This window comes from Mytilus californianus, unplaced genomic scaffold (assembly GCF_021869535.1).
Source record: "Mytilus californianus isolate M0D057914Y unplaced genomic scaffold, xbMytCali1.0.p SCAF_12, whole genome shotgun sequence".
NCBI lineage: Eukaryota > Metazoa > Mollusca > Bivalvia > Mytilida > Mytilidae > Mytilus > Mytilus californianus.
In genome coordinates this window covers 31,316,484-31,460,662 of record NW_026262604.1, presented here as the reverse complement: position 1 = coordinate 31,460,662, position 144,179 = coordinate 31,316,484, and the positions used below count along the sequence as shown (strand labels likewise).

Here is a 144,179-nt window from a genome sequence, read left to right as displayed (position 1 = left end):
CTTTCTATGCTCCACTCAGGCCTTTCTATCCCTCCGCTGTCCTTTCTATGTTCCCCTCTGTCTTTTCTATGTTCCTTTGTCTTGTCTCTGTGGTCCCCTCTTCCAATTGATGCTCCCCTCTGCTCTTTCTATGCTCCACTCTGCTCTTTATATGCCCTTCTATCCTTTCTTTGCTCTACTCCTCATTTTCTGTGCTCCCCTCTGTCCTTTCTCTGCCCCTTTTTTGTAGTTCTGTTTATGCCTATTTTTTTTTCTTTTTCAGGCAAAATAAATAGTTTTCGATGCAAAACGTGTTTTCACCCCATCATACATATACACTATAGATTAAATAAAAATACAATATTTTTTCTCAATTTTTTTTATCTCATCAAGATCAGTTAATCCTTTTAGACAAGAAAACGCGTTTACGTACCCTTCACTTCACAACTGTGAACCTTCTACATTAAAACCTTGCCAGATTGATTTTATGCAATCTCGTAAAAACAGACTTATATCTATATCTTTAACGGGGAGCTTAATACCAAAATTTACGATAAAAACGGGGTGAATTTTCATTTCCTATTGTTAATTATCCATTTTAGATGGTGACGTTCCCTTGTCATCATCTTATGGTGTTTAAATATCTCAACTTGTTCGATTCGCTCGTGTATGTAACAACGTTTTTTATATTAACGAAATAATTCTCTGTATTACTGAAAAATTATTACACTAGGGTTTTCGATATCACAAACTAGTCAAAACATTTACTAAATTTTATCATCGGTACAAGGACATCACTCGTAAATATAAATCAACATGCAGACATCTTATACGTTCAGGTATTTGACATCCAATCTTTTGTGGTAATATTCTATACAAAGGACAAACATGTCGTCATTCTCCTAAAAAAGCTAAGCAAATCTTTAAACAGACTTATTAAGAAGGGATATAGTTACGATACTGTTGTCAAGTCATGAAAGATAGCATATTTTGGAATTAATATTGATTCACTCGTAGGGTCTTTGCATCGGAAATAAACACATTTATTCTAAAACCAGTTGTAGACATGACACGGGTTATGTTCTTCTCATGTATTTTATGATGGTATGATACTAAACCCCTAACGGGAGGTGTAGTGCTTGATTTTTTATATGATGAAGACATAATCTTTCAATCAGTTTAATTGATGTCTGGAACTGGCATGTCAGTAACTGCTAGTAGTCCTTTGTTAATTTATGTATCATTGTTATTTTGCTTAGTTTAGTTTAGTTGTATAGTTTCTTCTATGACCTATTCTGACTCGGACTCGGACTTCTCTTAAACTGAGTTTTACTGTGCATTTTGCTGTGTGTTTGTTTATTCTACATTGGCTAGAGGTATAGGGGGAGGGTTGAGATCTCACTTAACATGTTTAACCCCGCTGCATTTTTTCTCCTGTCCCAAGAAAGGAGCCTCTGACCTTTGTTAGTCTTGTATTTTTTTTTTTTAATTTTAGTTCATCTATATGTTTTGGAGTTTAGTGTGACGTCCATTTTCACTGAACTAGTACACATTTGTGTTTAGGGGCCAGCTGAAGCCCACCTCCGGTTGCGGGATTTTCTCGCTGTGTTGATGACCCATTGGTGGACTTGGGCTGTTTTCTTCTCTTTGGTCGGGTTGTTGTCTCTTTGACACATTCCCCATTTCCATTCTCAATTTTATTATATATACTGAGTCACCTTGAAATATGGTACGGTACGTCAATACATGCATATTTATACGTTTAAGATAAGTGCATGTGTAATTGATTATAAATGTTCCTTATATAAGAATGATTGGTTTTTAATGGGCTTAAATGTCAGAATTGCTGATTTCAACCTTATTCACATACTGTTTGGCTTAATGTATGTTAGTCCTATATATAAGCCTTCGTAGGGCCAAATCGTTTGCCTTCGATGTTTTTATCAGATATTTTTGTTTCCTATCAATCCTGAACCACGACCACATGGTCAAATCCTACCTGCGACCTTTTTTTTTTACGGAAGGGGTGTGTTGGCGGGCGGCCTTGCTTAAAAGGACCTGCAAAAGGTCCGGACCTGTGACCTTTTAAAAACGTTCAAAACCGAGAACCGAGAATCTAATCAGTTTAGAACTGTAAAGTTTGCTTAAAAGCGACCTGGTGAACTGAAATTTATTAAAGGTATCCTTTTGGAGCCCCTTGTATCTCCTCACAGTGTCCTGTGGTGCAGCAATTTACGCAGGAATAACCCTGTCTTCTTGCATTGTCATCGTCATCCGTGTCACAGTAGACCTTGTATATCCTGACAGTGTCCTGTGATGTTGCAATATACAAATGTACGTAGGAATAACCCTGTCGTCTCGCATTGACATCGTCATCCGCGTCACAGTAAACACTGTGTCAATCCGTTTCTCCTTAAATCGGTTCGATAGAGTTCAACCAAAATTTGCTAAGATTATTCGACAACATGTACAACGAAGGAAAATCAAGATGTTGGTACCATTCTAAAGGAAATGAAGTATCTGCTTCATTAGAAGTTGAAATTTGGTCTGAATGGTTTTGAGGTTTTTTATATGGATTAGGTGTTTTGTTGGTTGTTTTTCAACCTAAATAAAAAAAAGACAATTGTTTTGATTGCATACAGGAAAACTTCAATGTTTTCATTTGTCACAAATTTTTTTTTATTTCAATTTTGAAACAACACATAATTTTATTTCAAAAAATTCAGAATCAAAATCAGGTTTATTAAAAATACAATCGCCTCCCTCTCCTACAACACACGTAATACACAGATGGTCAGTGCCTTAATATAGAGTTATGGGTTAAGCAGCAAAACATATAAACACATTGTAAGTTAATTACGTGACTAACATGTACGTTTTTGTCATTCTTAGTACCGGAAACTAAATTTCCTTTTTGCTATTTATAGGCACGTAGACGCCCGGTTCTGGGACATTTAAAAGGGTCTGGATGGGGTTTACAGAATTGAGATTAACAGAAAATAATAAAGAAAATGGGAAAATACAAATAAAGAATATAGAATGATAAATAATAGATAAAGAATTAAGAAAATAGTTTAAAAAGAATACGAAAATAAAGACCACCTCATCCAGAACCTCATTTAAAAATCGATTAAAAAGCACAGTATATAAACACTTTATTACTCATATTTAGATTTTTCGCAGACAAATGAATTGTATACAGTGGCGTAAGAGCAGATTGGAAAAGTGTGGGGGACTACTGAAAGTAACAAGGAAAAAAACCAAGACAAAAACGTTTTCTATAGTGAAATAATTTAGAAGTTAGTCAGTATACTCTTTCATTTGCTATCTTCAGATTTGTTTTATTTACCAGAAGGTGGTCAAATTGCTTTTATTAATTTTCGGATCCTACGCCCCTGGTATATAATGATGCTTGCTGTACTATTATATATATATATACGAGTTACAGTAAATACCTATAGTGAAGAAGCGAAAAAACTCTGCGGTAAATAATAAGTTCTTAAGATTGTAGCTTGAAGGTGGAAGGTGGAAGGTTTTAACTGTGTGGTTAGCTTCATTCTGGGTCCCGTGAATTTGCGATTCTATACTAAGGCAAACAATATACTATTTCTTAGAGCTAACTGTACAAGCATAACTGAAAAAAGTAAATTGATATTAGTATATTACTTGCATGATCACGAAAAAGATTTGTTGATTAATATAAAATTGAAGTTGAGTCGATATTAAAAGCTTTTTGACTATATTATTTTCCTAAATTAGTGGAGTCGGGTCTGCTTACCCTTGAGATCACCCCGCTCTTTGGTAGCGTTCGTATTGCTCAGTCATTGTTATCTGTGTAATGTATTTTTGAGACTGTTGTTTGTCTTTTTTCTTTTTTTTTTACCTCCGTCGCCAACGGCGAATGCAGGTCTAGTAACCGCTCATCTCCATCCGTCCTTCCGTCGGCAAAAAACTTTTGTTAAGCATTTCTTCGCTTCTATGGAACTGCTACTGTTTAGTTGTACCGAGTAAGCAGTTTTTACATCAGCCATGCAGCCACTTCCTGTTTATCGATAGCTTGAAATTTAACTACGCTCGTTGTACAAGGACTATTTTCGTCAATCTTTACATGGCTTCTATGGAAGAGAATGATTAAATATTTCGTCCGGAGCTTGATAATGTTAAGTTGTATCGTGTAAGCATTTTGTACATCTGCCATGCAACGTTTCTGTTTGCCGATTACTTGAAATTGTGCAACACTCATAGTGCAAGCAAACTTTTCATCAAATTTTCTTGGCTTCAAAAGATTTGCAGTTGTGCTTTAGTATACATGTAACCTCCATCAATTGCATGCAGACCGACGCAGGTCTAGACCTGGTAATAGTCTGAATCTTTTGGCTTTTGAAATTTCTTTTTTTTTATTCTTATGATTTTTGTTTTTCCTTTGCTGCCTTCGGTATAGTTTATCGTGCGGCCATCACCAAAAAAAAAACAAACCGCATTCTGTATATTCAGCTATAATGAAAGCCGTACATGACATAACACAGTTTCCTGTTGAATCGCTGTAAATGTGCTCTAACATAAACAATAAAGAAACTTAGTACAAATGTTCATTGCGATGTACCCTATTTAAATTATTATATGACACAATACCTTTTTGATTCCAATTTCATGGCGTGATCGTGCTAGCGGACATTGGGTTCAATAAATAGACAGAAATTATTGGTTTTATACATGAAATATTTGCAACTGTACGTTAGCTTAACGGTAAGGTAAAGAAAAATATAATTATTAATCCAGGATAGTTACCTTTTAGAATACATAATGTACTCATACATATACTTCAAAAACTTTTAATATATTGCACAGAATCATGGCCAGTAATTGGAGTCTTTGTGGTGTTTGTGATAATCGTCAATTAACCAAATCATCATTAGTCTGGTGTTCTGAATGTGATGAAGGGCTATGTGAAGATTGTAAGGAACATCACAGTATTTCCAAGGGAACAAAAGACCACGAAACCGTTTCCATTGCCGAATACAAGAAGTTACCGACCGAAGTTTTGCAAACTGCCACGGTGTGCAAAATACATAATGAGAAGTACGAGCTTTTCTGTAGCAGACACGATTATCCATGCTGTAAGAAATGTTTGAAATCTCACAACGATTGCAAAGGTTTAACCGCCATTAAAGAACTTATAAAAAACGTCAAAACTTCAAATGCCATTTATGAAGTCGAACAAACCCTGCTTGAAATTGTCGAGAATATTAAACGAATCAGTACTAACCGAAAAGAAAATCTAACATCGCTAGAGAATAAGAAAAGTGAAATTGAAGCAGAAATCAAACAAACCAGGATCACGGTAAATAGACATCTTGATAAACTTCAGGATGATTTGATGAATGAATTAATGGCAGTTGAACAAAAAGAAAGAAGTAAAATACAAAAGTTGTTGACTTCTCTCAGGACGAAGGAAAAGGAGATCACAGAATACATAGCAATTGTTGCTAATATAAAGCAATATGCGTCCAAACTTCAAACATATTTGGTGATGAAACGTATCGAACAAGATATTCCAGCCGAAGAAAAAATTATTCAATCGCTAGCCAAAAGTGACTCCACGAATCAAATCAATATTTCGTTCCAAATAAACAAGTCTTTACAGCAAATTACAACCACCGTGCAGAAGTTTGGAGATATCAATGTCAGTTCTGACCAAAGCGATTTGTCCATACAGAAATGGAAGGACAAACAAGCCCAGATTATAGCTCTTCCGAACAGAAAAATCGATAACCTCACTCTGACATTACAAAAACGCATCAATACGGAGCTGTCAAACGTCCGTGGTTGTTCTCTGCTACCTGATGGTAGGATGGTATTCTCCTGTGATGACCAACACAAAGTAATAGTACTCAAATCGGACGGATCAAAAGATTTCGAAAAAAACAAAATAGGTAACACGTTTGATGTTGCATTTATTGGTGATGATGCTATTGCTGTTACATCTGGTGGCTCAGATAAGATAAATATAATTGACCTAAAGAAGAAAAAATTGAGAAAAACAATAAAAGTTCATTCTAAGAATGATGGATTAGTATACAAAGATGGACATTTGATATATTGTGCCAGGAAGAAAGGACTACAGATGATTAGTTTAAGTGATGAATCCATTACCAATGTTACTAATAACAAAATATCAAACTTTGCGTACGTTACAACATTCGGCGACAAACTGCTCTACACAAACATTGACAATGACAGTGTGACCTGTTGTGATTACCATGGTAACATACTGTGGACTTTCTGTAATACAAGTGTTCTGACTGCTCCATTTGGTATCTCTGTAGACAATGATGGTAACGTGTTTGTAATGGGATACCATTCTCACAATCTGGTCGTCATATCCCCGGATGGACAACGCTATAGACAAATTTTATCACGTGAAGATGGACTTCGATTCCCACAGGTTCTACAATATGACAAATCTACCAATACATTGTTAGTTGCTAATGAAAATAATGGCGCGTGGTTGTATGAAGTTAAATGATAAGTATTTCCGGTAATCGGTTTTCAAATAAAGTATTTGGTGTAATCTGATTTTGTTCAAAGTGATTTTTATATGTTAATTGGGACCATTATATGATTATATTTCTTTCTAGTGCAAATATTCAATCCTAGGTTTCTTTGATGGACAATATCTAATGGCGTTTGAGTGAAATGAAATAAAAAAAGGAAGATTACTTTGAATCACACGCTTTGTTTGAATATCAAAACCGAATGAGACATATGACCGGGTTTGTACTTACATTAGCAACACGACGGATGGTAGATGTCTAGCAGGATCTGATTACCCTTCCGGAGCACCTGAGATCACCCCCAGTTTTTGGTGAGGTTTGTGTTGCTCAGTCTTTAGTTTTCTATGCTGTGGTCTGTGTACTGTTGTTTGTCTGTTGGTCTTTTTCTTGTGTTGACAGTTTATTTTCGACTTATGAGTTTGGATGTCTCTTTGGTGCCTTTCGCCTCTCTTTGAGGAATAAATTCGGTCAACTTATAATAAAGTAAAATAAAGGTTAAAAGTCATAAAAAATATTTTTGGTATACAGTGTATAATAACAAACTATTGTGAATGCAAAGTAACGCATATTGTTTTATATATAGAAACAATATACAAAGCTTAACATGTTAAATAAAATGCATCTCATCTTTTATTTCCTCATTACAGAGTTTGCATATTCTATTTTCTAGTTTTATGCTAAAGTAACGTCCATTTTCTATTTCAAGTTTATGGGCTCAAACTCAAAATCTTATAGCTCCAATTCTTAACTTGATATAATACAGTTTATGAGACAGCAATCCATCGACAAAATATTTCAAAAGACAGCTCAATATGAACAATATATGTGGGATATACGTATGTGAGACAGCAACCAATCGACAAAATTAACCATAAAACGATTCTATTATAATTAAACATGTTAAAGTTGATGTGGGTTATACGTTTACTAGAAAACGACCCGTTGACAAAATAAATGAATAACAGCTCTACATGTATATTCATTAAGTAAGAGGACGATTATACGAATATGAGACAGTGATCTTTCGACAAAATAAACCAATAATACAGTTCACTTTGAATAAAAGAAGATATCAGGAATACGTATATCAGACCGCAACCCATCGAAAAAATTAAAGACAAAACATTTCAATATAAATAAAAGAGGGTGTCAGGTGTGCGTATGTAAGAAGGCAACCTTTAAACAAAATCTATCAAAAGACAAATGGTAAAATATGAATAATAGAAGATGTTGGTATTACCTCTGTGGGACATCAACAGAATTAATATATGTATAGTAAAAAGTCATTGAAGGTGTTCTTAATAATTGGTTAACGAAGAGCGTAGCTAGTCTACACGAAGCATCGAATTTAGCATCCCCATTTCGAACTAACGTACAGGCTGCCAAATAATACGGCATTCCGTACAACAGAATCACCACCACGTCGATGGAGGGAAGTCCAGCCTTTGGTAAATGGGTTCTTGTAATTGATGACAGAAAATTTATGTTGTTACCAATTACATCTGTAAATACTGGACTTAGGATATAACTGTACATATGAAATGTCTCTAAAATAACTTGTGAAGTGTTGGTTTGACTTTTTTGTCAGGTTGCCTTGATATTGACTTCATCGACGTATATCTGCGTATTTGTACTAATGTGTTGAATATAAATTGAGGTTGAAAAATGCATGTTTATACCTCCAAGTAATGTTTAATGTTAAGCATAATGCAAGGGTCGAGTCCCATTAAAGGTAACATAAATAGAGATAATTCTAATCGGCTTGTCGGTATTATTTGGCATGCGAAGTTCGTTTATTAAAAAGAGAGAGAATTTACCACTGAGGGAACATTGACAAAACATAATTTTGTTAAAACAGACATTACCATGGCCTAAAACAAAAACGACGTAACATATCAAGTTAATAACAAAAACAAAACTCCAAACTGAAACCCAAACTGGAACGGTAAGCAGTTCCTGCTTAACATGTGGCCCCATTCGTTTTGTTCATGAAAGTCAGATTTTGATTATTAGTCGAATTGGGAAATGCAACAATTAAACAAAAAGAAGACGCGACATGCGACATCGTATTCAAATAGATAAGTCTACGAATGGTATGAAATTTCCGCCAATCAGTACGCTGTAGCCTTCTTAAATGTTTTATTTAAAAATCATGTTATGTCCAATATGAGCATTCGTATCTAGTGTCTTATTGTCGAACAATTCCACAAGAGAAGCTAACACTAAGCAGCAAATGATACAAAAGAAGTATGAAGCAAAGAAATGAAAAAGATCACGCGGTGCTTGAAACGAAATGATTTAAGGGGAATAAAAAACCAAAAAATTACCAGCAAATAATGAGATGGACAATTGGAAGGCATCAGGAGTGTTTGCGTGGTAGGGTGAAGGTGATTGGGATAAAGGTGATGGGAGGTTACCTGGGGTTTCAAAATAAATACTTCAGTTGATATTACATTGCCGTAAAATGGTTCAAATATTGTTATTCACGATTGGTTGAACCTTTAGCAATTCCTTCTTATTTATTCAATAAATACTTAATAATAACACAAAGAAGTATGAACAAAGTAAAACATACTTTGATAAAAAAAAAAACAAGGAGATCTGGTTAAGTGCATATGGTTAGACATGGAATGAATTTTGTGATTATTCAAAACCTTCCTTCCTCGATCAATATATATATTTACTCGAGTATAAAAAAAAAATCAAAACCATTAGCATGATTATCCAGTTGTGACACCTTATACCGGACAATAGATAAAATGAAAGAGAGCAGGAAGCTTCACAAACTAATAATGGAATACAAAGTCGTTGTTGAACATTAAATATGTATTGAGCGAACATGGATATTATAAAGTTTTCGGAACACTTTGGGGGCATGCATGTCAGGATTTAAAATCAGTTGAAGTTTGAATTTTTGCTTAAAAGCGGACAATTTCATTAATAATGTTATAATGAAAAATGTAAAAAAATATTTTTTATAACGTTTTATTATTTTGATATCACTCTCGCATTTTACCAGTCATTTTATTATACCTACTCGGAGTCAATTTGGAGTCATACACATATTGTAAAACGCAATGAGGAATTACTTTAAATTTGTACTATATACATGGTAAGATCAGTATGTTCAATGTATTTTAGTTTACTATATTGACTCTGTTTGTATATTAAATTTGTGTTCAGTATGTGTTTTGTTTGTGTCTTGTTAAAGTAGTATGTCGATAATTAAATGTCAACATTAAATAGTAATAGGAATATTTCATTCATAATTCTATGAGGGACTAGCGTAACATTACTAAACAAAATGTAGCATTTTAACCTGACTTGGTATATGATTGAGTATAATTGGATTTAAGCATTTCAAATATAACTTTAATGATTTACACCGTATGGTCTATAGATATAAGAAGATGTGGTATGAGTGCCAATGAGACAACTTTCCATCCAAGTCTCAGTTTGTAAAAGTAAACCATTATAGGTAAAAGTACGGTCTTCAACACGGAGCCTTGGCTCACACCGAACAGCAAGCTATAAAAGGCCCCAAAATGACTAGTGTAAAACCATTCAAACGGGAAAACCAACGGTCTAATCTATATAAAAAACGAGAAACGAGAAACACTTATGAACCACATCATCAAATGACAATGTATTTATGTGTTGTTATTTGTGTACCTTATGGCTATGTATTTATGTTAATAAACATCTGTAAACTATAAAAGAAATTATTTTTATACCGTCAACGAACCCAGTTACATATTCCTTTTCAAATCTTAATCAACATGAATTATGTATAACATGACAAAATTGATTGTTGGTTGATTAACGTTATTACATGATAGAGGTACACACACTTAAATAAAAGCAGCAAATAATTACTCACTTATTCTATATATAACAATATAAAAATTTAGAAAAACCATGAAAATAAACCAAATCAATCAACTGTTGTGTGTGGTTCATGACCGAGAGTTGAAATCATTCCTCAGTAAAGAACCTAAATATCGCCCCCGTCAATTATTAATTGGAATGAGTGTCGTAACATCATCCACGATTCACTCCGCACGTACTGCACGGAATGGATAAAACGAGAAAAAGCTCACAAAAAATCTTTAGATTCTTTTTATTTAATTCAGTAATGAACATAGTTGATATTCGTATTTAATATTTTAAAGAACATTTTACTCCTAACAACAACCAAGCTTTGATACGATAACTGCACTTGCATTTTTACTAGATGACATTTTGTTCGCTATGGAGATTCCGTATATCGTCAAGTTATCGGAATTCCAATGGGAACTAACTGTGCACCACTTATTGCGGACCTGTTTCTGTATTGTTATGAGCTACAATTTATGACTAAAATCAGCAACAACCCATCGAAACAACATCTGATACAAAAATTTAATAACACTTTTAGATATTTGAATGATATTTTGGCTCTCAATAATGACGACTTCAGTATGTACACTAAAGAGATTTATCCTGCTGAACTGACTTTATCTAAAGCTAATATTAACAATGAACACTGCCCTTTCCTGGATCGTGATATCTATATCTTAAACGGGAAGCTTAATACCAAAATTTACGATAAAAAAAGATGATTTTTCATTTACTATTGTTAATTATCCATTTTAAATGGTGACGTTCCCTTGTCACCATCGTATGGTGTTTATACATCTCAACTTGTTCGATTCGCTCGTGTATGTAACAACGTATTTGATTTTAACGAAAGAAATCTCTGCATTACTGAAAAATTGTTACACAAGGGTTTTCGATATCAAAAACTTGTCAAAACATTTACTAAATGTTATCATCAGTACAAGGACATCATTCGTAAATATAAATCAACATGCAAACATCTTATACGTTCAGGTATTTCTCATCCAATCTATTATGGTAATATTCTGTACAAAGCACAAAAATGTCGTCATTCACCTCAAAAGCTGACCAAACCTTTAAAAAGACTTATTCAGAAGGGATATAGTTACGATACCGTTGTCAGGTCATTAAAGATGGCATATTTTGGAATTAATATTGATTCACTTATAGGGTCTTTGCATCGGAAATAAACACATTTATTCTAAAACCATTTGTTGGTATGATACGGGTTATGTTCTTTTTATATATTTTATGATGGTATAATACTAAATTCCTAACGGGAGGGATTGTGCTTGATTTTCATATGATGAAAACATAATCTTTCAATCAGTTTAATTGAGATCGATCTGGAGCTGGCATATCAGTGACTGCTAGTAGTACTTTGTTAATTTAAGTATCATTGTCATTTTGCTTAGTTTCTTCTGTTACCTAATCTGAAATCGGACTCGGACTTCTTTTAAGCTGAGTTTTACTGTGCGTATTGTCGTGTGTTTGTTTATTCTACATTGGCTAGAGGTATAGGGGATGGGTTGAGATCTCACAAAACATGTTTAATCCCGCCGCATTTTTGCGCCTGTCCCAAGAAAGGAGCCTCTGGACTTTGTTAGTCATATATGTTTTTTTTTAATCTTAGTTCATTTATATGTTTCGGAGTTTAGTGTGACGTCCATTTTCACTGAACTAGTACACATTTTTACTTAGGGGCCAGCTGAAGCCCACCCCCGGGTGCGGGATTTTCTCGCTGTATTTAAGACCCATTGGTGGCCTTGGGCTGCTCTTTGGTCCGGTTGTTCTCTTTGACACATTCCCCATTTCCATTCTCAATTATATTGTGTACACTATATACTAGTATATAAGATTTAAAGTCAAAATAGTATCTCTTTCAATTATCATGCAAAGAATTAAGTCCACTGACTTGAAATATTTAAATCATGTGACCATTCACCTTTTTTCCAAAGAAATTTCCTATTGATAAGGCCTAATACGTTACGTTATTTGTTTTCTGGGTTTCCGTATCATACAGACACAATTCACACTCATTCCACTCATAAACATATTTAAAATACTTAATTTTACTTAATTATGTAGTTTATTTTTGTTATGTTTTTTTTCTTTTTATCAACTTTCGTGTTACACAATATCGTCCACGTGATATGGTTGAGCATGTTGAACATTTAACTATTTTTACATGTTTTACCAAGGGTTTTTTAACCCGACTGCCTTCCTTGTTTTACATTTGTTCCCCTTCAACTTCATGAATGATTTCTATTCATTAATGAAATTAGAAGTTTTGTTAAAAAACACTCCCAATAAGATATTGAGTTTGGCAACAATCTCGACTCATTCATATACTTCAAAGGAAAATCATAACCCGTTCATATATTTTATGGTAAAATCATAACCAATTCATATATTTCATGTGAAAATCATAACCCATTCATATATTTCATGGGAAAATCATAACCAATCAATATATTACCCAGCTATCAGCTAGCCATACAATCTGTACATGACATTTTAACCACATGTGATCATTCATATTAATTACTTTAAAAGATCAGTATACAATTTTGCAGGCACCTTAGCTGAAGATGAACATTTTTGACCTATTGAAATATAAATCTCAACCCCTTGTTATATAACTACGGTGAAATTGCACCAATTGATAAAACAAGGAAGAGACCCCTCGCCCCCAACTCACCATGGATCTGCTTACCCTTCAGGAGTTCCTAAGATCAGCCTAAAATTTTGTTGGGGTTGGTGTTGCTCATTCTTTAATTTTCTATGTTGTGTTTTGCAGATTGCTGTTTGTCTTATTGTCGTTTTTGGCTTTTGCCATGTCATTGCCAGTTCGTTTTCTACTTATGAGTTTGACAATTCCTTTGATATCTTCTGCACACCTTCTTGATCTAAGTCTACCGGATGCTTATTAATGGAACAACAACTCATAGACAAAAGTAAAAACCATGGCCGTTTAGCCATGTGAGTGTGACAGTAGGCCGGTACTCAGACTGGGGTCTTGGTATCACTTAGACCCCCGAAGCTGGGAATGTTATAGAGAAAAAGTCTTTGTTTTCTTGTTTTGCTTTTCCAACAAATAGACCATTCAGTGAATGAGGATTGAAATTAAATGACTATAATTAGACAAAAAGAACCTTTTCAAGCCTAGCACACAACCTACAGTCTTTACTATAGTCGGCTTTTCCCATCCGACAACAACACATTGCAATAACGGGTCGTTAGGTTAGCTATGCGCGATGTTTAAATACGCACCCACGTCAAGTCGGAAGTGAAATGTTAAATGTGTTGCATCGTGTAGGGAGAGTGCATGTCCATACTGTACATGCACATGTCTATGAACCCTGTTACATGGCTAAATTCTGGCCATATCAAGCTTATATACACTTGTTACCAGTATCAAACCAAATGCCCAACCCTATGTCTCGATGTGCCTACCTTGCAGAGATACCTTAAACATTATTATTATTATTTGTTTTCTTCTATAAAATAATTAAATTATTTGCTACTTGAGTTAAACAAGCAACAAGCAATCTATTATCGAACAGTCTGGCCTATTCTAGTTGTGCTTTTACTTGTTTGACATTGTCAAAAGCAAGAGCAATCTTCTGGTATGCAAATGCGTCTAATCTTCATTATCACAAAAAAAACGGAATCGTTCAAGCTTGTTGACGGGCTGTACGTTTACATTACGAGCTCAAAACGACTATTTATTGTAGACAAAACCCCAAGTACTCGCATCAATCGTATTGTTCAAAGCAAAATGCAAATTAAGAAATCATGTAAGGTTTATTTCATGTTAGAGCTATGTGATGAAATAGATGAAGAACAAACAAGAGCTAACAGTAGTGTCTGTATTAAACATTATTCCATGTTTTTGTCTTTAAAAGTGGCTGTTGTTAACTGAGGCGTACAAAATAAAATATAAATTTGCGATTAAAAAATATCTTATACTTCCACTTCTAATGCAGATTTTTAGGCAGGTTTTTCTTGCTTTGTATTTCTATTTAAACAGCTGGAAATTACAAAGGCAAAGAAATAAAAACAAGTTCTCCCAAGAGATGTTTCTCAGTAAAATACACAAATGGGACATTGGAATTCAATTCTTACGGAGTGTCGTCTCCGAAACTGTCGAAAGGTCGAACTCATATGATAAACAGCATAATACATACTTTGATTAAAAACAAAAAGGTCGAGATAAATGCATATGGTTTAAATAAACTCATCATAGTTTCCAGGAGTAGAAGGTGAAGAAATAGAGTGATTACTCAAACCCTTCCTCCCTCGATCAAAATATATATTTACTCAATTATAGAATAACCCAAACCGTAATCGAGTTATGACGTCTTATACATGTAACAGACAATAAATAGCCCAAAAGAGAGATAGAAGGAAACTCGTTAGACTAATAATGGAATACAAAGCCGTTATTGAATACGCACTTAAATATAATAAAGTTTTAGGAACACTTTGGTGATATCATGTCAGAACTTAAAGCAAGTTGAAGTCGGTTGTACTATTGCTCAAAAGCTGACAATTCAAAAAATCATATTATAAGGAATAAAAAAAAGCAAATGTCTAATTATTTTGTGATCACTCCCGCTTTGTCTAGTCTTATTCTTATTCTTACTCGGAGTCGAGTCAGAATCATACACTTATTGTAAATATCTATTATGAAATAGACCTTTGTAATATATACATGATCGATAAGATCGATTTTTTCAGTGTATTTTTAGTTTACTGTATCGACTGTTGTTTGTCTATCTAATTTCAATTCAGTATTTTTATTGTATGTGCCTTGTTCGAAGAAGTTACCAGTAGGTCGATACTTACATGTCAATATCATATAGTAATAGATATATTTCATTCATAAATCGATGAGTGATTAGCGTAATATTATTAAATATAATGTAACATTTAATTCTGACTTGATCATATGAAGAGTTAAGTTGGGTTTAAACATTCTAAATATAACTTTAATGCGATTTGATCATATTCAAGACATGTGCTTTCCGTTACACCGTATGATCTATGTATTTATATGTTGTTATTTGTGTACTTTCGGGATTATTTACTTATGCCGTTTCGAATAAACTTCTGTCAACTATAATCGAATTTCTTTTATACCGTCAACGAACCAGGTTACATATTCCTTTTCAAATCATGAACCAAAATGAAATTTATGAAGGAAAATAACCTAATCAGGTATGTGTGTGTGCACTGTATAAATGAAATTTAAAGTCTGCTTAATGATGAGAAGAATTATCTCCCCTGACTTAAAGTATTTAAATTATGTGACCATGTACATTCGTTCCCAAAAGAAATGTTTTATTTATAAGGCCTAATAAGGTACGTATTTTGTTTCATTTATTCTCGGTATAATACAGTCACAATTCACACCCGTCCCACTCATTAACACATAAAACATACTTAATCTTAAGTATCATTATAGTTTCATTTGTTTACGCTTTTTTGAACAATATAATCTGCTAGATGTGTTTGAGCATGTTGAGTATTTGACTAAATTTAACAATGGTTTTCAATATGATTGCCTTCCTTGTCTTATGTTTATGAAATCAGTTTCATAGATTTATACTTAACTGAATTATTACAGTGTATCATTTTACACTTCTTTTTCTTTTGATCCACTTTCTTTTTGAAGTCTATTATCATGATTATCTCATATCTCATATCTACAGAAGATATTAGTTTTCCAATTAAAGGGCCCATGATGCGCAAAGTAATTTATTACTATGACAAAACAATACATTTGCGTATTATGCGTCTCCACTTAATAGGAGAATAAGGAAAGGACGAATGAAATCAAAGACATTAATTAGACAAAAACAAAACTTTTAAGTCTATAGCACCACGGATTTCTTCCGTCCAGCCGTAAAATGTTGCAATCAATGGTTTAATACGAAGACACATTCTGTCTTTTTCACTTGCCACTTATTTACTTTACGACCTCAAAATAATGAACAGAAACCCACCTTATCGCATGATTAATTTTGTTCAATGTAAAATTCAAATATTGGCTAAATAAACAACCGTTGTATCTTTTTTTATTGCTGGTTTATTTCATGTGAAAGCTATGTGATGAAATAAAATAAGAATGAACGCGCGCTGACTATTTCGTCTTTATTAATCTGCTGTTCACGTCATAGTCTTAAGGTAAAGTGGTTGTTTTCAAATGGGTAAGAATTAATATAATTTTTTTTATTAATACATTATCGCTTAATTTAAAGTTGACTCTTTTGAGTTGTTGCAGTGTTTAAAAAAAACAGCAACAAGCTAATTCTATAAAACATTGTCTGCGAGATTTTGAACAAAGTTTAAGAAAAATGTTACTTTTATATCCGTAAAATAATGATTTTAAAATCAGTAAGAAAATTAAAAACCAATTGAAGGTCTTTCCGCCTCAACTTTCAATAATAAAAATGCAAAACGATGTCACTTCGTGTTCATATGACTGATGACTTTAAAACTGATTCTAAAAATATAAGGTTTCTAGGTACTTTTTCATTAAATTAGTGTGAAAAAGACTACTTCCGGTTAAAATAATGTCATTTCCGGTTGACCTTTCTGAAGGTCATATGTCTACCAACCTCATGCAAAATACCTGCTTGTTTTATAATGAACCAGTCTAAATTTTTAGCAAAGGTAAAAAATCTAGAATGTCAAATTGACCTTTAACCTTGGGCTCAATTTCAAGGTCATGGGTCAATTATCTCATATCGAAAGACCCCAGGTCTTTCACTTGTATGGTTGAGGAGTTCTACTGATTTCAAATATAGAAGGGGAGAAAACTCCTATAAGCGGTCACCGTATCACTTTGACTTAAATGTGTTGAAGTTGCTCCATGTCGTAAACAATTATTTGGCTAACTCATCTTATCTTTAACACTTACGGTTTCTATGGAATAAAGATAACATGCAAAATTCAAAATAAAGAACATGACCTTGACCTTTGACCTTGACCTCAAATTCCTCCAAATGGACCAAGGACTTCAAATCAAAAGACTTTAGGCCTCTATGACTTATGGTGTATGAATTAATTCATCATATCACATATGTTAAATTTTTAAAGGGAAATAACTCCCAAAAGATTGGATCACTTCGGTTGAACTGAACCAAAACATTCTTAAGAGTAGACGAACATTTTGGTTTTAACCGTGTGGTTAGCTTCAGTCTGGATCCTGTGAATTTGCGACTCTACACTAAGGCAAATGATATACTAATTCTAAGAGCGAACTAAACAAGCATAGCTGAAATCTAAAAGTAAATTGGTATTAGTAAACTACTTGCACAATCACGAAAAAGTTTTGTTGATTAAGATAAATTTGGAGTTGAGTCGATATGAAAAGCTTTTAGATTTTATTATTTTACTAAATTAGTGGAGTCGGGTCTGCTCCCCTCTGAGATCACCCCGCTCTTTGATGGGGTTCGTATTAATCAGTCCTTATTTTCTGTGTTTTGTATTTTTTGTAGACTGTTGTTTGTCTTTTTGGTTTTTTTACCTCCGTCGCCAACGGCGAATGCAGGTCTAGTAACCGCTCCTCTCCACCCATCCGTCCGTCGATAGAAAACTTTCGTCAAGCTTTTCTTAGCTTCTATGGGAGGGGATGATTGTATTTTGGTGCTTGATACTGTTTAGTTGTACCGAGTAAGCAATTTTTACATCAGCCATGCAGCCACTTCCTGTTTACCAAAAGCTTGAAATTTAAAAACGCTCGTTAAACAAGGACTATTTTCGTCAAGCTTTTCTTGGCTTCTATTCTAGAGAATGATTTAATATCTCCGGAGCTTGATAATGTTGAGTTGTATCGTGCAAGCAATTTTTACATCTGCCATGCAATTTTTCTGTTTGCCGATTGTTTGAAATTTTACATTACTAATTGTGCAAGCAAACTTTTCGTTAAGGTTTTCTTGGCTTCCATTGATTTGTAGATATGCTTCAGTACACATGTATCCTCCATCAATTCCATGCAGAGCGCCTCAGATCTAGACCCGGTATTTGTCTTAATCTTTTGGATATTGAAATGTTTTTTTTTTAAAGTTATGATTTTTGTTTTTCCTTTGGTATAGTTTACCGTACAGCCATCACCTAAAAGCAAACCGCATTCTGTATAGTTAGTTACAATGAAAGGCCCCCTTCGTGGCACACCACAGTTTCCTATAAAAGTGCTCTAACATAAACAATAAAGAAAGTTAGTACACATCTTCATTTTGATGTATATAGATATAAGAAGATGTGGTATGAGTGCCAATGAGACAACTCTCCATCCAAGTCACAATTTGTAAACGTAAACCATTATAGGTCAAAGTACGGCCTTCAACACGGATCCTTGGCTCACACGGAACAGCAAGCTATAAAGGGCCACAAAAATGACTAGTGTAAAACCATTCAAACAGGAAAACTAACGGTCTAATCTATATGAAAAACGAGAAACGAGTAACGCTTATGAACCACATCAGCAAACGACAACCACTGAACACCAGGTTCCTGACTTAGGACAGGTGCAAACAACCCTATTTAAATTATAATATAACACAATTCCTTTTTGATTCCAATTTCATGGTCCACATGGATATGTGGTTGTGCGTGCAGGGCATTGTGTTCAACAAATAGACAACAATTATTGATTTTATAAAATGAAATATTTGCAACTGGACGTTAGCCCAACGGCAAGGTAAAGATAAATATTATTACTGATCTAGGATAGTTAACTTTTAGAATAAATAATGTACTCATACATGTACTTCAAAAACCTTTTTCATATATGTTGCAGAATCATGGCCAGTAATTGGAGTATTTGTGGTGTTTGTGATAATCGTCAACTAACCAAATCATCATTAGTCTGGTGTTCTGAATGTGATGAAGGACTATGCGGAGATTGTAAGGAACATCACAGTATTTCCAAGGGAACAAAAGACCACGAAACCGTTTCCATTGCCGAATACAAGAAGTTACCGACCGAAGTCCTGCATAATGCAACGGTTTGCAAAATACATAATGAGAAATACGAGCTTTTCTGTAGCAGACACGATTGTCTATGCTGTAAGAAATGTTTGAAATCTCACAACGATTGTAAAGGTCTAACCGACATTAATGAACTCATAAAAAACGTCAAAACTTCAAATGCCTTTTATGAAATCGAACAAACCCTGCTGGAAATTGTCGACAATATTAAACGACTGAGTACTAACCGAAAAGAAAATTTAACATCGTTAGAAGACAAGAAAAATGAAATTGAAGCAGAAATAAAACAAACTAGGATCAAGGTAAATCGTCATCGTGATAAACTTCAGGATGATCTGATGAAAGAATTAATTGCAGTGGAAGAAACAGAAAAAAGTAAAATACAAAAGTTGTTGGTTTCCCTCAGCACGAAGGAAAAAGAGATCACAGAATACCAAGCAAATATTGCAAATATTAAACAACATGCGTCCAAACTTCAAACATATTTGGTGATGAAACATATCGAAAAAGACATTCCAGCCGAAGAAAAATTTATTCAATCGCTCGCCAAAAATGACACCGCGAATCAAATAAATATTTCATTTCAAATAAACCAGTCTTTACAGCAAGTCACAACCAGCTTGCAGAACTTTGGATATATCAATGTCACTTCTGACCAATGCGATTTTTCCATTCAGAAACGGAAGCACAAACAAGCCCAGATTATTGTACATGTAGCTCTTCCAACCAGACAAATCGAAAACCTGACTCTGACGTTACAGAAACGCATCATTACCAAGTTGACAGCCGTCCGTGGTTGTTCTATGCTACCTGATGGTAGGATGGTGTTCACCTGTTATTTTAAACACAATGTTATAGTACTCCAATCGGACGGTTCAATAGATTTTGCAATAAACAAATTTGGTAACACGTTTGATGTGGTATTTATTGGTGATAATTATATTGCTGTTACATCTGGCGATTCAGATAAGATTAATATAATCGACCTAAAGAAAAGAAAAGTGAAGAAAACAATTAAAGTTAATTCAAACAATGCTGGAGTAGTATACAAAGATGGATATTTGATTTACTGTGCCGGGGAAAAAGGACTACAGATGGTTAGTTTAAGTGATGAATCCATTACCAATGTTACCAATAGCAAAATATCAAACTTAGCGTACGTTACAACATCCGGTAAAAAACTGTTCTACACAGAATGTGCCAATAACAGTGTAACCTGTTGTGATCACCATGGTAACATACTGTGGACGTTCTGTAATACAAGTGTTCTGATTAGTCCATATGGTATCTCTGTAGACAATGATGGTAACGTGTTTGTAGTGGGATTCGCTACTCAGAATGTGGTCGTCATATCTCCTAATGGACAACGCTATAGACAAATATTATCACGTGAAGATGGACTTGAATTACCACAGGTTTTGCACTATGATCAACCCACCAATACATTGTTAGTTGCAAATCAAGCCAAAGAAGCGTGGTTGTATGAAGTTAAATAATAAAGAGGGGCCTGATAGGGGGGTCTCATCACGATTCACGAGTTGATTTTTTTGTCAATCACGATTCACAGAAAATAAATTTCCATCATCACAGATCACGAAAATATAAAAAAAACTAAATCTGTAGAAAAACGGATCACGATAGCGAAAATGCGCCGATCACGAAGAACGAAAATAACTCATCAGGCCCCTCAATAAACAGTGATGTTTGATATTTCTTGTATTCAGCTTTCAAATAAATTATTCGTTGTGATCTGATTTTGTTCAAAGCTATGTTATATGTTTATCGGAACAATTATATGCTTATATTTCTTTTTGATGTATATGTTCACTCCCATATATGGAAATTTTTTTAATGCGTTTAAGTATATAAAAAAAAGATGTCTTTGATCCCACACTTGGTTCGATTAATAAATTTGCCATGGCGTTGTCAGTTTATTTTCGACTTATGAGTTTGAATGTCCCTTTGGTATCTTTTGCCTCTCTTTTATAATAAAGTAGATTGTAGGTTAAAAGACGTAAAAATATCATAAAAAGAAAGCATATAATAACCATTGTGAATGCAAAGAAACACCAAAGTTTTCAATATAGAAATATGACATTTATAAATCTAAACGAATATTTTTACTTTTGTTTGATACATTGACAGATGGCATACTCGAATCAGATAACTAGGTGTGGGAAGTGGAAGAAAAGAAAGCATAGATTTTTCTGTTCATATTTAAATAAAACTATAAAAATAGCATCCAATTATTCTTCTTGTATCTCGTATAAAGAATTTGTGTTATTTCTAAGAACATTGTAATCTCATTATGTGTACTATGAATAACCAAAGATGTGGGATTTACGTCAATGAGACACCAGCCTATCGACATAAGTTCCCAAACAAAGCTGTTAAAAATGAATAGCCAAATTTATTGGATATAAGTCAAAGAGACATCAACATATCGACATAAGTAACCAAAATAACTGTTCAATATAAATAAAAGAAGATATCGGGTATTCGTCAATGAGGCAACAACCCATCGAAAAAAATTACCAAAAGACAGTTCAAGATAAATAAAAGAAGATCACAGGGATATGTGCATGTATATGAGGTAAAAACCAATCAACAAAACTAACCAAAAGACATTCCAATATGAATTTTTAAAAAATGGCGGGTATACACACGTATATGAGTCAACCACATATCGACATTAATAACCAAAAGACAGCTTAATATGAACATAAAAAAAGATCGGGAATATATAAATAAAAGAAAATGTCAGATATAGGTATATGAGACAACAACTCATCGACAAAAAAAATCCAAACACATATCAATATAAATAAAAGAAGATGCGGTGTATGAGTATATAAAACTGCAATCCATCAACATATCTACCCTAAAGACATTTCAATATGAAAATGTTTATATATACGTATATGATATAACACCCATTGACAAAATGGATCAAGACATTTCAATATGAAAGAAAAGAAATTGTGGGGTATATGTATATGCACGAGACAGTAACCAATCGACAAAAAAAAAATACAGCTCAATGTGAATAAAAGAAGATGTCGGGTATAAAAGAAGATGTCAAGTATACGTAAATGAGACAGCAATCCATCGACAAAATTTACCATAACATATTTTCATACGATTAAAAGAGGATGTCAGGTATCCGTATATAAGACAGCAACCCATCTACAAAATTAATCAAAAGACAAAATTTAAGTTTAATATGACGATAATAATAGTTTGGATATACATATAAGAGATAGTGAGTTCAACGATCAACAAAAGTTATTAATAAACAATAAAGAGTTGTTGTAAAGTGTTCTTTTAAATGGTTTACAGATAAAATAGCTTTTAGCATCTCTTTTTTGGCCTGACGTGCATGACTGCTAAAAAATACGACATTCCATACAGCAGAACCAAAATCGCTCTTTACATAACTAGTTTTCCGTCATTCGAGAGAGGCTCAGCCTTGTGACTGTGTTCCGGATTATGATGACAGAAAGTTAATTTTGTTACCATTACATCTTGATATACTGGATAAAGCTTTACATGTGATATGGAAATTTCACTGAATTAACATGACTTTTATGAACTCTTGAGGTCTTTTTTGATTTTTTTTTAATTTGTTGTCAGGTTGCCTTGTTTTTGACTTCATCGAAGTATGTGTGCGTCACCCCTTGTTCTCATATAGTGCATATAAACTAAGGATGAAAAATGATGTTTATAAAGTCAAGTGAAAATTAAAATAAAGCTAACCTAATAAGGCAGATGCCGTTTTACATTAGAGAGATTATAATCATATTTTTATTTGAAAATCACATCCATATGGATCAAGCAAAACAAAAACCACAAATTATGACACAAAATTAACACAACAGTCAAGATGACAAGTTTAAACATAAAACAAAAACATAGAAATGTTAATATAACTTTTATGAACATGGACTACATTTTTGCAACTCTGAAGATTGCTTTATAAAGTCACCAACTGCTGCCAAAAGTTCAGATTAAGAATTTAAATAAGATTGAGAATGGAAATGGGGAATGTGTCAAAGAGACAACAACCCGACCAAAGAACAGAAAACAGCGAGAAAATCCCGCACCGGAGGCGGCCTTCATCAGCTCCGGAATGATAAGCAGTTCCTACTCCACATGTGGCACCCGTCATGCTGTTCCTGCAAGTCAAATTCCGATAATTAATCGAATTGAGCAATGCCAAAAATAAAGGAAAAAAAGACGGGATTGTGGTTGCGTGAAACAAGTCAGACCGAGACATATTTGTTTGACAAAGGCGATTCATCGTGGTTTATATCATAACAGCGTCCGCAAAACTTGCGCAGAAATTACTTCAACCTTACTACTTGGAACCCTTGGTTCAATAGCTTCCTTTAAAGAGGGGACCAAATACGGGAAATCATGATAATAAACGCAAGCCATGTAATATCGATGGTACAACATTGTATTCGTGAGATAAATACTCTATAAGCCATGATGTTGCCGGGAAATTGAAATCTTCTATTTTGCCGAAAAGTTTATTTCTCGATAGCCCCTCATTGTCAGTTTTAAGATTAAAGTAAAGCCATATGAGGCACCAGCTAGCTAGACTCTACTGTATCTGCTGTCGTCTATTACAAGTTCATGGGCCAGGTGCACTAAACATTGTCACCAAACTTTGAGTTGTTCAGTGGAAATAATACCAAGATGGGGAAAAGTGAAGTTAAAGGATAAGGCCAGCTTCCTTTCTTTTCTGCTTCCTAAGACTAAGCATGTTTTGAAGTCTGTCTTATATAAATATAAATGAAAAGTCGGCAAGCTGAGGTCATTGGTTTTCTCTTGAAAACTCAGCACATTCAAGCATTGTTTACAATCTTATTAAAATATAAATTTAGTCTGCCGTGAACTATGCTACCGGCACGAATATTTCTTCTCATATTGTCATTTTCTGAATTGTCTGTATGCTTTTAATGGTAATTATGATTTTAACTAGATGCTTTACTAATAGCTGCTATACTGTACTATTCATGCTTGCATTATTATATTATTATAACACTATTGTATATGTACCGTATTGTATTGTGAGTATGTGTATCTCTACAGGATTTTTTTTTATTTACGTGTACAGACTTTAAATAAGACTTCTAAAAAAACTTCCTTTATATGTTTTGGTGTTTATTTTTTTTTTTTTTTGGGGGGGGGGGGGGTAAATATTCTTCAATATTATAAATTGTTTTCACATATTTAATGTTTGCTTGCTCTATAATGTACATACGATATTACAATAACATTGGTTTATATGATACTGTACTCTATTCACTACTAATATACGTAAAATGAATCGTAACCTTAAAGCTTAAACAATTTGTTTTATCCTTACTGTATCATTCCCTTGTGTCAACTGCATTTGAAATACCATACTGCTATCTTACTTACTGCTGACACATGAAGGGCTGTAAACATACTGACCACGTACACGTACTTAAAAATATTTAGGCTACAGTTAAACATAGATGTTGAAATTTATCAGTGTTAGTCCCGATAAAAACGAATTAACAAAATTACAGCCGTATACACGGATTTATAAAACATACACTTACTGTTGAGGGTGACCAATTGCTTTTGAGCAAATGTACAACAAAAAAGAAATTTGGCAATAAAATTATCCGCATTGTGTGTCCATGCAATGTGTCATATAATAATCATTCCATAATAGTCGGTCGATAGAGCAACCAATTTCAAATGTCAAATTACTTAGGGAGCAACCATTTACCTTCATAGGGGGAGGGGGGAGGGTTTTTTTGTCCGAGTCAGAATTTTTTTTTCTTTTGTTTTTCGACGCTATCGATCAAATTATTTTTTTCAAAATTTAATGCTATAAGGTATGGGGAAAATTCGGAGTCAAAATACTTATTTTGTCATCACCTTGACCATAATATTTTTTTTCCATCAAATTGGGGATCAGATTATTTTTTTAGGAAAAAAACATACCCCACCCCCTCCCTTGAAATTAAATGGTCGTTCCCTTACTCTCAAATATCAAAACTGATTCCAACCTTAACTTTAATTAGGCACGACAATAACAAAAAAAAAAGAAATAAGGGTCTGGTCATTTGAAACCTGAAGGTGAGGGAGAAATTAAGGGGGTGTCTGGAAAATTTTGTGATTGAAAAGGGGGTATCCAATTATTTAATACTTCAAATTAATAGTTGTTTCCTGACATGATCAATTGTAAAACTCATGATCGAGCATATGTTTCAATGGTTCAAGATGATACTGATCTAGGAGTCAAATGTGGCATTTTTTATGTCTTAATGTGAATAGTTTTCATGTATGACCTGGAGATATGGAGACAGGCGACCCACAACCAAAGCTTCCGCTTACAATAAAAAAAAGTGGCAGGAAAGACATAATTCTTTTTCGCCTCGCTCCGCTCGACTCAATTTTTCAGATAAAAATTTTAAATTTCAACAAGTTGTTCCAGGAAAGTATTTTTTTCTGAAGCTGATTTTAAATTACTAACTTCTTTAATAAAGGATATATGAATAGCGTGCTGAAATTGAATGAAGTCAATAATATCAAAACAGGTATCTATATATAAATAAAGTTCCCAGTAGCAGAGACATATAATTGTATTAATTTTATATGTCTGTGCCAGTAGTCACAAACATCTTCCACACTTGAAGCAATATTTCACTACTGATGCACTATTTTATTGAATGATAATCACATAAATAGACATTGTAATCGTGTATTTTTGTTGAAAAGAATAAAGTTATTAAACGTACGTGTTGGGGGAGGGGTTGAAATGTTCATGTCTCAGGAACTTGTGACATATTTTCCTTCTTCAAGGTGGGGACTTAGAAAAAAAATAAGAAAACTTCAAATGTTTCCTCCCAGTCGATCCCCTCCCAATGAAAGAAAATGACCAGTCCCTAAGCATATCAGTTCTGGGAGCAGTTCAGTTCAGTTTCTTGTATATTCCTCCATTAATTGTGGAGCACTACCCATAGGGTATGATTTTTAGCAACTATATACACCTTAGAACATAAGGAAACATTTAATTATGTACAGATGACTGAATTTAGGCAATAATAATTACTAATCAAAGAGCTGAAAGCTCTGAGGAAAAATGACGCCACTGTCTCTAATATTGTGATATTTTTTATGCAAGTCTTAATTTTCACATACCGTAATAAGTTTAACATTGCAACATGTCTCGTAAGCATATAATTGATATTCGTATATGTGTCTGTTTTTTCAGTACAAATGAATAGGTCAAGACTACCTGAATGATCTACAGTATCCAATTACTACTGGCTGTTTTTTTGTATAAATAAATAGGTCAAGACTACCGGAATGATCTACAATATCCAATGACTACTGGCTGTTCTTTTGTACTAATAAAAAGGTCAAGACTATTTGAATGATCTACAATATCCAATGACTACTGGCTGTTCTTTTGTACATATAAACAAAGACTACCTGAATGATCTAAAGTATTCTAAGTAATGTGATTTTTTTCTTGCAATTACATTTTTCTAAATCAAGAATATAGACTACTAGTATCCTTTTCAAACCAAATGATTATGAAGAGCCTGTTGTTAGCAAGCTCTTATACCCCACATACTCATTAAATAAGTTACTAGTGACCTAGTTATTTCTGTTACTTGAAGCAAATTATATATCTGTATATTTAGACAATAGTATAATATTGTTTTACTAGTTTTATTTCACCTTGAAGATTAGACAAATAGGGATACGCCTTCGATTTCATGTCAGTCAGGTCGCTTTATATGAAACTTGAAACCACTTCTCTGCCATATTGTTATTTTATAACAACTCTGCCCTTGACCATGTTGACCCATGTAATTGATATTCATTCTTTAACCATATATCATAGTCAGTTAGTTTTTGATTTTGCACTCCCACACCACCTTTCATGTCTTTCAGGTCAAATGTCTGTCTCCATTTAAGTTAATGACATTGAACAATCATGGTATTAAACACAATTTCAATAGTGATAATGCTGTTCTCGTGGGTCACCATATATTCAACTTGGGTAGCCTTCCAGTTATTGAAATTTGTGTCAGATTAGAACAATGATCTAGATCTTTAGGAATGGATCTTATAATTTAATATGGAGCCATAGTATGGGACCCCTACACGGTAACACAAAAAAAACAAGCTTGAAAGGATACAATGTCAAGCGGCAAAATCTATCACCAGAGATTACAAGTCAAAAGAGGATGGACAGGATACGTCTCTAAAATGCTTGCTGAACTGGAACTACAGCAAGATCTCCAGACAAGACGAACAAAGCGTTGAAGCCAGAAGTTAATATTTATTTAAAAAGTAGTTTAGGGGCTGATTCCCGCTATTGAACCATACTGTCATTCTATAATATCATTGCGTAAGTATTTCTGTATTGGCCTTGTTATTGGTCCATGTCTTGGGTGTATTGGTCTGAGGCGAAGCTGAAGGTCAATACTGCTTGCCGAGTACCAATAATAAGGCAATACAGAAATCTTTATTAATTAACTACAGTGTTACAATATTTTTTTTATTTCATTTCACAAGAGATAAACATTTTTACCTTGAAGTGGAACTATCCAAATCCCAGTTTCCTTTTATAAGATGCAATATCTAATGATTCGGTGCCGTTTGACTGCTGGCCGAGAACCAATAATAAGGCCAATACAAAAATACACGTAATAGTATCTTTATTAATTAACTACAGTGTTAAAAAATTTTTTTTAATTTCATTTCACAAGAGATAAACATTTTTACCTTGAAGTGGAACTATCCAAATCTCAGTTTCTTTTATAAGATGCAATATCTAATGATTCGGTGCCGTTTGAAGTATCTTCAGCCTTTTCTCATCTGATGAATTTTTCTACCCCTTCCAGTCACTATAAAGTGTTACAACTTTAATTTAGACACAACACATAAATAGTTATAGGAAAGGTACTGCCATTGCATGTGTAATGCAAATATATTTTTTAAAAAAATAATGTAAGAGTTGAAATGGATACAACTATCCATAGGCCAATTGACCAAAGAACGAAGATTTGCACAATTACAGAATGCATATGCCTGGTTCGGGTTTAAAAATAAACGACCGTTTAAATACAAAACATGAGAAGCGACAGTAAACAGTAAAAACTGATTTGTACCATCGACATGATGAAATTATGAGGTCGTCAAGGAATAAACTTTTTGTAAATTGTGATAATTTACTCGTTCCCCAAACCTGAAATAATCCCATCGTCTACTTTCAAAATGCTTTTTAAATGAATGGGACCGTCTTTAACCTAAAATATATGCCATACTGAACGTTTCAGCTTGTTTATGGTGAGTAAACCTGCGTCTTACAAACAACTGTTTACTTTCAGTTTGAGTTTATCGTGACTTATGATCTAAAAACTAGAGACGATCCGAAATCCTGTTTTGTAAACAAAGATTCATACGCACCGCGTGGGTATAACCGTATTACTAATTTCCGATTTTTAAAATCTTCGTAAATCTGGATAAAGACCAGTTTCTATCCAATGGATATCAAAATGATTCCGATTTTCACTTTTTCTAATGATTGTAAAGTTGAAATGGCATGAAAGGCTGACATTATTTAGGTGAACTATTTTGTCTAGCGATTGCTGATCATTGGAGGGTAAAAAGTCCAACACCATAACAAAACGGATCTATTTATCATGTATACAGATCGATTGTTTACGATTGTAAGACATGTGCATAAAAGTGAAAGCTCGAATAAATATGAAAAATATAACAAAGGGATAGCTCCAAATACCATTTAATAACAAAAAACATATGGACAGGTCAAGATATCTTTTTGGTAAATAAAATAAAGTATGTAAACTGGTTCCCGTCCGACTACAACACTTTCTTCGAGTGTAGCGTAATACAAGCAGATTCCAGTTAGTATGTAAAATAGTAAATATGAAACCGAGTGCGGTAGGCGGAGGCAATAATCGACTTCCGTAAGTTCTGGTCAATGGTATCGGAAACATGCCGCTGATAGCGTCATTTTCCAAAAATTAATATTATAACTAATTCATAGGATTGTCATCATAAAATTTTATAAAAATAATATTCATAATGTGCTGAAGTGTAAGAATAAGTTAAGTAAGAACTGGATATATTTACAAATAAGAATTTAGAATTTAAGTGGTCTTAAATTAAACTTTATTATAATTGTTAGTTAAAGGTGCTATACGTACATCAGAATTTATAATGAGAAGGTTATTTTATAGGACTTATGTAAAAGGGTTGGGGTTTAGAACAATTCATCATATATACATAAGTTTTCCTTCACAGTTTAAAGTTACCTTATTTCGGATCTTATCATTATTCTTTAAAGGTAACTGGATATCTTAAAACTTTGCAAAAATTTTTATTTAATTTAGGCCCTAATACGTCATAAAATAGTAAGATGGTAAAGTAGGGAACTATTTTATTCTAAAAAAAGTTTACTTATACTGCTCCCGTCGTGAACCTCGCTGTCTGGAAAGTTAAACCTTGAGATCGCCCCCAATTTAAATCAGGAAGTCGACGAAATTCACAGTAAAAGAGGATTTCTTTCAGAAAATAATTACTATTCGTTGTCTTGAGGACAATACACAAGGCTGCAAGTGGCAGGTAAAAAATAAATTAATTAGAAATTAATAATGAAAGAAGAAATGCCCGGATATCATACAGGTAAATGATACACACAGGTGAAAATTTACAAAGGGAGATAATCGAATGTCTATTTTTGTACCAAATTGTTTATAAATATTGAAAATATGTATGAGTAGTCGTGGTTTGACATCTTAACAAGTTCTTCCAGTCGTTTCAAATAGGACGAACGGTATGTACATAACTGTTTAAAAACTGTTTTAGATTCATCGCTTGTTGAAAAATTGGTACCTATCACCACCCCCTTTTTCCCCATTCCTTTAATACTAGAAAAGATACGATAACTTAAAACTGCTTTCGATCCCTTAATTCACAGGAATGAAGATCATATTATAAAGAAGGTTCTTATTAAGGGTATTGGATCGTCTTATAATAGTTATCATATAACAAGGGAGGCCAACATTAAGGGACAAGGTATTAACATTGAAGTAGGCTGTTCATATTACATGTATTACCAGGTACAAGGGCACTAGGCCGGGTAATCACAATTATTTGATCAGGAATGTCCTCCAATTTTACACTTTTATAGTACAAATAAGAACCAGATCTAATCTAAACATTATACTTCTAAACTGACTTATTGTTACCTGGAATGGTAGTTCATGCCAATGCAATGCCTGCAAATAATTAATGCTTAATTTTTAGTGCTTTTTTTTCTTGCTTAATGTGCTATAATTGCTTATTGTACTTTTAATATTTCTGCATGGTATTACATACCTAACTTCTTCATGTCATGTATACTGTATATGATGTATGCTTCAATGTAATGATTTGCTTTGTGTAGCTTTTGTGTGTGTAGCATGCTTGCTTTGTTTTAAACGTGCACGTTTTAGATGTTTTGTTTGTAATAAGACGATATAAAAGCTCAATAGAGCTTATGTTTTCTGTATAATGATCTCGTCTATAAAAAAAAGCTTTTGAACTTTGAACTTGAAATTGACTTTAATGCTTGTACAATATTTGTAATATATACATTTATGATAACATAACCCTGCGTCAAATACCGTCCTTTGGGAGTGGAACCGTACAGATGTGAATATGTTATTGAATTAAGGTTTGCACTTGTCCCCCAAAAAAAATGAAACACATACATTCATGTTTAATATATATACCATTGAAAGTTTACATCAAGTTTTAAAAACATTGAAAGTGCATCTTCAGATTAAAGATCAGGGGTTCTTTTCTAAAAAATTGATTGTAAGTTATACTGAATTGTTCAAGGCTTAGAGCTTTGGCCGAGTGGTCTAAGTAGTTACTACTGTAAACACTAGCCAGTCAACACTGAGGTTGTGAGTTCGAACCCGGCTCGTGCAGGTGCACTCAACTCCAATCTTAATTGACTAGGATTGTCAGTTTTCCTATCGAAGGTCATGGTTTTTTCCGGGCACTCCGGCTTCCTCCACCAATAAATACTGGCTGCCACGAAATAGCCCAAAAGCGGTGCTTAAAAGTGGCGTTAAAACACCAAAAATCAAAATTAAATCAAGGCTTACGAGTATTATTTCTCGTGAGATTTTCTGTGAAATGAATTAATTTCAACAATTTGTTCATTCACACCTAAAGTTGTCTTGATTGGTATTCCATTCAATCGTTTGTGATCTACATGTGCCTTTGTTTATAGAACATCTATTATAGAAAACTATTTTTAGATACATATGAAAATAGGGGGATGTGGTTTGATTGTCAATGCGACAACTAACCACCTCAGTCTATTATAAGGGAGCTACAATTTGATTTTTATGGGGAGGGGCTAGGATGAAAAATTTTGTCCTGGATTTTTTGTTAGTTGTAATCTCTGTCCTGTCTTTTTATTTTTTACTGTTCAGTCCTGCCTTTTTTTTTTTATTAGTTTATCCTGACTTTTTTTACATAAATTGTCATCCTGCCTTTTTTTTTTTGCTAAGTTGCTCATCCTGCCTTTTTTTTTTACTCAAAACTCCTGTCCTGCCTTTTTTTTCAAATTTCATCCTAGCCCCCCCCCCCCCCCCCCCCCATAAAAATTAAATGTTAGCTCCCTAAATCTGATTATAGGCAACCGTACAGGCTTCGACAAGGAGAAAACCCATGCCATATAGTCGGCTATGAAAGGCCCCGACATGAAAATATGAAACAATTCAATTGAGAAAACTAAAGGCCTAATTTATAACAAAACAATTTACAAAAAACAAATATGACAGACATGAACCAACAACAACCACTTAACTACACAAAAATGTACAAGCTCCTGACTTGGAACAGGCACAAGCCACATATAGAATGTGGCGGGGTTAAACATGTTTGTGGGTGCCAAACCTTCCCCCTAACCATGCTAACCTGGGACAGTGATGTAACAGCATAACATATGAACAAACATTACACATCAGTTGAACTGAAAAATCAATCTAGATACGTTTATGTATTCCTGTAATTACTGGTCAGTGCATGGTCAGTATGTGCTGTTAATTTTTCTTCGCCACTTGTTCACATAGTAATTTTGATGGATAGATGTTTATGGTCAAGTGGCAAGTATTACATATATATCAGAACAAGATATGAAAATGAAACTTACTTTGTGATAGACCGAAAAGCTCGGAAAGATTTTTTATGTTCTAGTTAACAAGTAGCTGTACACAGGATGACATATTACCATACATGCCATAGTGACCATACCCAAACACATTATTTGACTTGGAGCTGACCAGGCCTTGTTCCAACTTTTAAATGCTTTATGCGATGCAAAGAAGCAGCAATACCAATTTTCAAGTTGTTCTTTCGCAAGTTAGGGGTCAAACCATAAATGCAATGTGAAAAAAATAAGAATTTAATATGTATTTTATTTTTACACATTTTGAAAAAGGGTAAAGAAATGTAGAATTGACAAATAAATTTTATTAAGGAAGTTTGCTCCTCATGTTTTTGAATTTTTGCCAGATATTCGGAATCCTCTGGTTTTATCCATGTAGTGCCATTAAAAAAAATTGCCAATTAACCCCTACTTTTCTTTCCATTATTTGATTAAACATAGTTTAAAATATCTTCTTTGAAAATCTTATAAAATCCTTGTTATTTTTTCATCGGTTTTGAAAGAAAAAAGGTGTCAATGTTAAATATATGAAAAGTCTAGAGAGAACTATTTCCCGCCAAATTTTCAATGGCTTATATCTCAAAAACGAGCACACTGACCCATATTTTTTTGTTGCTTTTTTTGTTTCTTTATTTTCATACTATCAATATATAATAGTCTTTTTAAAAGCTTGTTATTTTGAAACAGAGTAGCGAACATCCTTAAAGCAGTTTAAAACAAATCATTTGAAGATATGTATATGTTGATGGGCGTAGAGACATGACAGAGACCTGTAGTCATTGTTACTGTATATATTTGTACATCCTCTTGCTTTGATCTCTGATAGATATTTGTCTCATTGGCAATCAATTTTTTGCCACATCATCTCCCTTTCATATGTGTTAACAAAATATATACAATGCAAGTTATAACTGTGTAATAGAATATTTTCATATTACCGACTTTTGACTCCGAAGTTTAGATTTTTTCGACAGGTTACCTACTCTGTGGTAGGACATCCTGGTACCAAGTCAATTATAAGCAAGGTATAGAAGTTGAATCAAGCTTTTAATCCTTTCAATTTTTTTTGGAAATTAACTGCTTTATATTTTCTTTACACAACAAAATCATCAGAAAACAGTAAACTTTCCCCTCAAATTACACCAATTATATGTTTGATTTTACTTATTTTGGTTGCTCTTACTTGACTGAGTACCAGGATGTCCAACCCACAGAAAAGGTAACCTGTGGAAAAATTATAAAATCCGGAGTCAAAAGTCGGTAATATTAAAATAGTCTATTGGTCATTTGCATCGTCCAGGTTTGATTTAGCAAAACTTCTGAATGACATCATACAGTCAGCAACTAACTAATCGAGTGGACATAGACTGTTTCTTTTCATTTGTCTTAGAAATGGAACATACAATACCTTAGAATATTTATGAATTAAGCTTTAGGGGACGACCATTTGATATTCTGGGGGGGGGCCAGGAGGATTTGTTGTGGATTGGTTATTTATTTTTGTAAACTAAGAGGACAGATTATCTATTTTCTGCACTATTGAAGCAAGATTTTTCATTTTCATTAAAGCAAGGGACTGATTATTTATTTTCACAACTATATTTATAATATTCGAAAACATACAATTTTTAAAATTATTTGTTTATTATAAATAATTCATGTATAGTCAAGTCATTATGTACCATTTAATCAGAATTAATTATTATCCTCTGCAGAAATGAATCTTTTTATATCCCCCAATGCATATACATGTATTGCATACATACACAGTATTAAAGTTTGGTTGAAACTAAGGCTCTTCTAAAAGTATTGGCAAATGTGTTTCGCCGAGCGGAGCGAGGCAAAATTTTTTTTGAAGGGTTTTTGAACCGCTGAAGGCCCAAGAAGCTATAGAACAAATGATGCAAAATCATGCCTTCTGGGTGTTCCCCAGACCCTTTCTTAAACTGAAAATGCAAGTTCTGTTTTAATAATTTTATGACAATATTTTGGTCTCAAAGCAAAATCACGTTATAGATTCAGTGTAAGACTTAAGTTTCTAGGAACAACATCAAAAGACAAATATGCATGATATTAAAAGCAAAAATGTAATTCACATAGTTAAGTCTGTGGCTGCTGTGTTTTTTTAAACTCATGATCAAGTTAATAATAAAATTACTAAATTACAAAATGAATGCAACACTAACAGAATACAGAAGGGCAATCAATGAACAAAAGACAAATAAATAAGAAATATTGATCCCGAAAAATCAGGGGCTACGTCTGAGGGAGAACAGAACTTGCTTCTTGCAAGGCACTCACGGTGAACACAATTTGATATGGAGACAAGCATTTGGTTTTGAAATTTCCTACATGAGGCATTTGTCTCAATGTAGTTACGGCCCTGATTTAATAAAAGTGAGGTAAGTGTTCCTGAGACAATTAACCTCAAGTTAAATGAAACCAATTTTCTGACATTTCAAGTATATTTAAATAATATTTATACTTTTATTATTAAAAGATATGGGAAGTGTTTCCCGATTTTTTTTTTTGGAAAAAAGATTAATTTATGAAGAATCTGGTGCCATCTCATACTTTCGATTAGACCTGCTGAGTTATTTATTTTCAATACATTGCAAGTCAGGTCATTTATTTTCAAACTACCACAGAACAAACCATTTATTTTTGTGATTATCAAGGCTGAGTTATTTATTTTCAAAATCCTCCTGGCCCCCCCCAGAATATCAAATGGTCGTCCCCTTAGTTATACATTGTAGTTTTATTATTTTTAAAAAACCTGAATTTAAATGGGCAGGAGTGAGCTTGCTCATGCTGTCACAGGGGGCAGTTTGGAAATAAAAAATCCACCCAATTTGTATTGTACCAATGTTCATTATTTCCATAATTTTTTAATATAAAAGGTCTCAATTTATGTATGAGTTGTCTTTCTTTGTCTTGTTCTGAATATGCATGCAATTATTGCCACAGGGAGCAACAATCAATCAGGCTAGGCTAAGTTAGTAAAGTATCCACTTTTATAGATGTATGAGGAGTTGTCTCCCATAGGCATAGGCCTAAGTCTATAGATTGAATTTATAGAAAAATAATTTTCTCCAGGTCACAGTGGCTTCTAAAATGTGTTTACCTGTTTTTGTCAAAATGTACTTCAATCAATCTATTAATTCTATAAATCATTTACTTTGCTTTTTGTGTAATGTACTGCTCAAATTTTGGCACCATGATTGGTTAATAAAACATCTTATCTTATATAATACAAGATCTGTAGGAAATTCCATGAATCATTGCAGTGTAAGTGACAATTTTAAATTAGTTTCTCCTTCAAGTTATCTACTGAATGTACTGTTAAATTCATCAATTGATATGTACCGATTATCAGGTTGTCTGCATATTGATATTGTAAAATATCAACTGCAAGTCACAATGTGTAGGTATTTGTTCGTTGAGCGCAGTGAACGAGTTCAAAAAAGGCTTCATATTGTGTCGAACAGCATTCTGATATTTTACAATATCAAAATGTAGATAACAAGATAATCAATTTATCGGTTTGAATTTGCATATATATATTTTGCATGATCATGATGATAGAAACAAGTGTTTTCTTTGTTTCACCAGCAAACCGGAAGATGACTTAAGGATGTTCGCTACTCCGTTTTAAAATAACAAGCTTTTCATAACACAAGTATATATTGATAGGGGATTAATAAAGGAACCAAAAGAGCGAAAAAAAAATACAGGTCCATGTGCTTGTTTTCGAGATTTTAGCCATTGAAATTTTGGCGGGAAAATGTTCTCTCTTGACTTTTCATAGCTTTATCATTGACAAGTTTAAGTTCTCAAAAACTATTAAAAAAGTAACAAAGATTTTATAAGACTTTTACAGATGGCTTATAATTGTAAATGTTAAAGATTTATAAAAAGAAAAATGGGGGTTAGTGGGCAAAATTTTTTAAGGCATTCAAATGGATAAAACCAGAGGATTCCGAAAATCTGACAAAAATTCCAAAACATGACAAGCGAACATCCTTAATTGATAAGTTTGGGTCAAACTTATCAACGTCGGTTCCTTCATTATGACGTCAGTGATATGTCCAGGTCAAAGTAATAAGGCCGGGTAATGTATTTGATGTCACAAATTAAGCCCTGATATGCAATTTTATTAAGAGCTGAGCAGAGTGATACAGACTGTGGGAGTACCTTTAAATTGTTGTATTTTGTAATCAAGTTGTCAATGAGCCCTTAATTGGTTCAATATGTGTTATTCACAACTTATTGAAAAAACAATAATTTTATTTTTCATTAAATCAACAAAAAAATGTTTGTCCCAAGAGGGCCAAGACCCCATCTCCTCCAATCCCCACAAAGATGAATGGTCTTTGACTCATTAAAATATAGTTTTTTAGTCGAGCCTGCGACTTCTGTTGCAGATGGCTCGACATAGGGATAGTGATTCGTCGGCGGCGGAAACCTTTATATTTTAGAAGGTGAAAGACCTGGATGCTTCATACTTTGTATATAGATGCCTTATGTTATGAAGTTTCCATCTGTCATATGTCCATTGTCCTTGACCTCATTTTCAGTGTTCAGTGACTACTTGAAAAAAAAAATAAAGATTTTTTGTAGTGTTAATTTCATTCTTATTATGAGTAACAGGATAACTTTATTTAGTATGTGCGTACTTTGCAATGTCCTCATGCCCGTCAGACAGTTTTCATCTGACCTCGACCTCATTTCATGGATCAGTGAACAAGGTTAAGTTTTCGTGGTCAAGTCCATATATCAGATACTATAAGCAATAGGTCTACTATATTTGGTGTATGGAATGATTGTAAGGTGTACATGTCCAACTGGCAGGTGTCATCTGACCTTGACCTCATTTTCATGGTTCAGTGGTCAAAGTTAAGTTTTTGTGTTTTGGTCTTTTTTTCTAATACTATATGCAATAGGTCAACTATATTTGGTGTATGGAAATATTTTATGATGTACATGTCAGTCTCTGAGGTTTTATTTGACCTTGACCTCATTTTCACGGTTCATTGCTCAGTGATAAGTTTTTGTGTTTTGGTCTGTTTTTCTTAAACTATAAGCAATAGGTCAACTATATTTGTTGTATGGAAGGATTGTAAGGTGTAAGTGTCTGTCTGGCAGGTATCATCTGACCTTGACCTCATTTTCATGGTTCATTGGTGAATGTTAAGTTTTCATGGTTAATTTTGTTTCTTAGATACTATAAGCTATAGGTCAACTATATTTAATGCATAGATTGATTGTAAGGTGTACATGTCTGTCTGGCATGGTTCATCTGACCTTGACCTCATTTTCATGGTTCATTGGTCAATGTTTAGTTTTCCTGGTTAAGTCTGTTTCTTAGAAACTATAAGCAATAGGGCAACTATATTAGGTGTATTGAATGATTGTATGGTGTACATGTATTTCCCCGTTTGGTTTATCTGACCTTGACCTCATTTTCTTGAATCATGTCAAGTTTGTGTGATACTTGTAGTAAAGCTTTATATTTAGGACTATCAACATAAAATCAATGGTCAGTAAAGAAGGCGAGACATTTCAGCATGTGCACTCTTGTCTACAATTGGCACACTATGATGAATACATATGATATTGCCCTTATTATGCCTGTAGTTTGTTCTTTTAGATAATAGCAACTCTTATTAAAACCATGGGTGAAAACCATATCCTGATGTATTGAAATTGGAACAATTTTCTCCAACTGAGAGCTGGGACATCAGCTGATTATCGATTTCCTGACAAAATAGATGTGAGTTAAAGATGAAATCCTAGACTGAGGAGTCCTGTCCGGGTGTCCCCTAGCTTGATACCTATGTCTATATTGATCAGATTTGAGACATATTTATCAGTCTAGAGAAAATTCGAATATCATTTGAATATTTTCTGATCAGGAAAAAAGTCCTCCAAACCTGAAACAAAAGTAAAAAGATGGAAGAAGTCAATGGTCATGATGGTTATATTTTTTTCGCCAAATTCTTTCTCTAATCATTTTTAACCGCCACAATTATATTTTTTTGCAAAATGCTAAAATGGCGATCACCAGCAGAAACACTGCCCTGCCCTTTCTATGCTCCCCTCTGCTCTTTCTATATTCCCCTCTGTCCTTTCTATGCTCTGTCTGTCCTTTCTGTGCTCCCATATGCAATTTTTAGCTCACCTGGCCCAATAGGGCCAAGTTAGCTGTTCTCATCACAGTGTAGTCCGTCGTTATCTGTTAACTTTTACAAAAATTTCTCCTCTGAAACTATTGGGCCAAATTTAACCAAACTTGACCACACTCATCATAGGGGTATTTAGTTTAAAACATATGTCCGATGACCCTGCCATGTCAACCAAGATGGCCGACATGGCTAAAAATAGAACATAGGGGTAAAATGCAAGTTTTGTCTATTATTTTGAAAACCGTTACAAATAGAGAAAATCTGACAAGGGCAGAAATGTTCAAAATGTTGAGCTCTACCAATTGTCCTTATATGTCAAAACTGTCAGTTGACTTCTTATAGGAGTTATTGCCCTTAACTTACAAATTTTATCATTTTTTTTTCATTTTGGCCTATTATCTTGAAAACTATAATAGATAGACAATAGAGAGAAACTGAAAATTGCAAAAATGATCAGCAAGACAAGTTCTACAAATAAATCTAATGGTTGAAATTGTCAGTCGACTCTTTATTAGAGTTATTGACTTTTGATGACGATTTTTACCATTTTTTTGCGTTTTTGCATTATATCTTAAAAATTATAATAGATAGAAACTTAAATAAGCAAAAATGATCAGATCTGCCTTGTAGTTCTGTCATGTTTGAAGATAAGGAGATGTGGTATGATTGCCAATGAGACATCTATCCACCATAGTTCAAATGAAGTGGATGAAAGCAATGCATATGTTTTGTGTTCTGAGGCAAAATAAATAGTTTTCAATGCGAACAAAAGGTCTTTCAGTTAAATACTGGAAAAGTTTTTTAAACCCCATAATACAAAATGTACTATAAATTAAGCCAAAATACAATATTTTTTTCAATTTTTTTATCTCATCAAGATCAAGTTGTCCCATTTCAGACAAGAAACCGCGCTTACGTACCCTTCACCTTCTAACTTTACCTTTGACCTTAAAACCTTGCTAGAAGACAGTTTCACATTAATTTTATGTCATTAACTTTATGTCCTTTGCCTTGATATAGCCCTAGCAAATGCCAATTGATCAGTATATATTGGATTTAAATATTTTTTCACATGTACATTTTTGGACATAAATAAAATGTGTATCTATAAGATATGCAAATGTATTATTTATTATGGATAGTATATCTTTATGATATTAAGTAGAAATCTAGTATATACAGATTGATATGGACTGAGTCACCTCGAATTACGATACGGTACGTCAATACATGTATATTTATACGTTTTAGATAAGTGCGTGTGTAATTGATATTGAATGTTCCTTATTAAAAGAAGATATGGTTATTAATAGGCTAGCCCATATCAGAATTTGGCGGGCGACGCCTAATTTAAAAGTACCTGTCAGTGACCTTTAAAAAGGTTCAAAACCGAGAATCAAATCATATTAGAACTGTATAGTTTGCTTAAAAGTGACATGGTGACCTGAGGCAATTTGTTACCTTAAAGTGGTACCCTTTTGGACCCTCTTGTATCTCCTGACAGCCAGCCTGGCATCCTGACCCAGCCAAATACTTCGTCGATAGGCTACTCTCGAGCAGTGAGCCAGGATACCAGGCAACGTCTAGTGGTGTAGCAATATACGCAGGGGTTACCCTGTCGTCTTGCATTGTCATCGTCATCCGCGTCACAGTAGACACTGTGTTAATCTGCATCTCATCTTCGATAAAGTTCAACAAAACTTGGTAGATTCTTCTTCAAGGAAGATGAAGATATTGGTACCACTCTAAAGGAAATGAAGTATATGCTTCGTTTGTATTTTGAAATTTTATTTGAATGTATTTTTCCCATATGGATTGGCTTTACCATTTCTAACGCTTTTTGGAGACCAATGACATCACTAAAAAACGCCTTCGCCCCCTCTCCCCAACACACACAAACAGATGGTCGGTGTGAAATACGTGAAGTTTGAATACCCTTACGGAGGACCTGAGATCACCCTTTTTAGTGATTCGTGTTGCTCAGTCCTTAGTTTTGAATGTGTTTATTGTTTTTTCTTTTTATGGAATTTTCTTTCCTGTGGTATACTATTCGGACTATTTATTATTTTAATAGATATATAAATATATACCGACAACAGCTCAGCTCTGACATTCTCTTAGTATCATATTTGTTTGAATTTACAAAAATACTGGAAGTCCCTTGTCCTGCTGTGAAATGAATACAGGGGAAAGTTTTCCGTATCTCTCTTAACTAAAATAAATGGAAGTCCTACAATTATAATTAATCATCGGAAATAATGGAGCAAGTAGGTTCACTTGTCATAAAATTCAATGACATTCACATGACATTTAAATTATTTAAGTATATCTTACACACTTTTAAAACTGTGAATGCATGAACATGGAAACTTTTTGTATTGCTAATAGCAGAAGTCCATTACTCTGCTAATAGTTGTACGTTTATGTATGACAAAAATAGAAACAAAATTAAAAAAAAAATGTTTATGTAAAAATATACAGTATAGTGATTAACATATAATTATTTTTGGGATAAACTGTCCAGCATTTAAAAGGACTCTCAACAAACTTAGTGGATGTACAAATCCTTATCTATACAGTTGTATCTCCGATTTTAAATTCACTGCAACCATCTATAAACACTTGTTAATATAATAGCTAGGTCATTGAATCATTTTACATGTAACAAAGCATACATCACCGGATATACTTGTGTTTTGACTTCCTCCCTCCCCGTTTTATCAAAGTTTATAATAATTTCCTGATTTACCATGGATATTTTAGGCAGTTGGCTGTAAATATTTGTTCTGATGAAAAGTTTTCGTTCCAGGTTGTCCACTCGGAGTAGAGGTTCCTCCATACGAGGCGTGGGCGAGGATGCAGAAATTTCATTAAGGGTAAGTTAGTTAAATGTTACATGACAAGTGCGGCAAAGGTTATAAAACAGAAAAAAGAAAACGAACAAAAAAGATTCTTTTGACTCCTTGCTGATGACGCTTCATCCATCCTCAGCTAAAGAGGTCTCTTCAACAGGAACGATTTTAACTTCAGTAACCCAGCCGTTCGCAGGGGTATACTGTATAGTAGATTGTGCATTTTACTGTTTCCCATGTAGACATTTATATGATATTTAGTAAAAGTTTACATGTGCAAATGTTTTGATATATATTTTTGTCGAGCCTGCGACATTTATGTCGCGAAAGCGAGACATAGCGATCCTAGATTCCGTCGTCGGCGTCGGCAGCGTCAACATTTAGGTTCAGTCTATAATTAAAGTTTTTTGAGACATAAATAACTTTGTCAACCCTTCATGGAATTTTGTGAAATTTGGACCGAAGCTTGCTTATGACCAAAATACGGTATCCAGAGCAAAATTTTAAAAATATTTATTTTCATTTTTCAGTTTTTTTATTGATAAATGGACTTAGTTTTTTTTACAGTTAACATTCAGATTCAGTCTGAGGTTAAATTTTTTCAGTCAACAATAACTTCATCAAACCTTATGGACTTTTATGAAATTTGGACAGAGGCTCGTTAATTACCAAAATACAGTATCCAGAGCAAAATGTTGAAAATATTTATTTTCTTTTTTTCGTATTTAACTGATAAATTGACTTAGTGTTTTTTCAGTTAACAGGTAGATATAGTCTGGGGTTAAAGTTTGTTACACATCAATTACTTTGTCAAACCTTCATAGAATTTAATGAAACTTTGGCAGAAGCTTTTTTATGATTAAAAGATAATGTCTGAAGCAAACGTTTGAAAATATTTTTCTGATAGATGGACTTTTTTTTAAATTCTGTATTTTACTGACAAATAGACTCACTTTTTAAGTCAACATTACACTTTTACACTGACAGCAGCAATCGTAGGCGAGACACAGGGTTCCGCGGAACCCCTTACGATTTTTTTAATAAAATGGTCCGATTATTTTTAACATGTTTTCGTCCTTACATGCATGTAATATTTGCAACTGGACGTTCAATACCAAACCATCATCATCGTCTCATCATTTCGAAGATTTATTGACCTCAAATGGACTTAAATAATGAGTAACACAGCTTGATATTCCCGCCAGTATTATAATCATAAATGTTAGGTGGAAGAAAAATGGAAACGCCTCGATGGTCACGTGCTGGCGTGCTCGTATCGTTTACGGGAGTTCGTGGAATTCGACCCTTAGCTAGGTCATACCAAGACCTTTAAATAAGTATTTATAACATTCATTTGCGAAGCATGTCATATTTTATAAATTGGAGCATAGACTGGTCGACTCGGAGTCGAAATAACGTATGCGATTTGGGTGACATTTCTTCTTGCGACTTGTTACATAGTGAGTTAGGACGCTAAAAATGCCACTCTGCGTATGGATGTGGTACATTTGTACAACGCAGGGTATATTATTTATTATGTTATCGTTCTGAATAAGCCTGAATATGCTTGCCACTGGACGTTAAACAGTCATGAATCAATCAAAGAAAATGGGACAAATTAAACATTCATTTATGGACTTCTTTTCAAATGTAAATATCCATATCTATATATCTACATAAATATATCGTATAAACATACACAAAACCGATAGAAACTGTGTCTGTTTCCTTATATCGATTATATATATAAATAGTTTTATTTTCAACTCGTCGCAGCTACACCCTTTTAGGTCAAGGACGTTATATTAAAGGAAGTCATATAACAATATATATTAACACAACAGTTTATGATTGATCAACGTTCGACCATGAATATCCTTCCGATTATAATCACTTCGATTTTATCATGTCTATAATTCCTGGAATGGTTTTTTTTTTAACGAAAATTGAAAATTTATGGAAAATTCTAGGTTAAGTAAGTTCTTTCACTTTGTACATTTTTTTCAAAATTGCAACGAAAATATAAACAGCTGGTGCTCTGTAAGTTTCCATCAGTGACTGCTATATTGTAAATAGTTTAGTGTTTGTCTCACCTGCGTCGAAAATCACGGAAGGCAAGACATAGGTGTTGTTTTTTCCGGCGGCGGCGGCGTCAACAATTGTTAAGTTTTCTTCTTACAAGGCAGTTTGATAGGAACTATTTTTGATGGATCAATGATATTCTCTATAAAGTTGCATTACTATCAGACTCAGTACTAATCAGTTTCACGACTATTTCTATACCCTGTCCCCGTAAGACATGGTCCATTGACTATAATTTGATTACCAATTTTCAATGTTAACTTTTCTGCTTAAATTATTTTGGACGGAACTACTTATGGTAGACAATGATAGTTTCTATAAAGTTGCATTACTATCAGTACATATCAGTTTAACGACTATGTTGACGCGCTGCTCATTATATCATGGTCCAGCAACTTTGAACTAATAAGTAATAAATAAAATTGAGAATGGAAATGGGGAATGTGTCAAAGAGACAACAACCCGACCATAGAACAGACAACAGCAGAAGGTCACCAACAGGTCTTCAATGCAGCGGGAAATTCCCGCACCCGGAGGCGTCCTTCAGCTGGCCCCTAAACGTTGCTTTCCATTGTTTGAGCTTTTGATTTTGCCATTTAATAAGGGACTTTCCGTTTGAATTTCGGTATTTTTGTTATTTTACTTTTTTCAGATTGTTTTTTTGTGAACTTTCTGCCGACAGGCGAGACATATCTCTGTGTAATCACTTTATTAGTTTTCTATGGTATGGTTTGTTGACTCGTTAGTCTTTTTGTCGTTTTTTGCTCTTTGCTCATGGCGTTGTCAGTTTTTTTTTTTCACTTATGAGTTTTGAATTTCTCCTTTGTATCTTCATATTTATTTAAAGCTCAAGTGTTTTGAGTTCAAATCCCTCTCGTAGCAAGTGTGTTCGACTTCGATTTTTATTGACCAGGTTTTCCAGCTTCAGTCGGTGGTCCTCTCTGTTTACTCCGGCTTACTCATCCAAACTATCAAAAATTACCGCCATGATAAGGCCAAGGAAGCTAAAAGTTGCATTAAATACCAACAAATATTCAAACAAACAAACTTTCGATCTCGATTGGGACATTACACTAGCAACAAAAAATTAAGAAATATACAATATATGTACATTGTCGGAAAATATAAAATTTATTTGTACGATCTTTAGAAAAAACAGGACGAAAAGCGAGACTCGCCGAGCTTTTCATCTGTTTTCGTAGCGAGTACAAATACATTTTATATTTCCGACAATTTACATAAACAAGTGCATGTATTGTTTGTATCCTGCAATTTACACCCGGCACTTGAAGCTTTAGTTGTTTAAATCCAAATCATTGTCTTTGATTTTTAAAAGAGATCGATATAGTTTAAACGCGGACCGCAAAGGCCCCCAAAATGATCTGTTACGTAAAAAAGAAATACTAGTATCCACTTTACCGCTTACTCAACATGGAAGCAGGGATACAGGAGACTTTACAAATAAAGCAAAAATGTATTTGTGTACCTGTTATTGTACAATAGTTGGCTGATTGCAAGATAAATAAAATAATTTGGGCTCAATGGCTTTATGATGGATGGATGGCTGTTAACGTCTAGGGGTAAATTAAACATGTTAAATGCATATTTAAGACGAGAACATGTGAATGCGACATGAATATGACTCCTGCTCTAAACCGACACGCTAAACTGATTTTTTTAGTTTCTAGTTCACAAGGTAAGTCCACAGGAAGATATGTTAACTTACCTGGACATATTATTCTGACTCTGAGCCGATCAATCTTTGGTCTTACTCCATATGCCGCGTGCTTAGTGAAGAAGCAGCAAATACCAAATTTAAAGTTTTTGGTTTGACCTGGCAGGTGTTCAAACCAACGACCTCCCGAACTCAAGGCGAGCACGCTACCCTGAGACCACCGAGGCGGTAACATATGTTTGTGAAATATTTGCCCGGTCATTTACGAACAATAGAATCTCAACAAAATGTCGGGCATAAATGTACACCAGTCCGTCCGTCCCATATAGTGTACGAAGGACTAATATAAAGATAAGGAGATGTGTAGTTATTAATATATATTCGTTTATCACCACACGGCCTTCAACAATGAGCAAAACCCATACCGTATACAACTCGAATAATTAAGTCCCTCCCCGTGATCGACTCTTCCACTCGGGAGGTGTAGCAATCGTAGAGCATCGGAATATATAACGACTGCATAATTCGGGTTATACCGTATATAACATATATACATCTTATTGCCACGATACAGTCTTCAACAATGAGTAAAACTCGTATATATACAGTACATATAAACAACTACATGCCAGCACATGATCTTTCACAATGAAAAAATTTAATACTGTAGAATACATTAACCCAAAACTAAATATAATTTCTTACTTACTTTCTTACCAACTGCATTAAATATACTAGAAAAATAAATGCAAAACGATAACGACAGACAGCAATCAACGACAACCACCGGATAACAGGCTCCAGACTTGTGATAGGCACATGAGGGTAAAAGAATATGAGTTAGAGGGATAATGCATAACCCCGCCACACTCCCAAGTCAGAAGCCTGTAATTCAGTGGTTGACGTTTGTTGCTACATACCGTAGTTGTGTATTGTTTATTGCGTTGTACATAAATCAGACCGTTAGTTTTCTCGTTTGAATTGTTTTACATTTTAGAGCCTTTTATAGCTTACTATGCGGTATTTGTTATGCTCATTATTGAAGGCCGTATTGTGACCTATTTTAGTTGTCTTCTACATCTGTTGGTCTGTGGTGGAGAGTTGTTTCATTGGCAATCATACCACATCTTCTTGTTTTTAAAATTAAACTAGAACACCCCTGCAGAATGGTGTATGTTTTAATCAACACCATTGTCCTATATTAGTTATTATATAAAATTGAATTCTTCGATTTATCTTTTTTAAGTCACACCGGCTTACAAGTTGGACCTCGTAATTTTAGTAATACAAATGGTATTTTTAAACACAGTGATTGATTAATTGATTGATTGATTGGTGTTTAACGCCACTTTCAACACTATTGTGCTATTTCGTGGCGGTCAGTTTTTATACGACCGCAAATTTTTTTTAAAAATTGGTCGTATATTGGTATCACGTTGTCGTCAGCGTCGTCCGAAGACAGATGGTTTCCGGATAATAACTTTAGTATAAGTGAATAGAAAACAATAAATTTTAACACAAGGTTTATAACCACTTAAGGAAGGTTGGGATTGATTTTTTGGGTTATAGTTCCAACTGTTTAGGAATCAGGGGCCAAAAAAGGGGCCCAAATAAGCATTTTTGTAGTTTCTAGACAATAACTTGTCTTAAAGTGTATGAATCTCTCTGAAATTATACCACAAGATTCCATACTACAAAGGGATGGTTAGGATTGACTTTGGGGGGGTTATGGCTCAAACCATTTAGGAATTAGGGGCAAAAAAAGGGGAAAAACAAGGGTTTTTCTGGTTAAAGGACAATTGAGACAATTTAAAAGCAGTGTAAGGGAGGTAATCCAAATCAAAATCCAAATCAATTTAAATAACAATGTTTGATTACCTCCCTTACACTGCTTGTAAATTATGTAATAAGAAATGATGATTGTCTGAGATACTGACCATAACTTGAGGGAAAGAATAATTTTTTTGAATAAGGGAAAGGGCGGAGGTGAAAAAAATTGGAGGGGGACCATTTTTGTCATTTCAGATTTTAGAAATTAAAAGAAAATTTCTTCAAATATTTTTTTTTTGGGGGGTTAATATTCCACAGCATAGTGTATTGCACAAACGCTAAAAAATAGGGTAATTTTTTTTGGGGGGGGGGGGGGGGGGAGGGGGGTCAATTCGCATAGTGTATTGCACAAAAGCAAAAAATTGAATATATATTCAAATCATATAACCAATTTGAAGTTCTTTGAATACAGTTATTCTGTGTCAGAAACCTATTATGTGTCAAAAATTTAATTACAGTCCAAATTCAGATCTGTATCAAGCGTGAATATTGTGTCCATTTTGGCCCCAACTTTTCAGGGTTGGACATATGCGGTCGTATCCAGCTGCGCTTAGCGAAGCAGATTATTATTAGTGGAGGAAGCCGGGGATAACCACCGACCTTCGGTAGGAAAACTAACAATTCTAGTCAATTAAGATTGGAGTCGAGTACACCTGTCCGGTGCGGGATTCGATCTCACAACCTCAGTGTTGACTGGCTGGTGATACAGTAGTTCGACTACTTAGACAACCCGGCCACCGAGGCCCCTTAAACACAGTGTAAACAGCCTATACCTTTATAACCTTTGTTGAATTATATTTTTTTCCTTATAGGATATTTGTGATACAAGCATGTCATCACAAGTTATTGTCTCCCCTGAGAAGGTATACTCCACTGGACTACTCGAAGGTATCCAACGTTTATGGAGTACCGGAGATCATTCGGATGTCATAATTCTTGTGGGAGAGAAGACATTCAAATGTCACAAATTTATGTTGGCAGCAGTATCCACATACTTCGACGCCATGTTTTCTTCCGGCATGCGCGAAAGTGTAAGTGGTGAAGTAACTTTTCCGGAAATGGACCCCGATCTGTTTGATTGTGTGATTAAGTTTGTATATAGCGGCGATATTGAACTCACGATAGACAATGGAGTCGAAATTCTCAGTATTGCATCTGTTTTGCAAATCAAAATGCTACAGCAAATTTGTGAAGATTTTCTCTATCCACATATTACATCCGAAAATTGTTTGAAAATTTGGAAACTTGCATCATTTCATGATTGCCATAACCTTGCTAACCATGCAATAAAAATTGTTGCTGCCAACTATCAAGAAATTCGTAAAACTAGTGACTTTGTTGAATTAGAAGGTAAAGAGCTTGCAAGCATAATGAAAGAGGACAACCTACAGATCGAAAGCGAGGATCGACTCTGTGATACGGTTTTTCAGTGGCTTGAACACGATTTAGAAAAACGAAAGAAATTTTGCGGCAATCTTTTTGAAAACATTCGCCTGTCATTCCTTAATCCGGAATATTTACTAACGATCGAGGACCGTCATGACTTTCTCAAAGATGATTTAGAGACAATGAAATACATCAACGAAGCAAAGAAATACCATCTTCTACCTGCTCGACAGCAGGACATTTGCAACAAGCAGACACGATATCGTCTGTCGTCCGGAACAGAAGAAGTGGTTGTACTCTTAGGAGGATGCGAATCTACCACCCCACCGTACATTAGAAGTCTGCAGGTCATATGTTACAGTTTCCAGAGTAAAGAATGGTTTGAGTTATCTGCCCTTCCTTATGATCCTGGCATAGAGTTTGCTTCTTGCACTTACAAGAATGATATTTTCGTGTCGGGCGGGGGGTCAATGCAGAATTGCCTTCTGAGATACGACGCAGACAAGAACAAATGGGTTCAAATGGCAACAATGAAAAGCGGAAGGCGCCGCCATTCTGTCGTTGCTGTAACTGGTGGCCTTTATGCGTTAGGCGGATACGACAACAAACTGGAAGATGGCTCGCGCATGCTCTCAAGTATCGAATTGTACGACATCCGCGAAGACGAATGGTCAGAAGTAGGTCAGTTGCCAATTGCAATCAGTTCATTTTCAGCAGCAGTGGTTGGTGAAAATATTTTTACCTTTGGAGGTGAAAAGAACGATCGGAAGGACACCGCTTTCATTCAATGCTTTGATACACGCATGCGTCAGTCATGCAAGCTTGATGCCAAAATTCCTATGGCTTGTAAGCTTACACGTTCCGTTGCTGTAAACAGCAGAGTGTTCCTGATTTTCTATGATGGCCGTGTCGTTGAATTTTGCAAAGACACAAAAGAAAGTAGGAAAACGTATTGCCGAACCGTCGGTAGACTAACAGCCTATCAGAGAATTCATTTCGGCGTCATACATTACCAAGGTAACATTATCGTTCTTGGTGGCGAAATTGAAAGTAACACGCTTTGTAAAGATCTTATAATGTTTGATCCTTCAACTTCTGGATGTACGACATTAAGCGATACACTTCCGGCACCACGACTGATAGACGGCTGCGTCAAAATAGCTGCGCTGAAAAAGCACATGAAACCTTTGCAAAAATGAAACAATCCGCGTATTACTTGTGATAGAGAACGTAAATGAAGATTGGCGATGTTGCAATTAAATGGCTTTTTATTCATCAGTACACAACAGTTACTATGCATGATTTTATTTTAAAATTTATATTTTGCCATTTTCTTAAATTGAATTATTTATTGTTTTTACAATTTCTTTACAATGTTATTTATGAAGGATTTGACCGATTTTGTTGATACACATGTGCATTGCTGGATCAGTGTGTCCGTTCTGGCCGTCTGCATGTTTGTTCAAGTTTGTCATGCAGCCGTATGCCACGTGACTGGTTTGGTGCATGCTGACCTCCCCCTTTAATAAATTCTAAAGTTCCATAAATTATATCGATAAAGCTTTGTGTGATTTAAAAAAGATATGTCTGCAAAGTACGGATTATTATGATTTTTTTTAACATTTCTTGCATTCTAACAAGAGTTTACGTGATAGGAAGTTTTATAGCCGCTATGTTGTTAGCAGTTTCTTTTCAAGGCATATTATACAGACCTAAATCTACCCTTCTGTACCATTTTAGCTCCCTTCGGCAGCTTGCTAGGTTAATTCAATACAAAATTCGTTTTTGGATGAAAAAATGTACATTTTTAGTAATGAACAAGTCAGTATCCATCCTTTAACGACGTGTTTGACCTTTGACGTGGCCGTCCACATGTGTATCTATGTACTATCACTTAAGGTGGGTGATTGGTTCTCATGTCACCGCTTTCCAAACTTCTTCTTATGTCTACATATATATATATATATATATGAATTTGTATTTAGAAGGGAAAAAAATAGTTCCGCTAATTGGCAAATATTTTTAAAATGTTGACGAATTATTTGATCAAACAATAGCTATTTATTAAGATTATAGAAATGATTGAATTAACATGCGATTAATTTCATGTTAACAACTAAAAAAATTCACGATGTTAACATGTTTAACCAAACATTCACGATTTTAATAAAAAAAAATAATCAGTTTTGAGCGTTGCAGTAAAAAGATGATAACAATGCATTGTCTCGGATATAATTTGTGTTTTTTTGTACTCGGCAAGCCTCGCATTTGTACCTGTTTTTAAAACCTAAAAAAATTAGGGATCAGATTTTTATTTTATTTTTCAAAGTAACATAAAAGAAATTACATGTATTTGAAATGTGTGTCAACAGTTCTTTTTTATACGACCGCAAAAAAATTTTTGTGGTCGTATATTGGTATGACGTTGGCGTTGGCGTCGTCGTCGTCGTCGTCCGTCGTCGTCGTCGTCGTCGTCGTCTGGCGTCGTCCGGCGTCGTCCGAAGACACATTGGTTTTCGCACTCTAACTTTAGTTTAAGTGAATGGATCTTTATGAAATTTTACCACAAGGTTCAATACCACAAAAGGAAGGTTGGGATTGATTTTGGGGGTTGTGGTAATAACAGTAAAGGAATTAGGGGCCAAAAAGGGGCCAAAAATAAGCATTTTTGTAACTTCCAGACATAACTTGTGTGTTAGTGTATGGATCTCTCTGACATTGTACCACAAGGTTCCATATCACTAAAGGAATGCTGGGATTGATTTTGGGGGTAATTGCCTCCAAATTTTAGGAATTAGGGGCCAAAAAAGGGGCAAAAAACAAGCATTTTTCTAGTTTCATGACAATAACTTGTGTGTAAGTGTATGGATCTTTCTGAAATTGTACTACAAGGTTCCATATCACAAAGGGAAAGCTTGGTTTGAGTTTGGGGGTAATTGCCCTAAACGTTTAGGAATTTGGGGCCAAAAAGGGGCCAAAAAACACATTTTTTTCTAGTTTCCAGACAATAACTTGTGTTCAAGTGTATGGATCTCTCTGAAATTGTACTGCAAGGTACCATACTACAAAGGGAAGGCTGGGATTGAGTTTGGGGGTGATGAATCATAATGGGGGTTCAAAAAATTTTGGGGGGGGGATTTATTTTTTTTTCCTTTTTTTTCTTTTTTTCCTTTTTTGTTTCTTTTAAAATTTTCCATTTTAAGTTGGTTATATCTGATTTATATTTAAAATCAAATAATAATGATATGGTAGGAGATACACACCAAACAGGATGTGTAAATTATTATATAATAAGTATTGTGCAATAGCAAGAAATTTTCAATTGCACAGTATTGCACAATAGCAAGAAATCTTCAATTGCACAGTATTGCGCAATAGCAAGAAATCTTCAATTGCACAGTATTGCGCAATAGCAAGAAATATCCAATAGCACAATATTGCGCAATAGCAAGAAATTGTCAATTGTACAGTATTGCGCAATAGCAAGAAATATTTAATAGCACAGGATTGTGCAAAAGAAGATACTTCCTATAAATTGCTTATTTCTTGACCAATTTCAATGGGGTTTTATTCTTGATTTCATGGGGTTCTTTAATATGCTGAATCTAACCGTGTATTTAGTTTTTGGATTTTGGGCCCCGTTTTTAAATTGGTCCACATTGAGGTCCAAAGGGTCCAAAATTAAACTTTGTTTGATTTCATCAAAAATTGAATTATTGGGGTTCTTTGATATGCCGAATCTAACTATGTATTTAGATTCTTAAATTTTGGTTCCGTTTTCAAATTGGTCTACATTAAGGTCCAAAGGGTCCAAAATTAAACTTAGTTTGATTTTAACAAAAATTGAATTCTTAGGGTTCTTTGATATGCTGAATCTAAACTTGTATTTAGATTTTTGATTATGGGCCCAGTTTTCAAGTTGGTCCAAATCGGGGTCCAAAATTAAACTTTGTTTGATTTCAACCAAAATTGAATATATGGGGTTCTTTGATATGCTGAATCTAACCATGTACTTAGATTTTTGATTTTTGGGCCCCGTTATCAACTTTGTCCACATTGAGGTCAAAAGGGTCCAAAATTAAACTTTGTTTGATTTCATCAAAAATTGAATTATTGGGGTTCTTTGATATGCCGAATCTAACCGTGTATTTAGATTCTTAATTTTTGGTTCCGTTTTCAAATTGGTCTACATTAAGGTCCAAAGGGTCCAAAATTAAACTTAGTTTGATTTTAACAAAAATTGAATTCTTAGGGTTCTTTGATATGCTGAATCTAAACATGTATTTAGATTTTTGATTATGGGCCCAGTTTTCAAGTTGGTCCAAATCGGGGTCCAAAATTAAACTTTGTTTGATTTCAACAAAAATTGAATATATGGGGTTCTTTGATATGCTGAATCTAACCATGAATTTAGATTTTTGATTTTTGGGCCCCGTTATCAACTTTGTCCACATTGAGGTCAAAAGGGTCCAAAATTAAACTTTGTTTGATTTCATCAAAAATTGAATTCTTGGGGTTCTTTGATATGCTGAATCTAACCATGTATTTAGATTTTGGATATTGGACCATAATAGGTGAATGTCCAATTTAAAATTTTTAAGTTCTTAGACCACATTCAATCTGTGTTAGAAACCTATGCTGTGTCAAATATTTAATCACAATCCAAATCCAAAGCTGTACCAAGCTTGAATGTTGTGTCCATACTTCCCCCAACTGTTCAGGGTTCGACCTCTGCGGTCGTATCAAGCTGCGCCCTGCGGAGCATTTTATTCTAGTTTATGGTTAAATGGTATATTTTTTATCTTGTATACTAAACAAATGTATAATACATGGAAATGAACAGCAAACCTAGGAAGATTTCGTCTAGCCAAAAAAAAAGAATATATTTTGAAGGCCGGAAACAGGCTGTTATTTTTTCTATTAAATCAATGAGTCGATGGATGGGTGAGGTGGAATTAAATAACAAAATCATGTACTCTGTAACCGGAAACATAACATTGTTTTTAATTTTCGCCTATTAATATATATTTAAGTATGTCAATATTTCGTAAAACGTAAATATGAGATCTCTGTTGTTTGTGTATAATTTTTTATGATGTCATAAGATTTTTTACTTTAATGTTTACTTACTGTTGGGAGCAGTCATTTGATGATTTTTAAGATGGTCACAAAGCATGGAAATGGGAAGGGAAGAAGTTGTGGAATTGCAATGTGGCAATCTTAATTTGAAAAAGTAAACCGTGGTTCCTCATGTTCCTTGTGTGCCTTTTGGCAGAAGTGTCTAGACATGCTAGAAGTGTAAGAGTAAATTATAGACACTACTTGTATAAAAGACTTTTATCTTACATGCATCGGTTTGGAAATCCGCTCGAACTACAACTTCTTCCGTTTGCATAAAAAGTGAACGTTCGAGTATTCTTTTTTTTTTTCTAAAATGTTATATTGTATATACAAGGTTTTTGTATACGGAACTGGGATTATTCAGAACAATTTACACAAACACTTCGATGGCCTTAATTTGAAGTAATTTTTAATGTTACTTTTTATTTATTATCTTTTACATTTTGTATCGTTAAAAAAGTAATAAATATGGAAACGGAAAGCTCAATTGTATTTTTACTTTACATACAGCTGCTTGTCGGAGCATTCAAAGAGTTTTTAGCTCACCTGGCCCGAAGGGCCAAGTGAGCTTTTCTCATCACTTGGCGTCCGTCGTCCGTCGTCGTCGTCCGTCGTCGTTAGCTTTTTACAAAAATCTTCTTCTCTGAAACCACTGGGCCAAATTTAACCAAACTTGGCCACAATCATCATTAGGGTATCTAGTTTTTAAAAAAATGTGTCCGATGACCCCGCCAACCAACCAAGATGGCGGCCATGGCTAAAAAATAGAACATAGGGGTAAACTGTAGATTTTGGCTTATATCTCTGAAACCAAAGCATTTAGAGTAAATCTGACATAGGATTAAACTGATTATCAGGTCAAGATCTATCTGCCCAGCAATTTACAGACAAATCTTACAACCTGTTGTTGGGTTGCTGCCCCTGAATTGGTAATTTTAAGGAAATTTTGCAGTTTTTGGTTATCTTGAATATTATTATAGATAGAGATAAACTGTAAACAGCAATAATGTGCAGCAAAGTAAGATCTACAAATAAGTTGTCATGACCAAAATTGTCAATCGACCCCTTTAGGAGTTATTGCCCTTTATAGTCAATTTTTAACAATTTTTCTTAAATTTTTGTAATCTTTTACAAAAATCTTCTTCTCTGAAACTACTGAGACAAATTTAACCATACTTGGCCATAATCATTATTAGGGTATCTAGTTTAAAAAATTTGTCCGATGACCCCGCCTTCCAACCATCATGGCCGACTTGGTTAAAAATAGAATATAGGGGTAAAATGCAGTTTTTGGTTTATATCTCTGAAACTAAAGCATTTAGAGCAAATCTGACAGGTGGCAAAAATGTTCATCAGAATTAGATTTATCTGCCCTGAAATTTGCAGACGAATCCGACAACCCGTTGCTGGGTTGCTGCCCCTGAGTTGGTAATTTTACAGAAATTTTACAGTTGTTTGTTATTATCTTAGATATCATTATAATATCTAATTTCTAATACTATTAATTATGATTTTAACCTTATTTTACATGATTTCCAAAGCATCAGTAAATACAGGTGAGCGACACAGGCTCTTGAGAGCCTCTAAATAGTTTCCATGGTACATTTGCACCACGGAATATAAAGGGCATTATGGACACACATTCATTCCAATTCCTAAAAAAAAAGCACATGTCCAGCACTTTTATTGTTGTTCTTTATCTGAAAATCACGATTTAATGTGGCCGTCAACAATTGGGCAAATGATCACTTGTACAACTCACTGCAAGTTTCGAGACGGTTTGAGTTAATTCCTTGCTAGATCGGCAAGTTGAAATTATCAGGAAAAAAAACAGTTTAAACTTTCCAGATCTGTCTACAGATTGATTTGCCAGTTGTATCAAAATATTGGTCATATTAAAATAACGATTGTTGGGAACCAGTACAGAAGTCTTTTGGACTTGGTACACAATATCCCAAACATATGAATTTAAGAAAAGACCAAAAATAAAAAGAGAAAAGTAAAGTAACGTTGCTCGTATGCAGGACACTTTTTTATCATTCTGCCTTGATTTGTGAAATATGAATAAAGACAATAATGCAAGTCAATGAAACGGCATTCCAACGCCATGTTATCCAGAGTTCACCACACGATATTCAAAACTTTCTTGCAATTGTTATGTCCCATACACTATAAAAACATGTTGTCATGACATAATAGCAACATTACATGTACACGCATAAACAAACTGGTAATAATCTTAAAAACACATGAAAGTAGCTAAAAATAAATCTCATTTTTGGCAGTATATAAACTTAATGTTGGCCACACTATAAGATGTGAAAGCACTGTTTACTATAAAACACGAGGTCATTGAACTGCAAGAATGGCACTGAAATCTATATGCGAGAGACATAATAAACTAAAATCTGATGTCGGAGACTACATTTCGCAAATAGTTGAAGCTGAGCAGAATAAACAAATTGTTGAAAGACTGAAAGCCGTTCTTCATCCTAAAGAGAGAATAACTGTCAAAAGCATTAGTGATATTTTTGACTTGCTGGAAAAGAAAGGAATTATGGGTACCGGGAATTATGAATATTTGAAAACCGTTATTGAAGAGTTTGATTTCCGAATTGTGGAGGATATAATTGAACCAGCCGAGCGAGAAATCCGAGATTTAAAGAAACAATGAAACGACGGTTCAAAAAGGTAGGTGGCTTGTGCATTAATTTTGAAATGTAATGAAAGGACAGACAACTGTTACGACCCAAATGTGTTCCCCCTTATTTTGCGACTGCTTGCTGTCAAATTAAAAACAAATATCTTGGGTTAAAAATAAACATTAAAGTATTTTTTTTTAAATCTTTTGAAAACAATAGGTCTTTTGAAGAGGACATTAGAACTTGAGTCATGATTGTCATAAATCATTATTTGGTTCAAAATCAAAAACATTAATAGATTGCTAGATAAAATGCGTATGCCCCAACCACAAAATGTCGGGCATAGTTGTATTCCAGTCCGTCCGTCAGTCCCATAAAGAGTACATGTTTTGTCCAGCCACACTCAACTCTTCATTCTTTCAGTTTTTAACGCAGAACCTTTATATTATGCAGGTTGTTAGTATATATTCTAAAGATGTGCATATCATTAGGATTTTGATTTTCGTTAAATTTTCCACAAATGACAGGATGATGAACTTTCGTATTTTTTGGGTGAAATTATACAGGCTTCATGGTTCGTCTAGCTAACATCTCCAGTTTTCAAGTTAGAATCTCTATATTATGCAGGGTGTCTGCACATATAACAAGGGTGGGCAAATTTTCAGGACTTAAATTATTTTTTTTACATTTTACACAAGTGACACTGCAGAGGCGGATTTAGAGGGGAGGGACAGGGGGCCTTGCCTCCCTTATGGAGCTACATATTTGATTTATGCATAGACATTTTACATTTCCACAGCTAACAGTGTCTTTACGGATAACCCCCTTTTCAAAATCCTGGATCCGCACCTGGACAGGATGTTGAACTTTGTCAGTTTTTTTTTTTTTTGGGGGGGGGGGGGGGGAATTCTGCATGATGAGAACAGAGTTAATCAAGCTAACTCTTCTTGTAGTTTTCAAGATATATCTTTTTTATTATGCAGTTTGTTCGTACATGAACTTGGAGTGTGCAAATGGACTGGATTTTGTATTTCTTTTAATTTTCTATAAATAAAAGAATAGTGAATTAAGTAATTGTTATACAACCCCGTGACAAAAAGTCCAGTAGGTTACACTTGTCATTATACAGTGGTGTAAGATGCACTTACGATGACTATCAGATAAATAGAATTTGTCACATCAGTCCCTTGTTCACCAAGAACACCTGTTTACTGTATATTGCACTTACCATGTACATTTTGATATTATTCTCATTCACATTTTTTACCTCCTGTTAAATTTTCGAAACTTACGATATGAATCTTGAAAGGAACAGCAACTTAATTGTCTTATATTGTGGAAAAAAATCAGTATGGCGAGGGCATCAAATGTGTCTTAGGTGTTTGCTTAACCCTCCCCTAACCTAAAACCGTTTGAATCAACACAAGATCAAACTGTAAAAAACAATTAGTGAGAAAGGGCTTGACTCGAGATCGGCAGATCTGTACTCAGCACTTTAACAAGTAACAAAAACACATGTAGAGTACCGACCTAACAGTATTCGCTGTCACTGAACTCTAATTCAAAGCCAAATTGCATCTAATGAATAAACCATGTTCCTTCAGGCTGATATTCTTTCATTTCACCTTTAAAAAGCGGGTGACATAAATTTCTATGGACTTATCACATGAGCTTGGACTTCAAAAACATAACCCTTCGTGTCGGTACAGTACATTGCAGGTCCGTACTGTCCTGGATATGTATGTAATATTTGCTGCTGGAATTTATAAAGCCATCCGGTAAAGTGAAATTGCTCATTGTTACATGTACTGGATTCTACGTTGCTCTATGTATGACATAAAAGGACAGGAGGCACACTAAAATTTTGTACATAAGTTAGGCCGTTAGTTTTCTCGTTTGAATTGTTTTACATTTGTCATTTCGGGGCCTTTTATAGCTGACCATGCGGTATGGGCTTTGCTCATTGTTGAAGGCCGTACGGTGACCTATAGTTGTTAATGTCTGTGTCATTTGGTCTCTTGTGAAGAGTTGTCTCATTGGCATAACACATCTTCTTTTTTACACCTAATAAGAGTAATAAGTTTAATCCAGACTGCAACGTACAAGATCAATAGAGACGTTGCGCACGGTATTGGTACCACTGAGCGTTACACGACGTCCCAATAAAACAAGGATACTGACGTTGTTTCAAAGAACGTTTCAAGCATACAAGTTTTTTACTTATGAGAAAATGCCACTTTAAGTAACCATAGAATTTACATTCTTTTAAGAAGTCTTTATTTTGCAGAGATTTTCGTAGTCGCTTCGATTCATTATGTATTTTCATTTTTCATTAATAAATACAAACATTGATATCCAAATTAAAAAGGATATTTTAAACACTCATGAAAAATTGCCCCTAAACAGCAATGTTTAGCACTGAATAACAATTTGACGTTTTGAATCATTTGTATGTGAGAAGATTTAACATCTTTTTTGTATATTATTTAGCGTCTTTCATTTTCAAAATCCAGAATGTTTTGAAACTTCAAAACTGATTTTGATACAATAAGCGAAACAAATGCAGGGAAAAACTGACACTACCGTTTTTCACTTATGAAGAGTGTGCTTCCAAAATATTATGTGCATATATATCTGTATTATCAGTTTCTTCTTTTTCTAAAAAATAAGTAATGTTCTTTGTGCCGCAAAACTTCTTCAATCTTGGCTAGTAAAATTGTTAATACTTTGTTTCTTGTTTCTGTTTCTTCCCTTCTATTATTAGTTTCTTTTTGTCACGTTGTTGATGTTGGTATTTTCTCTCCCACAATTTGTCTTTTTAAAATTTAGCTAATATTCAAATGCTTCTTAATTTGATTATTTGAAAGATGTTGATAGACGATAGCCTGATATTTTTCTTTTCGTAATGACGTTGCGCACGGTATTGGTACCACTGAGCGTTACACGACGGCCCAATAAAACAAGGATGCTGACGTTGTTTCAAAGAACGTTTCAAGCATACAAGTTTTTTACTTATGTGAAAATGACACTTTAAGTAACCATAGAATTTACATTCTTTTAAGAAGTCTTTATTTTGCAGAGATTTTCGTAGTCGCTTCGATTTATTATGTATTTTCATTTTTCATTAATAAATACAAACATTGATATCCAAATTAAAAAAAATATTTTAAACACTCATGAAAAATTGCCCCTAACAGCAATGTTTAGCACTGAATAACAATTTGACGTTTTGAATCATTTGTATGTGAGAAGATTGAACATCTTTTTTGTATATTATTTAGCGTCTTTCATTTTCAAAATCCAGAATGTTTTGAAACTTCAAAACTGATTTTGATACAATAAGCGAAACAAATGCAGGGAAAAACTGACACTACCGTTTTTCACTTATGAAGAGTGTGCTTCCAAAATATTATGTGCATATATATCTGTATTATCAGTTTCTTCTTTTTCTAAAAATTAAGTAATGTTCTTTGTGCCGCAAAACTTCTTCAATCTTGGCTAGTAAAATTGTTAATACTTTGTTTCTTGTTTCTGTTTCTTCCCTTCTATTATTAGTTTCTTTTTGTCACGTTGTTGATGTTGGTATTTTCTCTCCCACAATTTGTCTTTTTAAAATTTAGCTAATATTCAAATGCTTCTTAATTTGATTATTTGAAAGATGTTCATAGACGATAGCCTGATATTTTTCTTTTCGTAATCACATTTTATCTCCACTTTATTCATAAGAGGTCCGTTGTATTCATTTTTTTCTAAAAATAAAAGTCGCTTATACTAGTGTTATAATTCATATTTCATATATTATCGGTTTAACTCGATGAATCATCATCATATGCGTATTAGTTCACGATTTTGACATCAATAACAATTTTGTGGAAATTGTTTAAAATTGGCAATATTTTTTTATAAATCCCTTAGGAAAAACTTTATGGAATATGCATCACGTATGAAATAGAAATACGTGTACTTGTGCTGCCATTGTTGATTTTCAATATTTGAAGGTAGAACGGGGTTTAAATTATTAATTTTTTTATTGCAGAAAACTACAAATAATCGATTTAAAATTTTAACCATTATTGTTAGCAGGATTGAATGATGAATAAATGAAATTAATTTGTGAAATTTTCTTTGAAAAGAATAAATAATGAGCTTATTTTAAATGAAAAAGATGTAACCATAAAATAAGCTCATTATTTGAAAAGAATAAATAATGAGCTTATTTTATGGTTACATCTTTTTCATTTAAAAAAAAAGGTTTCATTGATTGAAAATTTTAAATCATGGTTGTTTTATCAGGTAAATAATCCAGAATGTTTATAATTTATTTTATAAAGGAATTTACAAAACATTTACCTATTTTGTGATGAAGTAAGAAAACGAATATGGGGATTCCGTGTTTTATTTTTTGCTTTCGGAGAGCACATTATAAGAGCTGTCTTCTCATATATATATTATTTAAGACTCTATCTTTTAGTTTTCTTTATATTCGCATAAATTTACATTTCCCGTGTATAATCCTTACAAAATCTGAACATTTTCCACAAACTTTTAAAAGCTCTAAAAAAAGGTCGGCGATCCATACTTTTTACTATGTTTTTGAAATTATAGCATTTTGGCAAAGTATGAAAAACTCTACCCCTTTTTATATGGACCCAAATAAAGCTACATCAACTGATATTTGACCAACAGCAGAGTGAAACCGATTTTAAAAAATATACTCAATTTGTTGTGACAAGATATATATTATTTAAGTAGCTGCTTTCGTAAATATACATGGATCAATGTTTTCTGAAAGGAAGTACTATGGACCAGGAGTGCATTTCATGTACGTTTTATACTATGAATTGGGTTTTTTAGCGCTTCCAATTTTAAAATATAACTGGGTATTGGTTAACACTAAATTTTCTTTGACATTTTTAGACCGTTTTCAAACGTATTATCAAGTTACGGGTTTCGGGTTTCGGTTTTGAGTGATTTTGATTTTTTAACAAGTATAAAGGCAATATTCCAGCCATTTTTGTGACGTTTTGCGAAGAGAAAAAATAAATCTACTATACACAAAAATGAACTTTTCCACACAGCAGATTGGTTGATTGATTTATTTGTGTTTAACGCCAAATTCAGCACGGTTGGCTATTTCGTGGCGGTCAATTTTTATTGTTGAAGGAAGCCGAAGTGCTCAGAGAGAACCGCCGATACACACAGCAGACATTTTGTAGTTGATTTAGTGATAAAAAGGGAACTATGGTGTCAATTTGTTACACATACAGCGTGTTCAATGTAGTATATTTATTGTATTTAATATTCTTTCTTTAGTATTTCTATAAATTGGTTATGCATGCAAACAATGATGTACTTCCTACAAAATATACACTTTCAAGAAATATGGATAGGTTTTTTTTTTCTGGAAGATATGGGGTAGAGTGCATGGTGACTTTTTTCTAAAGGGAACTTAAACTAGGTTAAAATGTACTTGGGAGTGTCTTTAAATTATTACACTGGACCTGCTACATACATAGTTGCGTGCAATCCATCATATTTATAGGACAACTATTACCCTAACACTCAAATTAATGTAAAAGACAAGTTTCAATTAACATTTTAATACTCGTCCATCGCATGCCTATGTAGCAGTAAATTCTGTTGGAGATTCGAGACAACAAACTCCATTATTCCACACATTACTTCTAGAAGTAACACTGTGACCTTCCTTTTCATACATATGTTGCTAGGTAGATGATAAGAGATTGTTCTACTCACAGTAAACATTTCTATATTTAAACTACTACATGGAGCTAAGAATACAAGTACGAAAACAAAATCCCGGCTCTGCAAACTGGCTAGAAAAATTGATTCACATATATAGTTCCGATTCTTTAATTGCAACGCTAGGAATTAAGGTCAGGGTGTAAAGCTTGGGTTTGAGTCGTTTATAATCTGGCTAAGGGAAAACAATAAGGTGAGACCATTTTTGGATGCATTTTCATTTTTACTGTATGTTCTTTTTCTAAAAGTGAGACTGTGATCGTATGTGAACTTGTCTCACATTTTTGGCCTCGGAGCCTGGTCTTTGTCAAGCATCCGAGTTAAATATTTCGTCATATTTGAATTATTTATACAATGTAGATCTACTTTGATGCATATTTAAACAAGAACTTTATTTAATATAGATCAGATCATTTCATAAGATTAATTGTATGCCAAATATGTAAAACAAATTAAGCGTTATCATGACGTGAACGTCAAATTACAGTTATGGGGACATGTTATTGGACATCTAAGTTCGTTTCGTATTTTATACCTGCAGCTCAAACAAAAATATATATCACATCATTTTAGAAGAAATGAAATGTATTTTCCGTTCATATCGGTTAAAGAGTGTTCAAAATTGGGGATCAAATAAAATTTCGTTTAATAAACAGCCTCTGGGTTACTCTTTGCGTCATTTTATCCATCGGGACATTTTATTGGACACGGGAAAACTGACGATGTTTTGAAAGTAAGACTGCAGTTATATAGTGATGACTTCATAAAGCTTCTTTAGGACATGTATAAATTTTCTGATAATATTAAAAGCCACTTTCATCTGTTATATCTTGTAATAGTGGAGGCCGAAAGTTTTCATAGGAGCTGAGCAGCTGAATGGGACATTTTTTCTCTTCCTAAGCTCAACGCTCCTGACAATCTTCTTTCACTCACAGTTAAAAACGTTTATGACGCTATTTTTCATCAATTGTATACAATACTGTTGTAAAATGTTATCTCATTTAACTTACGAACTAGTCCGCATTGTGATTTCAAAGACACAAACAAAACAAAATTGTAACAGCGGGACACCCTTAAAATGACGTTATAGCCGTCGAAATGAGCAAAGTTTTTCTTTACATGATATAAATAGCACAAATTCATCTATTTTATTGATTTCTGTGGTTTAGTTCCTTTCGAATGATAAACTGATCATGGATATATATTGTATAGGAAAAGAGCGTGAATTGGATTAACCCGCTATCTAACGCATTTTTTCAAAGAAGCACCGATACCGTGCGCAACGTCATTCTCATTTTATCTCCACTTTATTCATAAGAGGTCCGTTGTATTCATTTTTTTCTAAAAATAAAAGTCGCTTATACTAGTGTTATAATTCATATTTCATATATTATCGGTTTAACTCGATGAATCATCATCATATGCGTATTAGTTCACGATTTTGACATCAATAACAATTTTGTGGAAATTGTTTAAAATTGGCAATATTTTTTGATAAATCCCTTAGGAAAAACTTTATGGAATATGCATCACGTATGAAATAGAAATACGTGTACTTGTGCTGCCATTGTTGATTTTCAATATTTGAAGGTAGAACGGGGTTTAAATTATTAATTTTTTTATTGCAGAAAACTACAAATAATCGATTTAAAATTTTTACCATTATTGTTAGCAAGATTGAATGATGAATAAATGAAATTAATTTGTGAAATTTTCTTTGAAAAGAATAAATAATGAGCTAATTTTATGGTTACATCTTTTTCATTTAAAAAAAAGGTTTCATTGATTGAAATTTTTAAATCATGGTTGTTTTATCAGGTAAATAATCCAGAATGTTTATAATTTATTTTATAAAGGAATTTACAAAACATTTACCTATTTTGTGATGAAGTAAGAAAACGAATATGGGGATTCCGTGTTTTATTTTTTGCTTTCGGGGAGCACATTATAAGAGCTGTCTTCTCATATATATATATTATTTAAAACTCTATCTTTTAGTTTTCTTTATATTCGCATAAATTTACATTTCCCGTGTATAATCCTTACAAAATCTGAACATTTTCCACAAACTTTTAAAAGCTCTAAAAAAAGGTCGGCGATCCATACTTTTTACTATGTTTTTGAAATTATAGCATTTTGGCAAAGTATGAAAAACTCTACCCCTTTTTATATGGACCCAAATAAAGCTACATCAACTGATATTTGACCAACAGCAGAGTGAAACCGATTTTAAAAAATATACTCAATTTGTTGTGACAAGATATATATTATTTAAGTAGCTGCTTTCGTAAATATACATGGATCAATGTTTTCTGAAAGGAAGTACTATGGACCAGGAGTGCATTTCATGTACGTTTTATACTATGAATTGGGTTTTTTAGCGCTTCCAATTTTAAAATATAACTGGGTATTGGTTAACACTAAATTTTCTTTGACATTTTTAGACCGTTTTCAAACGGGTTATCAAGTTACGGGTTTCGGGATTCGGTTTTGAGTGATTTTGATTTTTTAACAAGTATAAAGGCAATATTCCAGCCATTTTTGTGACGTTTTGCGAAGAGAAAAAATAAATCTACTATACACAAAAATGAACTTTTCCACACAGCAGATTGGTTGATTGATTTATTTGTGTTTAACGCCAAATTCAGCACGATTGGCTATTTCGTGGCGGTCAATTTTTATTGTTGAAGGAAGCCGAAGTGCTCAGAGAGAACCGCCGATACACACAGCAGACATTTTGTAGTTGATTTAGTGATAAAAAAGGAACTATGGTGTCAATTTGTTACACATACAGCGTGTTCAATGCAGTATATTTATTGTATTTAATATTCTTTCTTTAGCATTTCTATAAATTGGTTATGCATGCAAACAATGATGTACTTCCCACAAAATATACACTTTCAAGAAATATGGATAGGTTTTTTTTTTTGGAAGATATGGGGTAGAGTGCATGGTGGCTTTTTTCTAAAGGGAACTTAAACTAGGTTAAAATGTACTTGGGAGTGTCTTTAAATTATTACACTGGACCTGCTACATACATAGTTGCGTGAAATCCATCATATTTATCGGACAACTATTACCCTAACACTCAAATTAATGTAAAAGACAAGTTTCAATTAACATTTTAATACTCGTCCATCGCATGCCTATGTAGCAGTAAATTCTGTTGGAGATTCGAGACAACAAACTCCATTATTCCACACATTACTTCTAGAAGTAACACTGTGACCTTCCTTTTCATACATATGTTGCTAGGTAGATGATAAGAGATTGTTCTACTCACAGTAAACATTTCTATATTTATACTACTACATGGAGCTAAGAATACAAGTACGAAAACAAAATCCCGGCTCTGCAAACTGGCTAGAAAAATTGATTCACATATATAGTTCCGATTCTTTAATTGCAACGCTAGGAATTAAGGTCAGGGTGTAAAGCTTGGGTTTGAGTCGTTTATAATCTGGCTAAGGGAAAACAATAAGGTGAGCCCATTTTTGGATGCATTTTCATTTTTACTGTATGTTCTTTTTCTAAAAGTGAGACTGTGATCGTATGTGAACTTGTCTCACATTTTTGGCCTCGGAGCCTGGTCTTTGTCAAGCATCCGAGTTAAATATTTCGTCATATTTGAATTATTTATACAATGTAGATCTTCTTTGATGCATATTTAAACAAGAACTTTATTTAATATAGATCAGATCATTTCATAAGATTAATTGTATGCCAAATATGCAAAAAATTAAGCGTTATCATGACGTGAACGTCAAATTACAGTTATGGGGACATGTTATTGGACATCTAAGTTCGTTTCGTATTTTATACCTGCAGCTCAAACAAAAATATATATCACATCATTTTAGAAGAAATGAAATGTATTTTCCGTTCATATTGGTTAAAGAGTGTTCAAAATTGGGGATCAAATAAAATTTCGTTTAATAAACAGCCTCTGGGTTACTCTATGCGTCATTTTATCCATCGGGACATTTTATTGGACACGGGAAAACTGACGATGTTTTGAAAGTAAGACTGCAGTTATATAGTGATGACTTCATAAAGCTTCTTTAGGACATGTATAAACTTTCTGATAATATTAAAAGCCACTTTCATCTGTTATATCTTGTAATAGTGGAGGCCGAAAGTTTTCATAGGAGCTGAGCAGCTGAATGGGACATTTTTTCTCTTCCTAAGCTCAACGCTCCTGACAATCTTCTTTCACTCACAGTTAAAAACGTTTATGACGCTATTTTTCATCAATTGTATACAATACTGTTGTAAAATGTTATCTCATTTAACTTACGAACTAGTCCGCATTGTGATTTCAAAGACACAAACAAAACAAAATTGTAACAGCGGGACACCCTTAAAATGACGTTATAGCCGTCGAAATGAGCAAAGTTTTTCTTTACATGATATAAATAGCACAAATTCATCTATTTTATTGATTTCTGTGGTTTATTTCCTTTCGAATGATATACTGATCATGGATATATATTGTATAGGAAAAGAGCGTGAATGGATTAACCCGCTATCTAACGCATTTTTTCAAAGAAGCACCGATACCGTGCGCAACGTCCAAGCAGAAAACAGTCCTATGTATAAGGATGTGCCTAAAAAAAATACTTCGAAAAACCAGCATAACATTACAAACACTACACAGAAAAAAAAATTAAAACAAATATGAGGAATAAAGGTACCTCATTCACCAAAATCCTGGATGCTCTTTAATGTTAGCGGCAGTTTTCTCCACTGGTGACACCTCTCGTATTTCTCAGTATTCAAATGTGAAAGCTACCAATCGATGATAAAGCTGTCCAGCAACTTCTCTTCTCTTTCTTTAAAAGCATTGCAAGATTTATAACCCATCGACACAGGTAAAGGCTTTAACCCTTATACATGAACGAATGTGTAGTCTAATGCAATATGATACGTAACGCTACTTTTCATTGGATGACGTCTGATTTTGTCGTCAATTCTTTGTTTGACGGTCGGAATCATTGACAACAACGTTGCGCAATCGTAATCAATATTTCCTTTATGAAATTTAACCATTTTCTAGTATTGCAATAGATTGGAATACCAGTACTGTTTGAAATGTCTCCGTCGTCAATTAGGGATTTGATGTTGGCAACTCTTCGAACGCACCACTGATATTCCTAAATCAGTGTCAAAGGCTCTCCACAAAACTTGAAACGTAAAACTTTAATTTCTCAAGAGGTATATGAATATTAACGGTTATAATAACAATAACATTTATATAAAATATGAAATGAATGGAATCACATGGTTACATATGCAATGTATGGTATTATATTAAGTACATGTAATATGGAATTTACAGTGGAAGGCAAATCTAATTTATAACAGACAAAACAAGTTTGACAGTTCTGTAGTCATCAGAGATCATTTCCTTTGATAAAAACTCAAAATATTGTAATATTTGTTCTTTTTGACACTCGTTCCATTAGAAAAATCAGCAAACATTCTATTGAGCTAAAATATGTCAAAATAAAAACATTTACAAACTATCTATCTTTATTGCAGATATTGCGATTGGAAAAAAGTCACGGAAGGAACTGGAAGCATTAAAACACAATCTCGATGCATCGTTACAAAAGCATCAACCATTTAAATGTTTTAAGCAAGATTTACTTTATCTGTGTTTATAATGTCTTGCTATGTTAGCAAACAAATACAAGAATAGATCAACATTTACTTAAGCTTGCCCTTTTAAAATGGAAAAGATATTTAAGAAATAATTCATGGGGGCTTGAATATATCGTGATTATACCACGGGTTGGCCCTTTATGACAAATATTTCACCCTGAGCGATAGCGAGGGGTAAAATATCGGCATAAATCACGATATATTCAAGCCACCATGAGTTATTTCGATTCTAATAGGACAAATAAGGCAATTCGTTTGGATCGAAGCGCTCTAGGTGAAGGCATTATTTGCCGTTCCCATAAATAAACGCACTATTAAATTGACGTAAAAGAACGGAGCAAACTGAATAAATGGCATGCTTAAACTATTTACAATGACATATTTAGATAGGTTTGGATGAATCTAAATAATAATTGTATTTATATGTCTTATAAATATGTAAACAAAAAACGGCTTATATAACACATTTTAGCATCATTTGTTTACGTTTCCTTGTTGTGATGATTTTCGGTTTCACAAGCGTGTATTTTCCCGTAAAATGCTTATATTCTTACGTCATCATTCTATGACGTCGGGTAGCTCATTCATAAAAAAGCGTATGACGCGGGAGTACGATCGGGACAGCCCAAACAATATATTCATATTTTACCACGGGTGTGTACTCAAAGCGTTTGAAGAACGTCATGTTAGAATCATCTATAATACATGTATAACATCTTTTCAATAAAATTCAATTAAACTATACACAATGATGAGCGAGAAACATTTTAGAATCCATCCTCACGACCGATCTTCAAAGGTGAATCAATGAACACGTGAGGTATACTTCAATGAGACAGCTACTCCACGACAAAATTACCCAAAAGCCCAGGCGCAATATTTTACCTAACGGAATGGTGGTTTTTTTTAAATGGCAGTGTATTCCCATTGTTTTTTTTGACAGCACCCAAATGGCTATTTTTTTAAACTTTGGAATTAGACAGAAGTACAAAAAATGTACAGCAGATCAATAAATGGTACGGTAAATTGGGTTCTTGTCATATAATTACTACTACTTCACAGACAATAAATTGGGCACCATCTAGTTGCACATCTTTCACAAAACACAAAAAGACATATCTTTTCATGCGAATAATCTGTTGTGACCATGCATAATCAAGAGTCAATATATATATTTGATACACATAAGAACGTTATACAAGACCATATGAAAATAACTGAAAGTGAAGAGTAATGATTTCGTCCTGTCTCTTTTGATCTACAAACCGCTTCTGGGGTTCCATTGATACGTGTCGGTTCTGGACGGTAGAGTGTCGAGACAAAGACTTTAAAGTGGTATTTGGTGCTTCTCCATAACATACACTGTATATATTAATAAGAAGATGTGGTATGAGTGCCAATGAGACAACTATCCATCCAAGTCACAATGTATAAAAAAGTTAACAATTATAGGTCAAAGTACGGCCTTCAACACGGAGCCCTGGCTCACACCGAACAGCAAGCTATAAAGGGCCCCCAAAATGACTAGTGTAAAACAATTCAAACAGGAAAACCAACGGTCTAATCTATATAAAAACGAGAAACACCTATGAACCACATCAACAAACGACAGCCACCGAAAAACAGGCTCCTTGTATGCTTGATTTATTGTTGTTTGCTTTACGTCTAGTGGCAAATATTTCCTGCATATTCAACACTAAAAAATTAACAATACATATTATACAGTATGGGTTTTTCTCACATTTGTAGACAGATAAAGAAGGTCAATAGAATTTTCCAGTGTTTAAGGACAACCAATGACCTCTGGTTCTTGTAAAAAAATATATTGGTTTTTAGCGTAGCTTATGCCATGTTGCATATTCAGGACGAGTTTATTAAAAGCAAGGCAATACACGAGATAGTAATGAAATCGAAAGCTTCTGTTTAAGAGACTGAATGTTCGTTCTACAAGAAGTGGTCGAGTAGTTATGGTGCTGAACAAAGTGCATGCAGTGATGCCACGATGTCACAGAAGAGTTCAATCCCTCTGAGTATAGAACATATACGATATCTACAAACACAAACTCAAAAATCGCAATCACGGATTTTAATCTTAATTGTAGATTGTACAATCCGTTATGTCGAATTATAAACAGTCTCCGGGACAAGTTTTCAGTTCCGCTGAGTGCAAAAGTTGTCACCTTAATTTTTGGAGTTAAGTAAAAATGAAGTTGATAACTTGGTTGGTTTTGGTTCCCTGATATTTGTCCTAAAAAATTTTGGCTCTAGCACCACTGTTGAAAAAGTTATGCCCCTTTTTTCAACAATTTCCTCAGAGGAAAAGTAGTTTTCCTCAAGGGAAATCAAATTTCCCTAAAGGAAAAAGATTTTTCCTCAAGGGAAATTGTATTTTCCTCAAGGGAAAAAGATTTCCCTTAGGGAATTTGCTGCATTAATATTTCCTTTGAGGAAATTCTATTTCCTGTGAGGAAATTTGCGGCTTCAAATTTTCCTTTGAGGAAATTCTATTTCCTCTGAGGAAATTTGAGGCTTCAAATTTTCCTCTGAGGAAATTTGCAGCTTCAAATTTTCCTTAGAGGAAATACTTTTTCCTGTGAGGAAATTTTGTCAACTGCAATTTCCTTTGAGGAAATATTTAACAAACACTTTTCCTTGAGGGAAAATTCAATACCACAAATATCCTCTAAGGAAAACATTGTTCTCCAAATTTCCTCTAAGGAAATTTCTGTACATCAACTTTCCCTGTAGGAAATGCTTTCCCCTATTTTTACTCATTGAAAATTTCTTCACTATACAAACAGTATGAACATAATGTTTACAAGACTTAATAAATGATACAAATGATATTTAAACTTTAATAAATTTTGACTCAAAATTATCATGACATACAAAAACAATATAGTGAGTCTGACTGTTTAGGTCAAGGTATTGTACATACTTTATATGACTTTAAGTTTGATTTTTAAAATATTTTTTGTAGCAAAGTATTCTGTTTTCTTTGTTATTGTTTCAATTGTATACATTAATAAGCAACCAATTTGAATGTCATACCATTTGTGGAGTTCTTAAGAATGCGTTCATATTTGCAAATTAAATAATAAAATAAACACTTTTCTTGTAAATTTTAATTTTCCTCTGTTTCAGCTGCTGTGTACAGTTATTCAATTCACTACGTAAAAGTTCATAACATAAATTATTCCATTCACTAAACAATTTCCTTCAATTCTTAGAGAAAACATTTTTGCAATTTGTTCTTCGAAGATCTTCTTCAGTATATTTGATATGAGGGAGCGATGTAAATGAGTGGATAAAGCTGGTGTTCCTTTCAACAACAAAATACTATTTTTTTCTTCATTTCTCCCTTCTTTCGACGAATATATATAATATGTTGTTGCATTTATACAATTGTGTTTTTCTGCATCTATGATAGAACTCCATTTTGTTTATAGCCATTATCATGTGATTATGATGAAATTTCCTATTTCTTTTTTGCAGGAAAGCACACATTCCATTTCACATTAATCCAATTAGCGCACCATGTAGATAGATATCAACTTTCAGTTTCCTCTTCAGTATTGACCTATTGATCATGAAAACCAAGATGTCTGATCACCTATAAATACACAAAATAAACAAATAAAATGTTATAAATGGAGAGAGAAACAGCAATAAAAAAGCTTATTTTGTCATGTTTATGAACATTTTAAGAATATTTCCTTTCTTACTTGCATGACTTGTGAGTTCTCTTAATTCCGTGCTTTTTGTCTATGGGTTTTTATATTACCCCGGTAGTTGATTTTGTGCATTTTATCAATCTTTCGAGTTGAGGCAATTGCAACGGTTATTTTTACAGTTTGTTCTTTATATGTTGAGCTGTTAAACCACTGTCCAAGGTTAAGGTAGGGTTGAGCGCTCACAAACCTGATTTTTTTATTACATGTATTAGTTTTTATTGATTTTTAACTAGCTGTCAGTAGCTGTGAGTACTAACAGATCTTTGTGTCTTTTCGATTAAGAGAAAGGTATAAATTTCCTGCTTAGTCCGGACTGTTTATTTTTTTGCAGGAAATCTACCGGTATGTCATTTGTTGTCTGGTGAAGAGTTGTCTTATTGGCAATCATGCCACATCTTCTTATTTTTATATAACCTTGCCATATTCTGATTGTGTCTGTCCCAAGTTCGGAGCCTGTAGTTTATTCCGACACTCAAATTTAGTGGTTGTAGTTGTTTCATATCTGTCATATTTATTTTTTTTTAATTTGTTTTGTTATAAACTAGGCAATTAGTTCTACAGTTGGGATTATTTCAATTTTTCGTCTGAGGGCCTTTTATAGTGGCTACTTTGACAATAGGGTATGGACTTTCTCATTATTGAAGGCCGTCACTGGCCTATAATTGCTTTCTTAGAGCCATGATCAATAGTTTTCATATTTAATATGCCACATCTTTTTATTTTTATAATAATCATGATAATCATCTTTCAAGGGCAATAACTTTTATAAAAGTGGCCTTATGAGTCTTATCGAGCATCACTGATGAGTGTTTTGTAGACGAAACGCGCGTCTGGCGTAAATACAATATTAAATCCTGGTATCTATGATGAGTTTACTTACCATTTAGGTTTTGTTGACTTCTGCAAATTTTAAATTGCCTATCATTTCTGCTGTTTATAATTTCTCTGCATCTTCTATAGTTCGTGTCCTACACATAAAAAGAGTAAAAATTATTATTTAATGACATCTTGCATCAATAATTATTTTGCTGTTTAATGTATATATCAATACCTGTTTAATAAAAAGCTGCACCATGAGTGCTTGATAAGCTTGTTGCCCTTTTAGCTTGGGTTTATGCTTTAAATGAATTTTAATGATCAACTACATTATAGAAAAACTCTGAGCACTGCGCAACTAAGACCCCCCCCACCTACAAAAAACAAAACTACAGGCTCTAAAGAGCCTGTGTCGCTCACCTGACTCTATTTGGGTTTTTGAAATCATATAAAAATGATAAAAATCATAACAGATACTTTAATAATGATTGAGGCCATATTTGGTTTAATATTGTCCTACTCCACTGGCGGCCGTCTTGGATGATGCATCAGCTACAGAGTAACAACACTTGGTCAACACCTCATAAGGAACATTCATGCTATGTTTGGTTTCATTCCATTCAGTGGTTCTCTAAAAGAAGACATTTGTATGTATTTCCTATAGGGTCCTATCTTAAACTAAGTCCCCCGCTGACGGCCATCTTGGATGATAGATCGGCAACAAAGTAACAACTCTTGGTCAGCACCTCATAAGGAATTCAGTGGTTCTCTAGAAGTTCAAAATGTAAAAAGTTAACAACGGCAACAGACGACGACGGACGCCAAGTGATGAGAAAAGCTCACTTGGCCTTTCGAGCCAGATGAGCTTAAAAAGGACATGCACACAGAGCATGCAGAGTGGTATTCATTGAAACAAAACATGAAAATAATTTGGCTCCATTTTAAGGGATATTGCAAGTGTATATACATTTTGTAAGTTTAAGGCCGTGATTTTTGAACAAATACAATTCTAAAACCTTCCAAAATGTGAAAATGGACAATTTTAAACAATTTTCCAACAACTAAAATTCCATAACTCTGCATCTTATATAAAAATAAATAGGGGATGATACTCCGGCTTGCATATCATATAAAGTTATAAAGGAAGATAACTGAAGAACGGTAAAATTTATACTACTAAAATTATAACTTGATCTGATTTTGTGGTAAAAAGTATTGCGTTAAAGTTTAATAAAATTTGGTTGAGGCAAACTTAATTTAGAGGACGGAAACGTAAAATTCATAATTTTTTCCATCTGTAAAGGACATAACTCTAGAACAGACTGAGTCAGTAAAAGTGACACCACCAAAATTCAAACTGTTTTTTGTGGTAATAAGCATTGTGTGCAAGTTTCATAACATTTGGTTTAGGCAAACTAAAGTTAAAGATAGAGAGCCGGAAACCAAAAATTCAGCAATTTTTCCATTTGTAAAGGGGCATAACTCTAGAACGGTAACACTGACACCACCAAAATTCACACTTGATCTGAGTATTGTGGTAATAAGCTTTTGTAAAAGTTTTATAACATTTGGTTGAGGCAAACTAAATTAGAGAACAAAAACCAATGACTTTGGGACAGACGGACAGACGGTCAAGGGTTGACCAACTATCACATGACTATGGGTCATAAAAATGTAAAGGGAGTTTATGTCAATATATAAAATCAATTCACCAAAGTTTCATAAAAATTGGTGAAAGCATTCTTGAGACTATCCAAAGTCTCAATAAACAATAAAAACTTAAATCAGAATTTTTTTTTTAAATTGAAAGGGAAATTATCATGATTATGTTAATTGGCAATATTAATAAATGCATGCAACAATTTCTGAAATTTACAGTATATAGGCTTTTAACCCCACCATATTTTTGCTCCTGTCCCAAGTCAGGAGCCTATATGTGGCATTTGTCAGTTTTCAATGGTTTTGTATGATTTTTAATTTTAGTTTCTTTTATATATTTCGGAGTTTAGGATGACGTCCATTATCACTGAACTAGTATACATTTTTGTTAAGGATCCAGCTGAAGCACGCCTCAGGCTGTGGGATTTTCTCGCTGCATTGAAGTCACATTGGTGACCGACTGTTATCTGCTCTTTGGGCAGGTTGTTGTCATTCTGACACATTCCCCATTTCTATTTTCAATTCTATTTTAAATTCAATTATAAATGTTAGGCTTCTTGTTGATTTGTTTTACATTTGTCATTTCGAGGCCTTTTATTATATTTACAGCTTTCTATATGCATAGGTGCTTTGAGGACAGGATCCTGTTTTGAGCCCCCCCCAGTCCCTCCCCCTTATTATCATAAATCTTAGATTTTTCAATATATATCACTTATTTGTACCATATACATACTAATATACCATATTTTTACTCTTAATATGCATGTTTACTATCCACTCAACGTGAATCTCGACTCCTATCCTCAAGCACCTATGTCTATATGGTGTGAATTTTGCTCATTGTTGATGGTCGTACGGTTATCTATAGCTCATCGAAGCAACATCACAACTGTTTCCAAGTTTGTGAAGTCAGAGGACTATATTCATCTTTCCGACTTTCAGATCATTTGTTGATTTTTCATGAATATGTGCCATTCCAATATGAAATAGCTAAATCGTGTATATATTAAAAAAAAACTTTAAACTAGGATACTCATTTGGGGAACTAATGATTTGTTGGTTTTTCCCTAGTCCAAATAAATTATGACGTCTGGCAAGGCTATTTTTTTTTTCTTGGACGCCTCAATAGCCTTGCAAGACGTCATAATTATTTGGACTAGGTTTTCCCCACCATCGACATCGTCCTGTGGACGAAACGAGTTTGGCGCATTAACACAAAGATCATGTCTGTAGTGACAAGTTAGTGTGTGTGCTTACCAATATTTGAATTTTATGAGCCTTCTTTTTGAATATTTTTTTCATTTTTTGGTACAATACTGACGTCGAGTGCTGTTGTTGTTGTGCTGTTTATTTTTTACAAAAGCGATCAAGTAATGCAGGGGAAGGAAACTTACTTAAAAGACCAAAATGAGTCGCAACTAATGGTACATAAATATTTTACTATGCAGTCAGTATCCTGATATACATGTATATACTCTTAGACTCATTTCACAGAAAAATCGTACAAGTGAAAATACTCGTTAGTCATGAACATTTTAGATCACTTAAAATTTAGATTTTATAACTTAAATTACGAAAGATGATAATTTGTCAAATAAGCCCTTGTAACCAGGTGCTGCATTTTTTAGCACGTGTCAAAAAACAGTTAAAAGTGCCGGGATCTGACAGAGCTTTCAAGAGCTATTTCTGTTACTGTGAGTTTATTATATATTTATCACAAAAAGCTAATGCTAATTTCTTTTCATTTAATATGGGTCTATATGAAGCCCCCACCCCTCCTCCAGCTTATCTGATTAATTTACGATCACTCTGAGTAAAGAAAGTAAGTCACAATTGCTTATATAAGGTATTTTAAATTCTGGTTGATAGTTGTCTCATCACCAATCATACTACATCTCCTTATTTTTGTTACAATAAAGCTATATTTAGATGCGGTATAGTGAGTGATGAATGTGTAAACATGCAGCATGCTTGTAAGTAATTGTTAAAATACAGCACAAAAGATGCATAATATATCAAACTCGAGTCAACGCCATGTCAAAAACTAAAAAAACAACAACAAAAAAAAACGACCAAATGACAAATAGTCTATAAAAACAACTATAGCATACCAAAATATATAATTTGTAAAGACTTGCATGCAACTAGGCCTATACAGTAGCTCTATGTTCTTATAGATCTCATAACATTACGATTAAACGTCAGATTATGTGTGTGTAAGTTTATTAGAAAATTCAACGAGACACGTCCTAATCAGGTAAAATCCAAAATAACAATTTACAAATTCATATCTACTGCCTGTTGTATATTGCTTACATGATTGTATATTGCCAAACGAATAAATATGTCTGGTACGGGATGGCGGCTTCGAAGCGGAGACAAAAAGACCCAGATAAATGGAAGTGTAGAATTTTTGTTGTGGAGAATTTTTTTTAAAGAACTAGATTCATATCTCAGAATTTGAATATAGCATCTCGTTTTCTTTAGATAAATTGTTAGTTATTACTGACTATAATAATTACCCCCTTATAAGTATTCGCAAAACATGAAGTTAATGATCAATGAATATGAAAACATTTTATTAAGTATAAATATTGGTAAACGGACAGCAAGTCATAGGACTATTATAGTTCGAATAAATTAGTTTACAATAACTGTTAAAAGGTTATGAGAGAAAAATCTGGATGAATTTATTTTTATTAGAATGATTTATTTTACAGTAAAGGCTTCATATTTTTAATCAGTTATTTGAAGAATTATTATAAGAAAGGTGACATGTTTAACACCATGGAGCCAGTAAATTAACAAACTACTATGATGGATTTTTTTCTTTACAATCATTGATCATTATTAATATTTGAGAATAACTTTTGTTTACAATTCGTTTTCATAAATAATGGTTCAAGAAAAAAACTTTTTGAAAATTAGTCTGTAAGTTTCCAAAGAAAAAAATATCTTAAAAACTGAACTGTGAGTTTTCAATCGTTACGTTTTGTTATACTTTTTTAGTGTTAATCTCAGCAAAGACAAATTTGGTGATAAAAATCGATTTGTTGGTCTTTAAAAAAAAAACATACGTCATAATGTAATCTTCATCTGGAGATATTCATTCCCTACTGTAAAATATTGAGTTTTTGGTTGATTAATGTCGGAAATTGTACTGCAAGGTACCATACCACAAAGGGAAGGCTGGGATTGATTTTGGGGGTAATTGCCTCAAAATTTAAGGAATAAGGGGCAAAAAAGGGGCAAAAAACAAGCATTTTGCTAGTTTTAGGACAATAACTTGTGTGTAAGTGTATGGATCTTTATGAAATTGTACTACAAGGTTCCATATCACAGGGGAAAAGCTGGGATTGAGTTTGGGGGTAATTGCCCTAAACGTTTAGGAATTTGGGGCCAAAAAGGGGCAAAAAAACAAGCATTTTTCTTGTTTCCAGACAATAACTTTGTGTTCAAGTGTATGGATCTCTCTGAAATTGTACTGCAAGGTACCGTACCACATAGGAAAGGCTGGGATTGAGTTTGGGGTAATGAATCATTAGGGGGTTCAAAAAATTTGGGGGGATTTTTTTTCCTTTTGTTTTCTTTAAAATTTTCCATATTAATTGGTTATTTCTGATTTATATATAAAAGCAAATAATAATGATGCGGTTTGAATAGGTAAATTAGAAATTTTAAAGTTCTTAGACCACATTCATTTTGTGAGCCTCTTGTTTTAATTGCTTCTGTAAGTAATATATATTAATTTGAAATTTTGACGACAGACACATACAGATTATACTGTTAACAATATTTCAGAGTTTAATGTTGTCAAGCACACAAATCATAGAAGAATAGTTAATCACGTCATTGTTGTCCATTGAAAAATTAGTATGAACATGATGAAAAAGTACGGGAATGTTTGTTTGTTAAACTATTGACCGTGGTTATGTCTTTGAAACTGTTGACTGGCAAATAGTCTGTGAAATGAAATAGCACAAATATTTCATTCTTTTTTATATCATGGTATATAGAAAAACACATACTGATGTATAATAATAGTTATAGTGACTGTCATTAAATTATAGTTTTTACCTTTTTTAAGTTTAGGGCAAGAAATATAGAAGATAAAGAAAAATATAAACAATTACAACTGTACAGTAGAAATGATCGGCAAAACAAGATAAACAGAAGACAACAAGGCCTAAATGGTAAGACCACTTCTATATAATAAAAGTGATTGCCCTTGAATGATGACTATTATAAAAATAAGAAGATGTGGTATGGTAAATGAGTTATCTATCCACCAGAGTTCAATGAAGTGGATGCGAGCAATTAAAGACCAATGACGGCCTTCGATAATGAGAAAACCCATACCTTATAAGTCAGCCAATAAAGACCCCAACATGAAAAGATTTAAACAATCCAAATTAGTTCAAAGCCAATAACAAGTCATAAAAAAATCATGTCTGTGAGCACTCCACCTAACCATAATCTAGGACAGTGGTTCAAATAGCACAACATATGAACAAACTGTAAAAACTGTTGCAAGTGGCTCAACTCATTATCACTGCAAGGCACTAAAACGACTGATATTAAGTCGTTGAGACAAAGCACTGAAATAACAGAACTCATAATCATGATTAGTAGGAATATCAAATTTAAGTTTTTCAAAATGTTCATATTAAACATGATAAAATAAGCTTATTTCATATTGCTGTTTTTTTCTCAATTTATATTTTGTGTATTTATAGGTGCAGAGACTTCTTGGTTTTCATGATCATCAACAGATCAATACAGAAGAGGAAACTTAAGGTTAATACTTTTCTACATTGTGTGCTAATTGGATTAATGTGAAATGAAATGTGTGCTTACCTGGAAAAAGAAAATAGGAAATTTCTACAAAATGGCTGTAAACAAAATGGAGTACAATCATAGATGCACAAGAACACAATTGTGTAATTGCAACAACCTACACTGAAGGATTAGGGAGAAATGTAGAAAAAATAGTATTTTTTTGTCGAAATAAACACCTGCTTTATCCATTCATGTACATAGCTCTGTCATATCAACTATATAGAGGAAGATGTTTGAAGAACAAATTGCAAAAATGTATTCTCTACCAATTGAAGGAAGATGTCTGGTGGATGGAATTATTTATGCACTGAACTGTTTTGTAGGGGATTGAATAATTGTACGCAGCAGAAAAGTTAAATTAACATGAAAAGTGGTTATTTTATTTAATCCGCAAATATGAGCACAATATTAATAACATCACAAATAGTATGATATTCATAGCGTTTTTCTTATTATTGTATTGTCTCAAACAGCTAGCCTATTGTTTTTGTATGTCATGTTACTCATCAGTGAACATTTTATTAAAGTTTTAATTATCTTTTGTATCAATTATTCAGTCTCAGGAAAAATTATATTCATACTGTTTTTACTGTTATGAAATTTTCATAGAGGAAAATTGAATAAGAGAAATTTCCATAGAGGAAATTTGGAGAACAATGTTTTCCTTAGAGGAAATTTGTGGTCTTGAATTTTCCCTCAAGGAAAAGTGTTTGTCAAAAATTTCCTCACAGGAAAAAGTATTTCCTCAAAGGAAAATTTGAAGCCGCAAATTTCCTCACAGGAAAAAGTATTTCCTCACAGGAAATAGAATTTCCTCAAAGGAAATATTAATGCAGCAAATTCCCTAAGGGAAATCTTTTTCCCTTGAGGAAAATACAATTTCCCTTAAGGAAAAATCTTTTTCCTTCAGGGAAATTTGATTTCCCTTGAGGAAAACTACTTTTCCTCTGAGGAAATTGTTGAAAAAAGGGGCATAACTTTTTCAACAGTGGTGCTAGAGCCAAAATTTTTTAGGACAAATATCAGGGAACCAATACCAACCAAGTTATCAACTTCATTTTGACTTAACTCCAAAAATTAAGGTGACAACTTTTGCACTCAGCGGAAGTGCAAACTTGTCCCGGAGACTGTTTATAATTCGTTATCATATATTTTCATAATTTCATTTTAGAATTCGTTACTATAGTCTTAATCCGAAAATCTATGATAACGATTTTAATCCGTGATTACGAATTACAAAAATCTGTGATAACTTATTTCACAGATTCATTATCATGAATTTAATCCGTGATGATGAATTATATAATTTAGATCCGACCGTGATCTTCTTTTTGCATTCGTGATCTCGAATTTGAATTATATTTTTTAAAGGTCCTAAATGGCTTCCGTATAAATTATACACATATAGTCTTCCAATGTAAGATTTTAAAATACGATAATATCATTTTTTTAAATTAAAAGTCTGTGTACACAATAAAAATCAATGACGCAGTATTGAGTTTACACATGAATAAATAAGTTCATCGTTTTAAAATAGACGCACTTATAGCCACGCAGAAAAACATATATCAAGTGTTGTGTTTTGGTCCATGTAGTGCATCTTGAGTAGGAATGGACGCGAAAGAAGAGGCGAAGGATTTACATGCTAAATTAACATCAGATCTAAATGAGCAGTTTGGTCTGTTTGAATCAGATAGATATGAACAGTTTGTCAACAGGCTAAAAGCAAAATTGAGCCCGAAGGCAAGTAAGGAAGCCAAGAATATAATGGACATTTTAGAGGCCTTGGAAAGAAATGGTACAATTGGTCCCGGCAACTACAAATACTTGAAAAGTGTAATCAGAGATTATGACGTTCGTGTTGTGGCTGATTTGATTGAACCAACGGAACGAGAAATTCAGAAAATATTGTCAAGAGGACAAGGAACTTCTGCGTCCGGAAGTACATGTTATAATAATGAAGGTATGTCATTTTGTGTATTCTTCTTTCCTTTTTTCCTTTTTTTATAGGCAAGTACATATTGATCATTTGATGGAGTGAACATATAAAATAATTTTCTTATGTACTGTATGCATGTATCATCCTCTGTCTCATGAATCCGTTTTGCTTAAAAGCTAACTACATTTTTGGGGATAAAAACTAAATATTTTCTGAAATCTCTCAACATTTGGTTTTCTTCAGTTCTGATGTAATTTGATGATCTATGTCATCAAAATATATCAAAATTTGCTTGCTTCTTATCTATGAGAAGATGAAAGTAACGAATTTAAAGTTATGTTTTGTACGTACTGCTTCATTTGTTTCTTTTTTAAGGTCAATATTCAGTCGACGGAAAACTAGAGAAAAAAAGAAAATTGGAAGAAGGTAAGGTTGTGTTGATATTTTTAATTGCATATACATGTATATCATTTAGATGATTAGGATAATGCTGTAATGTCACGATTCATGTTAATCACTGATCGTGAATTAGCAATCGGAAAACCTCGGCAGATTCCTCTACGCCTACAGATTCCCGTAAATCAACACTGTTATTAAAGATCATTAAAGAGATCCATTTGTACGTTTTTTTTCCGTTACGAAGTACATACATTTCCATTGACAATGAAGAGCTAGTGGACACAGCACTTTCATCTGTGCGTAATCTGCTTGTGTGCAATCTTTAAGTTTTTACAAATCTTTTACCTTTGATATAAAGATATTTTTTCATGAACAATTGATAAATACGCATTTAATATATAACTTTCAACTTATCATGATTTACATGGACAGCAGCCCATTTTGTTCGGATCGGAACCAGTCTACAATTAGCAAAAGGAAACAACTTGTGCAAAAAATGTGAAATAACAGAATCAAATCATTAATTCACAATAAGACTAATCATAATGTTATATGTAGTATCAATCTGGTGTTTTTTGCGTTATTACAGAAATACCAGATGACAATAGGTATGTAAAGGAACGGGGACAAAAAGGATACATGTTGATTTTAAATGTCATTTCAAAGAAGCGGTCAGGTAATTAAATTAAATATTTAGCTGTTAGTAATAGAACACATAATTGTTGAATTTGGTTATGGACACTAACTATCGAAAGCAAATGTTATAAAAATAAAGGCGGAAGATACCAAGGGGATTCTCAAAACTCATAAATCGAATGAAGACTTAACACAAACATGGAAGATAAAAACAACCGACTCAAATACAAACAATATAGTTGACAAAACACTAAAAACAAAAGAATGGAAACACGAACCATTAAAAAAAAACCGGAGTGATCTCTTTTTATAGGAAGCTTAAAAATTCCAAAAGGAAACAAGTATTTTATGTTGATTCATTTCGAGGGTGCAATGGTATTTAATCTTTGAAATTGATAAATTGGATAAAAGTATTACTTATTGTATTTTTTGTAAAACACTATCTTTTATTTCATACTCTAGATAAACCTCACTAAAGTATCAAAACATTATGCCCTCTTCACATACACTGATCGCCAACTCGTAGTCAATTGCAAGCATCTGTAAATAACTCGCTGGTATCTGTAAATAACTCTTCACAACTCGCAGACACTCTTAATGATTCGTAAAAGGAGATGCAAATTATTACACGTCAAAAATCTTCAAACGATTGTCCACAGGTTAAATTTTTCCGAAAATGACTCGTAACAATCTGTATAAGCATCGCGAACTGCTCGAAACAGCAAGTAACAATCCTTTAGTATAAAGCAAACTGCTCGAAACAGCACGTAACAATCCGTAAACTGCTCGCAAGAATCCATAAGTGACTCGTAACAATTTTGGGGTACGATTTGTTACGGTTAGTTTACAATTTGTTTACGGATTATTTACGGATAATTACGAATGCCTACGTGTTTACGATTTCATTCGGGTCGTGTTACGCTGATCTTACGGATTGTTGCTACTTAATACGAGCAATTAACGTGTGGTTACATTACTATTCGTAACAACACGTAAACAGGTGGTAACTAACACGTAAAAGCTTCGATGAATAGTTACATTCTGTAATATACACCAATCCATAGAAAGCTCGAAAACTGCCCGTAAGTTGTTTGTAGTTATCCGTGACAACTCTTTACAAATCGTTGAATTTTGTCGTTCAAATATCGATGTATTTCGTAATAACTCGTAACTACTAAATTGGTCGTGAAAGATACCAAATCGTAAGGATCCCTGCATTTGTGCAATCCGTAAGACCTCGTTAGAGAAGAGAGAATAATACTTTTAGGCAAAACATAGAGAATAAAGGGATGAAAATAAAAGAAGAACATAGTAAAATGGGCAACAAAGAAAGAACAGAGAAAAAGTGCAAGACAAATTAAAGAATACAGAAATGAAGGACTCTCTATCCAGACCCTAATATCTTGATCAGATCTCTTTTATTTTCCCTTTAATTGTCATGACAAAATGAGATAATAAATAATAATGTAATCATTATGTCAACTTGTGACATAGTGGATTAATTTGTTTCAGTATAATCAGTTTGTCTCACGTTAATTTTCAAGATTTTACATTTTGATTCTAAATGAACATGCAAGGATAAACGATGAATGATAACCTGTCGAGGAGCAAGATGTCAAGAAATCGGCCTTTTCTGCTTAAGGCAGAAGAGCGGATTCTCCAAATGATTGCCTATTGCCAAAATTATCCTATAATATACATGATGAAAAAAAAACAATTGAGGGGAGATAACTAATAGTTGAATTTTACAGGCAGTGAGAACGACATAATAGCACTAGAAAGTTTCTTCAGAGGACAGCTTGGCTTCACTGTCAATGTGAAGGAGGACGTTACGAAAGATGAGTTACTACAGACTCTTACCGAAACAAAACGAACACTGACTGGAAGTGAGGCTAAGAAGTACTACTGTTTTATCTGTGTTGTCATGAGTCATGGCGAAGAGGTTAGTAAAATGACAAATTTTACACCTTGTTTAAAATGCAATTGAAAATTCATTATCTGATTTTTAGCTCAACTTGCCTAAAGGGCCAAGTGAGCTTTTCTCATCACTTGGCGTCCGTCATCCGTCGTCGTTGTCGTCTGATAAATTTTACAAAAATCCTCTCGTCTGAAACTACTGGGCCAAATTTAACCTAACTTGGCCACAATCATTATTGAGGTATCTAGTTTTAAAAAAATGTGTCCGATGATTGCGCCCGCGAACCAAGATGGCGGACATGGCTAAAAATAGAACATAGGGGTAAAATGCAAGTTTTGTCTATTATCTTGAAAACCGTTATCAATAAAGAAAATCTGACAAGGGCAGCAATGTTCAGAATGTTGAGCTCTACCTATTGTCCATTTAAATCAAAACTGTCAGACGATTTCTTAATGGAGTTACTGCCCTTAAATGACAAATTTTACCATTTTTTTTACTTTTGCCTTTTAGTTTTATCTTGAAAATTATAAGATAGATAGAGAGAAACTTTACATTGCAAAATTGATCAGCTACACATGTTCTACAAATAAGTCTAATAGTTGAAATCGTCATTCGACTCCTTATTAGAGTTATGGCCCTTTGATGACGAATTTTTACCAAATTTTTGCGTTTTGCCTTATATCTTAAATATCATAATAGATAGATAGAAACTTAAATAGGCAAAAATGATCAGCAAGACAAGATCTACAATTAATACAAATATTGTGGAAATCGTCTGATGACTCCTTATTGGAGTTATTGCCCTTTAATGACGATTTTTACCATTTTTTTGTGTTGTGCCTTATATGATAAAAATTATAATAGATAGACAGAAACTTAAATAAGTAAAATTTATTAGCAAGACAAGATCTACTAACAAGTCAAATTTTGCCGATACAGTCAGTAGACTGTCGCTCTTTATAGGAGTGATTGCCCTTAACTTAGACTTTTTTTTTGCCCTCTTTTGTGTTTTGAGCAAAAAGTAAAGAAAATAGAGAGAAACTACACGGACTAAATGATCAGCAGTACAAGATCAACAAAACAAGTGTTTTTTGTCATGAATTCTATTCTCGCCTACAATGTTGGAGAGTGTCATTTGTTGAATATGCACATAGACCAAGGTGAGCGACACAGGCTCTTTAGAGCATCTAGTTACGTTACTGCTTTATCTCATTTAAAATTTAATAAGGTCTTATTGCCAGTCAAAGATTTTGTATTCTTCGATCGCTCGCTCGATGATACCACGGTTATTAAAATATGGACAATTGAAACGTGTTCAGCTAGTCTTAAATTATTGTTCAAATTAATTACAATAGTTAAAACCATACTTGCTTCTTCTTCTATCTATATCCTTCAAATCAGGAACACAAAGTAAAAAAGAGACTTTTAAATTTTCGGTTTATATGTACAGCTTATTTGTAATTCGAAATAGATTTTCAGTGGAATTTTTAAACGAAATGTGAAGAAAACTTTTTTCCGAAATAAAAGTGATATATATAAATAAGTTTCAATAGAAAAAAATGTTCCTGTGTGAAAAATATTGATGTATCAGATGCTTCAAATCAGATTCATATGCATAGTAAAAATGTGCATTTATTTCTGTACACATCATTTAAGGTACAAGAAAATTAAAGTAAAATTCTAAACAATCCGAGTCAGTGGGATTTTTTTTTAAATACTTTTGTTAATCTTAAAAAGATATTTGAAAGAGAATTAACTAATTTCCAAAGTATTTTTTTTTACTAACGGCCAATAAGCAAGTTGTTGAAACGTAATGGAAATTTGAAATTAAAGAGACTACTCTTAATGTATACAAAATCTATCAAGTTGTAGTTTGGGGTCATGTAAGAGGGTCTAGATGTGGGTGTCTCCATATCTGTATTATTTAAATTTTAAGGCCATTTTCTCTATTTTATTTGTTTGTTTATTATTCTCCATTCTTTGTATTTAAGCACCCTATTATTTTTATTCTTTAATTTTTTGGTTTATATTTTCTCTCTTTTTTTTTATGTTTCGGCCCATTCTTCTCTTTTCTGTAAACCCACCCAGACCCTTATATTATTTATAATATTTTACTTGTTTAGAAATACTCCATAATGTTGTTTTACTTAGCAGCTTCAATATGAATATAAGGAGATGGGGATATGATTGCCAATGAAACATAGGCAACCGTACGGCCTTCAACAATGAGAAAAAGTACAGATTTAAAAGCAATATACAAATGACCCTAGGGTGTAGAGTGAAATAAATTCATGTCAAATGGGTCCTATCTCTTTACCTGTTTTTCACTTGTCAGGACCATTAACGCGTTCACATACATTTATAGGACGGTATCAAAACAATCGATGGACAAAAAATCAAGATGGACGACATAACAGCCAAATTTAAAAATACAGAATTCAAAGATTTCATTGGTAAGTGTAAATTGGTTTTTAAACGAAGTATAATCACCATTTTTTACAAGAAATAAAGGTTTCAAGGAGCTCGCCTCGTTCTGGACCTGAATGAAATATTTGCCACTGGACGAATTAAGCAAACATCAATCAAAACCAAGGAGCTCGAATCGCCTATCTCTTAGTAACATAAAAATCAGACCAATTTTTATCTAACCATTTATTTCTATTGATATTGTATTGCTGATATTTTTTGCTGTTTAAAGTCTATGTGATAACTTCCAAAGACCTGTCGAAAATTAAGAAATAATTCTTTCGTGCCATGCTTTATGCTCATTTTAACACGGGTAGGCATTTTATTTGTCATTATCTCAATATTCTGTATACTGAGCGTTAGCGAGGTGTAAAATGTTGACAAATATAATGCCTACCCATGTTAAAATGAGCATAGAGCATGGCATGATAGAATTATTTCGATTCTAATAGGAAAATTTAGAACTGTTGTACTTCGAAGTTATACACGTTCGAAAGGCAGCCATTTTGATTTTATGAAGCCAAAACGATGTAGAAAATCAACCGGTTCAAGATAAAAAAAAAAATGAACAGATACATGTAGACTTACTTTTAGAATGATTTTATTTAATTACCTAGCGAGCAACACCAACACAAATGTCCATTATATTCTCCGGCGTTGTTCAAAATACAACTGACGTTGCAATTTCAATTGTGATGTCACTCTCGTGCAGGCCATGTTCTATATTGCAATTAGAACATGGCTTTGTTTCCAAAGCGAAAGAAGAACGTCATATTTAATAGAATAGTAATTTGAGGACAGTAACCATTTAAGGAGTCGATAAATGGTTAAGATAATTTTGATTTTAAGATCTTGCTTTACTGATAATATCATCATGATAATAGTTAAAAATAGAATGCCAAACTGCTACACTGTGTTGAAAATCGCCGTTTAAGGGTAACAACTTCTATAAGTGGTGGATGAATGGTTTCAGTCTTTAAATAGGGTTTTCTGTGGTATAAAATAAGATGTGGAATGATTGCCAATGAGACAACTTTTCACCAGAGTTCAAATGACTTGGAAGTAATAAGCAAGTATATGTCACCGTACGGCTTTCAACCATGAGAAAAACCGATACCGTATAGTCAGCTATAAAAGGCCCCGGCAAGAAAAATGTGAAACAATTCAAACGAAAAAAGTAACGGCCTAGTTTATAACTATTCAATTTACGAAAAACAAATATGATAGACATAAACCAACGACAACCAGTCCACTGAATTACAGGCTCCTAGATTTGGGCAGGCACATAAAAATGTGGCGGAGTTAAACATGTTTATAAGCGCTCAATCCTCCCCAAACCCGATACAGTCATTTTGTTTGACGAGAATTACATATAAAAATCTGATGTTTTGCTTGTCCGATAGTAAACACGTAAACACAAATTTACCTTAATTGTTCAATTATGTACCTTAATTATTCAATTATGTACCACAATTATTCAACAATCCACCTCAGTTATTCAACTATGCACCGCAATTATTCCATTATGTACTGCATTTATTCAATCATGTACCGCATTTATTCAATTGTGCACCGCATTTATTCAATTATGCACCGCAATCATTCAATTACTCACTGCAATTATTCAATGTGTAGATAAGCCGAAAATATTCATTGTGCAAACCTGCAGAGGAAAACCAGTTCAACCATTAGCCGAGCACGTAGCAGACGATGAAATGGAACTTGAAGACGACTTTATTGGCAGCGTATCTGTGCCAAAGGATGCCGATATTCTTTTAGCATATGCAACAACGGATGGTTGGTATTTTGCTCAAATTTTAAAGATATTATGCATGACTGAGGGTCTGGATGGGGTTTACAGAATAGAGAATAGCGGACGAAATAAATAATGATTAAGAAAAATAGGCTTTAAAATAAAGAATAGAGAATAATGTGGTGCTAAAATATAAAGAATAATCATGGACAAAAGAATATAGGATAGAGAAACATGGCAAAAAAAGAATGCGACAGAAATGAATAAATTCCCATCCAAACTCTCATTACTGTTAACACTATGAAGACCAAAGCTTTTTTTATAATTTAGAAATCTTTGGAATAATGGTAAGCCTCGTTTAAAAATACCGCTGAGAGTAAAGTTATTGATAGTAACTAGATTCTTCTTATGGTCAATCATTTTCATTGTAAAATTTAAAAAAAAGTTTTATTTTTCGCAATCGATTTTTTATATATATTTTATCAACCCAGGTTCAACATCTGCTATCCTTCTCTCCTCGGGAAAAAAAAAATCAAAATTTGAATTGTGAAATCTATGGGAAAATTAAATTTATAACATAAAAGAAATTAAATTTTGATATAATATTCCGTCTTGATAATTTGAACGTCCGTTGGTTAAAATTGGGGTTTTGACATATGGCTAGAAACACCATACAGATCTGTATGCATGCTCCATCATAATACTCGGCAGTCTCTTAAAGACCCCCCCCCCCCAAAAAAAAAAAAAAAAAAAAAACCCTCTTACCATTGTCTTCCATACAACTTTCAATACTGACTCCTCTTCTTAGGGTTCAAAAAGTATACACAATTTATGAGTTTCCTGTCGACATTAAAATCTTAATACATTAAATTGCAGGGCATTTATCATTCAGACATAAAGAAACCGGATCTTGGTTCATCGACGCATTGGTAAAAGTTCTAAAAGAAAAATACGAGAATCAACACTTTGAGGAAATGCTAGTGAGTGTTCGACACATGTTAGCACGTGATCCAAAATGGCGAGGGCTTAGATCCGACCCTAAGCACAGTGAACAGTTACAGATATTATGCCAAATGCCATGTTCATGGACAACACTTACGAAACTGTTTTATTTAAAGGCTGCTTGGGATTGTTAAGAATATCAAAATGATTAGTGATTTTATGGAATATTTTATCTTCGATCAAATTCTTACAAACAAATATCGATTCAACATAAATTTGAATGTCTTCATATCCAATTCTCGTAAATACACCGAAAGCATATCTTTTATTGGTATTCAACGTAGAATTAAACTTCTCAGATCTTTAATCAACCGTACAATTGGAACATCTCTTTGTTCCAAATATTTCCCTATACCGCTTACGTGGGCGTTACCAAATCTAAGGAAAACTGAGTGTTTTCCACACAAATGGTGCATTCAATAGGCAATTTAATATGAATAAATGGAGATGTGGTATATATGTCAATGAAACAGCAACCCAACGACAAAACGATAACCAGAAGACACATAAAGAGCAATTACAATTGAATAGACAGATGCCTATACACTATGTCAAGTTCTAAATCCAAAACTATAATATAAAAATAAGATGTGGTATGATTGCCAATGAAACAACTCTCCATCAGACACCAAATGAGGTACAAGTAAGCAACTATAGGTCATCGTACGGTCTTCAACAATGAGCAAAACCCATATACTACAAACATTGAGCAAAACCCATATACTACAAACATTGAGCAAAACCCATATACTACAAACATTGAGCAAAACCCTGTACTACAAACATTGAGCAAAACCCATATACTACAAACATTGAGCAAAACCCATATACTACAAACATTGAGCAAAACCCATATACTACAAACATTGAGCAAAACCCTGTACTACAAACATTGAGCAAAACCCATATACTACAAACATTGAGCAAAACCCATATACTACAAACATTGAGCAAAACCCATATACTACAAACATTGAGCAAAACCCATATACTACAAACATTGAGCAAAACCCATATACTACAAACATTGAGCAAAACCCATATACTACATAGTAAGCTATAAAAGGCCCCAATCTTAAAAATAACGGCCCGATGTATGTACAAAACAATAAACGAAAAACAAAAATGATATACAGCAACAAACGAAAACCTCTGAATTGCAGGCTCCTAAGAACAGGCACATAAATGATGTTAAACAGGTTTGTGGTCGCCCAACCCTAGCTCTAACATGGGACAGTGGTGCAACAGCACTACTTAAGAACAAACTATTAAGCCCTTTTATAGCAGGTAAATAGTCTAATTGTAAATTACCGGTTTGTTGCTGTTGTTACACACTTTTAACACAAGTTGTTTCCCTTTGTCAATTGTAGACTGGTTCTTAGCAGGACATAATTGGCTGCTGCCCATGCAAAGCATGAACAGTTGGAAGTGATTATGACTGATATAGGTGTTGAATTTTTTTAATGAAAAATATTGATACCAAAAATGTTTAGCTTCAACAATTTTAAAACAGATGAAATGTAATTAAATATCAGAAAATTTTAAAGATTACACACGTATTGCATGATTTGCTCTTTCGCTAGCTCTGCATTGGGAATGAAAATGTATGTCCCTCACAAGGGAAAAAAAATACACAAATGAATCTTCAATTCGACGTTTCAGAATCTGAAAAAAACCATGGGTGGTCTCATTGAACGTACCCTGAAATGAAAACAACGTCACGTCATTAATATTACCCAGAATGCATTCGATTCTGAAAAGGCGAATACAGGGCTAAGTACGGAATTGACAAATACACTTGAAATACATGCATGTTATAAGAGTGCAAATCCGAGGTGAATTAAAGAAAATAATGCATCCCAAGAGCACTCATTCATTCATAGTATTTACCAGTGAACGTTAAACAATCAATCAATCATATTCAGTTCAAATACCTGCAAATTAAAGTTACAAGAATATTATTAGTGAGGGGGTGGTGCTACTTTCCAAGTACATATGAATGAACATGGTTTAAATCTGTAAGTACTGAACTTATGTCAAATTGAAGAAAAAAAAATGATAAATTTCGTGCGTTCGATGATCTAGAGCTTTTCTGGATTGTTCTTCACCAGGAACGCTAAAACCTAAACATTTGAAAGCCAGTGACGTATAAATACCTCAAAACATTAACAGCTACTTGACCAAAGAGGACCTGAACATAATAAAGATGCGTTAATAGTTTACAATTAGACAATTTCTAAGCATTTTTTTTTAAATTGAATCAACTATCGCTTATTATCACTCATTCTGATATTTTAAATTTATATGATGGGTCTGTCTCAATTCAGGAGCCTGTAATTCCGGGTTCTGTGTTTGTTGCTGTATATTATTAGCTCACCGGGGCCCAAAGGGCCCCATGTGAGCTTATGCCATCACTTGGCGTCCGTCGTCGTCCGTCGTCTGTCGTCGTCGTCTGTCGTCGTAAACTATTTAAAAAATCTTCTCCTCTGAAACTACTGGGCCAAATACCTTCAAACTTTAACTAAATGTTCCTTAGGGTATCTAGTTTATAAATTGTATCCGAAGTTTTGATCCATCGACAAACATGGCCGCCATGGCTAAAAATAGAACATAGGGGTCAAATGCAGTTTTTGGCTTACATCTCAAAAACTAAAGCTAGTAGAGCAAATCTGACATGTGGTAAATTGTTCAATTGGCCAAGATCTATCAGCTCTGAAATTTTCAGACGAATCGAACAACCCATTGTTGGGTTGCTGCCACCGAATTGGTAGTTTTAACAAAATTTTGCAGTTTTTTGTTACTATTTTGAATATTATTATAGATATATATAAACTGTAAGCAGCAATAATGTTCACCAAAGTAAGATCTACAAAAAAGTTAATATGACCATAATTGTCAATTGACCCCTTAAGGAGTTATTGCCCTTTAAAGACAATTTTACACAATTTGTTCATCAAGTTTGCTAAAATTTAAAAATCTTCTCCTCTGAAACTACTGGGCCAATTACCTTCAAACTTTAGCTAAATGTTCCTTAGGGTATCTTGTTTATAAATTATATCCGAAATTTGTATCCATCGACAAACATGGCCGCCATGGCTAAAAATAGAACATAAGGGTCAAATGCAGTTTTTGGCTTATATCTCAAAAACTAAATCATTTAGAGCAAATGTGACATGTGGTAAAATTGTTTAATTGGTCAAGATCTATTGGCCCTGAAATTTTCAGACAAATCCAACAACCCATTGTTGGGTTGCTGCCACCGAATTGGTAGTTTTAACAAAATTTTGCATTCTTTTGTTATTATTTTGAATATTATTATAGATATATATAAACTGTAAGCAGCAATAATGTTCAGCAAAGTAAGATCTACAAAAAAGTTAATATGACCATAATTGTCAATTGATCCCTTAAGGAGTTATTGCCCTTTAAAGACAATTTTACACAATTTGTTCAAGTTTGCTAACATTATTTAAAAATCTTCTCCTCTGAAACTACTGGGCCAAATACCTTCAAACTTTAACTAAATGATCATTAGGGTATCTTGTTCATAACTTGTATCTGAAGTTTGTATCCATTGACAAACATGGCCGCCATGGCTAAAAATAGAACATAAGGGTCAAATGCAGTTTTTGGCTTATTATAATAGCTCAAAAACTAAATCTTTTAGAGCAAATGTGACATGGGGTAAAATTGTTTAATTGGTCAAGATCTATCGGCCCTGAAATTATCAGACGAATCGAACAACCCATTGTTGGGTTGCTGCCACCGACTTGGTAGTTTTAACAAAATTTTGCAGTTTTTTGTTATTATTTTGAATATTATTATAGATATATATAGACTGTAAGCAGCATTAATTTTCAGCAAAGTAAGATCTACAAAAAAGTTAACATGACCAAAATTGTCAATTGACCCCTTAAGGAGTTATTGCCCTTTAAAGACAATTTTACACAATTTGTTCATCAAGTTTGCTAACATTTAAAAATCTTCTCCTCTGAAATACAGGTGAGCGATTCAGGCTCTTCAGAGCCTCTTGTATTTGTTTTTTGCTTTTCTGTGTACATACGTCATTTCGTTAGTTTCTCGTTTGAATCGTTTTACATTTGTCATGTAGGGGGCCTTGTATAGATTACTGTGCGGTACAATTTATGTCGGGGTTTACTAATCGTTGAAGGCTATACAGTGACCTATGGTGGTTAACTTCTACGTCGTTTGGTCTCTGGTTTAAAGTTGTCTCATTGGCAATCATACCACATCTTTTAATTTTTAGAAGATATTTGCAAAATTTGACATATGTTTACCGTCCATTATAGAATCTGCTGCACAACATAACATATTAAAAGGTGTTTCATGGATTGTATCGGCTCTTTTTTTAAGGGTCGACTAGGATATAACAGTACGGTCATCCCTGGACTTCTCATGATTGACAGTAAAAACCTTGCTAAAGTGGGCATCCAGTCGGAATGGGGATGTTGAACCCGGCCTCGTGTAGAGATTTCAACGCTTTGCCCCTATCCAAAATATCCTCATTTTCCAGTCGCAGTTAAAATATTCCTGCCTTCATCCCAGCCGATCTAACCTGCAGGACCTACATATTGTATAAATACTTGTTAATTTGTATTCATCCTGAAGACGCACGAAATATTTGCCGCTGGATATTAAGCATACAACAATCAATCAATCAATTAATCTTTTTCTCGGCAAAGCAGATAATCCTGCAACAGTACCGATCCTATGATAAAAATCGTCCTGAACATGCATGAAATATTTGCCACTGGACGTTAAGCATACAACAATCAAACAATCAATCTATCTTTTTCTTGGGTAAGCATATACTCCTTTAACAGTATCGATCCTATGATCAACATCGTCCTGAACATGCATGAAATATTTGCCACTGGTCGTCACATAAGTAAGGATCAATCAACCTATGATCAACGTGACCTCGTTATGTTTTTAACTATCAGCAGTCACTGTCATCGTAGTCATGTATATCCTTGATGTACTGGTGTTGATGTTTTGTTATTGAATTCTATTTAAACAGAACTGCACAAACACTGATAAGTAACTAATTTAATAATCGTATATATAACAGACACAAATTGTGGTTTGTCAAAAATAAAACGATTGTAAATGCTAAACAAAATGAGTGGTCCTTTCCCAAAACTTATTTTCCAATTCCAACTTTCAACGATATATTTATGCAGTTTGTAACATCTTTTGATTCAAATATATTAACCCTTGTGATCAAAATTACTTTCTGTTGAATACTTACTTTACCTTTTTCTGAGTTCAGGGACGGATCCTAGATTTTTTTAAAGTTTGGGGTGCAATTCCAGAAAACGTAATACTCTGATAAAGCAGAGCAGAGCGAGTCAAAATGTTTTTGGGTCCGATTTTATACAAATCAGATTTTTTTTCAAATAAAGGGGGACGTACGTCCTTTAATGGATCAGCCACTGGCATTACTGAATATCAAAAATATTTCCAAGCTAAGAGTATAAACTGTTATATGTTATAGTTTTGGAGTCGTCTTGTGAAACTAAATCTTAGGAAAGGTTAATATACAAATAATATAATGTAACGTTTATATGCATATATATAGATATATATCAAAAACAAACAAAAATATATTGAAAAAGTTTTAAAATGTAACTTCAGAAAATACACCAATCTCGAGTTCGGTTGCATTTCAAATAAAATGTTCCTGCATAAGTTTAGGTGTCATGATAGACAAAATTTTACGTCACAGATAAAAAAAAATGGTTTTGCAAATGTCATTAAGTCTATCAGCACAAAAATTAGGTCACTCTGAGCAAAATTACAGAACTCGAAATTTGTGTACATAGATACAGCTGGACCAAAAAATAAAAAATCAGTAATAGTCCCAAATACTGCATCACAAGAGATTATTTTCTTGAGGTAGTGTAAAACTGTAATCACTAAGTACACAAAAGTCATTTCTATAGATCCAAGTGTTGCCCTAACAATGGTATTACTTGTATTTTGTTTCAAATTCAGATATTCACATTTTGAAAAAAAATTTGAATAATTGAATAAAACAAATGAGCATTCCTGATGATAACAATACAATAAAACTGCTGAAGGACTCACTGTGACTTTGAGATGTAGAAGAGCAATAAAAGCGCTGTTCCTTTGCTTCCTGTGTTTGTTTTTTTTTTTTTGCTGTGCATGTACTGATTTTGTGTCATGGATGGATACCCCATATCCTTTGTTTCTCTATTCTATTTAATTAAATTTGTAATGATTCAATGCATAATCTCACCATAGATCCTTCAAAAGGCAACCAGATATCTATTGTAGGTCAAAAGCAGTAAAAATATATCATTGAAAATTCATTATCGGACTTAAATTGCTTGCAATTTAACATAGATACATTGAATATGTTTTGTGACGACTTTCTTTTATCCATAATTAATTTGGAAATGTACTGTCAAGCTATATAAGTATTAGTTTTTAAAAACTGATAGAAAAATTGGATTTGGGTGGGGGTCTTTGAAGGCCATTTTTCTATTCTTTATATTTCAGCACCCAATTATTCTGTAATCATTATCTTTCCGGTACATTTTTCTCTCTTCTTTATATTTTTATCCCCATTAATCTTTATTCTGTAAACTCCATCCAGCAAATCGGAATAAAACAGTGCACAGAGAAGTTTAATCTTACTAAAACTGTTTTAGTGGACTTCAATAAACTCCTACTCTTCATCTTTAAAGAAAATATATAAAACATATATTTATCTTTAGAAAAGAAAAGGCATTCTAGTAATTAGGAGATAACTTTATTGTATTTTAAGCTCCGACGGCATCGATTGGTGATTATCGCAAATTAAGTTTACTGGCGACGCGTTAGCATTCTAATGAAACTGACAGAAAACAACGTCAAAACACTATATTCAAAATTTGTCATACGTCGTCTACGCTTGCGCGTATGTTTTCATAGCATCAATTGTTGTGAATTAATGCCATGAAAATTGGTGATGTTATCCAATCAAATTGAACGATAAAAAAGATGTTGCATTAGAATGGAAATTCTAATGGAAATTCATTAGAATGAAAAATAAGAATATAAAAATATATATGGTTAATGGGTAGGAACCTCAACTGTTTTCAATATATTTAGTTCAATAAAAATGATACGAGTGGGACAGACATGATCCCACACCATTCCCAAAACAAAAGTTATGGTACAATTCGAAGGACTTTCTATGACAATTTTTAATACATATGGTTTATCATCGAAGGAGAGACATAAAAATGAAACCCCAGAGTTCTTGAAAAGTGGTGGTCCAAAGTTTTTGTCCCAAAAATTTTGCAAAAGACCAACACAATTTTGGTATTTTGAAATTGAAATAATAGTGAAGACCGGCAGATTTTTTCAAGGACCATGCCAGGGAATAAAAAAGATTTCTGGAACTCTGATTAACCCCTGATGTATTATTGAGTATTGTGCTGACGTTTTGGTCTTTATATAGTGGACCTTAAAAATCTAAGTTATACCAAAGACCTTATAAAAGTCAAATCCTGAATCAAGGATCTTTCTAAAGATAATATTTCAATAAGATAGGTCCCTTCTAAAAAAAACGTACTGAATTTAAACATACTCGTTATTTTCCAAACAATTTCACAATTTATAAAATCTCTAGTCATGACACCTGTATTAATCACCTGGTTCAAATATTACAGGATTAGTTATATAATATCATCAATCAAGATAGGTATTGTAGAAATAAAACATGTTGACCCTAATGCCAGGTGCTCTCAAAAATATCATAACATTTCTGTTAACCCTGAAACCATAGAAATACAAATTCCAATGCTCCAATATCATTTTTAAGATTTTTTCTTGGTTAAGCTTGGTCGTCGGGTTCCTGTATGTCCCATCCCTGCTCTGCCACTGTCTTGTCTTTGCTTTATCTTTTCCTCAATGTCTGGTGCATTTTGAATAAGCTTGAATTTGGTGCTCTCCACTCTATGTTCGAAACAACCAAAGATATATCTTCCTGGGCCATATGGTGTTCTCCCAAACAAGAAATTGGAAAAGATCTGTTCATATCCTTCTAAGTTTAGTGGATATCGTCCATACTGAAAGTGTAAAGTTATAATCAGTACAGGTCAGTAGCGAGGGGGGTACGTGGGGTTAGTACGAACCCCCTTTGAAAACACTATTAAAGTCGACTTTCTGTTTGAACTGTGACTAGTGACTATTAAAGTTAAGATTTTGTTTGTCAATAGTCGATGAAACCCACCCTTGAAAATTCCTGGCTACGAGCCTGCAGTACATACATATGAATTTTCTAGCAAATTTAAACTTAGGCCAGGAAAACAAGTAAAACGTTGGCATTGCCAACATATGCTTTTAGAACCACATAATTATTTTATTTTAAAGAAAACAAAATGAGTGCCATGTAAGCTGTGTCTTTGAGGGAAATACACTTTTACTTAAATATCTCGATTTTTTGGTAATTTTCCATCTATAGCAAAATGTGTTATAATCCATAATGGGCTTCTTGAGTTAACATCCAAATACATTGGGACTAAGAATTAACACTATATATTCCCGTTTGTTTTCTGTGAGTATCTGAAAACCAAAATTGTTAACAATACCAGAGCCACAATTTACAGAAAAAAAAATTTCAATATGTTAATGATGTCATAGTAAAACCACAAGTGACCTTTATTAACTAAAATGTCCACATTCTATTAACCTATTGATTTATAAATAAAATTAATTCAATTTTTTGCAATTTCAACAGCCAAATAATGGCTTTTATCATATCTCCTCCTTTAGCTCTCAAGTGCATACGATACAGTAGCAAGGGCAGATAATATTGCATCCAAATTTAACACGATGTTTTCGAAAAATTGCAAATGATAAGCATCCACTATTTGAGGAAAAATCATAATGTCATCAAATCAGTTACATGAATTGAAACTATCCGCAATGGAAAACGAACATTTTGTATAAATAGCACCAGAAATCTACTGCTGGGGCATAACATTTGAGGCACATGAAGACTGTTTACTTTCTATCATCAATAAATTTAGATGACAGTAGTTCATATAGCTTTATGATGTATGGCGGGAATAGCTGCATGATGATGTTGCATTTAGCATGTTAAGAATACACTGCGACGTAATTTAGTGCCAAAAAAAGGAAATGGGATCTCCAGCATTTAAAAAACTTTTTTTTCAATATCTTGCTAAAAAATTAGCCCCAATTTTACCTTTTGCAATCGACTGTGTTCTACTTCAAGAATATTATATTGAGATTGCAAGAAAAAATCAACAGAAGACTTTTTATACAAGCACTTGAACTTCTTGTAATAGCATGAGAATTGCATTAAACAGCTTTTTATTACCAACAATTGTTACGATTTCACAAAATTTTCATTGAATTCCCCATGATTTTTAGGTCAGAAATTAGAAGTCTGAAAGTTCACTTCTAAATGTCTTTTTTTCTTTCTTGTGTATTAAGCTAGTGTGTTGTATCGTTTTATTCCTATAAAAATGGCTCTGATTTAGAAAAGTTTTAATACTAAGTACGTTATGACGAAAACAAAACTTTACTTTTATTATTAAACATGTTAAAAATACAGTATTTGAGTCAGAAAGTTGTTTGGAATAATGAGTAGCTGGAAACATCACATTAAAAAAATTGTAAAGTATTGAGGGTCTGGATTGGGTTAACAGAATAGAGATTAATGGACCCAATCTACAGCTAAATGGACAAACAAATAGAATAGAGAAAAATTGGCCAAAACAAATAAAGAAAAGAGACTAATTAAGGGTGCTAAAATATAAAGAATAGAAAACAATGACCTACAAAATTAAAGAATACATAAATGAAAGCCCCAATCCAGACCCTCAGTGATGTGGTGTAAATAAATGTGGCTTCAAAATAACTTACATCTGTCATTTCTTCGTAACCTTTCTTCGCTATTTTCTTGGCCTCTTCTGGTTGTAAATTGACGAGCTCTATGTAGAAGTCACGCAATTCTTCTTCATCTATTATATTATCTTCTGTAAATACATAAAAAATAAATACTTTTATTTCCCTAGTAACTGTTGTACTGCTGTTAATGTCTACAGTTCAATAGATATTGGTGTCGATTTCAATATAGTTCTGGTAAATATATCAAAAGGAACTGGTGAAGATTTCAATAAGAACTGTAATAGATGTCTAATTGTATATAGGTGGAGATCTCAATAGGTACTGATATATATATTTCAAACAGTCTACTAGTAGGTGCATATCTCAATTGGAATAGGTACTGGGGTAGATCTCAATAGGTACTGATATTGATATCAAAAGGTACTGGTGTAGATCCCAATAAGACCTGGTATATAAATCAAAAGGTATTGGTGTAGATCTCAATAGGGATAGGCATAGATTGCAATAGGTACTGGAGTAGATCTCAATAGGTACAGGTAAAGATATCAAAAGGTATTTGTGTAGACTTCAATAGGAACTAATATACATATCTAATGGTATAGGTGGAGATCTAAATGTGTACTGGTATAGATATAAAAGGTATAGGTGTAGATTTCAATAGGAATAGTCATTGGTGTAGATTTCAAAAGGTACTGATATTGATGTCAAAAGGTACTGGTATAAATCTCAATAGGTACTGATTTAGATATCAAAAGTTACAAGTACGTACTACGGTAGTATAGATCTCAATAGGTTCTGGAATTTGCATTGAACTAGTATACATTTTTGTTTAGGGGCCAGCTGAATTAAGCCTGCCTCTGGGTGCGGGATTTTCTCGCTGTGTTGAAGACCCATTGGTGGCCTTCACATTCCCCATTTCCATTCTCAATTTTATCAAAAGGTGTTGGTGTTGATTTCAATATGTATAGATATCAATAGGTTCTGGTATAGATATCAAAAGGTGTTGGTGTAGATTTAAATAGGTACTGATATAGATATCAACAGGTACTGGTAAAGATATCAATAGGTACTGGTATAGATATCAAATGGTACTGGTATATATATCAATAGGTACTGGTAAAGATATCAATAGGTACTGGTATAGATATCAAATGGTACTGGTATAGATATCAAAAGGTGTTGGTGTAGATTTAAATAGGTACTGATATAGATATCAACAGGTACTGGTAAAGATATTAATAGGTACTGGTATAGATATCAAATGGTACTGGTATAGATATCAATAAGTACTGGTAAAGATATCAATAGGTACTGGTATAGATTTCAAAAGATGTTGGTGTAGATCTCAATAGGACCTGCTATTGATATCAAAAGGTATTGGTGTAGATCTCAAAAGGTATTGAAGCAGATCTCAAAAGGTATTGGTGAAGATATCAAAAGTTATGACAAACATTGCCAAATATTTTCATTTACACTAATGGGATATTGATACATACCTTTTCTGTCAATGATTCTGAAGAGAGATCGTGGGAGAAGTCGGAGCCATATTGGACAATTCACCATACTCATACAACCTGGTATGATGGCTTCCCATAATGCCAACCATTCAGACAAGGTTACCTTATCTACAAAAGTGAAAAACTATATTAAAAACCAAACAAAATAAATGAATAATGTGTCCATGGGACACAGATGCACCCGCTTTTAAATATACGGCAATATCTACAATTTGTTTCAATTTACAAAGGGACATAACTCAAAAAGGATGAAATTGCCGCCACCCAAATTCGAACTTGATCTGTGTTCGGTGATAATAAGCATCGTGTGTAAGTTTCATAACATTTAGTTGAGGCAAACTAAAGTTAGAGTGCGAAAACAGCAAATTTAGCAATATTTCCATTTATAAAGGGACATAACTCGAGAAGGGTGAAAGTGATGCCACTCAAATTCGAACTTGATCTGTGTTTGGTGGTTATAAGCATTGCTTATAAGCTAATATTATTTAGTTGAGGCAAACTAAAGTTAGAGTGCGGAAATTGCAAGTTTAGCAATGTTTCCATTAATAAAGGGACAATATAACTCAAGAAGGGTGAAAGTGATGCCACCCAAATTCAATCTTGATCTGTGTTTGGTGGTAGTAAGTATTGTGTATAATTTTCCTAACATTTGGTTGAGACAAACTAAAGTTAGAGAAAGGAAACTAATTTTTGGACGACAGACGGATAAGGGTAAAATGAATGCCCCCTCCGCTACAGCATTGGCATAAAAAGGTACCTGTAAGATAAGGCAACGCTTTTTACCAGTTGAATCGAGCATGAAAAAGAAGTTTTATAAATCTATCTGATAACATCCTTCAGATGTTCACACGATATTAAACTGGCCAGAATTTATAACTTTTATGAAGGTCTGCATGGGGAAGGAATCCTTCATTTCTTAATTATTAGTTTTTTATCGTTTTTTCTCTTTTCATTATTTATCTTGCACATTGTTTTCTATTGTTAATTTTTTTGGCCTATTTTTCTCTATTCTTTAGTTTTTATACATATTTTTGTCTACTCCTTGTTTTTATCTCTCTTTATTCTGCACCTTTTGCCCATTATTCTCTTTTCTGTAAACCCCATCCAGACCCTCTCTGATATTCATTTAACAAAATTTAGTTAAAAAAAACCACTGTATTTTCAGCCATAAGGCCCGAGAACACAGTTATTTCGTAGTGCATTTCTTTTAGACAATAAAGTCAAATTAAAAAAATCGCACCTGCTCTATCTCAAAAAGATTTTTACAGTGTAGTGTACTACTATAGGGACAAATAATATAAAAATTATAGAAAAGTCTACCAGCTCTAACTCAAAATATTGACAATTCTATGTTAAGGGGGTCTAAAATTCAGTTTGACAGCTTCAGACATACTAGTTTTTGACCTTTTTTAACTGGACCAATCACTACTTTACATAAAGATTCAGCACCCAAATTTTTTTAATATGTAATTTCATCTCCTTACTTAATATTTCATGCATAAAATATAAAGAAATAAATTTGGAAAGTGTATGAAAAGAAATTGCAAGTTATACACTGTCCACACTAGGGACTATATTTGTCAGCTTGGTACTCTGGTTCAGACCCTGCAAATTCTAAAAACATTAAGTTTTGAAACTCATACATTATAACATTGATTTAAAATAAAAATTGCATCATTTCTTTTCCAACTAAAGCGAACAATCATTGGGGTATTTCAAGAAAATATGTCTGATCTAGTGTGGACACTTAATAAATACATGTAATATGTTGTTTTTTTGTGTGTAGCTTTCTACTTTATAGGTGAAATTTCCAAGGACTTATTTTAAGGTCAACTATACCCAGAGACATATATATATATATGTCTCTGCTATACATCATGTACATAAGGTAGTAGAAAGTTAAACATAGTTAATTTTTTTAATTGTAAAATGAAGAATCTATTAAATTAAGAATCTAGCAATTTAAAATATGCAATAAATCACCTACCATCATAATATTCTCCAGCTTTTTCTTTCAATACTTCATAGAATGTCTCATGAACTTCTTCAAATTCCTGAGCTGCAGTTGATGATGACGACCATTTTGTAAATTTTAATATCTTCTGTAAAAAATTAAGATTCACACAGTATTATTGTATTGCAAGGAACTTACCATGAATTCAATATTATATTGGATACTAATTTGTTTGTGGATTTTGAGGGTTCTGGTAAATCATGAAATTAAGTGTTCAACAAAAATACAAATTTCGCATACCGGTAACCTGTATACATTTGTACATAGCCTTGTAAGCAGAATTTTTTAAACCATAAAATCAAAATTTCCTTAATTCAAAAAACATGAATGACATTAGTACCCAGGAAAATAGCATCTCCAATGATTATCAGTCAGCAATCTTCAGATAAAGGGACTGCATGGAAGCCTAGAAATAGACTGCAGGTTAACATCTCCCTCGCCTACGTCTCTGGCCATATCAACCCGGCTACCGATACAAACACCTTCCTTTAGTACTCTATATATAAACACCTACCTCTTCAAATTCTCCGAGATTGTTATATTCCAAAAAGTTATTTCCCTTTGTATCTACAAAATAATTATTCAAACTTTAATCAGATCGAAATAATTTAAAATGAATACTTTTTGCAATAACATTTCCCCACAGAAAGAAGTCAGTTTAGTTTATACATCTACTTTTAATGACCCATGTCTAATTCGTAAAGTGTAAAAACCACAGGGACTTGGTTAGCAGATTAAAAAAAAATTAATCAATGTTTTTTATTTATTTTTTTAGTATTTCCTTTTTTCAGTATACGAATGTGGATAGTTAACTGCACATTCCTAGAAAACAAAGAAATATTGATCCCATCATAAAATACTTTAATAAAGTAATACAAATCAGTGAGTCCCTGTGGTTAAAACACCTTCTGCTGCTGCAGCAGTTCAATCTTACCGAAGAATCTGAAGTAAAATTCCAACTTTTCTTTTTGAAATGGAGACAGCATATTCTGAAAATAGAAAATCAAAGTCTTTCATTCCATACATACATATATATAATTTATTATTATATATATATATATATAAATTGCGGTTTTTATCCAACGCAATCATAGGTTTGAACGTTGTTTTCAATTTAGACTTGTATATATATATACAAACATACATGCACACAGGGGCCTCGTTAACCGAGGAAGCTGAGCGTCACCTACCTTACAGGTAACTTCAGACCAGAAAAACATACAACTTCTCGAGAAAGTATCGCGGCCGCATGTGTTGATGTTGATTTTGCTAAAAACTATTGAAGTTGACAATCTCTGGTTGGTTTTCCGGGTGGTATTCCACTTTGAATTGTAAAACATTTACACAGGTGGAAAATTAGCTATAATAGAAAACGTGTATTTGTCTCCATGTATACCAATAATATGAAACTTTGAAATATAAATATTTTCTCCATTTAAATATGCAATGCAGGGAGCATACAGCGTTTCAATTGTTTTTCATTCTAGAGTATAAAGGTACTCTGATTCGAAAAAAAAACATGTATAACATATAACAAGTACAACTCCTACTTGAAAACATTGAAAACGTTCATGTTTTCTATGCGAAAGCAAAATAACATTGGACATCGAAGTGTGAAATTTTTATTGCTTGCACAATAACAGTATGCACTTAATTATCCGTGCATGGCGGATATTGGATCAATTTATTGCTTGCGATGTTACAGCGCGTTTAAAATATCAAAATATCACTGCCAATTTATTATTGACTACAAGATCACACAAGAGGTGCCGCCGTATGTAGTGTTCGTAATTATATCTACCAACACTGAGGTTGCGAGTTCGAACCCCGCACGTTGTCAGTTTCCTTCCGAAGGTCGGTAGTTTTCTCCGGATTCCTCCATTAATAAAAACGTACCGCCACAATATAGCAAATAGTGTTGAAAGTGGCGTTAAAACAACAAAAATCAATCAATCATATATTTACCAGAATGAGTTATATCGAGTTTGGCTTCATGTGCCCAGGGACACTTGCAAAAAAAGTAGAACAACAAAACTACCGAACTCCAGGGAAAATTCAAAATGGAAAGTCCTTTATCAAATGGCAAAATCAAAAGCTCAAACACATCAAACGAATGAAAAACAACTGTCCTGACTTGGTACAGGCAAACTAATTATGGGCAAGACAAACTTGTTTTAGAAGTTATTATAAGTACAATCTACGCATTTTGATCTAGAATCGGAGAATACAGCTCAATGCTATATTTATAGTGAATGTACTTTTGTATATATATATGACTTACCATTTACAATTTTGAAAAGAAAATAATCTCTATTCCTTTAAATATCAGAGTAAAGTAGACATTATATGGTTATTTATATAGAGTGTGTGTGTGATAAGAATGTTTGTCCCAAAGCTACATGTATACTTTCAACAGATATCGTTATAATTTGAATTTTAGTAAAATTACATACTGGGTCATAGTGTAATTATATAATAAAAGTTCAATCGTAAATGTGTCAATTCGCAAACGGTGTATTTACCTACTACATATGTATAAACTACTTCAATGTTCAGCTCTTGTTATATTATAATTTGGAAAGACTTCCTTTATCCCCTCTGTTGACGGAATAAGCATAGGCAAACATGAAGCACAGGCGTTTGGTGCATGGACCCCCTTTTTTTCTTTTCCCTTTATTTTTTTCTTTTTTTCAGGTAATTTCAACTTATTTGTACTTATTTAGTGTGTTCTTGCTTTTATTAATACTACATTACAATAATAGTAGTTTATATATTTTACCCCTCTATTCTTATTTTCCGAACTTGACCAATGTCTACCATTGCGGCATTTTGTTAGCATCAATCGATGAAAAAAGACCTCTGCTTAATTCGGGGCCGGATACTAACTTGAACATGACGAAAATAAACCTAATTATTATCATAGCCTCTATATTGGATCCGGTAAACAAAAACATTTTGAATAATCCGATTGTAACAATTAGAATTCCAAACTGATAAATACACAAGTATCCAGAAGTACATTCTTTTGATAACTCATAACACTTCGTAAACAGACATGTAGCATGTACTTCAGTCAGATAAATGGTATTAAGAAACAAGCTGATAAAGCACTTATATCTTATCTATCAGTATACAAAAGCAAGATGGTCGGTGAATTTGTATAGGCACGGACGGTATTAATTTATCAACACGACGGGCGCCATAAGTGGACTGGGACTGTAGTAGTCCCAGATGTGGAACAGGGATTGGAGTGGTTTTGGTGTTTCGGCTTATCATGCTTATTGTTTTTCATCATTTGATTATTTAGGATTTATATAATTTCTTACATCTTTAAATATTGTTTGTAAATGTTACATAATTGTATTGTTTATCATTGTTTATTTGTGTTATCTCATATATATTTAGTAGCAATCCGATTGTTTTGGACTTATGAATATCTCATGTTATCTTACATAGTTTCACGCACCTGGCATTGACGAAATTTAAAATATATTTTCATAGGACAAACATATATGATATAAACATGGTATGGTGTGAGCCAAGGCTCCGTGTTGAAGACCGTACTTTGACCTATAATGGTTTACTTTTATAAATTTTGACTTGGATGGAGAGTTGTCTCATTGGCACTCATACAGACCTTCTAAAATTCAAACTGACCATTATTCCGTGCGTTCATCGTGTATCGTGCGTGTTGCGTGCGTGTATCGTGCGTGTATCGTGCGTGTACCAATCGTGCGCTCATCATTCATCGTTCCGTGTATTTTCCGTGTAACGTGCGTGCATCGTGTATTCTTAATCGTGTATGGTGCGTGTATCGTGCGTGTATCGTGCGTTCATCAATCATTCATTCTTAACCGTGTATCGTGCGTTCGTCAATCGTGTATAACTGTGTACATCAGATAACGTGCATTTGTCAAACGTTCATCTCTAATTGGGTAACGTTCATTCATTGCGGTTTTTATATGATAGTCGGTTATAGAGCTCATCAAAGCTTATATTTCATCTCACGGTTAAAGTGTATATATATATGTTCCGACTTTAAATAAAATTTACATTCATACTTACTTTCTTGTGAACACTTAATTAACTTCATCGTACATAACGTTCATACAGATTCATGAATTTTTGTGTAAAATTTATTTATCATCTGTAAACATTTCGTGGTTATTCAGTGAATCTTGGCTGGGACTGACACATTTTAATATAATGATACATGTTCTACGTACAAACAATAACATGATTACATTTCTACGACAGAACAGTTAAAATTGGAATTTCTATTCAACTGAGCGAAATGGGCTTAAAAATATACTGTTGGCCAACTGTTATTTGTTAAAAAATATTCCGCCAATTAAAAACAACAGTGCTTTTGCAAAATTTAGATGTGGGATAGCTCCACTAAAAATAGAAACTGGAAAGTATGAAAGAAAAGAAGTCCACGAGATGACATGTGTTGTAGCTCTACTATTGAAGATGAACTTCGTGTCATTTTAGAATGTCCATTATATGTAGATTTAAGACAAATTATGATACATTAAGCTAAACATTTTAATGAACATTTTAACCTTTAATTATCAGATAGCGAAAAATTTATATTTTTATTTAATAACGGCAATGTTGCTGCTATAGTTGCCAAAAACATCAGCAATATTTCATTGAAAAGAAACGGCATTTTATTTCCTAGTTCTCAAAGAAAAAATGTTTTATTTTCATATAGTACAGATGGACACTGTAAATTTTAAATGTAAATGAGTAAATATATTGTGTCTTAAAAGTCTCTCATTATTCTTTTTAAGATTGGTACATACAATGCAAATGTTTTAATGTTTTATGTTTATTTCTGTGATTCTCATTTTATGTTTGTATGTGGTGAGACTATAATAAAATATTGAATCAGTATTAACATGATTAATGTTCAACTTGAGTCATTTCTCCAATGTTGAACAATGCAAGATTATAATTCTTCGCTTATTTGGCAAATTCATATTCTACTAAATATTCAAACATTTAAGTTTTGATAAATACCATTACAAATATAATTTTTGTCTTCGCTTCTGATGGTCACGTGTACGTAAGGTTATTCCATTGAGAAAATACAATATACAAGATTGTCGGGTAAATGTGGATTGCGGATTAAGATTTTAGATGTCAAACTTGAATTAACAAATTAAACTGAGGCGAATTTAACACGAATATGTATTTTCTCTTCAACAGTGTTTTTATTCTCTGTTCTTTTTTTTTCATTTAAAATAAGCTAAATATGTTTTGTGGAAAATTGAATACAAATAAACATATGTATTTGAAGGCATTTTTTTAATTAAACAAGTATAAGATCACGCAAATATATCCCGTATTCCTTAAGAAGGATTTTAAATTGAGGAATTTTTAAACTTGAAATTGTGTTTAAGAGTTTAAGATATTCTTTTTTATTTAAATTTTTTGATAAAATAGTTAAATATATTGTATTATCATAACAAGTCTTTATTTAAATGGAATAAACATGGAACACTTTCACAGATTCACTTTTCATTGTGTTCATGGTTGCATATCAAGGACATCATTTTTAATGTATGTCTAAAAGATTAATATCCGAAAAAATAATTCACAATAGTACTTTGTATTAAAGAATGACGGATTATTTTACCATGGGGGTATTTTTTGTTCCGTTACTGACGACATTTTTTTGTCCTTTATGAATCCATATGACAAATTTGACTCCAATAAGGATAAATTTTATCTTATAGAAAAATCGGTAGTTTTTATCCGATAGATTTTGTGTTCATCTTTATCGGATATAAAAGATTGAAAAATACAAACAATTAATTGAAGTTTCGTATGCATCTATCACGATCCAGAAACTTTTGACTAGTATTTAAAGGGTTGCCTTGGTTTTATAGCTCAAAACGGTATTATTTGTTTTGCTTTACATTGGGTTAAATAGTGAAATGTATGTTTCAGAAATTTACACAAGTTTGATTTCGGCTTTAACTCCCGGGGACACTGTCGTTTACAGTAAAAGACGAAAATCTACACATGTACGTTCTTATAAAAAAGAAGGTGTGGTATGATTGCCAATGTTCATCATTATATCATAATTATTGTACTCCCCCTAATAATGAATCTATAATATATGCCACCGGACGTTAAACGATCAACTATTAATTCATCTATCTTATCCTTTTAGTTTTGTAATAATTTGCATATCAAGTACATGAAACAACAGGGGCGGATCCAGCCATTTTAAAAAGGGGGTTCCCAACCCAGGGCAAAAGGGGGGGGGGGGGGGTTCCAACTATATGTCCCCATTCAAATGCATTGATCGTCCAAAAAAAAGGGGGGTTCCAACCCCCTGAACCCTCCCCCTGGATCCGTCACTGAACAACTGCAGAGTTTCACTAAAGTTAGAAGGCCGATATTATTGCACATATAAAACAGACATTAACATCGATCCCTGCGTTTTGATCCCCTCACAAAACAACACTTTATAAATTTCATGCATCTATAACGCTTTTCTGGATTTACTTTCACTAGGAACGCTCAATGCTAAATATTTGAAAGCCAAAGAATGTATAAAATAGATAGGAGTGTAGAGCTATATGACCAATAAAGGGCCTATACACATTCACAACATTCTGTGTATTTATGTGTCTGTCCAAAGTCAAAAGCACGTAGTTCAGTGGTTTTCGTAACATCAATTCTGTTATATACATTTATTTGGGCTTTTTTCTGTGGCAAGATACATGTAGCTTTGAAATAAAGAAGGCCGTTAGTTTGCTCAATTGAATTGTTTCATATTTTTTTCAAGTCGGGGCGGGGCCTTTAATAACCGACTTTACAGTTTCCGTATTTTTTCATTATTGAAGGTCGTATAGATATAACTGCTAGCATTCCTCTTGATTTGAACTTTCTTGAATAGTTGACTCACTAGCAATTATACACCATTTTCTTATTTTTACATAAGCCTTCAATCCATCAAAAGCCAATTTAGTCTGCTGTAGCTGAAACCTACGTTTCTTAAAAAAAAATCTAAATTTATATACTGACAATTTAAGAAATGTTTGTCATAGATATCTGTTCGTGATATAAGTATCAAAATATTTTAGCTATGAAGATGTGTAAACCCTTAAATAAACCCTATTTCTTTGGGCAATACCTACGGGAATTAAAATAATAAAAACCATTATTAGAAAATCGGAATATATATTTGTGTATGACTCGGAGGTACAATGGAGATCATAAAGTGATGGCCAAGCGTGAAGTGCGCTGGTCTGCGCCGAAGTGCGATGAGCTGTTCGATGGTTTGCGATGGTTTATATAACGCGGGATACCTAGATTAAAGTCTACAGATGTGCAATTATTATGAGCAGTATATTTGTTTCAATGGCAGTATATAAAGCATTTACTATAGTGTTATTGTCTATGAATGTAATAGTTAAAGTTGCCGCGTACTAATTTAGAGATCGTCCTATTTGATGTTTTGCATGTGGAAATTATTCTTGCTTCAACATGTATCTTTACTTAATTTGTTCCTCTAACGAGATCATCATTTACCGTTATATAATCATAAGAATAGTTTCACGGTGGTCCCGTATGTATTGAGGGAATGACACTTCATTGTACGCAAAAACAAATCTTTCGTATATTTCCCGTTTCACAGTCCTACATGTATATTGAATTTTACCCACAACTCAGAAAGTTGACCAGCGCGGGGTATGCTTAAACCTCTTATTCTAGATGTCAGGTAACTTACTCGTGTTTATGTTGGATTGCTGTCTGATTGACGAATATCCGTCATTTTATATATATATATATAACAAACAAATTTAAATTATATATATATATTTATAAAGAAAAGTTAAGTAGAATCCGTATGCTGGTAACATATAAGAAAATTAATAAAAGATAATAACGGTTTCAATTCATCACTTTTACTAGCGCTTTCACTGCTTTTACAGATCTTCAGGTAATATATATATATTTAAATTTGTTTTTTAGGGATGCATTCAGTTGCACCTTTTCATTTAAAATATATTTCCGTGAAGTAATCTCAAAAGATTACTCACTTCAATAAAAAATAAATAACGGAAATGAAACCTCTTCTCGCATGTTGCACTTTGTGTAATTGTTCTCTTCGACAAAATACTGCCTTGAACTCAATTTTGGTATAAATATAAAGAAGCCACGTTTGGTTCTTAAATGGATATTTTTTAAACACCTAAAGCTAGGTAAAGCCTATCTCTTGATATAGGCTCTTAAATTCGACAACTTTTAGAGACCGACCGTGCTTGGGCTGTATAGCCAGTCAAAGTCGCTAAACTCTCATTATCCGTTTAGAGATTTTCTGAAAATACGATGGTTACTGTCTCATTAGCAACTAAAACCTTATCAAATATGGTGGCCTTCGGCTGTCATCTGCTCTTTTCGTGTTGTTGTCTCTTTGACATATTCATCATTTCCATTCTCAATTTTAAAATAATTAAAAATATGATAAACAGTTGTCAGATCAATATTCATTTAACAAGCCAGTGCGTTGATACAGGTTATATTCTACTGAATTTACTATATCCGTTATTATTACGTAATTATATAAGTCCCGTGTCCAGGTAAAAATAACAATTTGTGGTTTGTATGTCAGGTGAAAGTGACAACGGGTGGTATGTATACTAAAATGTTTATCGTCTTCCATTATACATGAGGGTGTGGATGGGGGTTTATAGAATAGAAAATTATTGACAAAAAAAAAAAGAATACAAAAAATAACCAGACAAATATATAGAAAAGAAAATGATGAGGTACTAGAATAAATGGAATAAAGAATGATCGACAAAAGGTATAACGATTAGAAAAAATTGCCTAACATGATAGAATACAGAAATAATGAATCCCTATTCAGACCCTCATAATCTGACGATGACATTTAGCTTTAGGACAATTATGGGCATGTGATACAGTTTTAGAACCACAGTGATTTTTTTTTACAAAAGTTCACATATATACAAGCTAATTTTTACAAAATCAATTTGTATATGTAATAAAAATTATATCTTCATGTGCTAACTTTAAAAGACAAATGGGTTTGAATTATTCGACATTTACTTATAACATTTCGGTTTCTTGGACATTTTTGTCCTTTGAACAGACATCCTTAACTTTTTTGTTTCAAAAGATAAAGATATGCGGATTTCGGTAAAGAGATTAGGAATATCTTCGTTATAAAATTGGGCTCTACATTTTTGTAACAATTCTTTGTTAATATTTAATTTTTGTGAAAAGAAGTTGATACAAGAAGAAAAAACGGTATTTTTGTTGTATATTTATCTAGTTAAAAAAAAGTCGGTAATTTCTTCATAAAAGTTGCAACGAATAATCTGCATACAGTATCAAGCAAAATGTCATGTCTAAAATGAGGGGGCCATAACTGATAACACTTTTTCCTTAAAAAAATGAAAAAATAATTATTTGGATAAGAAAATAACCCAGATATTTAGATATATTAGAATAAAAATATTTTTTTAATTTTTTAAAAATCATTTAATATTCATCGGTTTATGATTAAATGAAAAATATAGAAAATTGTAAATTTGTTTTTAAGGAAGGAAAATAATGTTTGTCCCGAGAAACCCCCCCCCCCCCCCTATAAATGATCATTAATTTACCTAAGTGGGGGCTTAAATTTGGAGACCGATCGCGAGGCCTGACCGCCATAAACAACAGATAACAAACAGCAAACAGTGGATACACCAATTGATGTGTATGAAAGACAACGGCGGACACAAAATGATTGCACTGAATAATTTCAACTACCATTGAGATCGTTTGTTTTTCAAATCTCCTTATCAAATTAGAAATGCATTTTAAAAAACCTTAGGATATCTTTTACAGTTTGGAATTGGAATTGGAATTAAAAATTGCATGTCCCAAAGAGTTTCAGGTAAATCCCCGAGAATCTCACCTCCTAGAAATTTTAAGTGCCAGGATGTTTGAAAATATGTATGAATTTTATTACATACTTGAAATTGTATAAGGAATATAAAAAGATTCAGTATGTTTACTGTACAAACAAACAACAGACACCAAGTGATGGATACAATAGTGGCTTATATTGTATAATTCATTTTTACTGAGAGCAAAATTTGATTGATTGATTATTCAGTGGTTGTTTAAACGTCCAGTGGCAAAAATTTCATGCATATTCAGGACGAAAAGTCGTTTCAGAAGTATATTATGAAGTATTTGGTATTACAAATGTTTAAATTTTCTCATTATTTGGTAAATTTCATTTTCTTAGCTATTTCTAATTAGGTTGTACGAATCGGATTTTTCTGACAAATTATATATTTTGCTCTAAATTAACTCATACGATTCTGATAATATAAGGAACATTGTAACTTAAGTAAAAAAAAAGAGATTATGATTGTTTAATCAGTTGTTATGTAAGTTCGCTCGTGTCAGTTGGATCACTGATTTTTCGGCAATATCAAGGAAAAACCGACACGTTCCAAATATTGTTCAACTACCATTTAATGGTGATTCTTTTTCTTTAGAAATTGGAATTTATGTAATAAAAATCTATCTATCTCTACCATAGTATGAAAACAGAGTACAAGTAACACGTCTTTTCTAGTCCTTAGTGGCATATTATAAGTCCTTAGCAGTGTTTAGACGTACAGGCAGAAAACAGTCGAAGGCCACCAATGGGTAGAAAATCCCGCACCGAAGGCGTTTTTCAGCTGGTCCCTAAACAAAAATGAATTTTAGTTCAGTGATAATGGACACCATACTAAACTTCGAAACATACAAATATTTCCTAAATTTCGGAACGTAAACATATGATAATTAATTAGTTAAGGTTACAAATTTAGGCAGATAAAAAGAAGGGGGGGGGGGGGGTCAATGCATTTGAATGGGGACACTCTTTAAAACGTAGCAATTTATAAATTGTTTATATTAAGTAGAATTATAAAATCGATGAGTTTTATAATTTGACAACACTCATTGATATTGGAAATACTATACTACAATTAATTTATTTAATACATGGAGTGTTTAGTAAAAGTGTCGACCAATCAACACAGAAAGCGAGATATCTAAAATTTGTATACCCTTATAGATTTTCATTATCATACATCAATTTTAAATGCAATTCCAAATAAAATGGCTTTGAGAACCGTGTATTAAGAGCTTATCGTTCATTCGTCAATGAATCTTTCACCGTGCGTGTATCGTGCGTGTATCGTGTGTTCATCATTCATCGTGCATCGTGCGTGTATCGTGCATCGTGCGTGTATCGTGCATCGTGCGTGTATCGTGCGTTCATCATTCATCATTCATTTTTCGTTAATCCTCCGTGTAACGCTCATCGCTCATCGTGCGTGTATCGTGTATCGTGCATTCACCGTGCGTGTATCGTGCATTCACCGTGCGTGTATCGTGCGTGCGTGTATCGTGCGTGTGGTCAGTTTGAATTTTAGAAGGTCTGATACTGTATGTGGTATTTTGTACTGAAATTATACCATGACTGGGCAGTGTTTTAAAATAGCAGTCACTGTTTCTTCGATAATTATAATTCTTTATTTCAAAACAAACAAAAACCATGTATAGGTTACCACATCTTCTTATATCTATGATATAAACAAATATTATTTGGATGTCTGTTTTGATACTGTTACCCGGAAACAAAATATAATGCGAGGTTAAAAAAAGGTCAATTGTACGATTAATTTGAAAACAAAATTTTTTAAACGTTCTTTTTGATGGGTCCTTCATTTCCGTGTTTTTTTTTTTTCTTCTAAATTTTGAAACCATTTCTCTCTCATCTTTATTGTTTAGAACTCCATTATTCTCGATTGTTTATTTTTCGTCCATTTTTCTCCTTTCTTTATTATTTTCACCCATTATTCTCTATTCTTTATAAACACAATCAATGGCCTCATATAAAAAAAAACAGTTATGTAGCACTGCGCGTATATATGATCCACGTCGGTTAAAGTCATAATTATGCCTGTATGTAGTTTATCAATTTATACGTTTGTTGTGTAAAATACTTTGTTATACACATGATTGATTTACTGTCTTGATCTCTATCTGGATTCACTCAATGACAACACGTACACAGATTTTTTTTTTATTACACGTGGAAATATATAAACATAATAGTTTTGAAAAGGAAAGAAAATTAAATAAAAATAAAACTAAAACAGAATAAAGATACAGGACAATTTCAATAAGACATGAACATGTATTTGTTAGAAATTTTAAAGATTTTCCAATAATTTCAAATTACTGGACATTGATGAAATTTCCACTATTTAGTAGTACGTTCAAATTAGATATTGATAAAAAAAAACTTAAGGGATTTTATGGATATTTACCTGAAGTTAATAAGCTTTATTTTACTTTTATAAATTGTTACTTGGATGGGGAGTTGTCTCATTGGCATTCATATTACATCTTCCTATATCTATTTATGTTTTGTTTTGTTTTACAAAATAATCGCGATTTAATCCCTTTTTTATTTTTGCATCCCTCCTATTCTTACATGGTCTTCCTACAACTGATATAGCGGATTCTAAAAATGCAGGAACAGCCAGAATATAATGGATTAAACCACAGTAAAATAGACATTAGCATAGAAACAGATGCAGGTCAGTCAACGAGGAAAAATATGTCAAAAGTTACAAAAAAAATGTCACGCAAAATTAAATTAAATTAGATTAAATTGCGCAAAACTTTGCGTAATATTTCAGGTTGTCGGAATTCTAAATGCCATGCAAATCAGAAAGTGAAGAAAAAAATCAATTGTCTATTCTATACACATGTGGTTTAAATTTATATAACACCAACTGCCCACGTCTTAAGCATATTTACACACTAATTTATAATTAATCAATATTCTACACTCATGCTATACAGCAAAGGTCATTATGATAATGCAATCCTATCTGCTTTTTCAAAATGATATTATATGATATTTCTTTTTTATATAAATTAACTAACTTACCACTGAACCGGATTATCCGACCTTCAACTTTTTACGTTTGTATCAGTTTCAGCCAAGGTTGGAGGTATTATAGATATATTTGAGTTATCGTTCTTAGTGCGTGTTATTTATTGTTATTGTAAGTTAACAGAAGGAAAGATTACCTGCATGTACTCTGAACACAGTGACCTTAAACCTAGACTTTCTAAAAAAAAAAATTTCGGAAATAAAACAATATTTTTAACCTAACTATGTGGTTCATAAGTGTGTCTCTTTTTTTATATAGATAAGACCGTTGGTTTTCCTGTTTGAATGGTTTTACACTAGTCATGTAAACGCCTGAAGATATACCATAGCTGCATTTTTACAGATTTAAGCAAATTTTGGAGTTTTTATTAAAAAAGAAGAAAATACATTGGCTGGTGGTTTTGTTGTATATTGTCTTACGTATATAAATAAGTTAGTACTTGCTACATGATCTCCGATGAAAATTTTGTATCAATTTGCCTTCCAACAGTTTTGTAGATTGTTTTTACAGAATAAGGTGTTTTTCATTTAAGAATATCTACAAAAGTTGTTTAATGTTTTAGGTATATGTTATAAACTCTTCAATATTCAAATTCTAGTAGGATTCTGTGAGTGAAACAACTACTTCTTTTAGGTACGAATATTTGCCACTAGACGTTAAGCAAACGACAATCAATTAATCGTTTTAAGCACGATCGAGGAAAGACGCGGACAGCTACAGAGGTTTTTTTTTAATTTGCTTTATTATGTGACGTTCACACTGTCGAATTTTGTTTCCACTGGCGATCAGACCGATAACACTACGACACGAAAAACGAAAAAGTCGGATTTCTATCCTCAATGACATGAACTGTCCTATCATTGTCTGGAAGCAGTCGTATACGTTCGTAAGACTCCTTATATGTTTTGGAGTTTAGTGTGACGTCCATTTTCACTGAACTAGTACACAATTTTATTTAGGGGTCAGCTGAGGACCACCTCCGCGTGCGGGATTTTCTCGCTGCGTTGAAGACCCATTGGTGGCCTTCGGCTGTTGTCTGCTCTTTGGTCGGGTTGTTGTCTCTTTGACATATTCCCCATTTCCATTCTCAATTTTATCCTAATGATTTGAAGAGGTTGATTAAGAACCCCGACAGTTAGGTGCGTCCCGTAACATTCGGAAAACTCGTCCGATTTTGCTTATTCGGATTACAATCGTGACTATGTCGTGATAGATTCTGCTATATCGGATCAAAATCCTAACAATGTCCTACGTCTGTTCACTGCATGTCTGATCCCGGTCGGTCCTATTCGGGGAGAATCGGGATGCACTGCGGATAGATTCGGTCGTATTTTACCATACGAAAGATACAAATCGGATCAGATTTGGATTGATAACGGAATAATCGGGACGAATTATGATATAAACGGTTAGATCGGGACGTTTTCTGGACAATATTTGATTGTTGTGATGAAAAAAATGTTTTTACACTTTTAACATTGTTTGAATTTCAAGAAACGAATCACAGGATCATGATCAAACTTTTGACAAATTTTAATCGAGAATGGTTCCATCATGGAAGGTAGTAAAAATCCTGAATATGTGACTGGGGCTTTTGGTTGGGGGATGTCAATTCTTCGGGTACTAATGTGCTACGGGGTCCCAACATTTTGACCCAAAACACACAAAAAAGATAATGAATCAAATAATTATAAATTCTGTGAATTTTTGTGCAAGTGAGTGGTCCAGAAATAAATTTCTAAAAAAAAAAATATATATATATATATATCGGTTTGACATTTTGGTATGTTTTTCTTCACCTAATCATTGATGCGAAATTCAAGCATTGAAACGTTGAATATTTCAAAAAAGTCTTTCTGAAACCACATTGTTGAGGAAACTTGCATTTGTCTGTCCAAATTAATGAATAGGCATGTTCCCGTTTCGCTTCACTGAACGTTAGGTAGGTGTAAAGTCCAGACGTAAAATAAGATGACCATATAATATTCATATATACGGTTCATTCCCTCTATTCCCCACTTTTTATAAATCTGGTAAGAAAAGTTAATATTTCATGTGGGAATAGGGGGAAAACTTGTGCAAACAAAGGATTATACTGTACAAACATTTTTTAATCAACTGTTAATTGACCAGTGTTTTTTCTTTATTAGGACAGGTAATAAGTTATTTTTGCATCTGTATGAATTCTGTTTTTTTTTAAACAAAATAAATATGAAAGAAATTAAAACAAATATAAGTAAATTATTTTATTTCTTTTATAACACAAATTCAACTGTAGATTCAATCAAGCATAATATAACACAAATTATACAACAGCACTAAATCAAATCACACATTGTAGCACATACATTAGACAATCACTGTATACAAGTCTATTAAAGTTTATCAATCTATTCCACGTGAAGAAGGTGGGAGGCTGCATCACCATCTCTAACTCAGTCAATTAAAATTAATCAAATCTGACTGCTCATGCTTTGAAGTAAAGTTAACAGTTTTCACCCATTATTTTACATCTTTGATTATTCGTCCAAGTAATTATATTTTAAGAGTATACTTTTATTCCACATCTTAAGATTATACTTGGTTATAATATTATTTATATCATGATGTATTTGTATAGCAGACAATTCTTTTAATTCAAAAATTTTAAAATAAATCTTACTCCAATCTATTTATCATAATTATTCTTTATTTTTAAATATTTCTTCGACGAAAAAAGAAATAAACAAGGTATTATACATAAACAGTGTACCAAATATGTTATGTTTTAAAAAAAAATACAGGTAAATCTTAGGTGACATTCTAATTAACCTTGATTGTTATAAAAACAAACTATTTATCAAAACATCTATTGTTATTTGCATGTGGGAATAGAAGGAATAGTATTTTTAAAAAGTGGGAATAGGAGGAAGACACCATATATACCATATATACATATACCCTGGATAGATTTTGATCTCGTATTTACCTGTCGGCAATTTCGGCATATATAGGAAAACATAACAATTGGTCATAAATTAATGGAAGACGTATGGACACCTCTCCCGTTTAAAATTGTGTGAAAATGACAATTTCGGGTTAATTTCTTTTTTGATCAAATTTTAATTTCATGATATATTTGCTTTTATCCTATGTTATATATATAAAGAAATATATTCGTTTACATTTTCGTGAAGCAATTATATCGAACTAGGTCAAGTTATGTAATTTCAGTAGTTCATTTGTAGATTTAGATAAACGACTCGTAATTTATTTGTCTTTTCCAGGACAATTTAATCTGTACGTATGCTGTCTATTTTATGAATGAAAGTTTGAGTTCATTTACATTGTTTTAAAACAGGTCATGTACTTTTGACTTCAAAATATTTAAGACATAAATACTCTGTGACCCCATTTCTACGAAACAATTATAAAAAAATAAATAAATAAGTAAACAGTGGTTGCATTTTAAATAGATAAATATACATTACCTTAACGTGATTAGAAATAAAACCCTGAACTTCCCAATTCCGTATTTGTTAAAAGTTAGTAAATAAACACCGTCTATTAAGAGAAGATCGATCGAGGTTCAATAGAGGGCATTTATTTTGTTTTCCATCAGTATAGTACGTGTTACAAGTTTTATCAAAAGCAGGGAAAAGGATGCAATCATGCTTGAAGCAACATAGTTTTTCCTCACTTTCTCACTTTTCATCGATTTCAACAAAATGCAGCTAATAACAACTGATTAACTAATTTGAATTGAGTATAACTATGCATTACATTCACCTTAAAAGCAAATGCAAAAAGACGAAATGTAATTAATAAATTAACGCTTTACTGCTTATTTTTTTTTCAAAGTAAAAGACAAGACGTGGTATTTTTCTTTTATTAGTGGATGCGAAGAACTTCTTGTACTACAAACATTATCAGCGAACGAAAGCCTGAATTCCCCGTTATTTATTTTACAACAGGATTTTTAAAAACTCAAGCCTTTCAATATTTTTATTATTTGAAGTATCGCAGCTTCACAAGTGCACTCTTAAGTTTCTAGCAACATCATATCACATTTTCTAACATATTCTTGGTCCCAAATTGCAATAATGATACCATTGCCGTAAGAGTAGACTAAACCGTGTTTGAGTTTGTTGGGAGGGGGTTGCAAATTGCAAACCTCTGAAAGTGACAAGCCAAAAAAAGAACCAATCATTTTCTGTATTCTAACAGCCTATAAGTTAGCCAGTGTCCTCTTCCATTTTCATTTTTTATTTTCAATGATTTTGTTTGCAAACAACTGGGGGAACACATAGTTTAGCCCACCCAGTTCCCTTCGTCCTTGGATACGTTTTGGGAAAGACCAAGTATTTGTAAAAACAATAAACAACTGCATTCAATGCCAACACCAACATTCAATTTGAATATGAATACCTAAAGGAGATGTGGGATATACGCCAATGAGACAGCAACCCAACGACAAATAATCAAGACATTTCGCGGTCTCAATTTAAGCACTGGACAAGTTCCATATATTAATATAATCGTTGCTGGTCTCCATTCAATGTATTTATTTCTTTTAGACCAATGGCAATTAAAACTCGACATGTTGTAAAGTCAATTGTCTTATTGTTTAAAACTGTATACTGACACTTTATATTGTTTGTGTCGTTGGGTTGTTGCCTCGTTTTGATATACTTTATCCCACATCTTCATTACTTTTGTAAAACCTTTCTGATACGATTTTTTTTACTCTGATCCCACGACTTGTTGCTCTTACTGACAAATGCCGCGTTCTTGGTGGAGAAGTAGGAAATAACAATTTCGAAGTCTTTTGTTTGACCCATGCATGAAGACGGGGATCGAAAGACGACCTGCCGCAATCGAGGCAATCACGCCACAAAATATGGTCCTTCAACTATTACTTCTGAGGAGCAAAGGTACTTGGGGACATGACAATTTATTTTTAGCCCTCCCCCTTTTTTCCAAAATAGTTTTTTTTTCTTTTTTTCTATTAATTCCAATTATTTTTGCGTTTTTCTGAATCATATGAACATAAATATACTAGAAATAACTTGCATTTGCTATTTATTATCAATCCCAAGTTTACTATCCACAGCGGTCACTGATGTATTACATAGGGGAGCGCCCAGACCCCTTTTTACATCAAATCCTGGATCAACGCCTGCAAAAGCGCCAGTATGATGCACATTCAATATCTCCGTTTATTCAAAATATCAACACCAATCACATGCAATTCAGAGATACAGTAATATGTAGTTCTCGAGCTAGTCACCAAACAAAAGTTTGTTTTGTGTTTTCATTAAGAACGTTGATTAAAAGTATTTAGTGGAAAGAAGACCGTTATTTTTTTATTTACCAGTATGTAAAAAGTACGATCATGAGGTCCCAAAGTGACCCCTTTAAAAGCCTCTTGTTGTTGTATGACCTATACGGCCACAGGGCAAATATTTGCTTCGAAGAACTACATGTACTACTAAGGTCAAGAAGACAATTGATTAATGACCATGTTAATGGTTACAAGTGTACAATAGAATTACATAATATTGTTTTGGTTGACCTATATACGATGTACCAAAGGTTAAATACAGGTCAGATTAAAAATTACTGGACAGTGGTCATTGAATGTTTACGTCCGGTTTGACTGGATAACGTTTACCTGACATGTTAGGGTAAAGGAAATTGCAATGCTTTCTGCAGGTTTCACAATTTTATTGAAGAGGCAATTTGTAAGCTGATTTGTTCAAATGAGAAAAAAAACATATGACGGTCTGGATGGGGTTTACAGAATAAAATATACATTTAATGTGCCAATACTACAAAATAATTGGCAAAAAAAATCAAGAATAGATAGAAATGGACCAAAATAAAAATAGAGGTAAACAGGCCAAACAAATAAAGAATAGAGAATAATGGGGCACTTAAATAAATACAATAGAGAATAGTAGGCAAAATGTGTTATGAATTTATGAATAGAGAAAAACGACCCTTAAAATTTAGAAATACAGGAATAAAGATCCCCAATCTCACCCAATCCAGACCCTATTACATTACCCTTCTCTATTATCCACATTTTCGCAGGCCTCTTTAAAGTCCATATTCATCTTAAGTTTTAAAAATCTTATGCTGAACCACTAAAGTTAAGGTTCATATTTGTACTTTTATTATTTTAATTTTTTTTTTAGGTAGGACCAATTTTCCACTGAATTGATTTTTATCAACTACAGTAGCTTTTTTGTTGGAGTCTTGTGTCAGATTTATTTGCGTCTTTGTCAAATTTATTTGCGTCTTTGTCAAATTTATTGGCGTCTTTGTCAGATTTATTTGCATGTTTGTTAGAATTTGTTTATCGGTTGTTTTGTATGTCTGTGATGTGTTTACACAGTTTTGGCTGCTGGATCCCAATCATTGTCACATAAACCAATCATGTCTAGATCTGTTTTGGTTGCTCACCCAAGTTTGTCACTATTACGGAAATATAAACAACTGTCATACAAGTGGGAGGTTTAGCCAGCTATAAAACCAGGCTTAACCCACCATTTTCTTCGGAAATTGGGTGTACCAAGTCAGGAATATGACAGTTGTTTTCCATCCGTTCAGTTTGTTGATATTATCGAACGTTTGATTTTGTCAGGCTTCATGGACTTCCCCCTTTTTAAATTTACCTTTGAGTTCGGTATTTTTGTTGATTCCTTTTTCACATAAGACTCGGCCATTTTCTAAATGTCCTTCAACCTTTACTAAAATTCACTGTAATAAGGTTTTAAACACATTTTGTCGTATTTTCGAACATGTGACCAAAATTATAATTGCAAAGAGATTCTAAAAAAAATCTATAAAACATACTCAACCTCCTTAATATTAAAATTACAGAAGGTTTTAACAACTGTGTGTTTGTTTTGAGTCAGAAACTCTATCGTCAAACGGGTCACCTTCGACAAGATGTTGCCCGGGTTCCTCAGTTTTCAGAGAGTGGCATTTCCCAAAGTTTCCTGATTTCAATTAAATCGGATTAGATACGGTAACTGTTTTATCCTTACACTGGTGGTCAAGTCGCCCAACTCCGAAACAGCGTTCAACGTCTTTGCTATAATACGAGACGATTGCCATGCTAAGCGTAGCGATGTCGACCGCTGTTTCGGAGCTACACCATACGTCGACCGCTGTTTCGGAGCTACACCATACGTCGACCGCTGTTTCGGAGCTACACCATACGTCGACTGCTGTTTCGGAGCTACACCATACGTCGACCGCTGTTTCGGAGCTACACCATGTAGCAACATTCAATCAATCATTGATATTCATTGTTTTCTTTATTAAGACCCATATTTCTTTTAATGAGGGATGTGGTTTGCATAAAATTATATAATGGGCGTTAGATATTATGCAACTCTTTGTTTTTGAATTTTTGCCAGATATTCGGAATACTCTTGTTTTATCCATCTAGTGCCATTAAAAATTTGGCCCGCTAATCCCTACTCTTCTTTTCATAATATCATTACATATAGTTAAAAAAATCCATACTTGAAAATCTTATAAAATCCTTTTTGGAAAGAAAAAAGGTGCCAATGTTAAATGTATGAAAATTCTAGAGAGAATCATTTCCCGCCAAATTTCAATGGCTTATATCTCGAAAACAAGCACACGGACCCTTCGTTTTTTTCTGCTTTTTTTGTTCCTTTATTTATATACTATCAATTTATAACAGTCTTTTAAAAAGCTTGTTATTTTGAAACAGAGTAGCGAACATCCTTAATTTGGTTACCTTTGAGTAATAAACATAGTTGAGATCATCTTGTTTCGCATTCATATTCAAATCTGTAGCTTGTACTTCATTTTGATTCTGATCAATTTCAACATCCTTACTTCGGCCGGTAACGCCTTTTAATTTCTTGTCATGGTCATGAGAGAAACTTGGTTGACTGATTGAGCACATCACCTGAAATTTAAATAATTATTTTTTTTAATTAATTTAAAATGTTTGTTCGAAAGGCAATAAGTGTCCGTCCGTGTTTCGTCTGCTGTTATCCAATGAACCTCGACTTTCGTCGGCTGTTATCCATCGAACCTTGCCGTTCGTCTGCTGATATCCGATACTTTTTGAATTGCCTCTAAAAAGGCATTTCGTACACTGCATAATTTTTGTTATATAATATAATAATAACAAATTCTTTGTTTAAAGAGGGTAACTCAATTAGAACTAGTCTAATTTTCATTGAGGCCCTCAAACAATATACATGTAAACATTTAACATGCATACATTAAAATACAATAGTATATACAAGTCTAAATTGAAAACAACGTTCAAGCCTATGATTGCGTTAGATAAAAATTCGTAAGGGTTCCGCGGAACCCAGTGTCTCGCCTACTTTTGCTGTTAATCACAGGCTCAACAAAAATGAGGATAAAAATTAATAAAAATATTCCTCTCTATACTATCTTTTGATTGTAAGAAGCTTCTGTCCAAGTTTGGTAAAAATCCAGGATAGTTTATGAATCTAATAAATGTTTTAAAATAAAAACTTAAACTGCAGACTGTTATGTAATGTTAACTGGAAGAAAAACCAAGTCCATTTATAAGTAAAATACGGAAAAAATGGAACAAAATTTTAACAAAATTTCCTTTTAGATACTAGCTTTTAATCATAAACAAGCTTCTGTTCAAGTTTGGTACAAATCCAGGATAGTTTAAGAAAGTTGTTAAAATTTTAAAAACTTTAACCACAGAGTGAATGTAATGTTAACTGGCAGAAAAACTAAGTCCATTTATAAGAAAAATACGAAAAAAATGGATTTTTTTTTTTACAAAATTTACTTCTGGATACTATCTTATGATCACAAACAAGCTTCTTTCCAAGTTTGGTACAAATCCAGGATAGTTTAAGAAAGTTATTAAAATTTCAAAAACTTTAACCACAGAGTGAATGTAATGTTAACTGGCAGAAAAACTAAGTCCATTTATAAGTAAAATACGGAAAAAATGGAATTTTTTTTTTACAAAATTTACTTTTGAATATTATCTTATGATCATAAACAAGCTTCTGTCCAAGTTTGGTAGAAATCCAGGGTAGTTTAAGAAAGTTATTAAAATTTCAAAAACTTTAACCACAGATTGAATATTTGTGGACGCCGCCGACGACGCCGACGGAATGTAGGATCGCTATGTCTCGCTTTTTCGACAAAAGTCAAAGGCTCGACAAAAACCGCAATTTTTATACGTGTGCATGCAAAAAAAAATTCTTGGTAAAGGGGTCTAAATACAGCACAAACAACATTTTCCAAAAGTCCAAAAAAAGTGAAAAAATATATTTTAATAAAACGCATTTGACTAGCAGGTCAAACAACGGATGTTTTTAAACCCTGCTGACTGCCATTGGCGATTGCCAAATAAACGGATCACCAGATGTAACAAAATGGATCTTAACCATTAATTTAATACCAAACAGAAAACAATAAACTTGCGGAAAAGATGGTATACCGCAAACAAAAGATGCAAAAATTAGTACACCATATCCGGATTTCGACAATTAATGTCTCTTCAGTGATGTTAGGAATCGAAACGATATTTGGAAGGCCATATAATTAACCTCAATTTAGGATAGACTTTTTAATTTTGAAGAGTCGAAATAGGATGAACGGATCATAATTTATAAACCAGAAGGCAAATATAATACAAGCCCAAACGAAAAAATATAAACAAGTCTAAATTGAAAACAACGTTTAAACCTATGATTGCGTTGGATAAAAACCGCAATTTTTATACGTGTGCATGCAAAACAAATTTTTTGGTAGAGGGGTATAAATACAGCACAAACAACATTTTCCAAAAGACCAAAAAAGTGAAAAAGTATATTTTAACAAAACGCATTTGACTAGCAGGTCGAACAACGGATGCTCTTAAACCCTGCTGATACAAATCAATCATTCAAATATTTAAATGGCAACATTTAATAAAGTTGTCATATTCTAACCATAACAAAAAAAATTATTTTACTTGCATAGACTTTTCAAAAAAATGATTGTAACAATGTTTCCTGAATAATTCCACATTACGACAATTTTTTATTGTGAATGGTAAATTATTCCATACCTTGGTTGCAGAGTAATGAAAAGATTTATGTGGTATCCAACGAATTTTTCAACACAAGAGACAACTACCTGGTCAAGAATCGAGTTCACGTTGTGATGTATTAATATTAAGTTGATACGCACTGGACCTCTAAAATGTAAAATGTAGGACGAGAAGGGTAGATTTCAAAATAGTTAAAAAAGGGGGGACCATTCAGAATGCACAAACGTTCTCAGCCGGAAGAACTGAAGTGCAGGTTATTTGTTTTTATGCACAAATGTTAAGATAGAAAAACAAAGCATAAGTCGATCATAAAAATTTTGCGAGAACGATTCTCATACTCAGACTCAAAATTCAGCCAATCAAAATACTGGATTTGGTGTTTCTAGCACACATTTTGTACTCCCAGTACTGAGTAAAGTTTTATGACCGAGAGTCCTGGTGTGATGTCAAAATCACGAATTAGCCTGTACACAGAGTAATTTTCGAGGTGTAATGTTGACCATTTTAAAAACTTTACTCCGAGTACAGACAATCCTGTGCACATGGAGAAGTTTAAAGGCATGGCAGGAACAAGATATTTAAAATTAATTGGATTTTATGTTTTAGAAAATTTTAAAACTTTCATGGATTTTGAGATTCCTTTTCTTTTTGTCCCCACAGAAGGTGCCAATATAAACTAAGTTTGGGAAACTGTTTTAAACATCCCCTTATGTAATAATTGTCAGTTGTCTTGTGTTGACATAGACAATAGAAGGAAAATGCACATCTGCACAGCAATGGGTGATTCATTGAATTGAGTAAATAAGTACCAATTTGTTTATTTTACCTTTTTCTACAGGGTATGAAAAAAGAAATCTCAAAATCCACGCAGGAAAGTTTTTCTAATTTCTGAAACAGTAAACTGTTGACACAGAGATATGTCTCGCCTGTCGGCAGAACATTCAGAAAAAGACAATCTGATGAACAGCAACATTGCTTATTAATTCAGTCGCTTGGCCATGATCTAAGGGACAGGGCCTGCAAATGGTTGATAAACTGAGATGTACAGACAGTAATGTAACTTTATAGAAAATATCGTTGTCTATTATAAGTAGTTCCAATCTAATTATAATTCATATCTATATTAACTCGCGTGCTCGTACTCTTATGAAGATAACGAAATCAGAGGTCTACATTTTAATTAGATTGAAGTAGTTCCTATCAATCTAACTTAAGCGGAAACACTTAACATTGATAACTGCTAATTAATTAAAGTCACTAAACCGGGTCCTAGGGGTAGGGCCTCAAAATAGTCGTCAAACTGATATGTTCTGATAGTAATGCAACTTTATAAAACATATCATTGATTTATCACAAGTAGTTCCTATCAAACTGACTAAAGCAGAAAACTTCACATTAAAAATTGCTTATTAATTTACAGTGGACGGACCATGACCTTTAGGGGCAAGGCCTAGAAATAGTCGTCAAACTGATATGAACTGACAGTAATGCAACTTCATACACAATATCATTGATCTATCACAAGTAGATCCTATCAAAATAACTTAAGCAGAAAACTTTAAGGGGCATTATCTACGAGATAAAAAATAAAAAATAAAAATACGCGTTTTTTTTTGTTCAATCATTAATGAAGGTGAAATAGTGAAATAATAATTCGCTTTTAGCAGCCAATTTGGTTCAATTTGGTCAAGATAAGCAAAGAAACATCGCTGATGAGTTATTCACTTGCACGTGAATAATTCGACCTCATTGAATCCGTATTCATGTGGCCTTCAATTTAACCCATTAGCTAGTAATTGGTTACGCATGAATTAGGCGTGTTCAGTTATTAAAAGGAAAAGAATGTCAACATTTACATCCCAACTCCTTTGTTCTAACAGGGGTGATCTGAGTCGGATCATCCCTACCAAATCACCCTACCTTGAGTTTCTTTGTTCTGCATGCTTTCTTTTGTTCTGCAGGCCTCTACAATAACTTTTTTTTCAACTTGTCCAGTAGGACAAGTACAACCCAAAACTTACTTGTCCGAATGAAATTGGAACTTGTCCAAAACAAATCTTAATAATAACCTTTTTTGCCTAATAAGTTGATCCAAGGAACAAAATGAATTAAAACAACAGAACAGAATTTGATTTATATCTTTTGAAATACTTTTCAAAAATATGAGTCGAGAACAACTGAATCTAGTCATGTCACAGGGCTTAGGTTCTAGTTTTCATCAATGCCAAAGTCTCATCAGACTCTGCACATGAGGCACCGTCTGATAGGCCTGTCAATGTACACTCATTGGATTTGTATCCTGGTTGTTTAAGTTGAAAAAAGATTATTCAAATGCAATCAATAAAAAAAAAGAAGATGATGTATGATTGCCAATGAGACAACTCTCTGCAAGAGTCCAAATGACACAGAAATTAACAACTGTAGGTCACCGTATTGCAAGTATTGTTTCTTTCTACATATGATCAAATATGATTTTGTGAATTTTATGGTAAATAAATTCTTCTTTTTTATTTAAAAAATATTTTTGTTAAAAAATTTACCGGTATGGTATTTATTATAAAGCAACAGAATAAGGTAGGAAAACGAGGTACTGATTTGTCTTGGTCCCGAAATGTCTCCTGCGTTTCCAAACTGTCTATTAATCATGTCTATTAAATATGTCTCCTAGGTGCCAAACTGTCTATTAAACTTAGGAGCCGAATGGTTTCCGAGCTGGTGAAGAACTGTCTTGTAAAGTTACCTTTTCTACAAAGCGCATCGCTGATTCGATCAGTAAAACTGGTTTCCGAAAATAGTATGCCTTTTACCTATTAAAAAGTACCTGACAAAGATCCAGTTTAAAATTATCGGTTTGCAAGTAAACATGTCAAATTAATACTTGTTTTTATCTTCTTTTCTTGTTTTTTGTTTATCAGTGTTTATAATTACTTTGTTCATCAAAGTTGGATTAAATTTATTTTCTGCAGAATAATTTTACTTGTCCCGTCGGACAAGCTTGATCTAGCTTTAACTTGTCCGACCTTTTTTTCCTCTGGTACCGGACAATCGGACAAGCGTTATTGTCGAGGCCTGTTCTGTAACATTTTGGCGGGAATGTTGAACACACAATAAAACTTAGAAATATGTATGCGGAATAAAGACTAACTTTCAAAATTTATGTAGAAAAAATCCACTCAATTTCCAGTGTTTATGCCGGGAATCGAACTCAAGACCTTAATCATATGAAGCCACTATTCATACCTCTACACCAGGACGACTGGATACAACCACATTGGTAATTTAACATATTTAAACATTGTATCCGGGGCTCATAAAGGGTATATACTATATAGTTATATATAAAGTATATTATAATTATTGTATGGCATCCTGAACTAGATGTTATGCAGCGTAAATGCTTTTTCATATAGTCTAGAAGAGCTGGGATGTAAAATAGTTATCCCACTCGGACTTGGTGTGTCAGTGTCAGATCACCCTCCGGCCTCCGGCCGTCGGGCTGATCTTACACTGACACACCGCGTCCTCATGGGATAACTATTACTGAAAGTGAAACAAGCTTAAGGGTAAATCATTTGATTGACTGATTCGATCCTCAAAAACTCATTCTTATACAGGTAAACACGATAATTAACTTATTTTTTTAACCTATAACATGAAATCAAACAGATCTAGAAAAATTCAAATGCACGAGGTCGCTATCTATTTATATTTGTTTATGTTAATATCGGGTTATGTGACCATCTGCAGCCTTCGGAGGTCATCTCGATAGTTAATTAGATGGCATCTAGACTAAAATGCACACGAAATTCTGCATATGATAAATATTATCGAGTACATGCATTGTTAACTGTTTATTTCAGACTTATTGTAATTTGGATATACGTTTTAGTATGTTATAAATCAAATATGAGAATTTGAGTAAAATCGGTGAACATGAATTTGACAGCTAATGCCAATGATCAATCACAAGCAGTTCCTATCAAAATAGCTTTAGCAGAAAACTTAACAATTGGTGACGCCGTCGTCGTCGTCGTCGCCGGAAAAGCGATCCCTATGTTTCGATTTCCGCGACTTTCGTCGCAGGCGAGACAAAAACTGTATTTTAATTTCATTTATCTAATTCCTGTCATACCTTTGAACCTTTCCAAGTGCACAGGTGTGTCTGTACTCAGAGTACATGTTTGGTGTTAACAAGGTCATCTTTATCAATTCCTTATGATGAACCTACACCTCAAATTTTAGTACAGACAGAAATGTGCAGTTAAAAACATTTTAAGGACCACAACCCACTAAATACATAAAAGCTTAATGAATTTTGTATTATACAATTATAGCCTTTGTATGAGGTCGATACGAGGTTATATGGACCTAAGAGAAGCATATGAACTGAGGACGAAGTCCGAGGTCGATATGCTTCTCTGGGTCGATATAACATCGTTTTGACCTCAACCAAAGGCTACAATTGTTATATTATTAATCAACATTTATTAACAATGTAAAATTGGGAATTTCTAGAATGTATTTTCAGTAACATGCTGTAGTCCCTGTGCAATATGCTGTTTTTGACCTATGAAAAGCTAATCACAACAGTATTGGTGTGCAAACTGAGTAAATACAAAAGTACATGTGATCAAGTTTTAACGAATCACAAATCCTTAGAAATATTCGATTAATAATATTTCAGATATACAAAACCTTTTTACGATTTTGATGGGCATTTTTTTTTTCGTTCCTGCAGGTGTTGTAAAAATAAACAAAGTTTGGTTAAATCTTTGAGATGCCCCCTCTAACGTTACAGTTGAATTGTATTATGGACAATAGAAGGACAATAGATAGCTACACAAATATAGGTGATTTAAATGTATACCTGAGTGGACAGTATAAAATATAATTCAGTGTTTAGGGGCAGCCCCGATATTCCGACACCCCAATCGTCCGACACCCCATTGGTCCGACACGCCAATAGTCCGACACCCCATTATTCCGACACCCCAATAGTCCGACACCCTATTGGTTCGACACCCAATAGTTCTACATTCCATTAGTCTAACATCGATATTAAAAAAAAAATATGTATTTATTTTTATATTAGAAAGTTCAATAAAAGGTTCGTTCAATATTAAGAAGAGGACACTGTCCTTCGTTGGAACAGGTGATGCAAGCTAGGTTAAAGTATTAGTACTCAAGTAGCAGAATTTCATCACCACTAACTAAAAGCACAACATACTTGTCAAGTCTTGACGAATTGCTTAATAAATACCTCTAGATACACTCAGTATCTCAGAGATACAGGTTAAAAATGACGAAGTAAGAAAATAAAGGAACAAATGAAGCTTGCTGCGTACACGATTATATGAGTGAATATGGCTTGAGTGAATAAGACGGTCACGTTTTTCTGTTATAACTCTAGCGGCTAAAAGTAATAACGGTGCTGTAACTCAACTAAAACTTCTAATTTAATATTTTTTTTGAAAAGGGGAGCTAAAATGTAACAGTAAAATGCCATTAGTTGAAGAAGAACACCAGTTTAGTTTGTATATATGGGCACCGATATTTAAGAAAGAGTGAAATAAGGACAGAGCACTCAGTTTTTCAAATAGTGGGTAAGCTGGTTCAATGATTCTCTCTCTTCCAAATAATACTCTCCAGTTTTTGACGCGTACGCCGCACAGGGACTCGGTATGCAGATCAACATCAGGGGGCATTAAGCATCCGTACGTCCATCCTTCCATCTGTACGTCCGTCCTTACGAACATCCGTCCCAAAATTGGTTTCCGTTCTCTAACTTTAGTTTGCCATAACCAAATGTTATAAAACTTATACCCAATGCATATTACCATATCAAGTTCGAATTAGGGTGGCATCACTTTAAAAGTTCTCTAGTTATGTCCCTTTATAATGTTATATGCAAGCGTGGGCATAATCTGTGTCCCATGGACACATTCTCCATTTATTTTAATCAGGCATCAATATTTCGTAGTTTTCTAGCAATGTGCAGTTTACTATCCACATCAGTATACTGAAAAACTCTATAGGGATCTAAGTCGCGATTTCGAATAGCCTACCCTTCATTAAAAATATTTCTATGTGACTGTATACCTTTTAAAGGCATTCATTTCCTTCCTAAATGATTCTTCAGTCAGAAGAATGTATATTGATTTCCCGATTAACGATTACCTTACTCAACATGCCTTTTTCAACAACATAGACGCAATGGGAGATACATCTGTTATTACATCCAGTGGCAAATATTTCATGCATGTTCAGGATAAGAACTGATTAACAATAAATCCAGTAATAGGGGGTCCACCAGAATGAAGAGCGGTAATACATTATATGAAGCAGTAATATTCACTGTAAGGGAGCTACCATTTGATTTTTAGGGGGGGGGGGGGGGGGGGGGGCTAGGATGAAATTTGAAAAAATAGGCAGGACAGGAGTTTTGAGTAAAAAAAAGGCAGGATGAGACACTTTGCCAAAAAAAAAGGCAGGATGACAATCTATATACAAAAAAATCAGGATAACTAAAAAAAAAGGCAGGACCGAATAGAGTGAAAAATAAAAAAGGCAGGACAGAGATTACAAATAAAAAAAAATGCAGGACAAAATTTTTCATCCTAGCCCCCCCCCCCCCCCCCCCCCCCCCCCCCCCCATAAATATCAAATGGTAGCTCCCTAAGTCCATTCGGACGGCAAATGCCATCCGTTTTAATTGAGTTTAACAAACGTAATACAGCATTCAATAAAGAACCAAATATAATCGATGGTTCAATTTTTTAATCTTCCATTTGTATATTTGTAAATGACACAAATAAAAAAAATCAGTGTTGTGACAAAACAAACCAACAAAAAGAACTCCAGGACTGTTATACTTTAGCTAAATGCATGTACATGGACAATATATGAATTTTGAGATAAAACAGTAAACTAAATCAACACACATAAACATGAATATTTTCAAACAATATTATTATAAATTTTACTCACTCCAACCGGATTTGACCCTAATTATAGATGTCACGTGATAATCGGGTGTGTTTGATTAACCTTAACTGATCTCTCATTTGTGTTCAATTTGGTCCAAAGTCTATATTTGTTAACACTATTGTATATGATAGTTCTGTATAAGCTGCTGTTAACTGTTGGTGTTATATTGTACTAACTTTTCTGACAGTTCTGTATAAGCTGCTGTATTTATATATATATTTCAGTTTCAACGTCAGGGGCGGATCCAGCCATTTTTAAAAGGGGGTTCCAACCATATGTATCCATTCAAAAGCATTGATCGTCAAAAAAGGGGGGTTCCAACCCCCGGACCACCCCCACCCCCTCCCTGGATTCGCCACTGAACGTAAATTATATATTCAAACTTCTTAAAGAATAACCGAGACCATTGGAGAGGGAGATGGCACGCTTCTGTGATATGTGATATAGGGGTACAAAAAGGGGATATGTGATACAGGGTAAGCAAAAAGGGGATATGTGATATAAGGGTAAACAAAAAGGGGATATGTGATATAGGGGTAAACAAAAAGGGGATGTGTGATATAGGGGTAAACAAAAAGGGGATGTGGGATATAGGGGTAAACAAAAAGGAGATATGTGATATAGGGGAAAACATAAAGGGGCCGGTGTGTGGGATATAGGGGGTACAAAAAGTGTAATCTGGAAGAAAGAAGAAAAAGAATTAAGTGGGATTTTGGAAAAGGAAGGGAAAAAATTGGGAAGTGGGAAGAAATAATAAAAAAAAACGCGTTTTGGGAAATGTGTACCCCCTTTTTTCATTGGAGTCAAAAAACTTGTTTGTTATTCAAGCATCATTATTAAAATAATATTTATAACTTCGATTAGTGGGAACACTGGAATGTAGAAATTGGACTTAGTTTTTTCAGATACGCAACTGGTGTTCACGCATGGGAACCATCCAAATCTTTGATTTGACCCGACTGGAGATCCAACCAATGACAACCCTCAATCGCGTCGAACACTTCACCACGACACCGCCTGGGCAGTTACCCAAATTAAGTGTTAAAATCTTTTAATGTCTGTATTGTCTGTCATACAAAATATCCGTATGGTCCTGGAATAAGACAAGATTTAGACATATACAAAATCTTTTTCACTACTTTTGTGCAGTATTTTACAAATTCCCAAAACAAAATCGGGGGAAAGTTAGGATAAAATGACGTACAGCATAATTTTATTGAGTTTGTGGCCATTCATTTTCATTTCAAAATTCAACCAATATCAAAATGGCAGATAATATGTCGAGCCAAATGAATTTGAGATCAATAGAATATATGCCAATCTCTATAGCTTCTTAAAAGCAAATCGTCCAATCTTACGACATAAACGGTGGCAGACAAATAAGCCATATGGAGTTATCTTTTTTCAAATAATGAAGTTGCCAAGTGGTCTAGGTAGTCGAATTATAATAAAGATACAAAAGAAAGAAATAAGTAGTCGAATTACTGTATTTATACTAGCCTGTCAACACTGAGGTTGTGAGTTCGAATCCCGCACGTTGTAGGTGCATCCGACTCCATTCTTAATTGACTAGGTTTGTCAGTTTTCCCACCGAAGGTCGGTGGTTGTCTCCGGGCACTCCGGCTTCCTCCACCAACAAAAACTGACCGCTACAAAATAGCACAATAGTGCTGAAAATGGCGTTAACAAAAATCAATCAATCAATCAATCAATCAGATAATAAACTTTCAATGGAATTTTCAAGTACATTGTAACGATATGACTAATAGATTGAATAACTTTATAACAACACGTAGGAAGTGCACTTATGTATAGTGTATCTATAAAAGATAACACACGTTTACTTCCACACTGATTATACATTATGTGTATATTTACAAACACCACGTTTTAAAGTTTATTTTCTGATTACAGATATACGAGAGCGTGGTTGCGCCTTTTGTTACATGCTCCATAAATAAAATTTAACGAATTTCGTTTCTTTAAACATTTAACTGTACGTAATTTTATACCGTTAAATAGAACATATGTGTATTCTATCTTTTTAGATCTTACTATGAGAGAAAGTATTTATAACTTTTGGACTGGAGATGATTTAGATCTTACTATGAGAGAAAGTATTTATAACTTTTGGACTGGAGATGATTTAGATCTTACTATGAGAGAAAGTGGTTATAACTTTTGGACTGGAGATGATTTAGATCTTATTATGAGAGAAAGTATTTATAACTTTTGGACTGGAGATGATTTAGATCTTACTATGAGAGAAAGTATTTATAACTTTTGGACTGGAGATGATTTAGATCTTACTATGAGAGAAAGTGGTTATAACTTTTGGACTCGAGATGATTAAGATCTTATCATGAGAGAAAGTGGTTATAACTTTTAGACTCGAGATGATTAAGATCTTACTATGAGAGAAAGTGGTTATAACTTTTAGACTCGAGATGATTTAGATCTTACTATGAGAGAAAGTGGTTATAACTTTTGGACTGGAGATGATTTAGATCTTACTATGAGAGAAAGTATTTATAACTTTTGGACTGGAGATGATTTAGATCTTACTATGAGAGAAAGTGGTTATAACTTTTGGACTGGAGATGATTTAGATCTTACTATGAGAGAAAGTGGTTATAACTTTTGGACTCGAGATGATTAAGATCTTACCATGAGAGAAAGTGGTTATAATTTTTAGACTCGAGATGATTAAGATCTTACTATGAGGGAAAGTGGTTATAACTTTTAGACCCGAGATGATTTAGATCTTACTATGAGAGAAAGTGGTTATAACTTTTGGACTGGAGATGATTTAGATCTTACTATGAGAGAAAGTGGTTATAACTTTTGGACTCGAGATGATTAAGATCTTACTATAAGAGAAAGTGGTTATAACTTTTAGACTCGAGATGATTTAGATCTTACTATGAGAGAAAGTGGTTATAACTTTATATCCATTTTAGTTTTTTCAGATACGCAACTGGTGTTCACGCATGGGAACCATCCAAATCTTTGATTTGACCCGACTGGAGATCCAACCAATGACAACCCTCAATCGCGTCGAACACTTCACCACGACACCGCCTGGGCAGTTACCCAAATTAAGTGTTAAAATCTTTTAATGTCTGTATTGTCTGTCATACAAAATATCCGTATGGTCCTGGAATAAGACAAGATTTAGACATATACAAAATCTTTTTCACTACTTTTGTGCAGTATTTTACAAATTCCCAAAACAAAATCGGGGGAAAGTTAGGATAAAATGACGTACAGCATAATTTTATTGAGTTTGTGGCCATTCATTTTCATTTCAAAATTCAACCAATATCAAAATGGCAGATAATATGTCGAGCCAAATGAATTTGAGATCAATAGAATATATGCCAATCTCTATAGCTTCTTAAAAGCAAATCGTCCAATCTTACGACATAAACGGTGGCAGACAAATAAGCCATATGGAGTTATCTTTTTTCAAATAATGAAGTTGCCAAGTGGTCTAGGTAGTCGAATTATAATAAAGATACAAAAGAAAGAAATAAGTAGTCGAATTACTGTATTTATACTAGCCTGTCAACACTGAGGTTGTGAGTTCGAATCCCGCACGTTGTAGGTGCATCCGACTCCATTCTTAATTGACTAGGTTTGTCAGTTTTCCCACCGAAGGTCGGTGGTTGTCTCCGGGCACTCCGGCTTCCTCCACCAACAAAAACTGACCGCTACAAAATAGCACAATAGTGCTGAAAATGGCGTTAACAAAAATCAATCAATCAATCAATCAATCAGATAATAAACTTTCAATGGAATTTTCAAGTACATTGTAACGATATGACTAATAGATTGAATAACTTTATAACAACACGTAGGAAGTGCACTTATGTATAGTGTATCTATAAAAGATAACACACGTTTACTTCCACACTGATTATACATTATGTGTATATTTACAAACACCACGTTTTAAAGTTTATTTTCTGATTACAGATATACGAGAGCGTGGTTGCGCCTTTTGTTACATGCTCCATAAATAAAATTTTACGAATTTCGTTTCTTTAAACATTTAACTGTACGTAATTTTATACCGTTAAATAGAACATATGTGTATTCTATCTTTTTAGATCTTACTATGAGAGAAAGTATTTATAACTTTTGGACTGGAGATGATTTAGATCTTACTATGAGAGAAAGTATTTATAACTTTTGGACTGGAGATGATTTAGATCTTACTATGAGAGAAAGTGGTTATAACTTTTGGACTGGAGATGATTTAGATCTTATTATGAGAGAAAGTATTTATAACTTTTGGACTGGAGATGATTTAGATCTTACTATGAGAGAAAGTATTTATAACTTTTGGACTGGAGATGATTTAGATCTTACTATGAGAGAAAGTGGTTATAACTTTTGGACTCGAGATGATTAAGATCTTATCATGAGAGAAAGTGGTTATAACTTTTAGACTCGAGATGATTAAGATCTTACTATGAGAGAAAGTGGTTATAACTTTTAGACTCGAGATGATTTAGATCTTACTATGAGAGAAAGTGGTTATAACTTTTGGACTGGAGATGATTTAGATCTTACTATGAGAGAAAGTATTTATAACTTTTGGACTGGAGATGATTTAGATCTTACTATGAGAGAAAGTGGTTATAACTTTTGGACTGGAGATGATTTAGATCTTACTATGAGAGAAAGTGGTTATAACTTTTGGACTCGAGATGATTAAGATCTTACCATGAGAGAAAGTGGTTATAATTTTTAGACTCGAGATGATTAAGATCTTACTATGAGGGAAAGTGGTTATAACTTTTAGACCCGAGATGATTTAGATCTTACTATGAGAGAAAGTGGTTATAACTTTTGGACTGGAGATGATTTAGATCTTACTATGAGAGAAAGTGGTTATAACTTTTGGACTCGAGATGATTAAGATCTTACTATAAGAGAAAGTGGTTATAACTTTTAGACTCGAGATGATTTAGATCTTACTATGAGAGAAAGTGGTTATAACTTTTGGACTGGAGATGATTTAGATCTTACTATGAGAGAAAGTGGTTATAAATTTTGGACTGGAGATGATTTAGATCTTACTATGAGAGAAAGTGGTTATAACTTTTGGACTCGAGATGATTTAGAGCTTACAGACCGGCCGGTCAAACTGTCTGTTGTCGAAACCTTCATGCTGCCATCTAGATGTCTTAGATTTTTTTTGTCGTTGGATTGCTGTCTCATTCACCTATATCTCACTTCTCACATTATTCATATGGGTATGAGATATAAATATTTTCATTTTCTGTCAAGTATTCATCAATGAGTTTATATCAAAGTTGCAATCCCCTCAGACAAAGTTCACCTATATCTGTTCTGGGTGTTCTGTTAAAGCCTTTTTCGTTTTTTATGCTTTCATTAATTTTGGCTCTAAAAGTTTTGTCCAATACCGTTCCCAATGAAGGTTGTTCCAGAAACACGCCTTTTAAGCAAGGACATCATATAAATTTTAAAAAAATCAAACATGATGTATACTAGAGTACTAATAATACATAAAAAGAGTTAATAGGAATCGCCAAAAATACTGTACAGTACGACAGACTACAGATCACTACACAAATCACCAACATCCGATTCCAAAAATATATATTTATATATTTGGGGTTTACAGAAACTAGAATAATGGGCAATAAATATAAAGAAGGACAAAAAAAGAATAGAGAATAATGATGTGATAGAATACAAAGAATAGAGAATAATGATGTGTTAGAATATAAAGAATAGAGAATAATGATGTGATAGAATATAAAGAATAGAGAATAATGATGTGTTAGAATACAAAGAACAGAGAATAATGATGTGTTAGAATATAAAGAATAGAGAATAATGATGTGTTAGAATACAAAGAATAGAGAATAATGATGTGATAGAATACAAAGAATAGAGAATAATGATGTGATAGAATATAAAGAATAGAGAATAATGATGTGATAGAATATAAAGAATAGAGAATAATGATGTGATAGAATATAAGTTATATAGATACAATGGATAAGCGTGGATTCTTGAAAAAGAAACCATGAGCCCGGAGGGCGAATGGTTTGTTTTTCATGAATCTACGCTTATCCATTGTATCTATAACTTAAACTATTGTGTTAATTTCTTTTCAAAATTAAAGCCTTTTCTTAATTAGAAGGTATTGTAAGTGAGTTTAAATAACCATGTTATCGTGTCCAACGATGCATTGATAAATCTCAGATCACAATTAATTAGTTAACAAAATACCAATATAACACTTCTACCTTTAAAGATCTTTATATTACCAGGCAAATGAATATTATCTGTTTATAGAAAATAAGACATATTCAAATTATTTCTAATAAAGTTGAAAATGGAAATGGGGAAAGTGTCAAAAAGACAACATCCCGACCAAAAAGCATATATAAAGTATATATAATAAGTATGTTATCGAAATTTTTCTAGCACTCTAGGCACATCACGATTTTCTAGGAATTTGCGAACAAACCTTTGTAAAATTATGTAGTAAAACAGATGAAATCATACTATATTTATAAAACAAAAATTGACAAATAGAATGTAATCATTTTTGTTTCAAACATGTGAAATAGCCAATAATAATTAAAAAAAAACCGGTAAAACTCGCTATTATTACAAATATATCCACTATAACATGCAAAATTAGAATAAAACCAGGATAACTTAAGAATTGGAACAACAGAGAGAATACAGGGATTCGAACCTAAACCGACAAATCCCTATCTTTAACTCATTGATTTTAACCATGCTAACCTCGCGGCTACCAACTCATACTATACGACTGCCTATTGTGTCTATATAAAGGTACAAGCCCTGTGTGTCCGATGAACCGATGTATATCAAATGTTTATTTAAATATATAAAATAGACATTTATAGTGTAACCCATTGGTAGCCGAGAGGTTTCGTCGATGTATTGATGTGAGTCACACATAACAGATTTCAAGGAAGGGTTTGATTCCCAGTGAAGGCATATAAAAATTACAAAAATTAAAGGTAAGTTTTTAAATTAATTCCATTAGTGAACAGAAATCAGTAAATTAGCCAATTCAAACTTAATGAAATTAGGCACACAAAGGAAACAATTGAATATAATTTGGTGAGTCAATTTCAGTGGCAGATTTAGGAAGCGTTGATTCTAGAAAAAGAATCCACGGTAAATGAATAGGCTGACGTCACCACAATGGTTTAAAGAATAGAGAATAATGATGTGTTAGAATATAGCAAAGTACTCTCGACCAATGAAATTGTAGGATTGGATGCCTCTTAATTGTGAAGAATGAATGTAAATCATGTTCTTAGTAAGGGATTATCCCATTATTTAGGTCTATTTACCGTTCAAAACAAAGAGTTTCTATAAATGAGATACAACTGCCCCGAAGCACATTTATCAGATTGAAAGGATTTATCACACAGTGATTGAAACTGACTAAAAGTTGAGTTGTGAAACAAACAAAAATCTCAAAATAAGTTGAAGTTTACTGGTGCAGTAAAATTTGTATTCCGATAAAAAAAAACCAGGAATTTAATTTAATTTGAACATATTAAAAACTTTTAAGGGCGTTATTTTTGAACATTTCCCTGACATAATGAAACAGTATTTGATGTAAAAAGCCGGACCAAATTATTGGCTGTGAAATAAAATTTAGTTGTAACTCAAATGTATTAATTGATTTAAACTGTAAATAAAAAAAGGATAATTCCTCACTAAAATATTACATGATTTACATTCATACTCACAATCAGGAAACATACAATTCCTATCTTTTCTTTCTACTGTTGTGTCACCTAATATCTATTATAACGCATTTGAAAAAAAAAATATTTCCCAAATGATAAGAAAGTCCTCACATCACTAAAACTAATTCATAAACGACATGCCGAAAAAGGAAGTCATGTATCAATTATAAACATTGCACTGACAATGAAACTAATTCTTGAATAGATCATTTGAGCCTTGAGCACTTTACAATATTCTAAGTTTGTAAGAGAATGATAATCCCTTACTTCATGATAAGTACTCGCTAACGCTCGTACTTATTCATGAAGAAAGGGATTATCATTCTCTTACATATACATAGAATATAAAGAATAGAGAATAATGATGTGATAGAATATAAAGAATAGAGAATAATGATGTGATAGAATACAAAGAATAGAGAATAAGTCTAGGTTAGTCTATGGAAAGGTATATACTATGAAATTTAGAGCGAGGGGCTTGCCCCGAGCTCTTAATTTCATAGTATATACCTTTCCATAGACTATCCAATTTAGCACATACTTACAACTCGAGTAATCTTTTAATTGATCTATTGATAGTTTATTTTGGCTGACTACTTGTATCACAGGTGTTTGTAAAACGGAGCTCATTAACGAATTTTGTAAATCTACTCACTAGTATCATTGTAAAATATGTGATTTCAAAAGGCCCTTCACTCCAGAATGAAAAGATGGTAGCTGCTGGTGTAAGTATGTATACTGATATAAAGCGGTGTTTTACTATACATGTTCTTCTTACAAGGTAAGATGACAAAATAAATTGACCAAAAGCAGGCCATTATTAAATTGCAGTGGAAGCTTTACATGTTTTGAAAACATTTTTTTTAATTTCACAGTAAAACTAAAGCTATAATAAATTTGAAACATATAGATAGTTTGTCCCCAAAGATATAGTCTAGCAGATAGGCATTAAAAAGCAACTATAAATAGATCAGAGATTATAGGTTTTGTGTTTTTTTTTTTATTAGTTCAAATTAAAAACAAAGATTTATCAGAATATGTTTATATATATAAATAATATAGGTGGCACATTATCTTCAGACATAATCACAGTTTTTCAATTCATGACATCGTCCTGAACATGCATGAAATATTTGCCACTGGACATTAAGCAACCAATAATCAATAAATCAATCAATTCATGACGAAATAGATCACTTTCCTTAAGAAAGTTTAAAAAATTATCACCAATGTGCTTTAATTTGCCTTCACAAGGTTTCATAGTACACACTTTTCTGTGTACAAAGTAATTGCATGGATGATACATTATCATAATTTTAAGATATCGTTGTACTCTAATCAAGGTATAAAGAACCATATGTATTACCCTTTATTTAAATGATAAAATTTGCAATTGTCAAAAACATTTTTTAGATCCAAAGATTTTAATAGCAGGATATTTAAAAATCAATGTGAAAACTAATTACAAACTATTTAATTTAATTTGGAACACAGCATTTTATTTCAAAATAGCCAATGGCAATTTTTGTTTTAAATATCTTGATTACGATACAATGAAATCTACCCTTGTGGTCATTCATGCGTAGTTACTTAGTACACAGGAAAAGTATGTACTATGAAAATTAGAAGGCAAATATAAGCAAATTGATTGGACGAGAAGTTGTAAGTATGTGCTAATGATGTGATAGAATACAAAGAATAGAGAATAATGGGCAAAAAGTATAAACAATAGAGAAAAATGACCTAAATTATTAAAGAACATAGAAATGAATGACCCTCCATCCAAACCCTCATATATATATATATATATTTTCCTTGCGGTTTTTATCCAACGCAATCATAGGTTTGAACGTCGTTTTCAATTTAGACTTGTTTATATTTTTTCGTTTGGGCTTGTATTATATTTTCCTTCGGGTTTATATGATCCGTTCATCCTATTTCGACTCTTTAAAATTCAAGAGTCTATCCTAAATTGAGGTAAATTTTATGGCCTTCCAAATACTGTTTCGATCCCTAACATCACTGAAGAGACATTAATTGTCGAAATCCGGATATGGTGTACTAATTTTTGCACCTTTTGTTTGCGGTATACCATCTTTTCCGCAAGTTTATTGTTTTCTGTTTGGTATTAGATTATTAATTTTTAAAGATCCATTTTGTTACATCTTGTGATCCGTTTATTTGGCAATCGCCAATGGCAGTCAGCAGGGTTTAAGAACATCAGTTGTTCGACCTGTTAGTCAAATGCGTTTTGTTAAAATATACTTTTTCACTTTTTTGGTCTTTTGGAAAATGTTGTTTGTGCTGTATTTAGACCCCTCTACCAAGAAATTTGTTTTGCATGCACACGTATAAAAATTGCGGTTTTTATCCAACGCAATCATAGGTTTGAACGTCGTTTTCAATTTAGACTTGTTTATATTTTTTCGTTTGGGCTTGTATTATATTTTCCTTCGGGTTTATATGATCCGTTCATCCTATTTCGACTCTTTAAAATTCAAGAGTCTATCCTAAATTGAGGTAAATTTTATGGCCTTCCAAATACTGTTTCGATCCCTAACATCACTGAAGAGACATTAATTGTCGAAATCCGGATATGGTGTACTAATTTTTGCACCTTTTGTTTGCGGTATACCATCTTTTCCGCAAGTTTATTGTTTTCTGTTTGGTATTAGATTATTAATTTTTAAAGATCCATTTTGTTACATCTTGTGATCCGTTTATTTGGCAATCGCCAATGGCAGTCAGCAGGGTTTAAGAACATCAGTTGTTCGACCTGTTAGTCAAATGCGTTTTGTTAAAATATACTTTTTCACTTTTTTGGTCTTTTGGAAAATGTTGTTTGTGCTGTATTTAGACCCCTCTACCAAGAAATTTGTTTTGCATGCACACGTATAAAAATTGCGGTTTTTATCCAACGCAATCATAGGTTTGAACGTCGTTTTCAATTTAGACTTGTTTATATTTTTTCGTTTGGGCTTGTATTATATTTTCCTTCGGGTTTATATGATCCGTTCATCCTATTTCGACTCTTTAAAATTCAAGAGTCTATCCTAAATTGAGGTAAATTTTATGGCCTTCCAAATACTGTTTCGATCCCTAACATCACTGAAGAGACATTAATTGTCGAAATCCGGATATGGTGTACTAATTTTTGCACCTTTTGTTTGCGGTATACCATCTTTTCCGCAAGTTTATTGTTTTCTGTTTGGTATTAGATTATTAATTTTTAAAGATCCATTTTGTTACATCTTGTGATCCGTTTATTTGGCAATCGCCAATGGCAGTCAGCAGGGTTTAAGAACATCAGTTGTTCGACCTGTTAGTCAAATGCGTTTTGTTAAAATATACTTTTTCACTTTTTTGGTCTTTTGGAAAATGTTGTTTGTGCTGTATTTAGACCCCTCTACCAAGAAATTTGTTTTGCATGCACACGTATAAAAATTGCGGTTTTTATCCAACGCAATCATAGGTTTGAACGTCGTTTTCAATTTAGACTTGTTTATATTTTTTCGTTTGGGCTTGTATTATATTTTCCTTCGGGTTTATATGATCCGTTCATCCTATTTCGACTCTTTAAAATTCAAGAGTCTATCCTAAATTGAGGTAAATTTTATGGCCTTCCAAATACTGTTTCGATCCCTAACATCACTGAAGAGACATTAATTGTCGAAATCCGGATATGGTGTACTAATTTTTGCACCTTTTGTTTGCGGTATACCATCTTTTCCGCAAGTTTATTGTTTTCTGTTTGGTATTAGATTATTAATTTTTAAAGATCCATTTTGTTACATCTTGTGATCCGTTTATTTGGCAATCGCCAATGGCAGTCAGCAGGGTTTAAGAACATCAGTTGTTCGACCTGTTAGT

General features: G+C 33.3%; 5 protein-coding genes and 4 long non-coding RNA genes across 10 annotated transcripts in view; 7 read left to right on the top strand and 2 right to left on the bottom strand.

Moving 5' to 3' along the window:
• LOC127721688 (uncharacterized) overlaps positions 1-6,705 on the top strand; it is a 10,347-nt gene extending 3,642 nt beyond the window's left edge. The window contains exon 2 of the mRNA XM_052228490.1: positions 4,828-6,705. Coding sequence (XP_052084450.1) covers positions 4,832-6,505 — 1,674 coding nt within the window. The 5' untranslated portion in view covers positions 4,828-4,831 and the 3' untranslated portion in view covers positions 6,506-6,705. The remainder of the gene's footprint in view (positions 1-4,827) is intronic.
• An 8,934-nt stretch (positions 6,706-15,639) lies between these two features.
• On the top strand, positions 15,640-21,653 carry LOC127721687 (uncharacterized). Its single transcript, XM_052228488.1, has 2 exons — positions 15,640-15,779; positions 19,222-21,653. Exon 2 carries the CDS (start codon positions 19,226-19,228, stop codon positions 20,906-20,908), a length of 1,683 nt encoding a protein of 560 aa, XP_052084448.1. The 5' UTR covers positions 15,640-15,779; positions 19,222-19,225; the 3' UTR covers positions 20,909-21,653.
• A 19,878-nt stretch (positions 21,654-41,531) lies between these two features.
• Positions 41,532-54,276, top strand: LOC127721696 (kelch-like protein 24). The gene is made up of 2 exons (XM_052228501.1): positions 41,532-41,725; positions 48,101-54,276. The coding sequence occupies exons 1-2, from the start codon at positions 41,639-41,641 to the stop codon at positions 49,871-49,873; spliced, it is 1,860 nt and encodes a 619-aa protein (XP_052084461.1). The 5' UTR covers positions 41,532-41,638; the 3' UTR covers positions 49,874-54,276.
• A 1,486-nt stretch (positions 54,277-55,762) lies between these two features.
• LOC127721701 (uncharacterized) lies at positions 55,763-68,606 on the top strand. The gene is made up of 2 exons (XR_007991402.1): positions 55,763-56,486; positions 67,742-68,606. It is a non-coding gene; the product is annotated as an uncharacterized LOC127721701 (long non-coding RNA).
• Positions 60,649-64,190, top strand: LOC127721703 (uncharacterized). Its single transcript, XR_007991404.1, has 2 exons — positions 60,649-60,688; positions 63,977-64,190. It is a non-coding gene; the product is annotated as an uncharacterized LOC127721703 (long non-coding RNA).
• A 2,099-nt stretch (positions 68,607-70,705) lies between the features above and the next one.
• LOC127721699 (uncharacterized) lies at positions 70,706-72,640 on the bottom strand. The gene is made up of 2 exons (XR_007991400.1): positions 72,479-72,640; positions 70,706-71,477 (listed from the first exon to the last, which is right to left on the bottom strand). It is a non-coding gene; the product is annotated as an uncharacterized LOC127721699 (long non-coding RNA).
• A 5,071-nt stretch (positions 72,641-77,711) lies between these two features.
• LOC127721698 (uncharacterized) lies at positions 77,712-79,450 on the top strand. The gene is made up of 2 exons (XR_007991399.1): positions 77,712-78,266; positions 78,810-79,450. It is a non-coding gene; the product is annotated as an uncharacterized LOC127721698 (long non-coding RNA).
• Positions 79,451-80,412: 962 nt separating this feature from the next.
• Positions 80,413-90,576, top strand: LOC127721691 (caspase-14-like). Of its 2 annotated transcripts, XM_052228494.1 has the most exons (8): positions 80,414-80,875; positions 81,227-81,277; positions 81,840-81,926; positions 83,638-83,828; positions 86,170-86,257; positions 87,906-88,067; positions 88,900-89,003; positions 90,396-90,576. In XM_052228494.1, exons 1-8 carry the CDS (start codon positions 80,524-80,526, stop codon positions 90,405-90,407), a joined length of 1,047 nt encoding a protein of 348 aa, XP_052084454.1. In that variant the 5' UTR covers positions 80,414-80,523; the 3' UTR covers positions 90,408-90,576. The 2 variants fall into 2 exon arrangements, with proteins under 2 accessions (XP_052084453.1, XP_052084454.1); XM_052228493.1 differs by lacking the exon at positions 90,396-90,576 and having other exon boundaries at positions 80,413-80,875; positions 88,900-89,332.
• Positions 90,577-94,077: 3,501 nt separating this feature from the next.
• Positions 94,078-119,031, bottom strand: LOC127721694 (sarcoplasmic calcium-binding proteins I, III, and IV-like). Its single transcript, XM_052228499.1, has 7 exons — positions 118,946-119,031; positions 103,403-103,457; positions 102,983-103,035; positions 102,442-102,556; positions 100,434-100,562; positions 98,953-99,065; positions 94,078-97,127 (listed from the first exon to the last, which is right to left on the bottom strand). Exons 2-7 carry the CDS (start codon positions 103,452-103,454, stop codon positions 96,876-96,878), a joined length of 714 nt encoding a protein of 237 aa, XP_052084459.1. The 5' UTR covers positions 103,455-103,457; positions 118,946-119,031; the 3' UTR covers positions 94,078-96,875.
• Between the last annotated feature and the right edge of the window lie 25,148 nt (positions 119,032-144,179).

What these genes read in the sequence shown, in the direction of transcription:
- LOC127721694 (XM_052228499.1), bottom strand. Translation starts at nt 103,454, where the DNA reads ATGCTGTCTCCATTTCAAAAAGAAAAGTTGGAATTTTACTTCAGATTC. An exon ending in AGCTGGAGAATATTATGATG is followed by an intron (nt 100,563 to 102,441) that starts GTAGGTGATTTA and finishes TCACTTTTGTAG; the next exon opens with ATAAGGTAACCTTGTCTGAA. An exon ending in CAGAATCATTGACAGAAAAG is followed by an intron (nt 99,066 to 100,433) that starts GTATGTATCAAT and finishes ATGTATTTACAG; the next exon opens with AAGATAATATAATAGATGAA.
- LOC127721687 (XM_052228488.1), top strand. Translation starts at nt 19,226, where the DNA reads ATGGCCAGTAATTGGAGTATTTGTGGTGTTTGTGATAATCGTCAACTA.
- LOC127721691 (XM_052228493.1), top strand. Translation starts at nt 80,524, where the DNA reads ATGGACGCGAAAGAAGAGGCGAAGGATTTACATGCTAAATTAACATCA. An exon ending in AAAAAGAAAATTGGAAGAAG is followed by an intron (nt 81,278 to 81,839) that starts GTAAGGTTGTGT and finishes GCGTTATTACAG; the next exon opens with AAATACCAGATGACAATAGG. An exon ending in TCATGAGTCATGGCGAAGAG is followed by an intron (nt 83,829 to 86,169) that starts GTTAGTAAAATG and finishes ATACATTTATAG; the next exon opens with GACGGTATCAAAACAATCGA.
- LOC127721696 (XM_052228501.1), top strand. Translation starts at nt 41,639, where the DNA reads ATGAAAAGTTTTCGTTCCAGGTTGTCCACTCGGAGTAGAGGTTCCTCC. An exon ending in ATGCAGAAATTTCATTAAGG is followed by an intron (nt 41,726 to 48,100) that starts GTAAGTTAGTTA and finishes TTTTCCTTATAG; the next exon opens with GATATTTGTGATACAAGCAT.